At 36.7% G+C, this 144,179-nt stretch overlaps 2 protein-coding genes and 1 pseudogene across 10 annotated transcripts; all 3 read right to left on the reverse strand.

The window, feature by feature from the left end:
- Positions 1-48,170: 48,170 nt before the first annotated feature.
- LOC134809005 (large ribosomal subunit protein uL14-like) lies at positions 48,171-48,765 on the reverse strand (annotated as a pseudogene).
- A 2,108-nt stretch (positions 48,766-50,873) lies between these two features.
- IFI44 (interferon induced protein 44) lies at positions 50,874-65,192 on the reverse strand. 5 transcript variants are annotated; one of them, XR_010158912.1, is made up of 9 exons: positions 65,056-65,192; positions 64,308-64,774; positions 60,673-60,709; positions 59,744-59,939; positions 59,442-59,591; positions 55,466-55,637; positions 54,264-54,401; positions 52,075-52,249; positions 50,874-51,187 (listed from the first exon to the last, which is right to left on the reverse strand). XR_010158912.1 is itself a non-coding variant. In XM_009459392.5 (9 exons), the coding sequence occupies exons 2-9, from the start codon at positions 64,762-64,764 to the stop codon at positions 51,133-51,135; spliced, it is 1,383 nt and encodes a 460-aa protein (XP_009457667.1). In that variant the 5' UTR covers positions 64,765-64,774; positions 65,056-65,192; the 3' UTR covers positions 50,874-51,132. The 5 variants fall into 5 exon arrangements, 2 of the variants coding, with proteins under 2 accessions (XP_009457667.1, NP_001038962.1); XR_008547602.2 differs by having other exon boundaries at positions 53,499-54,401; XR_010158908.1 differs by having other exon boundaries at positions 52,035-52,249; positions 53,499-54,401.
- A 6,929-nt stretch (positions 65,193-72,121) lies between these two features.
- On the reverse strand, positions 72,122-94,528 carry IFI44L (interferon induced protein 44 like). Of its 5 annotated transcripts, XM_016921290.4 has the most exons (10): positions 94,315-94,455; positions 93,915-93,942; positions 86,512-86,999; positions 85,903-85,951; positions 84,986-85,181; positions 79,424-79,576; positions 77,711-77,882; positions 73,792-73,892; positions 73,302-73,476; positions 72,122-73,136 (listed from the first exon to the last, which is right to left on the reverse strand). In XM_016921290.4, the coding sequence occupies exons 6-10, from the start codon at positions 79,523-79,525 to the stop codon at positions 73,102-73,104; spliced, it is 585 nt and encodes a 194-aa protein (XP_016776779.3). In that variant the 5' UTR covers positions 79,526-79,576; positions 84,986-85,181; positions 85,903-85,951; positions 86,512-86,999; positions 93,915-93,942; positions 94,315-94,455; the 3' UTR covers positions 72,122-73,101. The 5 variants fall into 5 exon arrangements, with proteins under 5 accessions (XP_016776779.3, XP_063656215.1, XP_063656226.1 ...); XM_063800145.1 differs by lacking the exon at positions 93,915-93,942 and having other exon boundaries at positions 94,315-94,528; XM_063800156.1 differs by lacking the exon at positions 93,915-93,942 and having other exon boundaries at positions 77,711-77,819; positions 94,315-94,471.
- Between the last annotated feature and the right edge of the window lie 49,651 nt (positions 94,529-144,179).

Genomic DNA, 144,179 nt, shown 5'->3' on the forward strand with positions numbered 1-144,179 from the left:
TTCCTGATCTCTAAAGGAATTTGACTCTGTGTTTGCTTCTTTTAATATTCTTCTCCATTTGTCAGATTGAACAACTCATGCCCACTATATGAGATGTTAGGCATCCAAATCACATTTCTCTGGCACAGTTTGCCCAAAGCATTTTTTAAGCTAAGATCAAAACTTGTCTTCATAATGAGGATGAAATTGGATACTGGCAATGTGGTTCCCTCTGATCTGTTATTTTTCATCTGGAAAAATGACCCCTTAACTTCTGGGTATCCCCTTACCTCTGTATTTATCAAGCTCCAGTCTGTTGATAAACAATTAATTATCAGGTTAAGTTGGCTCTGGTTCATTCCAGTAAATAGTGGGCAGATTCTACAGAATGCCTGAAATGTTGGCAGCATTCTCGCAGTCAAAATTATAGTTTCATATGGCAATAAAGGAGTCTGCAAAAAGAAAAAAAACAACAGAAGTTTTCACTTTCTCCTGACCCCACTTTATCCCACCCCAAGTTCAGATTTTTTATGATTACTTGCTTCAAACCAACAGACCATACAGCTCTCTGCAGTACCTGTTAAGGCATCTTTGTATACTTTGCTAGCAAAAATGTCATTTAGAAAGGCAAGTACCAATTTACAAGAGGCAAGACTTTGTATATCTTTCACATTCCTCTTCCTCTCTGACAGGCAATAAACTGCAGGTCTCATTTTCCAATCCTTATTAAAAAGTATGATCCTGATTGTTTGGAAGGCTCATTAGTGCCATTGCCCTGTGATGGACTGCACATCTTTATAAGAAAGACAGATTGCACGGATGCCTCTGTACATCAGCCCTAATGAAACCCAAGTGCATCCCCCACAGACCTCAGAATTTAGATCTTCATTTGCTTCTGTGAAAAATGAGAGTCAAGACCATGGGCATTTGAAAACACAGCTAGTTTCTTGTTTTGTCAGTAATAGGAGTGCCTCACTATTGCATATGTTACTTTCAGGGAGAAAATAAGAAGCAGTTAACCATGCAATGCTTTGCAACTAGAGTGCTGAGACCAGACAACTATTCTCAGCAGAGAGGTATTAGCAATTACACAGGAGTAAACTTAGAAACTTGCCGTCTCATCAGTGGCAAAGCAGTGGTCTCTTGGGTGATGGTGTCCACACTTTTAACTTTCTCCAGTATTCAATTTCCCCTTCCAAAAAGGTAGTCATATGGTGTCTTCTTGTAGGCCACAAATGACCAAAAGTATTTTAGTTTCATGGAAGTTTGCTTGCTTTTTCGGAATAAAAGAAGCCATAGAAATAACATTATCAACAATAAAACCATTAGAATAGTTCAAAACTTGGAGAAAATGAAGCAAAATTGCTGCAATAGAGCAAGTAATCAAGAGCTCATTTTGATGTTTCAAGTAAATGTGTTTCTCCATCTCTAATGAGCTACATGTATGTTTCTTATTCCTAGAGTATTTCACAAAGGAGGACTCCACAGGTTAGAAAACACACTGGCCTTGCAGTCCTAAGTCCTTATTTTGTCTCAGAGCTGGCCACTTACTCGCTGAGTTACCTAGATGCATTATTTAACCCCACTGGACCACAGACTCTACCTATCCAGGGGATTTCTAGAATTAATTGAATCTTAGAGACCATCTATATCAATCTGTTAATTTTTATATGAGCAAATTTGAGCAAAAGGAAGTTAAGTAACTTTACCAATGTCACCCAGTATTGAAGTACCAAAAATGAAATTAAAGCCAAATTGTGATCTAATATTAAAAGGTATATATTATTTTTAGTACTCGTGTAGTTAGATAAATTAAAAGAAAAACATAACATTTATCCCAATTAAGGTGAAATTTGAAGACTGAAATGATTCTACACAATCAATAGCATTTATAATGCACACCATAGCTCTCCTGAAAGTTACCTTACAAAATCCTGGCTGAATAAACAAATATATTTTCTGGGCTTGCTCTGCTTATTTTATCTAATATTTTAGAAATATAAAAGGCGATTCAGACATTACGCACATAGTATACAGTTGTATTAATGGTATTTAGGAATCAAAACTTTCTAATTTCTTGTCATTTTAATTGCCTAATTTATGAAAATCATTGTGTTATAAACAAATTGATATCAGTTTGTTTTTATTTTTCTGAAGATTTATATTTTCTGAAGATATTTTTCTTTTAAAATAGAAATAACCAGATGTGATATGATAGCCTAGAAAAGAAAAATGACACTAGTGGAAAACTGGTGGAATCCAAATAGAGTCTCTACTTTAACTAATAGCAATGTACCAATGTTAGTCTCTTAGTTTTGAGAAAAGTGCCATGATTAAGAAAGACATTAACTGTAATGGAAACTGGGTAAAGGGCATTGAGAAATTCTCTTCACAATCATTGCACTTTTTCTGTAAATCTAAAGGTATTCCAAACTAAAAAGTTTATTGTTAAAATAGAGAAATAAAATCGAGAAATATAAGTAATATTTGAAGAGGGGGCATCTTGGGTCAATTGAAACAATAAAACAATCTTATTTTATCAAAAAAAATGTGGAAGATGATAACTCTTAATAAGTAAAGAAGGAATAAAGAAAGGAAGGAAGCAAGGAAATTGTTCCAACTCCTTATACCCACAGCAATATGATGCCATATTTTCCCTAAACTCACAATTGGTTTATTTCCTGTATTTACCCATTACTAAACAATGAGGTAGTTGTTCTTACCACCATTTAAAAAAATAAAGTTTATTGTGTATATTTGAGGTCTACAACATGATTTTTTTTTTTTTTTTGAGATGGAGTTTCGCTCTTGTTGCCCAGGCTGGAGTGCAATGGCACAGTCTTGGCTCACTGCAACCTCCACCTCCCAGGTTCAAGCGATTCTCCTGCCTCAGCCTCCCAAGTAGCTGGAATTACAGGCGGGCACCTCCATGCCAGGTTAAGTTTTTATATTTTTAGTAGAGACGGGGTTTCTCCATGTTGGTCAGGCTGATCTCAAACTCCCGACCTCAGGTGATCTGCCTGCCTCGGTCTCCCAAAGTGCTGGGATTACAGGCATAAGCCACCATGCCTGGTCTACAACATGGTCTTATGGGATACATACAGATGGTAAAATAGTAATTATAGTGAAGCTAGTTAACGTATTTGTCATCTCATGTAGTTATTTTTTTGTGTGACAAGAGCAGCTAAAATTCACTTAGTTAACAAAAATGTCTAACACAATCCAATTTAATTAACTATAGTCCTCATTTAGATCTTTAGACTTGTTCATCCCATGTACCAGTTATTTTATAGCTTTGACTTCCCATTTCCTTCCCACCCCAAACTCCCTGCTGCCCACAATAACCACTATTTTATTCTCTATGTCTGTATATTTGACCTTATAAGAAAGGTCCACATATAAGTGGGATAATGCAATATTTGTCTTTCTGTGTCTGGCTTATTTCACTTAGTATAATGTCCTCCAGGTCCATCTATGTTGTGGCAAATGGCAGGATCTTCTTTTTTAAGGTTGAATAATATTCGTGTGTGTGTGTGTGTGTGTGTGTGTGTGCGCGCGTGCATCACATTTTTCTTATCTATTCATCCATGAACAGGCACTTAGATTAATTTCCTACTTTGGATAATTCTGAATAATGCTGCAGTGAACTCGGGAGTGCAGATATCTTTACTAGGTGGTGATTTTATTTCCTTTGGATATATACCCAGAAAAGAGGTGGCTAGGTCATAGGGTAGTTCTATTTTTAATTTTTGTATGAACCTTCATACTATTTTCTGTAATGGTTATACCAATCTTGTCTTTTTTATAATGGTCATCTTAACAGGTGTAAGGTGATATCTCATAGTGGTTTTAATTTGCATTTCTCATATAATTAGGATGTTGATCACCTTTTCATACATCTGTTGGCCATTTTTATGTTTTATTTAGAGAAATATTTGTTCAAGCTGTTTGCCCATTTTTAAATTGGGTCATTTGTCTTTTATTGAGTTGTTAGGAGTTCCTTACAAATTTTGAATATTAACACATTATTAAGTATGTGATTTGAAAATAACCTTTTCCCAGTCTGTGGGTTGCCTTTTCATTTTGTTAATTGTTTGCTTTGCTTTTGAGTTTGATGTAGTCCCATTTATTTATTTTGTCTTTGTAGTCTGAGGTTTAGTGTGATATTCGAAAAATTGTTGCCAAGGCCAATGTCAAGGAGCTTTTCTCCTGTGGTCTTTTCTAGGAGTTTTATGATTTCAGGTCATACATTTAGGTCTTCTATCCCTTTTGAGTTGACTTTTGTCTAGGGTGTAAGATAAGTGGCCAATTTCATTTTTTTCCATATGGAAATCCAGTTTTACCAACATAAATTATTGAAGAGACTATACTTTCTGCATTGTGTCCTCTTGGTGACCCTGCTGAAAAGTAGTAGAGCATATATGTTTGAATTCATTTCTGGCCTTTCTAATATATTTCATTACTCTATATTTCTGTTTGTATACCAGGACAATATTGTTTTGATTACTATAGCTTTGCATTTTCTGATATATTAGAAACGTGTTTCCTCCAACTTTGTTTTTCTTTGTCAGTATTGCTTTCACTATTTTGGTTTTTTTAATGGTTCTGTATAAATTTAGAATTGTTTTTATATTTCTGTGAAGTACGCCATTGGAATTAAATGTCCATAATATCCAAAGTGATCAACAAATTAAATGCATTAATTCTGTATACGGCTTTGAGTAGAATGCACATTTTAACAACATTAATTATTTCCATCCATGAAAATATCTTTCCATTTATTTGTATCTGTTTCAATTTCTTTTATCAATGTTTCATAGTTTTCAGTATAAAAATCTTTCACTTCCTAGGTTAAATTTATTCCCAAGCATTTAAGTTTTTTAGTGTGTTATAAATGAATACTTTTCTTGATTTCGCTTTTAGCTAGCTCATTATTTGTGTATGGAAATGCTACTAATTTTTTGTATATTGATTTTGCATCCTTTAACTTTACTTAATTCATTCACTAGTTCTAACAGGTTTTTTAAATAAAATCTTTGGGGGTTGGGGATTCTACATATAGGATCATGTCATTTACAAACAGAGATAATTTTACTTCCTTTCTGAATTGGATGCCTTTTTTTTTTCTTTTTCTGGTCTAATTGCTCTTTCTGGCACTTCCAGTATTTTGTTGAATAGAACGGTTGAAAGTAGGCACCCTTGCCTTGTACTAGATTTTAGTGAAAAAGTTTTCAGTTGTTCCCTGTTGATTATGCTAGCTGTAGGTTTTTCATAAATCGCTTATATTGTACGGAACTTTCCCTCTACACATAAACTGTTAGTGATTTTTTTCAAGAAAGAATGCTGAACTTTGTCAAATGCTTTTTCTGCATTAATTAAGATAATCATATGGTTTTTATCTTTCTTTCTTTTAATGTAATGTGTCACACTGATTGATTTGCATATAGGAAACCAGGCCTGCACATCAGTAGTAAATCCTACTTGGTCATGATATATAATCTTTTTGACGTATTATTGAATTTGATTTGCTAATATTTTTGAGAATTTTTCTGCCAATGTCATCAGAGATATTGGCCTACAGTTTTCTTGTGTTGTTTTGTCTGGTTTAGGTATCAAGGCAGTGCTGGCCTCATAAAATGTGTTTGGAAGTATTCCCTATTTCCCAATTTCTAAAAGAGTTTAAGAGGTATTGGTAATAATTCTTTGAGTGATTGGTAGAATTCAGCCATGAAGCTATCTATTCCTGGGTTTTCTTTGGTGGGAGGTTTATAATTACTCCTCCAATTTCTTTATTTGTTATTCATTTGGTCATGCTTTCTATTTATTAATGACTCAATCTTGCTATAATAATTATATTTTTCTGATAATTTATTTCCTCTATGTTATCCAATTTGTTAGCATAGAATTTCTCATAATAGTTTCTTACAATAATTTTTATTTCTGGGGCATCCTTTGTAATGTTTCCACTTTCATTTCTGATTTTACTTATTTGAATCTTTTCTCTTCTTGATTATTTTAGCTAGGGGTTTGTAGATTTTTTTTAATTTTTCAAATCACAAACTATAGGTTTTATTGATTTTTTTCTATGTTTTTCAGTTCTCTATTGAATTTATTTATGTTCTGATCTTCATTATATTCTTCCTTCTGCTAACTTTGTATTTAGTTTGGTTTATTTTAGTCCCTTGAGATGCACTGTTATTCTATCTATTTGGGATATTTCATCTTCAACGTATTATATATTTATTGTAAGATAATATATAATAGATCAATAATATATAATTAATTAATACACAATTATATTAATATGTAATTAATATACTAACACATAATAATTATATATTAATATATAATATAATACATTATAATATAATGGATTATAAATACATTAAAAAGGAAATATTCCAAATTTTATAGCATTTATTGCTATAAACGTCCCTCTCAGAACTGCTTTTACTGCATTCCATAGTTTTCAATATGTTGTGTTTTTATTGTTGCTTATCTCAATATATTTTATTTTTAATTAATACATATTTATGGCATACATAGTGATGTTTCAATATATACAGTGATCAGATCACGATAATTAGCATATAGATCATCTTAAACACTTATCATTTCTTTATGTTGAGAATATTCAATATCCTTCTCCTAGCTATTTGAAACTATATAGTATATTATTTTTGACTATACTCATCATACAGTGGTATAGAAGGCTAGAAATTATTCCTCCTACCTAACTATAACTTTGTATTCAACCCGTTGGTTGTTCAGAAGCATGTTGTTCAATTTCCAGATTTCCAATTTCTGAATGACTCAGTGGTCTAGGCTGCAGGAGTTTATGGCAGTATTGGTGGCAGGGTAGGTTCTTAGGTTTCTTGGTAGCAAGGGCTTTAAGAATCTTCCTGTTCTCATTTTCCGCACAGTAGGAATACACAGCTGAAGGGATCCCTCTTTGTGTTGGGTCTGATACACGCTACAGGCAGCCACAGCAGTACTGTGTTTCAGGGCACAGGTGCTCAGAGTGGCTTTGGATCCGGGCTCAGTGTCTTGTTGAACTACTGTGGCACCTTTGATGTCAGCACAGGCTAACTCTCTGAGGCATGAGTGGAGACAGCCCCCCTACAAGTCTGAAGACTGTGACTCTGAGGCACTTGTCAGTAGCTCAGGCCCAGAGGGCCGGGCTGTAGCTGTGACTTTATTTCTGGAAATCTGGGCACAACACGGGCAAGGCTCCAGGAAAGAAAGAGTGTTCCAGAGGCTCAGGCCCTTGGGGAGTGGGGCATTGCTACAATTTGACTGTTGGTGCATAGTGGCAACTCTGGTACCAGGAGAGCCATCCTGAGTTTCTGTGCTCCAAAGACTTTCTTCCATTCCCTTGGAGTACTCTAGCACTCTCCTTTAGTTACTCTAGTCAAAATGTAGTTGTTTATTCATTGTTTTGGTCACTTTTTGTGGAGGCGATGTGCATTGGACACCTCTAGTCAGCCATCTTGCTGAAGTTACCTTATTACAATTTAGAAATGACTATTAATTGAGTCATGGAAAGTGATCACATGGCTAATGACTAAGGTCATATGGTTAATATACTGTGGGGAAAGGATTTGAACTAGGCTCTATTAAACACCAGTTTTTTGTTTTGTTTTGTTTTGTTTTGAGACAGAGTCTCTCTCTGTTGCCCAGGCTGGAGTGCAGTGGCGCAATATCGGCTCACTGCCACCTCCGCCTCCTGAGTTCAAGTGATTCTCCTGCCTCAGCCTACTGAGTAGCTGGGATTACAGGCGCTCGCCACCATGCCTGGCTATTTTTTGGACTTTTAGTAGAGACAGGATTTCACCATGTTGACCAGGCTGGTCTCAAACTCCTGACCTCAAATTATCCATTCAGTTTTTAAGAAAAGAAAATGATTTGCTTCCCTTTCTGTGAAACTATGATGAGCTTTTCTTCCCATTTTTCCTCACAGCCTTTTCAGCCTCTATAACTATGCAAGAGGCTGAACCCAGGATGGACTTTCATGAAAACTATTAAGCTGTGCTCACAATTGCATCTTCTGAGTGTTGTCTAAGATAAAGCCAGGCTGCTACAGGCAGATACTGAGAGAACACCCTCTCCTCATTCTGTATATTTTATCACCTGAGACCTGGAGCAGAATCTCATAAAGTCCCTCCTGACAAGAGCTCCTTCCATTTTTTAATTACAGCTCTCTTTCTCTAAGGCTCAGAACTAGCCAAAAGGGCAGGACTGGAAAATAGACACAGCACCTTGCAATTAATCCCTTTCATCTTACTGCTTCATCCTATTCCATTTTCTTGTCTCTCCTACTTCTATCCTCCAGCTCTTATAAAGCTTCTTTCGTAGAAGCTTCCTTCTGAGAAGTTTCATAAGTGCTGTAGGATAAAAGTAGCTTCTTTATCCTATATCCACTCAGGCAAAGCTTATAAAGCTTCTTTCTTAGAAGCTTCTTTCGTAGAAGCTTCCTTCTGAGAAGTTTCATAAGTGCTGTAGGATAAAAGTACCTTCTTTATCCTATATCCACTCAGGCAAAATGGAGCTTTGGAGCCCTGGGCCAATAAGTCAGCTGACCAACAGCTCTGAATCTAGGTTTAAGCTCAGCTGGAGCACCCCACTGTATAAGCTAATATTGTGAGCAAACACAAAGTAGAGAAGAAAGAATGGTATTCCTGTGAACTTACGTAGCCTTTTGTGTTGATTCCTTGAAGTTTTCTGAGCAAAGCTAAATATCTGCATCTATATCTTTCTGTACACCTGGCAAAGCCTCAAGAAACGTACAATGCTATCTAACAATTTCAAATTTAAAATTAAGAAAAAAATATATTTAAAAAGGTGCAGGATTTTCTCCAAGGAGACTTCAGCTGCATGTATACTTGTCCTAACCCTACTAAAGCAACAGTCTCAGGAGACACAGCATATTAAATGAAAATATAACTACACTTCCACATCTGCAAATGAGCCCAGCCCCAGAGAGCCATTGTGAGAATTAAATGAGATGATGTGAAAATACTTGAAAACAACAGAGTCTTACTGCTGTAAACCATTATTGTCGAAATATTATTTTTCTCATCTCCTAAAAGTGCTAAGATGGGTTGATATGGTACTATATTAACTGGCATGTTTTTCTCTCTCTTCCTTTTTGCCTTGTGATCATCTTTCCTTAGGGTAGCTCATTATCATAGGGGCAAGTCATAATAGAGAAGAAAAATGTAAAATTCTTGCTTTTAAAGGTCAAACCAATCCTTTGGTAAATCCCTGGGTAAGAACAGAATTATTTAAAATAATAATAAGGTAACACTGTTTCCCCTGCCTCCATATCCTACTTAATAAAGATCATCTAAACTTGAAAGGAAAAAGAGCTGGATAAGAACGGGCCTTAGTCACTGGACCAAGTGTCTTGCGCCCTGCCTTCTATCTTGAGTCCCTGGGGAGGAATGATTTAAAGCCAAGATAAGTTGGGGACCTGTGAGCAGAGATCTATATTTCTTGTTGCCCTTCTGGGGTCATGGGGGACAGCAGAGGGGAGCAGCGAGAGCAGCTGTGTAGAAATGCCCATGAAGAGTGCATCCTCACAGAGTGCCAGCCCAGCCCAACAGGAGTCTGAGGTTTGCAGAATGTTTTTCTTGCTTTGTATTTCTCTTGTATTGCATGAGTTTATAGAAATGAGCTGTGCCAAAATAAAGATTCTCAGAGTTAAGATGGAAGAATTTGTCTGCAGACCAATGTCGTACACTTGAATTCCAAACTCAGATGATGTAAAGGGCCCAACAGATGGTTTGAACATCTCAACAGATGCCAGCATAGGGAGGGTCCCTCTGTCCATTGACACTACAACATCAGGTCATTGCCCCAGGACTGAGAATTATAATCAAAGGGAAGAAAGACGAAAGGAAAAATCTTGATTTCGTTTTAGTTTAAAATTGAAATGAAAAAAAAATCTCTAAATTTGACTGAGTTTAACTGCAAGTATAAGAGGAAAACCAAACATCTTACCTTCCATCAGATGGGAATATGGCTTGAGATGAAAATTAAGATTGGTTATAGGAAAATCAGTTATATTTTTGCACAAATGACTTTTTATTCTGTAAAAATTAATATCTGCTCTGCTTCCCTTTTCGATAAGACATTACATAAAATGAGATAGAACTGTTTCACTCAGAGATTCTACTTCTAATTTTTTGCATGCATCTAGCCTGTCTGGACCCCAGCAGTAATGCCTAAAATGCTTTACCTCATCAACAAATATTATCAAGACATTAGATGAGAAAGAAAGAAACAATTAAATCAATATGAGAATGTTTTCCATGGTGTTCACTTAATTACCACTTTGAAACCTTGATTTTCATTTTTCCTTACCACCCCATTTCCACAATTCAAAACATTCCCTCCAAAATTTATTCTATTGAAACCCTCCTTTCTGGATGTACCAATGTATAAAATGGAAATGTAAACATCTAGAAAAAATCTGTTTTTATTCTTATTGTTCACAAATAATTACTCCTCTCCCCTTCTCCACCTCGAAGGAAGAGACACACTTCTCTCCTGCACCTTAACTTCAGAATAAACCACACATCTTGTTTTGATAAACAAGTTATTACCAGATATGACACACAAAAAGACACTTGCCAGATGCTTGGGAGCAAGAATTGGTGTTGCATTCCTTTGCCTCTGATATCACCATAACCAGAGCATCCCCAGAGCATCTGTATCCCTTCAACCTGGGCCCAGAATAAACACAGGTGAAGCAGATGTGGGCTCAACTCTCTAAAGGAGCCAGTTCTGGAGGTAAGAGGCAAGTGGCCAAACAGATGCAGCTAGGAGGAACATCTGCCACCAAGGGACTGGGACACTGGGAAGACTGGTACACTTCTAGCAGGTCTTCAGAGGGAAGGCATTGAGAGTGGACAGAGTGAAGACACAGATGCCAAGCTAAAGTGGGAGGAAGCTGGGAACTCTGCATGGGGCTATAATACACTGAGATTTGTTCCTAGCCCCCAAGGACTCCTGGGCAATGGGTGAGTTGAGAAAGCAAGGAGAGTAACCTGCTCGGGCCACAGGCCTCTGGAATCCTGCCAGCAGGAGACACTATGGCCCCCTGGGCTGGCGAGGAGAGCTGCTTAGAGAAGTGATGGGAGCAAAACTCCAACCAGTGTGGAGCCCAGTGAGGTTGGTGCAAGAGTGTCTGTAGTGGAGCACTACTGGGGATGTCTGTATCCCAAGGCTCACCTTTCTTCCCTAGACTTCAGCCCTAGGGAAGCTGTTGGACTTGAACACTGCAGGGTGGTATTGCCTATGAGAGGAGGTCAGTTCGACCTAAGCACCCCTGAGTCCACTGGCCTCTTTAGTTGTGCAGGGGTCTGTGAGAGCAGTCTGGCAGTGCCTGCTTGCAGTGTAGCCTCGGATGCCCAGGTAGGGGGCCTCCTAGGAGCCCACATCATAGCTACTGCTCTGGTGACTTTACTTGACCAGCAGAGAGCTCCAGTAGCATGCACCTGATGACAAGCACCAGCCCACCGCACCCTCCCCCCACTACACCCTCCCCCCACCACAGCCTCCCCAGAACCACTTTGCCTGCCTCACCCATGGCCACCTTGACATTACTTTGCTGCAGGCAGTTCTCACAGGTGGACTTTGTCTCCCTTTCCCACCAGCACACATGTGCCCATGCACCCCATCATGCCACAGCTGCTGGCCTGAGTGCACCCCACCCCTCCAACCCTCCCAAATTCCCCTTCCAATGCCCCTCCCAACCCCAACCCTTCCACCTGGCCATTGCTATTGGAGGGGTTCACAGGCATGGAAACCGCTAGCCCCTTGCCCACCAGCACCTCTGCCCTGAGTAGACACGGCCTGTATGGAAAACTAGGAAGGAAGACAAGCAAATCTGCCCCCACCCCCAGAGACAGCTGTTACCCTCGTGAAGCCAGGCACAGAGGGCACACACAGTTCCATGTCACCAGCACTCTGCCAGCCCTCTTGCTAACACTGCTGCCATCTTGAATGCATGTACTGATGTCAGTGGGGCTTCCTGCCACCCCTGGCTCCCTGCTCCACTGCATTGTGCTGCCAACACCTCTGGGAATACCCTCCATCACCTCTCTGGAGCATGCATGCCAATGAGCATGCATTCTGCAGCACTGCAGCTGCTGTTGGCATGTGCAATAGAGAATGGATCCTACTGCCACCACCCTATAAAGCACTATGACTGAGGCCCCCATCAGAGTGTTATGATCAGCAGTCAGATCAACCTCTAGCACACAGGTTTCTAACCTCCAGGGGCCACAGAATAAATCTGGGGCCCTGTACCAGCCACGCAGAGTTAGAGCATGTAGTTCAGCAGTTCTGAGCTGAGACTTGGCCCCCTAAAATCCTCCAGAAATGAAGCCAGGCTATTGAACCCAGTTTATATAGTGATCAAGCCCTCAAGGATGTTTAATAGGATAAAAGAAAATAAAATGCAAGTGTAGCCAACTTCAAATATTGAAGGAACATCAGCTCACAAAGATGAGAAAGAACAAGCACAAGAATTCTGGCAACTCAAAAAGCCAAAGTGTCTTCTTACCCCTAAACAATCACACAAGTTCCTCATCAATGGTTCCTAACCACGATGAGATGGCTAAAATGACAGAAATAGAATTCAGAATATGGACATGAAGGAAGATGAGCAACATACAGGAGAAAGTTGAAATCCAATCCAAGGAATCTAAGAATTACAATAAAACAATACAAGAGCTGATAGATGAAATGGCTGTTGTAAGAAAGAGCCAAACTGATCTGATAGAGCTGAAAAACTCTACAAGAATTTCAAAATGCAATTGCAAGTATTAACAGCAGAATTGACCAAGCTGAGCAAAGAATCTCAAAGCTTGAAGACTGGCTCTCTGAAATAGTCAGAGAAAAATAAAAAAAACAACAAAGAAGAATGAACCAAACCTTTGAGAAATAAGGGATTATGTAAAAACACACAATCTACAACTCATTGGCATGCCTATGAGACAGAAAAAGAAATGAAGAAACTTGGAAAACATATTTCAGGATATCATCATGAAAATTTCTCCAATCTTGCTAGCAAAGCCAACATTCAAATTCAGGAAATGTGCAGAACCCCTGCAAAATACTATACAATAAGACCATCTGACGTAGAAGAATCTGACATAGTCATCAGATTCTCCATCATCTTAATAAAAAAAAAAGTGTTAAGGGCAGCTAGAGACAAGGGGCAGGTCACCTACAAAGGTAAACACATCAGGCTGACAGCAGACCTGTTAGCATAAATCCTACAAGCCAGAAGAGATTGGGGGCCTATATTCAGCATTCTTAAGGAAAGAATTTTCAACTAAGAATTTCATATCTGGCCAAACTAAGCTTTACAAGCAAAGAAGAAATAAGATCCTTTTCAGATAAGCAAATGCTAAAGGAATTCATTACCATCAGAGCTGCCTTACAAGAGGTCCTGAAAAGAGTGCTAAATATGGAAAGGAAAGACTGTTACCAGTCACTACAAACATACACAAGTATATAAATCAGTGACACTATAAAGCAACCACACAAATAAGTCTCATAATAACCAGCTAATATCATGATGTCAGTAACACATACACACATATCAATACTAACCTTTGGTGTAAATGGGCTAAATGCCCCAATTTAAGGCACAGAATGGAAAGTTGGATAAAGAAGCAAAACCCAGTGGTATGCTGTCTTCAAGAGACCCATCTCACATACAATGACACCCATAAGCTCAAAATAAAGGGGTGGAGAAAAGTCTACCAAGCAAATGGAAAAAAAGGAAAAGCAGATGTTGCTATTCTAATTTCAGACAACATGGACTTTAAATTAACAAAAATCAAAAAAGACAAAGAAGGGAAGTACATGATGATAAAGGGCTCAATTCATCAAGAAAACCTAACTATCTTAAATATATACACACTCAACACAGGAACACCTAGATACATAAAGTAAGTTCTTAGAGATCTATGAAGACATTTAGATAACCACACAATAATAGTGGGAGACTTTAGCTCCCCACTGACAGTATTAGACAGATCACTGAGGCAGAAAACTACAAAGATATTTGGGACCTTAACTCAACACTTGAGGAAATGAACCTAATAGACATCTACAGAACTCTCCACCCAAAAACAACAGAGTATACATTCTTCTCATCTGCACATGGCACATACTCTAAAGTAGACAACACAATTGGGCATAAAACAACCCTCAACAAATATTTTTAAAAATTGTACCAACCACACCCTCAGACCAAAGTGCAATAAAAATAGAAATCAATGCTAAGAAAATCACTCAAAACCAGCAGTTCCAAGATGGCTGAATAGGAACAGCTCCAGTCTATAGCTCCCAGCGTGAGCGACACAGAAGATGGGTGATTTCTGCATTTCCAACTGAGGTACTGGGTTCATCTCACTGGGGCTTGTCAGACAGTGGGTGCAGGACAGTGGGTACAGTGCACAGACCATGAGCCGAAGCAGCGCGAGGTATCACCTCACCCAGGAAGTGCAAGGGGTCAGGGAATTCCCTTTCATAGCCAAGCAAAGCTGTGACAGACAGCACCTGGAAAATTGGGTCACTCCCAACCTAATACTCTGCTTTTCCAATGGTCTTAGCAAACGGCACACCAGGAGATTACATCCCATGCCTGGCTCGGAGGGTCCCACGCCCACAGAGCCTCACTCATTGCTAGCACAGCAGTCTGAGATCCAACTGCAACGTGGCAGCGAGGCTGCCACAACCATTGTGGAAGACAGTGTGGCGATTCCTCAGGGATCTAGAACTAGAAATACCATTTGACCCAGCCATCCCATTACTGGGTATATACCCAAAGGATTATAAATCATGCTGCTATAAAGACACATACACACGTATGTCTATTGTGGCATTACTCACAATAGCAAAGACTTGGAACCAACCCAAATGTCCATCAACGATAGACTGGATTAAGAAAATGTGGCACATATACACCATGGAATAGTATGCAGCCATAAAAAATGATGAGTTCATGTCCTTTCTAGGGACATGGATGAAGCTGGAAACCATCATTCTCAGCAAACTATTGCAAAGACAAAAAACCAAACACCACATGTTCTCACCTATAGCTGGGAATTGAAGAATGAGAACACTTGGACACAGGAAGGGGAGCATCACACACTGGGGCCTGTTGTGGGGTGGGGAGAGGGGGGAGGGATAGCATTAGGAAATATTCCCAATGTAAATGACGAGTTAATGGGTGCAGCACACCAACATGGCACATGTATACATACGTAACAAACCTGCATGTTGTGCACATGTACCCTAGAACTTAAAGTATAATAAGTATATATATAAAAGAAAAAAAAGAAAATCACTCAAAACCATACAATTAAATGGAAATTAAACAACATGCTCCTGAGTGACTTCTAGATAAATAATGAAATTAAGGCAGAAATCAAGAAATCCTTTAAAACTAATAAGAAAAAAAAAGATACAACATGCTAGAATCTCTGTAATATAGCCAAAGCAGTGCTAAGAGGGAAGTTTATAGCACTATATGGTCACATCTAAAAGTCGGAAAGATCTGAAATTAATAATCTAACATCACATCTAGAGGAACTAGAGAAACAAGAATAAAATAACCCCAAAGCTAGCAGAAGACAAGAAATAACCAAAATCAGAGCTGAACTAAAGGAAATTGAAACATGAAAAAACATATGAAAGATCAATTAAACCAGGAGCTGTCTCTTTGAAAGAATTAATAAGATAGATAGACCACTAGCTAGACTAATTTAAAAGAGAGAGAGTGAAGATACAAATAAACACAATCAGAAATGACAAAGGGGATGTTACCACTGACCCCACAGAAATAAAAAATCTGTCAAAGACTATTACAAACACCTCTGTGCACTCAAGTTAGAGATCCTAGAAGAAATGACTAAGTTCCTGGAAACATACAACCTCCCAAGATTTAATCAGGAAAAGGCTGAATTCTTGAATAGACCAATAATGGGTTTCAAAATTGAATCAGTAAAAATAGCCTACTAGTAAAATTTCAGGACCAGATGGATTCATAGCAAAATTCTACCAGACATATAAGGAAAAGTTGGAACTATTCCTAGTGTAACTAATCCAAAACATTGAGGAGGAAGAACTGCTCCCTAACTCATTCTATGAGGCAAGCATCAACCTGATATCAAAATCTGGCAGAGACACAACAACAAAAGGCAACTTCAGGCCAATATCCTTGATGAACATAGCTGCATAAATCCTCAACAAAATACTAGTATACCAAATCCAGCAACACATCAAAAAGCTAATCCACCATGATCAAGTAGGCTTTATCCCTGAGATACAAAGTTGGTCCAACATATGTAAATCAATAAATCTTATTCACCACATAAATAGAACTAAAAGCAAAAACCACATTATTATCCCAATAGATACACAACAGACCTCTGATAAAATTCAACATCGCTTGTTGTTAAAAGCCCTCAAAAAACTAGGCATTGAAGGAACATACTTCCAAATAAGAAGAGCCGTCTATGACAAACCCACAACTAACATCATACTGAATAGACAAAAGCTGGAGGCAGTCCCTTTGAAAACCAGAACAAGACAAGAGTGCCTTCTATCACCACACCTATTCAACATAGTATTGGACGTTCTGGCTAGATCATTCAGGCAAAAGAAAGAAATAAAAGGCAGCCAAGTAGGAAGACAGGAAGTCAAACTATCCCTGTTTGTGGTTGATATACTATGCCAAAAAAAACCATAGTCTCTGCAAAAAGCTCCTTGATCTGATACACAACTTCAACAAAATTTCAGGATACATATCAATGTACAAAAATCAGTAGCATTTCTATACACCAACAATATTCAAACTGAGAGCCAAATCAAGAATGCAGTCTCATTCACAATAGCCACAGAAAGAAAAAATACCTAGGAATGCAGCTAACCAAAGAGATGAAAGACCTCTACAGTGAGAATTACAAGACACTGCTCAAAGAAATCAGGGATGACACAAACAAATGAAAGAACATTTCATGCTCATGGATTGGAAGAATCAATATTATCAAAATGGCCATACTGCCCAAAGCAATTTAGATTAAATGTTATTCCTATAAAACTGCCAATTCTTCATAAACTAGATAAAAACTATTTTAAAATTTATATGGAACCAAAAAAGAGCTTGCCTAGCAAGGCAATCCTAGACAAGAACAAAGCTGGGGGCATTATGTTACCTGACTTCATACTATACTACAAGGCTACAATAACAAAACAACATGGAACTGGTACAAAAAAAGACACATAGACCAATGTGGACAGAATGGAGATCCCAAAAATAAGTGTCACACACCTACAACCATCTGAAATTTGACAAAATCAGCAAAAATAAGCAAAGATGAAAGGATTCCCTATTCAATAAATGGTACTGGGATAATTGACTAGCCATATGCAGAAGATTGAAAGTAGACCTCTTCTTTACACCACCTACAAAAATTAATTCGAGACACATTAAAAACTTAAATCTAAAACCAAAAGCTATACAAATTCCAGAAGATAACCTAGTACCATTCTGGATATAGGACCCGATAAAGACTTCATGACAAAGATGCCAAAAGCAATTGCATCAAAAACAAAAATTGGCAAATGAGATCCAGTTAAACTAAAGAGCTTCTGCACAGCAAGAGAAACTATCAACAGAGTAAACAGACAACCTACAGAATGGGAGAAAATATTTGCAAGCTGTACATTAACAAAGATCTAGCATCCAGAATCTATAAGAAACTTAAACAAGTTAAGCAAAAAACAAACAAACCCATTAAAAAGTGGGCAAAGGACATGAACAGACACTTTTCAAAAGAAGACATACATGCAGCCAACAAGCATATGAAAAAATGCTCAATATCACTAATCAGAAAAATGCAAATCAAAAACCACAGTAAGACAACATCTTACACCCGTCAGAATGACTATTACTAAAAAGTCAAAAAATAACAGATACTGGTGAGGTTGTGGAGAAAATGCAATGCTTGTGCATTGCTGGTGGGAATGTAAACTAGTTCAGCCGTTCTGGAAAGAAGTTAGGCAATTTATCAAATAACTTAAAACAGAATTGCCATTTGACCCAGCAATTCCATTATTGGGTATATACCCAAAGGAATATAAATTATTCACAGTAAGCTGAGATAGCTCAGTTGGGAGGTCATTGGACTGAAGAAATATAAATTATTCTACCATAAAGACATATGCATGCATATGTTAATTGCAGCACTATTAGCAATAGCAAAGACATGGACTCAACCTAAATGCCCATCAATGGTAGACTGGATAAAGAAAATATGGTACATATGCACCATTAAAAAATGAGATCATGTCCATTGCAGCAACATGGATGGAACTGGAAGCCATTATCCTAAGAAAACTAATGTCAGCGCAGAAAACCAAATATCACATGTTCTCACTTGTAATTGGAAGCTAAACATTCAAAACATATGGACACAAAGAAGGGAACAACAGACACCAGGGCCTACCTGAGGGTGTAGGGTGGGAGGAGGTTGAGGATTGAAAAACTCCCTATTGGGTACTATGCTTATTAACTGGGTGACAAAATAATTTGTATCTCAAACTCCTGCAACACACAGTTTACCTATATAGCAAACCTGCACATGTACCCCTGAACTTACAATGAAAGTTTAAAAAATAAAAGTAGCCAATTCCAACTTGAGCTACAGGTTGAAGCAGAGCCACACAATTGCATTCACCCTAGATCTGCCTATAACCCCCAGGGTATCCATGGACAAGTGGGCAAGCATAAGCTATTATTTGGCACTTAAATTTGGGGTTGGTTTGATAAGCAGACATGGTGATTCTCAGCCCTCAGCTTATAATAGTCAGTGACTTTTCCCAGAGTGGTTGGGTTACTACATTTACCAGGTAAGATTGTAGTGGAACTGGAACTCCCTATTCACACAATGATTGATACTCCTGAAACCACAGTGAATTCTAACAGCTTGGGCATGCTTTGCTTTAAAAAAAAAAAAATCATAAACAACAGGGAATCATGTTTCATTTTTCCACAAGACTGCATGAGCCTGGAATCAACTCCACTCCTAAAGGTGGAACCCACAGCCAAGCACAATGCCCAGGACCTTCTTCCATGATGCTCAGTAAGTGACAGAGACAGGGTGCTCCCTCCCACTGAAGGACAAAGAAGATTGTCCAAGCAATCGCTTTTACTTAGCAAGGTGGCAGGGGTCCAGTTCTCTCCAGCATCAAGCTCTTACCAGGAAAAAAAAGATAGAAAAGAAAGAAATAAGGAATACTGACAAGAGATTGAATAACTCACCATTTTCCAGCTCTACTGCTTTGATGGCAAGTGAAAATGGGCCTAAAGCATGAGATGGTTACATGCTGGTTATTATGGAATTTGTAGCACTATGCTTGCCTGATAATAAATGTGGTTGTTCCTGGGTAATAGAAGGGGTGTAAGTGCCCGAGTCTATATCTGGCAGGGGAGCAAGAAGGTGGAGTGGGGATGGGTGCGTGACTTGAGTGGTAAGTGGATAGTTGGAATAAAAGGGAATTAGCCTCTTTTCTAGCATGTTTCAACATCTTCAAGAAATTAACAGACTTCAGACATTATCAAACATGCAAACATACACACAAACAAAAACAATAATAAAATAGAGCAAAATGTGGCATGAAATGTGGGAAAAGATTATTCTCTTGAACTTGCCTATCTTCAAACAGATGTTTCCTGTGCTATATTTATTTTGGGAATATGATTCTATACAAACGTATTTCAAAAAGTAATAAACATTTCAAGAAAAATTGCAGGAATTTTATGTATACTTTCTAACAGAAAAAATGATGTGAAGAACAGGGCGAAAATGTGTGTGCATGGCCCCCAATCATACTGTGTGCTCTTGTAAAGAATAAAAGTTCAGGCCGGGCACTGTGGCTCCTGCCTATAATCCCAGCACTTTGGGAGGCTGAGGCAGGCAAATCACCTGAGGTCAGGAGTTCAAGACAAGCTTGGCCAATATGGAGAAACCTTGTCTCTACTAAAAATACAAAAATTAGCTGGGCGTGGCGGAGGGTGCCTGTAGTCTCAGCTACTCAGGAGGCTGAGGTGGGAGGATCACTTCAACAGGGGAGGGGGAGGTTGCAGTGAGCCAAGGTCGTGCCACTGCACTCCAGCCTGGGTGACAGAGTGAGACTCTGTCTCAAAAAAAAAAAAAAAAAAAAGAGAGAGAAAGAAAGAAAGAAAAAAAGTTTAAATGTTTTAGAAACATTCAAGTAAGTAACAAAGGCCATATTTTCCCTTTAATATGCGTAAGGAATTTCTATAGAAGTCAATGGGGTTTTACATAAAAATCAATGGCAAATTATGGTCCTTAATGAAAGAGGAAATTATGATTATAGCGCTGCTGGTAGCATCACTATAGTTAAGGCTGAGCAGTCTTTTCCATTATCACTTGTCAGGATTTAATAGCTCAGCTGCTTCGAGTCCTACTTGGCTGAAACGTGATATACAACTCATCAGGCAGGATGTAATTAGTTATTATTATTGTTATTACATAAACAAATATTTTAATCAGTAAAGTATTTTTTAATTATAAAGCTTAAAGAGAATGTTTTTTTCTTAGTAGCAGGTGCAGGAGTGGGAAAAAAGAGAAATAAGGAGACATGCTTAAAAGAAGGTAAATTGACTTTGGCAAGTTCCTCCATTGGAATAACTCATTTTCCTTTCATTGTAGGCACTAATGTGGTCTGCTATGTAATAGAATCTCCTGGAAAAGCAACCCTGTGGAAGACTCAGGCAAGGCCATTCACTGGCTTCTCTCAATCTGTTTTTCTATTGCATGTGCAATGCCATTAAATTATTTTATGTCCATGTGCAATGCAATTAAATGGCAACATACCACAAGGTTCCTAGAACTTCTCAGGACCCACTTGACAATGCCAGTCTTGCTTTACTGAATAAAAGTGCATCATCCTCGGCTTCTACATGTTCTATTGTCACTCAATCTGTACAAATGTATGCCTTAGTTGTGAAAAACCTTACATCAGATCTTTTTGATAGAGCCCAAAGACTTTTTTTTTTTTTTTTTTTTTTTTTTTTTTTTTTTTTTTTTTGAGACGGAGTCTCGCTCTGTCGCCCAGGCTGGAGTGCAGTGGCGCGATCTCGGCTCACTGCAAGCTCCGCCTCCCGGGTTCACGCCATTCTCCTGCCTCAGCCTCCCGAGTAGCTGGGACTACAGGCGCCCGCTACCACGCCCGGCTAATTTTTTGTATTTTTAGTAGAGACGGGGTTTCACCGTGTTAGCCAGGATGGTCTCGATCTCCTGACCTCGTGATCCGCCCGCCTCGGCCTCCCAAAGCCCAAAGACTTTTTATGACTGTGTTGTGACTGTCCTCTTACTCACCCATGTGTGTGGTACCCAGGGATGAATAATGATGATGCTTATTGCACATGATGCACAGGTAAGGAAACTCGAGCAGCAAAGTCGTCTTTTTGTTTGGCTGTTTTTTGTTGGTTGGTTTGTTTTGTTTTGTTTTGTTTGCTGTTTTTATACTCAATGCTAGAGTTTTCTGGCAAATGCAAAGGCCACCTGTGGCACTTTGGAAATATTCATTACCTGGAGAGTGGTAAATAGAATATGAGAGGAAAAGGGAAACGACACTTGTAAAGTGCCTATTATGTGCATTGTGTACTTAACCTACTGCTATGGTTTGAATGATGGTATCCCCTCAAAAATTCATGTTGAAAATGTTGAAACTTAATCCCCAGTGCAATAGTATTAGGAGGTCTGACCTTTAGGCAGTGATTGAGTCATAATGACTCTACCTTCATGAATGGGATTAGGTGCCCTTAGAAAAGAACTTGATGGAGGAAGTTTGCCCCTTTTTGCACATTCCATTCCTTTCAACACAGCATTTCTCCCCTCTGGAGGATGCAGAAACAAGGCACCATCTTGGAATCAAAGAGCAGCCCCCACCAGATGCAAAATCTGCCAACTCCCTGGTCTTGGACTTCCCAGTCCTCAGAACTGTGGGAAATAAATTTGATTTTGTGGACTGCCCAGTCTACAGTATTTTCTTATAGCAGCACAAATGAACTAAGATACTTATGTTATCTCATTTAATCCTCATAACACCACTTATGTGTGGCATTTTATTTACAATTTACAGAGAAGCAAGATGAAATTCAAAGAAATTACGTGCTTTTTTTTCCAGATCGTTCAGTTACTAAGTGGTAGAGATCACCTTTGATCTCAGGCTTATCAGACAAGTTCAATGTTCATCCTATTTTCCTTCTTCACCTCCAAATCCATACACTCATTCTCTTCTCAACACTGCTCATTAGGGCTTTGATCCCCTTCTTTCAGAGAAACTACTCTAGTCAAGTCCACCAACAATCTCCACTGCCAAATCCGGTGATCACCACTCTGTCCCCATCTTTCATAACCTCTCAGCAGCATCCAAAGCAATTGGGCTCTTTTTCCTTCTTGAAATCCTCTCTGCTCTTCACTTTCATATTGTATGCTATTCTGTTGTAAGGGTTCTTCCAGACTCCCTGACAGCTTCTTCTTGGTGCCCTTTGATGGCTCCTCCTTCATCACTCAGCTTCTACAAGTTCCTCCTTTTCTTTTCTCTGCTCATTCCTTCCTTGGGGGCTCCCATATAGTCCCATAGCTTTTCATCCATCTCTATGCTGCTGACCACACTACAACCCACATTCTCTACTGACATGTGGACTTGTACATATAACTGCCTACTCATTAATTCCACAACATGTCCAGAATAAACTTTCACTGCCTTCTCATCAGAAAAAAAAAACTATTCCTTGCCTATTTTTCCCATTTGAAATACACCACCCTTATTATAGTTGTTGAAATCAAAACACAATGTTTTATTCCTCTCTTTCCCTTGCCTTCCACTTGCAATCCATCAACAAGACTTGATGATTTAGCATCTAAATAATATCTGAAATCTACCTACTCCTTCTAGCGTCAGTGTTTCAGGTTTGCAATTGCCTCCTACCAGAGCTCCCAGTTTCCATTTAGTAGACAAAATTATTTTAAAAAAAAAACAAAGAAAAAGAAAAAAAAACATAAGTCAGATCAAGTTACTTTCAGGCTTCAAAATGTCCCAAATAAATATAAAGTTACCTATACACACACACATACTCCAAAATCTTCTCATAATCCTTATGATAAAATCCACATTCCTTTCTGTGTCTTCATCATGACCCCACTGTACTCATTCTCCTTCCATATCTCATCCATCTCACTCACACTCTACACCAGACACACTGGCCCTATCATTGTCCTGAGCACCTCACTGCCCCCACAAGCTGAACGCCACTTCCACACCTCAAAGCCTTTGCACTTGCTGTGTACTCTGCCAAGAACACCTTGAATTTTGGGTAACTGGTTCCGCTCGTGATTGATTTCTCAACCAACTGTCATCTCCTTAGAGAGGTTTTCCAGAATGAGTCTCGCAATGCTGTCATGTACATAAGTCTAAAATATTTATTACCTGGGCCTTTATGCAGATATTGTGCAGGGTGACAACATGGTCATGTTGTCCAGGGTGGACACTCCCTCCCTGGCTTGTAGAGAGCCTCCTTCTTGCTGTGTGGTCACATGGCAGAGAGAGAGAGAGAGAGAAAGAGCACTGATATCTCTTCATCTTCTTTTAAGGACATGAGTTCTATTGAATCAGGGCCCTTATGACTTTGTTTAACCGTAATTGCCTCCTTAAAAGCCCTATGTCCAATATAGTCACATGGAACATTAGGGCTTCAACATAAATTTTGAGGGGACACAATGCAGCTGATAGCAGCCCTGATAGAAACACTTCGCCATGCCTGGTCTATAATAAATAATATGATCTTTCCACCCCACCATTATTGCCGGTCTATCTGACACAGATATTTTACTGATGTTTAATGCAACAGGGTATATATTCATTTTCCATAAAAGGTATTACACAAGTGGAGAAAATTCATATTAGGAATAGTCATTATGTGGGCTACAAAACACCAGTTTTTAAATTTTATAACATTTTCACTTTTGTTCTTTCTTCAAATACATTGTTAGAACAAGAGTCACAAAAATCTAAGGGTGAAATAAACATATTTCCTTGTGTTTCATACTTATGCTAGGTAAAAATGTAAAAATCAGTAGTAATAACAATCAGAAAATCCTTTTAGAAGGCTTAAAGGAAGAGAGCAGATTTGTAGTGGAGGAGTAAGAAGGCTTTTTCACACACACATACATGCACACACACACCCAAACACACACCTTGTTTTCTCTGCCTTATTTACTGCTCATCAAATTTTTAAAAGCCATTTTACAAAATGTATTTTTAAAGTCTCAAAATACCCTAAGAAATGGAAAGAAAATATAAAAATTACTCTCTAATAACCAAGGCCTATGTTGTTCATCTCTAAAGGAATAGCCAATTAAAATGCAGTAGGTACATCTATAGAATAATGGTAGGTGGCAGTTGGAAGTAACAGCAACTTCAATGTTTCTTAGAAACCTGGTATTGAGTGAAAAAAAAAGAAACAAAGAAATCAACAACATAACACCATGTATGAAAACTAAAAATATATACCTTCACAAAACACTACATATTTTATAAGTGTACATACATATACTGTCAAGGGTAAACATCAAATGCATGAGTGTGAATACCTGTGGAGGAGATGAGTGCTGCAGTCTCAGAAGAGGGGAGAATTAAAAACCAGAGATGGATTAGCAACCAATGACATTGGCAAACCAGGAATATATGTGGCCCAGATATTTGCATTTGAGGTAGAATGAAAAGAAAGAAGAAGGGGAGGGAGAAAGAAAAAAAGGCATGAGGATGGAAGTAGGAAAATAATGATAGTAAATATAACTCTCTTCTGACCTCATCATTTCTTTAAGTTTTGGGCTTTGTGCTCAGGGAATCCTTCTTAAGTGTGAACTAAAGTCATAGTAGTAGCTCAGTGTGCTAGGATCACAGAGGCAAATAGTGCAAGCTTAAACAGACAGGGAGACAAAAAAGTAAGGAGCTGCAATTTGTCCGTGTTTCTTTCACCAAACCAACAAGTCTATCCTGACTTATTTATGCCATCTACTGGTCCTTTCAAATACTTGTTTTTCCAAAACTCACTCTTGCTGTTTGACTTGAGCAATATTACAGTTTTGCAGGAGCAAGTACAGAAAGTCTTTTCACTCAAGTACTGAATTTCTTGCTAAAGATATCTGCACTGAAGCAACATTTTGCCCTCATACTGGTATGTTCTAAGTTTTTTCTTTGTTAGTGAAACTCTGCTGAATTAATTCCTTTGTTAAAAGTCCTCTTTCAGTGAAAAAGAGGATACAGTTTCTGAAAGAGGCAAGAAAACCATCTCCCAATCTGCTATAAATATCAGTGCTGATTTTCCTTCTCCAAAGCTGGAAAATTGCCTTGGAATGGTATCCTTCTGTCCACCTAAAATGTATTTGTAACACATTCTCATTTGAGTTTAAAGCATTTGCATGAATTGATTATTATTTGGAGGAGGAATTTTTAAGGATTTTTTTAATTCTAGTGTACATTTATGTACTATAACAATCTGACTCACAGTTGGATGTGTATTATCGTATGTTTTTATTATTTTATTGCCATTTATCCTGCCTTTCTTGTTTAATTTCCTAATTTATCAGACTAGTCTCTGATTTGACTCATCAAGAGATGACAAATGTCAGTATTTTAATGCTGTTTCAACCAGACAGCCAGTCACTTACTTTCTTACTGATGATCCAACTGAACATGTGCAGGAATCCAGTCAAGTTTTATACATATTCATAAATAGAAGTCATTCATTAACAAATGTAAAATTTCAACAAGAACGAAAAAATCTTGTCTCATTCCACATTCCCTTCTTGACAGAACCATGAGTCATATTGAATAATTTCTCATTCATGTTTAGAATCTCTTACTCTGAAGGAGAAAAATCAAGCAAGCTATTTCTGGAGCAAACATTGAAAACAACCACTAAACTGACAAGCCATCCTTTCTTGACGAGGTGGTTATTAAGCAGCTGAAGTTAATTCCAAAAACAGATAGTCCTCAGAATATCTCTGCCAAATCCTATATGACCATAATGTCTTTTTTATAGGAAAAGAGTACTGACTCTTCTGAGGACCCTGAATATCAGGAAAGACTTGAAGCTCCAAGGCAGGGGTCAGAAAACTACAGCCCTAGGCCAAATCTGCCCTACCACCTGTTCTCACAGAGCCTAAGAGAAAAGAGTGGATTTTACATTTTAAATGGTGAAAACAACTCAAAAGAAGAATATTATTTCATGAGACATGAAAATATTAAATTTAAATTTCAGTGCTCATGAAGTTTTATTGGAACACAGCCATGCCCATTTATTTACTTTTTATGTCTGGCTGCTTTTATCACACAACTGCAGCACTAAGTAGTTGCAACAGAGGCTACCTGGCTCACAAAGCTGCAAATATTTACTAACTAGACCTCACAGAAAAAAAAATTGCTAACCTCTGCCCTAGGTAAAAACAGAGGAAAGAGATGTGAGGTGCTATGAAGTCCTTGGTAGAATTATAGCAAGAGACCCCAGCGAATGGGTTTCCAGGGAAATCATGAGAACAAATGCAGCCCGTCACCCCTGAAAACCCATTGCCCTTGTTTTCTCATACATTTAATCCTTTCCTCATCAGATGCTGGTCTCAAGAATCTTGAGGTTCCCTTACTGCTTTTCCAAGACTCACCTTGAACTACACAAAAAGATTAACAGGCTTATACTAGATATTTCACATGCAAATCTTGACTGGTTTCTGGCAGTCTGTGAAGGCTAATTCTATTAGGTTGGAGCAAAAGTAATTGCGATTTTTGCTCTTACTTTCAATGACAAAAATCGCAATTACTTTTGCGCCAAACTAATAACGAGTTAGAAATCTTCAAGCATATCCACAGAAAACAAGCTGAGAATCTTCAAAGGGGATCTTTATTCATTTTATACTATAATGAGGGCAAGAGCCTAGCAGAACAGTGGGTTCTGTTCTCTATGGTTGCCTTTTCTTCAAAACCCTGCTCATGAAGTCATGAGTTCCTTGGTATCTCTGAATTCTTATTTTTACATCACTAGCCAAGTGAGATTAGAGCAAGCTTTAAGTCTCTGCTTTTGTTTAGCTGTTGACTTTGAAAACTGTTAATCAGCAAATGCCTCAAAGAGTAAAAGTTGCAGAGAAAGAGGAACTCAACTTTGTGTATTTCTTTCTTTTTTTGTTTTGTTTTGTTTTGTTTTTGTTTCTGTTTTTTGTTTGTTTGTTTTTGAGACGGAGTCTCACTCTGTCACCAGGCTGGAGTGCAGTGGCGCGATCTCGGCTCACTGCAACCTCCACCTCCTGGGTTCAAGCGATTCTCCTGCTTCAGAGTAGCTGGGATTACAGGCACGTGCCACCACACCCAGCTAATTTTTGTATTTTTTGTAGAGACGGGATTTCACCATGTTAGCCAGGATGGTCGCCATCTCCTGACCTCCTGATCCACTCGCCTGGGCCTCCCAAAGTGCTGGGATTACAGGGGTGAGCCACTGCACCAGGCCAACTTGGTGTATTTTTTCTTATTTCTGATTGCCTTGGTTCTTCTCCAGTGCTTTTAAATAGCTATTTTATTTATTTTTAAAAAATTGTATACAGTTTTTGTTGTTTATCCCAAGACAGGAAATTCATTCTGATGTAAACTACTCCCTTGAAATCAGAAGTGGAAAATGTTTTCTCTCTTTTAAAAAGTAAATAGCATCAAGTATTTTTTCTACTAGAATTGCCAAATAATAACTCTATCTACTTCATTCCAACAAAAAGTGACCTTACCCTGGAAATCCTGGGAGATGTCTTTATAGTATAAAGAATATTTTCACTGAATGTCAAAAGGATGCATTTTACAATTCTGGAGATAATACAAGTGTGTGCCACAGAAAAGTCCAAAGTATGACCTACATAGGAACAGAATTGTGTTCCAAGGAGATCTTTAGAAGATGAAATGTCTTTGCGAGACTGTCTGAATGTGCAATGACTACTTAGGTCCGAACTGCCATTGGATACCCCCCATTGTCCTTTCTATCACGCTTCCATTGCAGATACAGTTTTGCTCCAGACAAAGTCCTCAAAACCAAATTGCCTCCATCTTTCACTTTTTATTGCTGTCCTCTGCTAACCATAGAATGCTCATTTTCCTAAACTGGAAAAGTGACACAACCCAGTGTGAGATTCCTTGATTTCTTAAAAGCAGGCCTTGCTATAAGCAAGGCGTAGGCAGTGTGGTGTTCTGACTCATGAATACAGCAAAAAATTTAGAAATTATTTAATTAAACATATAGAGATTATTAACTTGAAATAGATTCTGCAACAAATAATAGCTTCATAGATTGAATAGAGCTGATAATATTCTAATAGAACAATAGGCTTGTACATGACGAACTTTTTTTGAAGAAATCACAAGGCTGAACATTCATTAGACTGTGAAAAGAAGAAAATCAACCAACAAAGAATGGCTAATGAAACACAAAGGGCAATTTGGCAAGATTCTGTTGGTTCATGGAGAAAAATGAATCCTCAAACAAAATCTTGCAGAATATAATTAACGAGATGGGTTTGTGGAACATTGACAAGATTCAAAGCATAAACAGAGAAAATTCTTCTGATGCTGAGAATCTAATTGCTATGGTTCTTCACTTTACTATTCAGGATTTTGCTTTCAGTGTGTCCTTACCACTTGCTTATTATACTTTCCTCTCTCTAGATGTTCTTTAATTTCAATCACTTAAATGAATTCAATAATCACTGTTAAGTGTGATACTATGTCCCATAGGATCAAGTAAATGTACAGGGAGACAGTGTATCATGGATAAGATATTATAAAAATGAATGAGGTCTCTATTTTGAAGAGTCAGTAGAAATAAAGAGGCAGTGGACAGAGTAATTAGGCTAAATTTAAATGAATATTAATTGTGTAATGTTGTATGGGTTTATATTAATATAAATTAAAATACTGTTGAGTGAAAAAAAGCCAGACTCCGAAGCGTGCAAACATGACTCTATTCATATAAAGTGTAAAAACTTTAATTAATCTAGGGTATAGAAATCATAATACTAGGAGGGACGGGGTCATGACTGAGAGGAGACAAAACAGAGGCATCTCAGGGGTGATAATTATATGAGTTTGTTTGACTTTGAAAAAAATCACTGCTCTGTACAATTATCGTTTGTGAAGAAGTCTGTAAGTGCACTATATTTAATCATTGTTTTACACCTGGGATAGTGTATTTTTAAGTTTTCTTTTTTAGCATCAATATCAAATAATAGGAAAATGTCATACAAACGATTATCATTGTTCTGCAGGAAAAAAACAAACTCATCTGTTCTGAAAATGTAAATATCTATAGACCATGCTTTTTCGACAACTTTAATTTTTGCCTTATGTGAATGCCATCAAGGACCAGATCTTATTTACCTTGATGTCTCCATTTCCTAGCACAGTATCAGGCTGAGCATTTTTCAGACAAGGATGAGTCTCATGCTTTCCTTTTTTCTAGAGATGTCAAATTTTTTCAGCCTTGATTTTCCATTTACCTAGATTCATTTCTTTCCAGGGGAGAGGAAGAATGCATTGATCAGGTCCCAGACCTGTCATCCCAGCTGTCTGGTGGAATTCTGACATATGCCATATGTGGGTCTCTAAAACACCTTATTCCAAAGGCAGGGGATAAAGTAATTAGGCTAAATGAGGTCAGCAGGAATAAAGTGCCAGGGCTTTGGCCACGTGTAGCACTGCTCATGTCCTGGGCCCAGCTCAGCAGAACTCAGAGTGGTGTGCAGCATGTGAATTACAGGAGGCAAAGCTACTGTGCTCAATGATCCAGAAGGTAAAGGTAGCTTATGGCCTTGCTCTGTCATATGGGAATGCTGACTGAGGGAACTGTCTTGTTATCTAGCAGTGATGCTTTTTCTAGTTTCTTGGCTTACCTCCGTCTCACACTTGAAGATGGGCTAGCTTGAAAAGCACTGGAATTGGGGATATGATTTGAAGAGTTCTTGGAAAATTTCAGCCAAAACTATTTCTTCCAACCTAAACTATTTTTGGAGGTATATTTATCTGGTTCTTAAGGGCATTTCCTTCGTAAATATACTCTATTCAAAACAAGCACTTGGTGAAAAAAAAAAAAACCCTCATATCCTTGATCCAGAGGGAAAGACACACAAATAAGGCTGGAACACAGCGTGAGAATAAAGCTCCAACAACAATATCATACAAATCTGTTCAAGTTCTGGCTTTCCTGGGTACCAGCTAGCTGACCTTGAACAAAACTCTTCCTGATTTTAAGACTTCATTTGAAAAGTAGGAACAATAATAGTTCCTATCTCAAGAGCTCTTGGGAGTGAAAATTAAGATAATATTTGTTATAGCATTTATCACATAAAAAGTGCTACTATTATTATTATTTTCAGAGATCTAAAAGGAAATGGTATGGCATAAGTGCTAGGTGCTAAAAGATGGAGTGATCATAACTAGGCAGGAGGAAGAGAGATGAGGAAATATGAAACGAAAACATTTCAAATAAAAACCTGACTTTATGGTTTTGCTTTGATTGGGCTCTTTCTGATGCACCTTCACAGCTCCAGCCAGGAAGTAGCACATCAAGACAGCAGGTCGCCCCTTTAATACTTGATAAAATTCCTCTTAATGAGTCATTTTTAGGAAAGGTTCCAGTGATCAAGGCTGTTTTCACTGGTGACTTGTACATCTAAGATTCTACTTAATTGTACACCTGTTTGCATATCCAGGTACTTTTTGGCAGGCACTTGGGAAGAATGAAGTAAACAATGTAATTCTTTAGATATTTTAAATTTCATTTCAGTATGCGTTGATGGCTTTCCTTGTCTTTGATTTTGGTGAGGGGATTTGATTACCCTGAAGCATCATATAAATTAATAAGTAACAATTAAAAAGAGAACATGGGATACAATTAGCCCTTGTGAGTCTTTGTCTCATAATCCTGTATATTATTCTAAATTTCTGCAATGTATTCATCATAACTGGCATTGAGGGAAAACAACAACAATAAATGTTGTGCAGGGAAAATAACATAGTTAATGTATTGTTGTTTTATGACTTATACTGGCTCTTAATGCAAGTGATTCATTTTGTGACTAATAATAAAAAAAGAGAAAAGATAAAATTAGCAGCTGAACAGAGCCACCCAGCCATCATCCAGATCAACAGTTGCTAATGTGCCTTCCCAGGCCTGCACTAAGATGTTGCACTACGATGATTCTTTCTCAGTACAGTCATGTTCCCAGCCCACTGAGCCCTCCTCTCACCTACAGGTCGTCCATCTTTTTTACTGTCTGCTTGGGCTATCATTCTCCTTTCCTCCCGACTGTTCAGGTCTCATTGCCAATTACAAGCTTGCCTCTTCTTGGTCACACAGACCTAACCGAGTTGAAGTAATGAAATGGTATTCTCACGTCGTCTCTGGACATACAGTCTTGTCATTTGAGTCCACAAATGATAAACTGGGACCAATTACAGACACTTGGTACATTAGGTAATTTTAAATGACGTATGAAAACAGAATAAACATGATTGATTTGATATCCTACTTTGATTCTACTTAGGTGCAAATTGTGATAAAACTTGTTTTGAATACGAAACCAGAGGAAGGTGAGATAAGTCACAGAAATATGACTTGCAACGTATAGGTTGCCAGTCTTCTTTTCAGTACTTTTTTTCATCTCCAGCTCATCAAAGATACTTTCCAAATCAAGTTATATCACTTAGAACCTCATGTGTTAGAACTTTATACTTTACAGAGTTTTAACTGCTTATCCTATACTTGCAAATATTTACATGAGGATTTTTATAGTTGTAATATCATAGAATTTCAGACCTGGAAAGGACCTGGAAAGGGTTGAACTTGTGAAGTTCAACCCCTTTATTTTACAAATAAAAAGCCCAAATCTTATAGAAGTTAAGAAATTAACCTTGAGTCACAGGGCTACTTAACTATAGAGAAAAATGTTGAATCTAGGCTTCCAAAGTCACATTTTAATGCTACCCTCTTCAGACTCTAGAATCTGGAACAATGCCCTGCACAGTGGAGAAGCTCATGAATAATAATCATGAAGAATGAAAGGAATAAATTTTCTTGAATATGAATAGTTGTTCATCCTTGTGACTTGCCACTTACATGATTTTCAGGATAAGCATATTTTCATTGTATATGGAGTGCACAGAAAATGTATCTTACATGAGAGCTAAATGTTTTAAAAACAAAATATACCTGGAAAAGCAGCAAAATAAGAACAGTAAATGAGTGAGCCTCCAAAACCCAGAGGCTGAGACTCTGAAAGAATATCTCAAGTTTGTGGAGACTACAGAGTAATTGCAAGTTTCTAGATATTATGATATTGGAATGACTGACAGAGATATGAATGCTGAAGTACACGTCCTTGGTATTGCTATGATGCAATCAGATTTTATCATTTTAATCCAAGCTGGGCACTCAAAGCTCCAATACACATCTCTAAAGGTACAGCCTCACCATCCCAGTGATATTGATCAAGCTTTCTACAGAACTGACCTTCCTAAGGCATTTACACAGGCCACAGAACATGGATTTTCAATAAAGAATGTTGTGGAACAGGTGGATTATCTCTTCCATGAGTACTAAGAAAATTTTTATTTGACTTACTGGGAAATATGTACTTTGAAGCTACATCTGCGGATACCAACCAACCCTAATATTTGTGCTAATGAATCAGCCTCCATTCTCTTCTTTTTTAGTTATACTTTAAGTTCTAGGGTACATGTGCACAACGTGCAGGTTTGTTACATATGTGTACATGTGCCATGTTGGTTCACTGCACCCATTAACTCCTCATTTACATTAGGTATTTCTCCTAATGTTATCCCTCCCCGCTGCCCACACTGCATGACAGGCCCCAGTGTGTGATGTTCCCCGCCCTGTGCCCAAGTGTTCTCATTGTTCAATTCCCACCTATGAGTGAGAACATACAGTGTTTAGTTTTCTGTCCTTGCGATAGTTTGCTCAGAACGATGGTTTTTAGCTTCATCTATGTCCCTACAAAGGACACAAACTCATCCTTTTTTATGGCTGCATAGTATTCCAAAGCATTATAAATCATCCTACTATAAAGACACATGCCCACATATGTTTATTGCGGCACTATTCACAATAGCGAAGACTTGGAGCCAACCCAAATATTCATCAATGATAAACTGGATTAAGAAAATGTGGCACATATACAGCCTCCATTCTTATTAAAGAAAACTGCACTGGCTACACCTTTCTGATCCTCTGTAGCCTGGTCTTGAAGATGAGACAAAATCATCTCTGTATTTAGAAGAAAACAAGTCTCAAACAAAATTCAATGCACTTATTTTTGTAAACAACTGTGACTTGCACTAGTAATGATGGATTCTCTAAGAAGAGTGAAGGCAAAATCTTGACATCTATTGCAGCTTCAACCTCTCCATGCCTAAGGGAGAAAGTCTTTTTCCTACCATCTGAAAGAAGTCCTCCATGGTGCCCAAGAAGATATATGCCATAGTCCCTGGACTGTGAGTGGGGGCAGAGCACATCAGGTAATGTCTTATGGGAGTGGCTCATAGCCTTACACAGAGGGGCACACCTGATCTCTGTGGTGACTCTTGAGGGTATAGTGCTGTCAAGGGAGCAGAGTATCATCAGGGATGATAACTAAAGAGGGACTTTCCTGAGAATGGGACTGTTTGAGGTATAGCACTTTGGGACTGAATCTGGCAACTGCCACCCTCAGTATTATCAGAATTGGTGAGAAAGAAGGAGCCGTTTGTTGGGTACTGGAGTTAGGGAGCAGCTCTCTGTACATATGTGAGGAGGAACCCAATGGTCAACAGCATCAGCAATTCAAATTCTGAGGCACCCAGAGAATTTATCTGGAACTCATATTTTTAAAGGAAAAGTTAACTCTGTTGTACATAAGTTCAGACAAAGATGAGCATGCATATGTGTGTTCATGTGTGTGTGTGTGTATTTGTGTGTGTGTGTGTGTGTGTGTGTGTGTTAGCATCATTATTTCAACCTATATTCTTTGCTTCTTTAGCCACTCAAGCTAGCAGGGCCTGGGGAAATATCTATACTACCTAGATTAATTTAAAATATCCAGCAATCTAATTATCCAGCCTGTTAATTATAGATGATTGAATACTTAATTTCCACATGGGTAGTGTGTCTTTTCTATGAGTAAAATTTCTCAGGTGGGAAAAAATTGCTTTTATTTTTCCTTATGCAGTTAGACATACTTCCTCCCACAATTTTTAAGCTCCCATTGTTTTTAACAGAATCTTAATAGATATCTCACATTTTATTTTCAAATTGAAAATAAAAAGGCAAGATTTCTAAAAATTCAGGCTGAGTGATTTAAAACTCTTGGAAAGAAACTTAAGAGACTTAAGTGTATTATAAGTAATAAACTACTGAAAGGAAGAAAATTATACTGTATAACTCAAATATTTTCAAAATATCATAATTTGATGGGATGACTTTATATTAAAAACCAAAAAAAAAACATTAATTCGAGAATCATTGAGGAAAACCATTCTCCAACTCCTGTGGTTTTGGTGATCTGCTTTTTTTTTTTCGGAATCCCATTTTTTGTTATAACAATACAAGAACTCATTTGGCTTAGGATTGACTTGGCGATGCGGGCTCTTTTTTGGTTCCATATGAACTTTAAAGTAGTTTTTTCCAATTCTGTGAAGAAAGTCATTGATGGGGATGGCACTGAATCTGTAAATCATCACTGGCCATCAGAGAAATGCAAATCAAAACCACAATGAGATACCATCTCACACCAGTTAGAATGGCAATCATTAAAAAGTCAGGAAACAACAGGTGCTGGAGAGGATGTGGAGAAATAGGAACACTTTTACACTGTTGGTGGGACTGTAAACTAGTTCAACCATTGTGGAAGACAGTGTGGCGATTCCTCAGGGATCTAGAACTAGAAATACCATTTGACCCAGCCATCCCATTACTGGGTATATACCCAAAGGACTATAAATCATGCTGCTATAAAGACACATGCACACGTATGTTTATTGTGGTATTATTCACAATAGCAAAGACTTGGAACCAATCCAAATGTCCAACAATGATAGACTGGATTAAGAAAATGTGGCACATATACACTATGGAATACTATGCAGCCATAAAAAATGATGAGTTCATGTCCTTTGTAGGGACATGGATGAAATTGGAAATCATCATTCTCAGTAAACTATCGCAAGAACAAAAAACCAAACACCGCATATTCTCACTCATAGGTGGGAATTGAACAATGAGATCACATGGACACAGGAAGGGTAATATCATACTCTGGGGACTGTTGTGGGGTGGGGAGAGGGGGGAGGGATAGCATCGGGAGATATACCTAATGCTAGATGACGAGTTAGTGGGTGCAGCGCACCAGCATGGCACATGTATACATATGTAACTAACCTGCACAATGTGCACATGTACCCTAAAACTTAAAGTATAATAAAATAAATAAATAAATAAATAAACAGTACAAGAACTCCATACATTTTAACACTAATCAAAGTGTTGAATCTTTGGGGATTTTTAGTCAAAGCAGTAGCTAAATATGTCCTCTAATATTAGCAGAGAAAGACATATACATAAATCACCATACTGTAAAGCAGAAATTATTGCTACAAGAGAAGTATCATCAAAGTACTAAGTACAGGGAGTGCCAATGGAATATGTTAGTAGTATGAGAAAAGTTATATCGTGAGGTGGCATTCAAATTGGGTTCTGAACAATTTGTTGAATTCTAATAGGAAAGAACATAGACATTGCATTCTAGAATACAAGATTAGTATAGGGAAAGGTTCAGAGGCATGGACATATTTTTTAAATAAATTTATGTATTTATTTATTTATTATTTGGACACTAGTATCTCACTATGTTGCCCAGGCTGGTCTCAAACTCCTAAGCTCAAGTGATTCACCCATCTTGGCCTCCCAAAGTGTTGGGATTACAGGCGAGAGCCACTGCACCCAGCAGCATGAACATTAATCCTGTGTTTAGGAATGGAACAAAGACCAGAGAGGTTGGAATGTAAGGAGTGGAGAAAACGAGGGATTATGGAATGGTGAGTAACATTTTTGCCTCCAGATCTGTTCCTCAGACTTGCATCCAATTCTGGTCTATTTCACAGGAATGCCCATCCCTGCGACTGCATTTTCCAGACTCCCCGTATGCCTTGGTCTGGAGAATGGGAAATAATGGCTAGATATTTCAGGGCTAGAGTGCAGACATCCTAGGGTATGTCTACTCCTCTCTCACTCTCTTGGCCTTGACTTCTAGAAACAACTATGCCTCCATGGCTACAGTTTCCATCTGGCAGCCCTCCCCTCACCCCCAGCAGTTTCATTTCTCACCAGGAAGCTCTCACTATGGTTTCCTCCAAAGAGCTTCAGCTTCTTGGTTCTGGTAACAGCACCTCTTCACACTGTGCCTCCTGCCCTCAGGGTGGTAATGGCTTCCAGTTTTTAGCTAACCTTGCCTTGATTCTCTACCTTGATTTACCTTCTCATCTTCCTCAGCACTTTTGTAGCCAACTTTCTTCCTTAAATGACCTTTGTTACAAGACCCAGAGTTGCTTTCATTTTCTGCCTCAAGTCTGATGAACACAGATGTTCATTAATATTGGCTAACAAAATGGATAATGGCTTCAGCTCCATCTCTCTTTGCCTTTTCCCACTTTAGTCCTTTACATTTAAAAATAGTTGTTTTGTTGTTGTTCTCAATTGGCTTTTAACAAATCAGGTTCACATCCTATAAGCCCTTATGCTTTCTAATCACTTCATTTACTCTTCCAAAACAGTATTGAACATCTATTACGGGCAGAAATTATGCTAATTGAACCCATGACCACAAAAAGCAGTGTAGCCAAGTACAGAGACATATTGTGAAATAACTAACATGTAGTGTCATAATGCATAACTCCACAAAGCTAAGTAATTAACATATAGTATGATAATGCTTGAACCTAAAACCAGTATCGACAAAGAATCAGCAGAGTACAGATGACAGAGAAATCAATTTCAGTTTAAGAAGCCATCTGTGATGGTTAATTTTAGATTTCACCTTGACTGGATTATGAGATACCTACATAGCAGGTATAGCATTATTTATAGGTGTGTCTATGAAAGTGTTTCAGCAGGAGATTGGCATGTGAATTGGTTGACTGAGTGAGGAAGATCCACCCTTAATGTGGGTGGGCACCCTTCCATTAACTGGGAGCCCAGATAGAACAAAAAGGCAGAGAAAAGGCAAATTATCTTTCTCTCTTGGAGCTGACTCACCTTCCTTCTCCTGTCCTTGAACATCAGAACTCCAGGCTCTTGACCCTTTGGACTCCGGGATTTGCACAAGCGCCGAGTGCTCCCACTTCTTACCCTGGCACAGGTTTTCAGGTCTTTGGCCTTAGACTGAAAGTAACACCATCAGCTTCCCTGGTTCTGAGGTCTTCAGACTTGAACTGAGCCATGCTACCATCATCCTATAGTCTCCAGGTTGCAGATGGCCTGTCATGTGGCTTCTCAGCCTCCACAATCACGTGAGCCAGTTCCCCTAAAACATTCCCTCTCAGGGACATAGATATCCTAGTCCTTCTTTGTCTCTGGAGAACCCTAACTGATATACTATCCTAAGAAGTCTGGAGTTACTACCATGTAACTGAAAGGAGTCCATTGTACATCTCTGTGAATAAAGCATTGGCATATTGTCATGTTTCCATAGCAATCTGCTGTAGTGACCGAACTTGCAAACTCTTGGTTCTTATAGAAAAATCCTAAATCCACTGTAAATTAAAACTGAGGGAAAGCGGCACTTGAAGTATGTTTGTTCTGACTGAAAATGTCTGTACAAATCACATGCATGTATAAGTCACTTCAAAACTTTGTTATCCAAAAGTTATGTAATAAGGAATCATAGCTAGAAAAAGTAAACGGCCAAAGTACTTATTTTACATATTTATTGATCACTATAATCTCTGAGTATTGTACATTTAAATGTCTATCCTACAGGTTGACAAATATGCTAAAATAAGATGCATTAATGTCAGCCTAAACTGCAAATGTGCGTGAATAATCAGTTTGATTTAATGCCAGAAATATCAAAATGTAGTACAGAACACAGTATCTCCGAATACTATTGCATATTCAACGTCAGGATGAAAATATTTTGCATTTAAACATTGCCTATTTTAATCACATTACAAATTTAAACAGTTTTAGTTGTGACAGTTATTTGTTAAGAATTAGCCTTAGTCGTTTTTATTCAAACCAGAATTCTATCTTCAGCATCTCTGTAGGTTGTAGAGCATTGACCACTAGGGGGCAGATGTAACCAAGACATTTAATAAGTTTCTTTCCTTCTTTAAATTTTGCATTTATTTGAGATATATCCTCTTGAAGTATGCAGGAAAACTGCATACTTAAATAAGAAAAGGAAAACCCTGATACCAATTTATAATTCAACTTTCAGTCTTTCATTTTCTTATGAGCTACCACATCTTATCTTTATTTTCAATTATGATAAAATTAAATTTACTCAAGAAAGACATAGTAAGTTATCAGTTTGTTGTTATACAGGATTGGCAATGTCCATTGGCACTTGAGTTTGTTTTTCTAAGTGAAGGCACCAGCAATCTAGTTTATACGTATTACCTAATTTCATTCTTACAACATAGCTTTGAATTCAGTACTGTTGTCATCCTCATCTATAGATGGAGAAACTAGAGACTTTTAGAAGCTCACAAATTATCAGGCAGAGTAGGAATTCAGACAGAGTTTTGCCTAATTTCAAATTTTGTGTAGATATAACTTCTCACTTTTTTCTGTTTTAATTATAAAATATACAATACATGCAGAAAAGTAATATATATATACATATACACATACACACACACACACTCTTCTTAAAAATAATTGTAAAACAAATGCCCATTTCACCACTACCCTGTTCAAAACAAACAACATTTTTAGCCCCTAAAGAAGCACCCGGTAAGTCCCTCATTGTTCACAACTCCTTCCCCTTGAAAGGTAAACACCATCTTCATCTTTATAATCATTCTTCACTTTCTTTTATTTAAAACCTTTGTGAGATTTCTATAAATCTATCCATAATGTATTGAATCATTCATGTCTTTCTCCTTCGGGTTGATGTTTTATTTGTAAGATTCATGTACAATGCAGTATATAGTTCTTTAGTTTTTGTTGCTACATGAAATAAAATGCTCTATGTAATATACCATGATAATATATTCTACTATTGATGGCATGTGAGTTGTTTCCAGTTTGGGACTATTATGAACAAGGTTACTGCAAAGATATATATATATATATATACACACACACACACAAAGATAGATAGATAGATAGATAGATAGATAGATAGATAGATATGCAAAAAGTTTCCCTAAGGTGTATGACTAAGAGTCAAAGAGCTAGCTCATCAGGTCTGCATATCATCAACTTTACTGGAAACAATGCAAATGTCAGTTAACAGATAAATTAATAAAGAAATTATGGTAAATACATACAGTGGAATAATACTCAGCAATAAAAAGAAAGGAACTATTGATCGATGCAACAACATAGATGAATTTCAAATATTCAGGCTGCGTAAAAGAAGTCAGGTTTTGTTTTTTGTCTTTTTGTCTTTTGTCTTTCCAACATGGCAGATTTGAGGCATTGTTAGCATGCCTCTTCCACTTGGAAAAACAAAATAGTGTGTAGAGATTCATACTGTGAAATTTTTCCAAAAAGCAACACAGATAATTAACAGGAAAACTGAAACAAATCACAGACCCTTTGAAAGAAGTGGCAGGCTGCAGCCTACACCTGAGCCAGGTGGAGTTTTCAGAGTGTGAGAAGTCACAGAGTGTGAGAAGGGGAGAGACTACCTCTGGGAGGTAAAGTAGTCACAGAGTGTGAGAAGGGGAGAGACTACCTCTGGGAGGTAAAGTCCCACTGGGAAACCTGTCAATCAGGGCGATGAGGGAAGGCCTTAACCCCACCCAGCTCTGGAGCTGATTTAGTGAGCGGTGGGAAGTATATGAGAAAGAGCAGCATCAAGACATGCTTTGCATGCACACCCAGTCTCCAGAGGGGACAGAGAGAAGCTATTCCTGATTGTACCTCACAGGCGGCCTTGTGGAAGTTGGCCAGCTAACTCAGGTGGCAGTCAGGTAGAAAAAAACGCCCAACTGAGATTTGCAATATAATCTCGAGTGGGGATGAATCCCCTCGACTAGAACCAAGGGGCTAGCGGGAAGTGTGCTGTAGCTATAGGCACAGGAGCTGGTTGTCCCTGCTTCACAGGCTGACTGAAAAGGCATGGCCTGAAAACCATATTTTCTTTCTCCCTTTGTTACAGTAGGTGGGTAGTCAGACATGAACAGGAAAAGAGAGGGCTCCCTCGACTTACCAGGAATGCCAGGAGACCATCAAGTGATGGTCCAGCAGTTGTCACACTGCCTCTCCTAAATGATCATTGGCTGCAGCCAGTGCCATGGAGAGGCAGTTTTCCAGTAGATAAAAACACCTAAAATTGATAATCAGCAGCTTCCTATAAGATCTCAGGAACTGGGCAAGTGGGCTCGGGCATGCTCATTAAGAGGCAAAATGGCGGAGAATGACTTTCCAGGGGCATCCCACCAAAAAAGGGAAGAAAGCCTCGTGAACATGCGTACAAACTCCAGTAAACTACACATGCTCACCTCCCAAGCACAAGCAGGGCAGCGCTATGTGGGCATCTCACCCTAAGGGAAGAATGAAGGGGAAGGAGCACAAGACACCGAAAATAGGTCCACATATAAAATCCTAGGTTCAAGTTTAAACAGGGCACTTGACCTCCAAGATGCCTGCTTGGGTCTCTTCCAAGTGTACTTTTCTTTCTTTCCTGCTCTAAAGCTTTTTAATAAACTTCCACTCCTGCTCTGAAACTTGTCTCGGTCTCTTTCCGCCTTATGCCCCTCAGTTAAACTCTTTCTTCTAAGGAGGCAAGAATTGAGGTTGCTGCAGATCTATGGAGATTCGCCACTGGTAACTCGAATAATTTCTGCCTGTAACATATTTTGGTGCTGTGACTTGGGTACCTTCCACCGCTAATACCTGGGGAAAGCTTATGGCCTGAGGCAGCTTTGAGTTCTGAGTGCAGACTGCCTGGAACCTAGCTACTGCTAGTGAAACACTGCAGGTATAAGACTTGCCTTTCTACATGGGGCTTACTGTTGCCTGCTACTCCCAAATCCCCATGTGGATCTTCTGTGCAGCAAGGCGGCTGCGTTCCTCCCTAGAACATTACCCCACCAACCAGAAAACTGCCTAATGATCCCTACTGGGGCCACTGCTTGCTCGCGAAAAGCCAGAGCATAAGACTTTCCTGACCCAGCCCCAACCTGGCTTGCCCCTCCACCCGCTCTGGTAGCTTCGCACAAAAGACAGAAACTTTTGGGAGCTCTAAGGCCCCACCTATTGCCTGAGACTCCAGAGTACATCCCTTGGGTAACATAAGGCAAGCATGAATACCACTGCTACCAGCGCAGCTCTTTTGCAAGTGCCACCTCCTGGCTGGAAGCCAAATGACACAGTCCCTGACAACATTTGCAGGTAGAATAGCACAGTGCCCAGGAAAGAGAAAACTTGTGAGTGAACCCAGCTATCACAAGTGCCTGCATCGCCTTGGCTAATCAGAAGGTCCTGAGTCTGTCTACTTTACCAGTTCATTACTACTACAGCTGTCACTTGAGAAAGCTGACCCACTAAGGCTATTAACAAGGAATCTCACCAAGTCTATGGCACTCCCTTGCCACCTCCATCGGAGCTGGTGCTAGCAGCTGCTGCTGGGAGACTTGAGGATAGGTCACATCACTGCATCCCTTGCAGACATTCCCCAACACCAGCCTGGAGTGCAGCAGCCTCACAGGGTAGCTAGACCCCGAGGAGTAGCAGCATTCACAGTACTCTGACTGGCAGGGACTCCTGCTCCTAGGGAAAGGGAGAACATACCACATTAAGAGAACACCCTGTGAGACAAAAGAATCCAGACAGCAGGGCTTGAGTCCCAGAACTTTCCACTTGCGGGAAGTTTCTTTCAGCAGAGGCACAGGTGCAGTGATGGGCTCAGCTCTACCCCAACAGTCAGGCAGCCCTGTGCTCATGAAGGGCCTTGGAGAAGGGGGCTTCTCCCTCTCACCCACCCCCAAAGACACAGCTGGAGCTTCTCCCACAGGAGCTTGGCATGGGCACACCTGTAGACAGCCTTTCTGGAACACTTCAGGATGACTGCACCCCCACAGGTGGAGTGCCCTCCAGGTTCAGGCTTGCACAAGAGGCAGAATCAATCTCTCTCTATGTGGAACATCAGCATTCCTGCAGATGAAAAGAGATGCCTGTCTGATCTGAATAGCTGGAACACTGGGTCAGGAGTACAAATAGGAGGCAGGTCATTTTCCTGCTGGCTTGGCAGGGGAGCTGAGGTAGCTCCCTCGCTTCCCCTGTGAAAAGACCTCAGTGTGTTTCACTGAGAGCTCCCCCAGACAGCTCTCTCAACCATGGGACCCCTGTCCACCATTGGGTATTGCATTTACCCACTTGGTTTATCAAAAGCTGGTTTTCACTCGTGGATACCTCCCCTACTGACCTGAAGCCTGAACTGGTCAATCCAGTATATAAAATACTGAGGAAAATAAATAAATAAGAGCACACCACAGGGAAACAGGATAAACATCAAGAAACCTCTGCCATTTCAACCCCACAGGAGACAGTGAATCTACTCACACACAGAGCACATTGCTACCACAACTATCCTTTAAGTATGCCATCATAGAAAGACTGTCTAAAACTAAGGAACTCATACAGAGTCATCACCATTGAAAGCACTCAGAACCATATTAGGTTATGATAAAATACAATCATTATAGTCACATCCTCAAGGGGTGGGGGAGAGTATCTGGTTAACAATCAATATGAGGACTGGAACAGTACCTCATATCTCAATAGTAATGTTGAATGTGAATGTTCTATATGCTCCACTTAAAGGATAGATTGAAAGAATGGATTTTAACAATTACAAGCCAAATATCTGCTGTCTTCAAGAGACTCACCTAACATGTAAGGATTCTTACAGACTCAAAGTAAAGGGGTGGAGGTAGATATTTTACACAAATGAAAACCAAAAGTGAGCAGGAATAGCTCTTCTTAGATCAGCTAAAACAACTTCAAAGCAACAAAAGTTAAAAAAAAGACAAAGAATATCATTACATGATGAAAAGGATCGATCTGAAAAGAAGATATTATAACCTTAAATATATATCCCCCTAACACTGGAGCTCCTAGATTTATAAAACAGTTACTGCTAGACCTAAGGAAAAAGACAGCAACACAATAATAGAGAAAGACTTCAATACTCCATTGTCAGTACTAGAAAGATTATCAAGGAAAAAGTCAATGAAGAAACACTGGACTTAAACTGCACTGTAGAATAAATGAACCTAAGAGATATTTACAGAATATTCTACTCAAGCAACGCAGAATATGCATTCTTCTTGTCAGCACAAGAAACACTATCCAATATGGGCCATACAGTAGGCCACAAAACAAGTCTTAATAAATTTTTAAAAATCAAAATTATATCAAGTTCTTCTCAGACCACTGTGGAATACAAGTAGAAATCAACTCCAAGAGGAACCTCAAAACTATACAAATACATGGTAATTAGGCAATCTGCTCCTGAATGATGTTGGGATTAAAAATAAAATCAAGATGGAAATTTAAAAATGATTTGAAATGCATAAAAATTGTAACAGAAGTTATCAAAACCTCTGGGATACTGCAAAAGCAGTGCTAAGAGGAAAGTTCAGAGTGCGAAAAGCCTACATCAAAAAGTCTGAAAGATCACGAATTGGCAGCTTAATGTCACACCTCAACGAACTAGAGAAACAAGAACAAATCAAACCCAAAGCTAGCAGTATAAAAGAAATAATGAAGATCAGAGCAGAGCTAAATGAAATTGAAACAAAAAAATTACAAAAGACCAATGAAACAAAAACTTGGTTTTATGAAAAGATAAAATTGATAGAATATTAGCTAGATTAACCAAAAAAGAAGAGAGAAAATTCAAATAAGCTTAATTAGAAAAGAAAATGGAGACGTTACAAACAATGCCACAGAAATACAAAAGATCATTTGAGACTACTATGAGCACCTCTATACACTCAAATGAGAAAATCTAGAGGAAATAGATAAATTCTTGGAAACATACAACTCTTCTAGCTTGAACAAGGAAAAAATAGAAATCCTGAACAGACCAATAACAAGCAGTCAGGTTGAATCAGTCATTTAAAAAATTGCCAACAAACACTGAGCCCAAAGCCACATGGATTAACAGCCAAACCCTACCAGATCTTCAAAAAAGAGTTGCCACAAATCCTACTGAAACGATTTCATAAGATTGAGAAAGATAAAATCCTCTCTAACTCATTCTATGAAGCCAATATCACCCTGATACTAATGCCAGGAAAGAACATTTAAAAAAAAAAAAAAACTACAGAGCAAAAAAACAAAAAAGAGTACATTCTGTGTGATTCTACTCACATAAAGTCTAAGGTCAACAATTAAGTTGACCCATACAGTATTAGACTTACTCACTAACATTACTGTGAGTAGGTCTCACAATAATGAGTAGGTCTCACATTATAGACCTACTCATTATTGTGAGTAGGTCTCACAATAATGTTAATAATCAGTAACGTTGACCCAATAGTATTAGATTATACATTATTAGTAATGTCAACAATAAGTAGCTGTTGACCCATACAGTATTAGACCTACTCACTGACATTAGAATAATGGGTCAATGTTAGTGAGTAGGTCTAAAGTGTTAGACCTACTCTAGTGTCAACAATTAAGTTGATCCATACAGAAAGTATTAAACCTACTCAGTAACATTATAATAGTGATATAACGCCAGACTATAAGATTTTTGGCCATGCTCCGGTTATTTCTGGTGTTTTATAGCAGTGATTAACTGAGCCTTGATGAGCTCATAAGAGGATTCTGAGTTGGTTGTACTTAGGCTTGGAAGAGGATTATATTTTAGGGGGCCAAATCTAGTTCAAGAGAATTAGTTTATTGAATGCTGGCTTTTTGTTTGGTTTGTTTGTTTCTGTCATTTCACATGAGACAGGAGGCTACATATCTGAGGATAACCTCGGCTTAAGGAAGCCATCATCCCTGAAAGGCCTTTACCTTTTACACACAGCTACTCATGCAGACCCTTCCTCCCCTTCCTACTCTCTGAGGAAGCTACATTTCATCAATACTGTTTCCTCATTATTCAATAACGTGCACTTGGTATGCTCCAGAATTTTTGAACAGATTCTCCTTTATCTTGAATTCTGTGTTCATTAAAAGAAAATTGACCAATAGTCAATTCTCCAGGTAATCCTAAAACTAGCTGTTAAACCTTCCTTTCCGAAAACTTGTCAATATATCATTGCTGCCTATTCCTTAGACATTTTCTAATAATTCTTATTAGTTTATATGAAGTGGCTTATTATTAAAGCAACTTCAACAATGCTTAATAGACAAAAACAGAAGTACTAAAACATTAAAACGGAAGGCCACCAAGATCTGCATCATTAAATATACAGTTGGAATTCCTTCAGCAAAATATGTTTACCAAGAACATACAACGTACAAGTGTTTTGATATTTTTTAATAGATGGACTACTTTATGTTTTTACTCACAATTACTTGCATATTTTGTAGATGTTGATAGAGGCATTCAACTGCATGTATACTTTTCCAAAATTAAATTTACTTCTTCCTCTGGACAGTTAGCTTCCACAGGTAATTAGTCAAATGGGAGATCATTGCATTGTGAAAGTTCACTATCTATGAAAATTTTATTTTCATAGTAATGTGAAAATGAGTCTATATATCCTTTATTGCACCAAAGAGTTATGGTAGGAAATTTAAATAATGCTTAACACACTACACATCAATAATACTACTGTGTCATTTTACTACCCATCCCAGTAAATATAGTAAATATTCCATTTTCTGCACGCTATATATTTTCCTGTAACTGGGGTAGTTACCAGAGGCCACTGCTCTGTAAATTCCAAGTACCATCTGGTCTGAGAGAAAAACATATGCCAGCCTTTACAGAATAAGGTTTTACCGATAAAGGCTTTTAAGTAGCATCTGTTTCCCATAGAAAGGAAATGGTGTTGATACTTAATCTGTCCAATCTCAACCAATTTCACCATAAGGAATATGGCTTTCTTTTAAGGTTGGGTACTCTGGTTATAAGAAATTAGCAGTAAAGACTGCATTCCCAGTAATAGCTTGCCATAGTAGGTTGGCACTAGTGTTTCCACAGCCGAAGTCTCTAGTTTACCCAGCCCCACTGTTTCTCTCTCTCCCTCCATCCCTCCTTTCCTTCCTACCTTCTTTAATTCCTTCCCTCCTCTTTTACTTCCTTTCTTCTTTTCTTCCCCTATTTCTTCCTTCCTTCTTTTCTTTCTTTTTAAATTTCAAATAGTTTTATTGTCTAACTGGCCTACCCAGCACAGGCAAGATTCCTGAGAAATAATTCCTTCTAGTGACCATGAGTTAAAATTCCTTCTCACAAAAATGAGCCTCCAGAAAACCATCTGCACTTCATTACCACATCAAATTTAATTCCCAGGGATCCCAAATCCCTCTTAGCATGTTGGAGCTGGTTTTAGTTAATGCCGTAAGTATAGTTGCTACTAACTCTTTATGCTGTGAGTGCTGTTGAAGTATATAATTGGCACCCAAAATACTGATCCTCCAGAAGATTGTCAGTTGAACATGATGACTCCTAGGTGCAGTTCAATTTAATATGCATAAGACTGCCCATAATCATTCTTTTCAAAGTTTCAAAGGCAAATCCATCAGTGATATTTGATCATCATATCAAGCAATAGTTTACTCTCTTGGACCCCACTCCGATGTCCTATTTGTTTAATATTTCTTCCACATTCACATGTGATTTATTGAAAAGAGCAAAGGGGATTCCAGCCTATTAGAAATGCAGTGATGGCACATTTTTCTTCATAGCCATACCCAGCTGAGAGTCACAATACATCCAGCTCAGCTCAAGGGTAAGATTTCTCTCCAGCCTACAACAGAACCACTACGATAAATGTAACCAACAAAATGAGACTCAAATGAAAATTTCAACCAGTTAATATAAAGATAGGTCATCGAGGGTAATTGATGGCTTTTCAGTAAATAACCTAAGCAGAGTTCTTGGCCTAAACTTGTAGCTTGGCTTCAATGCCATTCTCCTTTCCAGTGGGAGAAAATTTTAGGATCTTCTTTCTGAGCTGGCAATTACTTGGTACTACAGAATACAGAAACTGTTAAGAGTGTTTTCGTCTTGTTCTGAGATATTCTCTTAGGATAAAAGTGATGTGTTCATTCTCAGCATCATTACACATTTTATGCACGCCTTTCTCATCTGCCACAATTCCCCCTTTGCTTTCCATTTGTTACCTACTTATTACCAGATTTTACTCCTTGGGTGTGTCTCTACTGCTTACCTACATAAGGCAAATAGCTGGAATAACCCTGCCAGGCCTTCCCCAGGAAGAAGAACTATAAATATAAGTAGTGATGGGACCAACCCACTTGTAGGCAATGGAGCAACACTTACAGCCAGTCCTACTTTATACATGAGATGGAGTCACTATCAAGTCGTTTCCTTACCAGGATGCAAGTCAAATTCACAGGGATTGAAATAGTATCCTGAGTGGTGATGCCTCCCTATGCTGGGATATGCTATTGTAGCCCAAACCTGATACAACTTGATCTGGCAAGATAAAAGAAAATTTTTGTTGGAAAGATAAAGTTGTGCAAGTGCATCATCAATCTTCTCTTTATCCCTACAACCATTTACCAAAATTCTTCCCAAAGGGTTTTTCTGCTTTAAATTCACCCAATCCAGCCAGCTAGTCCTTCATGACCTCATCATCACCAGTTTTTATCAACAGATATTTTAATTGCCCATTCCAGTTAGTTTTTTGGGGAGTGGGAAGAGCAAATATTTTTAATTAGTTACTTGCCTTTTTTTTAACACAAATATACTGGAGAATCACGCAATGCTGTAAGCATCTAACACAATCCTGGGCCACAAGTCTGCACACTCCTTTCCAACTGGTCTTATGATGGCAGGACCTTTCCATCTTGCCTTCATTGTTTTCTATGACCCCTATATTATCTGCAAAATAAAGAAACATGCCATTCTTTCTTTGGTATGACTTTTTTTTGTTGAACTACCACGGCTGGATATACTTCCTTTCTGAGCTCTGGTTGTTTGCCTTTATTGACTGACCATCACCATGTCACCCACTCCAGCAGTGGAAAGTCTGTTCAGCTGCCCTTTGATTCCCTTCACAGACATGATATAGAGATTTTTGGCTCCTGTGTAGTCAACACAATTGATCTTGGCTCCTATCAGAAAACCCAAGGAATTCCAGTATTTCACACTGGAGAACCCACCACATCCTTGCTTAGACATGTTGAACGCTGAAAAAGGGCAGAATGACCCATTTCAGTTCTTGATCAAACTGTTGCTATATTGATGATGCAGAACTTCATAAGTCCATATGATGCTGAGTCTTTTAGCTCTGTTTTGTACATAGGCAACATGATGTGTATACTCTGATTTGAGGAAATGCAACCTAGGAAACTGAGCTTATTCACATTCTGTTGTTCCACATCTTTAATAGTGTCCTAGGCCAGGGATGCCCATCCCCCAAGCCACAGACCAGTGTGAGTTTGTGACCTGTTAGGGACCAGGCCACACAGCAGGACGTGAGCAGCAGGTGACTGAGGGAAGCTCCATCTGTATTTACAGCTGCTCCCCATTGCTCACATTACTGCCTAAGCTCTGCCTCCTGTCAGATCAGGGGTGGAATTAGATTTTCATAGGAATGTGAACCCTATTGTGAACTGCGCGTGTAAGGGATCTAGATTGTGCGCTCCTTATGAGAATCCAATGTCTAATGATTTGTCATTGTCATGCATCACCCCAAGATGGGACTGTCTAATTGCAGCAAAACAAGCTCAGGACTCCCACTGATTATACACTATGGTGAGTTGTATAATGATTTCTTTTTATATTATAATGTAATAATAATAGCAATAAAGTGCACAATAAATGTAATGTGCTTGAATCATCCCAAAACCACCTGACCCACCACTGGTCTGCGGAAAAATTGTCTTCCATGAAACCAGTCCCTGGTGCCAAAAATGTTGGGGACCACTGTCCTAAGACATTGCTACACCCAAAGTATAAGCAAAGTCAAAGCCCGACATTCATTTATTCTAGTCAGAACCCAGTTGAAGACACCTGGGGCTACTAGTAAGGTTTCTACATAGTCTACCTGTGGTTCTTTGCTTTCAAAGAATCTTACCAAAAGCCGTGTTTTAGAAATTCTCTATTAGCATTCTGAATACTGTGTTACTACATTAGCAGTTTCCATAAAGGAGTATGTCGTGATTCCACCCAATGTTTATAGCTTGAATGACAATATCTATGTTTATTTCATGTACCCAAATGAAGACATCCAAGGAATGGACCAGTATATCAGCCTTTGTATTCTAATGCCTCTTTAGCCAGCAACTAGGCTTTATTTGGTGGCCACTGACATGATCCATTTTAATTCTTCCACAAAATTGCTACAGATTTTCATAATTTAATGCTCCTCAAAGTGTATTCTTAATTGACTGATCATGTGGATCTCATATGCACTAAATGCAAGGGCATCAACCACAGCATGAATCAGAATAGCAAGCATTACCTCAGATGAGTCAAAATTGTCCTATACTGTCAGATATATTGCCTTCAATTTTGCCCATTTTGTGGACCTAACTTTGCCTTCAGCTAAGGTTTACCATCAGCAGGGTAACACTCAGAATAGTGGATACCCTGGCTAACAACTAGGCTGGGGCATAAGGGGGACTTCTGACATGCCTGCTGGTGAAGTTCTGTTTCTTATCTGAGTGCTAGTTTCTTGGATTTGTTAAGTTTATAAAAATGCATTGGGCCATATACATGAATCATGCACTTTTTATATTTATACTATATTTTAACAAAAAGCTTTTTAAAAGTAATTGCTAATAATTTTATATGTATTAATAAGACTTGAATTAAGATGGCTTAAGATTATCAAGGATGCTAACCTGAGAGAATGATAGCAACACATAAAGGAATAATGAAGGGGTGAATATGTGTGTGAGAGAGAGAGCGAGAGAGACAGAGACCGAAATAGAGAGACAGCTAGAGAGAGAGAAATAGTCAACAGCTTTTAAATCCCCAGATTCAATCATTTCTGAAGCCAGTTCTATGCCCTTTCTTTGGTTTGATTACTTGATCCAATACTATAATCCTCTTTTTTATTCATATAGTTCAGGGTGAGTGTTGTCACTTGTAACTAAAATAGTTATAACTATAAAGTAATCAAGCTATAGTCTCTTTCAGTTTTAGTCTTACAGAATTCTTATAAATATTAATTACCACATTCGGTAAGTATCAAACATTAAGCAAAAATGGCTTTAGGTTAAAGAATACAACATTAAGAAGGGATTCATACAGACCAAAACCACATACTTTAGAAATAAAATCAGAAGGCAAAATTAAGATGAAAGCAGTGAATATCAGAAGATGCTGACAAATCATAATTTTTCCAAAATCACACACACTCTCAAGTTAGACCCGAGTTTTATAAGAAATTTATTTTTTCACAGATACAGAACATAAATCCAAGAAAAATTATTATTATTTTTCACAATTATGACTAAATCATGTTATTTCTAGTTATTTACAAGTACTACAATGTTCTATGCATTTCTTCATCCTAGACATTAATAAAACACATCCCTTTGGTCTTAGTTACTTCTCTTTGGTCTGTGTTTTCTCCTTTCTGAATTTTAATCTTCTGTGATGTGAGGAAATTTACGTGAACCTTTCACATATCTATTTTTTTCCTTGTGCACAGTTGATAATTTCCTCCCTTAGATTCCCTGAGAAAAGAAACACAAAATATTCTTAGTGGATTATCTCAGGAAAGGCAACCAGAGGGAAGAGGAATATTGGGCCACTGAAGATCTCAACCAACGCTAATATTAGGAGCACACGTACCATGAGGAAGAGAAGGGATGGGGAAACCAAGATGGCAGAGTTAGAGCAACAAAGTTAGTAACATGAGAGTTTCCCAGCAATTTGAGTAAGAGAGAATTGGAGAGGATGTGATATTCTGAATTGATTTCCCAAGCACTAAAATAAGATTTGAGTATACTAAACTGAAACCTCTGTCAAATCTCTAAATGGAACAGTGCAGCATGTACTATGCACAGATTGTTAAAAGAAAGTTTATGTAATACTAAATTCTGTGGCCATTACATAAAAGGACATACCTCTACCTAGCAATGACCATACTGCATGAAGAGGGACTAAGATGAAGGAAAGAAACAAAAAGGCAAGTCAAAGAAAGACAGGAGTGTAAGGTCCTAAGGAAGGGGCAAATAATCAAAGGTCTCATCTGATCAGGAGCAATGCTAATCCAATCCAGTTCTAGGTCCCAAGTAAAGAAACATAGTCTGAGAAAAGAGGCCAGGGATACAGCTTGGGATGTTCAGAGAGTGGAAATGACAGAGGTGGATTATTTTAAAACTTTCATCTCAAGACAAAAAGGGAAAAACATAGTGCAGATTCTCTAGTATGAACTCCAGGAAAAGAGGGAAATGCAAGGAGGGAAAAATGCATCCAGGGAGTGGGTTAAAAAGCAGAACTAATCACAGGGCAACAACCCACAAAAAGACAGAGAGCTGCCAGGTATTTAATAGATCCAAGCAGAAAGTAGCCAACTACCTGACCGCTTCCAAGCTTCCACACCACCAAACACATCTACCTATTTGCTCAAAAGGCAAATCCTCTAAGAAGTCATCTGCAGCCCATAGCATTCGTCTCAGAGCAGAAAGAATTAGAACATCCTTTACAGGGTCCAGCTCCCACTCAGAGGAATAATTGCTAACCACCGAGATGTCAGAAAGAGCAAATCCAAGTTTTCTTTGGACTTCCTCTAGCTGCAATACAGAAATTAAAAAGACATTGCAAAACAGTGAAAAATATTATTTTATGTCAGTATAAATTACGAAAGCAATATCAAGATGTAGGAACTTGGCAATAATTTCCCATTGGAAAAAAATGGAGATCTGGTCTCACAAAGTACTCTTGAAGAACTTCACATATCAAGTTCTAATGTCACTGATAATTGTAATTTGGAATACATGCAGTGGATTCTAAATGATTTAGAAACAAAATTTTTATGACACCTATCCTACAGTCCATACATTTCCTGTTTCTTTTAAAAAACATTCTCTGGGTAAGTAGATTTTATTAGACCAGTTTAACGTTTAATTCTTGTTTAGACTATTTTACCTCTAGAATCAAACTGCCTAGGTTCGAAATATTTATCTGTCACTGCTCAGCACTGTCAATAAACGTTGGCAGATATTTACTCTGTTTTCTTTGTTTCCTCACTTGTAAAATGCAGTAATGATAGTACCCATTTCATAGGCTTGTTATAAGGACTGATTAAGAAAATCTATCACATACTTAGTGCTCAACAAATACTTGCTATCACTGCATTCTCCCAACTGGTGTTCCCACCTCCAGGTTCCTTTTGATTCCAATCTATTCTGTACACAGTGCCAGATTAATTTTTCTGAAGATCATAACTTTAATTAACTTTGATCATATCATTACTCTTTCAAAAAATTGCTGTGATTCCTCATAATGCTCCTAATTAAATAAAATTACTTCATGCAAATGTTCCTTGCCCATTTTATCTCTGCCTACAAAGATCCAGCCCTTCACTAACCTGAACTCCACATTTCCCAAACATGCTGACTTTTCCTCCATTAATATATTGTCTTATGCTGAATTTGTTGGCCCCTTTTTGTCTCTTCATTTTGTGAAATATTTCTTCTCCTTGAAAGCCGTTTCCCAGTGCCGTTCCATTGATGAAATCTTCCCGAACCCCTTTAACACTATACTTTCCTTCTCTAAACTTTTAAAGCACTTTATCTTTCATTGTTTCATTATATTTATCACACTCAATCATACATAATCTCTTGTCAACTTTTTCTTATCCCACACTCCCATCCCCTCACCACTATTTATAAAATTGTAAAATTTTTAGTGCAGGGGAATTTTTTTCATGATCTGTGTAGCTGATAAGAGAGTAACACACTGGCTCAACCTTAAAGATAATATCAATAAACATTTATTGAATTGAATCTAGTTGAATTAAATTGTAATAAAAGAACTTACCCATGTCAGTGTAAAGATAGACAGTTAGCCTTCTGTATCCATGGGTTCTGCATCTGTGAGTTCAACTAAGGCTCAAAAAAAATTGAAAAAAAATGGCTGGGTATAGGGACTCATGCCTTAATCCCAGAACTTTGGGGGACCGAGATGAGCAGATCACCTGAGGTCAGGAGTTTGAGACCAGCCTGGCCAACATGGTGAAACCTAATCTCTACAAAAATACAGAAAAGATTAGCCAGGCGTGGTGGCACGTGCCTGTAATCCCAGCTGCTGAGAGACAGAGGCAGGAGAATCACTTGAACCCAGGTGGCGGAGGTTGCAGTGAGCCGAAATCATGCCACTGCACTCCAGCCTGGGCAAAAGAAACTTCATCTCAAAAAAATAAAATTTGAAAAAATATTTCATCTGTACTGAACACGTACAGGTTATTTTCTTGTCATTAATAATTAAAAATAGAGTAGAACAACTATTTACAAAGCATTTAATTTGGGTTAGGTATTATAAGTAATCTAGATATTATTTAAAGTATACCAAAGGATGTGCATAGGTTATATGCAAATACAAATACTATGCCATTAAGCATCCACAGATTTTGGTAACAATGCAAAGTCCTGGAACTAATCCCCTGCAAATACCAAGGAACAACTGTATTTAATTTTTAAATCTTGGGAAACGGGCCCTATTTAAGTAATTTTGTAATTCTTCTTAAACCCAGTAGCTGCTTGTTTTTATTTTTATACACACTAGTATGTGATTGTAGTAACATACCCCAGAAAATGTGTTTACGAAGGGCATCATTCATTACCTTGGACCTCACAGGCACACATCTCTCTATTTCTATAAGGTCACCTTTTGTAATCAGATCCATGCTATCCACATGAGTGAGCAAAGCCACATGTACCACACCTATGCCAAACAGAATTTTTTAAATCATTTTAGAGAGCATCAGTATTTTCAAGTTACTTAACTATCAATTATGTAATAGGCAACCTATGGAACAATTTCAGATTTGGAAAGATCCCCCACACCCCAGTCACCCTCATCTCCCCAAAAAACTCCCCTGGACTACTTATTAGTATCTGGAATTTCTCTGACATGGGGAGTCACCTTCATTGATTTCCATGGTAACAAATGAGGCCTCAAATGAAACCACCTCTTGGAAGAGGTAACTAAAATTTATGCTGCAATATTACTGATTGATTTCATATTCTGTCCAGAAGTTGTGTTTTGACAGAGACTAAAGACCAAAGGGCTCTAATAAACAAGATGGGGGAGAAGAATCCTCAAGAAAGAGACAGAATGTGTCAAAGCATCACAAGTAAACTTCCCTTATTTCACAACACTAGCAATCATCTCTCTGCACATCTCCTCTTTGCAAAGTTTTAAATTTCAGCAAGCAGGTAAGTTGATCACTCTCTGCTTCAAAACTAAGAACAGTGATAAACTGGCTCTTTCTCACTCAAAGTGGATATGACAAGAAAAGCCAGAATGGGTCACCCTAAATCCCTGATCCTGGTTACCTTCTCCAAACTCTTTACCTCTCCCTACAAACATCTTACCTTCCTGTTTCTTTTCCTTTCGGAAATGTTTCTTCTTCATTTTCTAATTCTTAAAGCTCAAGGCCCAATCTTGGTCAATAAAGAATGCGAGGATATAGGGGTAGTTCAGATTGTACTACCCTTCACATATGCATTAATTTGTTTTAATTCTTAACAAAAAAAGTCTCTAAGAGGTACTATTATTATACTAATTTTATTGATTAGAGAATTGAGGCACAGAGAGTTTAAGTTACTTGCACAAAGTCATATAGCCAATGAATGCTCAATTTCATTGAAGCATCCTGGTAGGCTAGGGAAGATTGAAATATGCAATGACTTAAGTTCTTTATCCTGTCCAAAAAGCATTCTAAAATACAGTCTAGTCAATTACCCTTAGTGGTATTACCCTTAGCAAAGTGGAATGAGACTCACCAGCGTTTACCAACTCCCTTCGAATTCTTTTGATCTTTACTATCATCTGAGAGGAGAAGTATTCAATAGAGCTGGCATCAAATACAAATGCCACACAATGAATTCTGTCCTTCAGCGATGGGGAATCAATGTAGTCATGATGATTTAATTTGATTGATTCCATGGGATTAAACTGTAAGGTAGACATAAAGCAAGATATTAATTCAACAAATATTTATGAGCACAAACTATGTACCAGGCACTGTGCAAGTAAATCAAATGGTAAACAAAACAGAAAAGTCTCTAATAGTATGAGGCTAACAATCTTGGTAGAGAAGACAGGCATTATGCAAGTAAGCCAGCAGTCCTTTCACCTAGTCAAGTAAGGCTTCTGTGAGGAAAGGACATGTAATCTGAGAGCTAAAATAGCAGGAGTGAGTCTGCTAAAGAGAATAAGGATATGGCTGAAAGTGTTCTAGATAAGAGAGGCAATCTGCCCACAGATGGAAGTAAGAGCATTCAGAAAAAAAAGCTGGTACCATCAAGCAGAGCGCAAGAAGGGAAGGGGTCCAAGGTGAGATGACTTTAGTCTTCATCTAGCACTTCTCTGTTGGGAATCTGTCCCACTGATATACTGACAAAAATGCAAAATGATATATGCAAAGATTATTAACTGCTGGAACATTTGTAGCAGAAAAATGCCATGTCAGTTAAACAATGTCTGATATGTCAATATAACATAGTTTTCTACCACTTCTCCAAGAATGGAGTAGCCGCAAATTTATATGTACTTTGTTACATATTTTAAAAGGCAAGTAAAATATAAATTTTATATGGTTACTAATGGGAAGAGGGGAGAAATTTATTTGAAGGGGCAGAGAAGGAAGATAGATTCTTTGACTATACATTATTTTGTAGATTTGATCTTTGAACCACATAAATGTTAAACATAAATATAAAACCAAATTAACTTAAAAAATCAATTTCTACATTTAATTTAATTAGTGAACTGTCGTGGTTATAATACAAGAATAAACTATTCTGATTGACTTTAAAATACAATAATTTGTATACCCCTCCAAGGATACATGATACAACCTAAACACACTATAAAAATCTGCTAAAATGTTTTAATTGTTTCCAGTTTTGATTGTGATTATATGAAATGATATTAAGTGTGATTATGATGAGATTGTTCATGGTACTGATAGAGCTTTTATACTGAGGTTACTATAGATGTTATATAAGATAAAGGAAATGAGCTGTGACATGATATTCTGTTACCTCCAGTGTTTTTGAGACTGAGAATTCTCAGTTTGGGTGAAAGCAGATATACGAGTGATAGAAAAGAGAGTAAGTAAAAACTTTCTAGTACTGAATTTGAATAAGAAGTTTTTGTATAAGTTTATAATTTATTTTTTTTCATTAAAATGTATATTACTTAACTCTACTCACTGAGAAAGTCAAGAAACAATGACCAACCAAGTAGCTATGAACATTTCTAATGCCCCACACCAGGACTACTTGAAGAAATAGCTGTTTCAAAAGCTGTGGCAAGAATAAAAGAATATAAAAAAGACTTTTAGGTTCATGTCAAAAGGACTCAGGATCAAAATTGTAGAGGCTGTCACTGGTACAAGATGGTACATTTTACATCAGTATGGAGAAAACCTACAATGGATTGAAACACACAATGTATGTTCAATTCATATTGAGTTCTTAATAACAATAAAATAATATCTTGACCCTATTGGCAAAGGCGAAGGAGATGTTATTATTTCACAGTCTTGCAAAAAGGCAAAAATTTCAAGCATATATCCTGTTGTTCTTTTTAAACTGTGCCACTGGGTAATCAAAGAATGGATGAGGGTAAGCTTCCTTTCATATGTGAAATGGTGAAAGAATAATATAGAATGTCACTATTTTCACACTTTAACAAATAAATGGATCTAGGAATTAAACATTGATTAATACCAGTATTAGAAAAGGGATAAATCCCCATATTGTGCGTGGTTTCATAGAATACAACACAATCTATGAAGTAGAACCTAAATTGAAACACACTTTAGCTTCAACTCTCAATAATCAGGACACATAGAAAACAGAGGACCATGTAAAACTACCCCGAGGGATGCAAATAATGGAGTTCAGATTACGTAGAAGTCTACAAAACAACTAGATTTCTTAAGAAACAAATGATAAGGAAAAAGCAAGGGATATAAAGTCAGAACATACAATCAAAGAGACTGAATAGACCTATTTGAATGTTTTTCAAACAAACTTAAAGATGTATATTTATAAAGCAATTAGAAATTTGAACATTGAGTTGTATTTGATAATTTATGGAATGATAGTAAATTTTAGGTAGGATAAGAGTATTATGGCTATGTTTAAGGAGAAATATATATATGCTCCTATTTATATAGTTATATGTATATTCAATATTGAATGAAATGTTACGATTTCTTGGGTTTGCTTCAAAATAATATGAGAGAAGAGAAAGTGGGTAGATATAGATAAAACGAGATTGGCTGTGAGTCAAAAATTTTTGAAGCTGAGTACATGGGAATCCATTAAACTACTTTGTATATTTTAAAATTCTCTATGATAAAAAGTTTGTATTTAAAAAAGAATATTTAAAAATAAACAGCATTTACAAGATAACTCTATACTAAAGAATGAAAAAATCTTGCATGAATAGAAAAACAAAACTTGCTGTGTTTTTTAATAGGCACACGAGATATGTAAAGATGTCAACCAATTTTCAGTATAAAGTGTAAATATAATTTCACTCTAAACAACAAGAAATCAAACACAAATGATCAAACAAAGCACAAAAAACCTCACTTGAAAAGGCCTATGTATGAAAATTGCCAAGAAAAACAAATAGGAGTAATAAAAAATGAATGTGACTTGTCTGGTAACTTATCAAGCCATAATTGATTACTATGGTAATTAAAACAATTAGATAATATAGTAATTAAAATAATTAAAATGCTCTCATGAAATAATAGATCACTACATCAATAGAAAAAACTAGGCAATACAAAAACTGACCCAAATATTTCATAATGGAAAGATACAAAAGGCATTCAGTGAAAGATGCTGGCATCATTAACTACCATTTGGAACAAAGTAAACTTACTGATTAATTCAAGATCTGAATGTTCATTAAAAGACTAGAAGTTTAAAAAATATATACTGAGATGGTTCTTTGGTCTCCCCTTCCTCTTGCCTGGATCACTGACAGTGTTCAGTGTTTTTTCACATAAAAATGACAGCCATATGTCTCAGTCAGGTGGGGCTGCTATGACACATTATACAGATCGGGTGCTTAAACAACAAACATTTATTTCTCACAGTTCTGGAGGCTGGGAATTTCAAGATCAAGGTGCGAGAAGATTCAGTTTCTGGTCGGGGTCCTCTTCCTGGTTTATAGAGAGTCACCTTCAGGCTATATCTTCACATGACAGAAAGAGATCATCTTTCTTATGTATATAAGAGCACTAATCCCATTCATGAGGTCGCTATCTTCATGACCTAATTACCTCCCAAAGTCGCTTCCTCCAAATACCATCACATTGAGGACTAGGGACTTCAACATACAAATTTGGGGGAGGCATATCTTAACAGCCCATGCTGAGGGCCTCAAAAAGTCAGAAGGATCTCTGAAGTTAATAACTTCAGATAGCTGCCACACTGGTCCCAAGCTGCCTGCCTTCAGACTTCCTCTTACATAAGAAAAATTATCTGTGTGGGTAAGTTGATATAGTTGGATTTCTGTTTCACATAGCTGAAAGCAATGGAAAGTGGAGTAGCTGTTAAGATAGCCATGATGGAAGAGCCCTCGAGATGTTTTTATTCTTTTTGAAAAAAAAAATCGAAAAGGGACAAAGGATCTTGAGCAAGTATAGTTTAAGAAGATAAACGCTGATACATTTGTACAAAAATAAGCATTTTAAAAATCAGTTATAATTTCTCATTAGTCAAATATTACCTGGTATCTATCACGAATGTTACCGTTCAAGATGTAGGATATGTCATCCATGCACAGGCCGCCTTCTTTCTCACTCAGCCCCAGTGAGTCACACAGAATAAATGGCAGGTATTTGCCATCTTTCCCGTCTCTAATAGAGTATGTCCTATACTGTAGAGGGGAGAAAATCAATTTTAAAGATTCATTTTTTATTATAAATTGAGATGAAATCTATATGTAATAAAGTTGATCTGCAAAAGGCTTTTGAAATATAATTGATTTGAACAGAGAAGCAAAGGCCAGGTGGCCTCAAATGTGCTTACCTTCTCAGATATCCCAGTTGTATTAGTGCCCACCAAAGCCTGATGCGTTACATGCCCTTGGAAAACAGACCTCACTGAGTTGAAAAAGCTAGACTTCCCAGCTCCAATTGGACCCAGCAGCAGAATTCGTATTTGTTGAACCAGGGATCCATATGGTTCATAAGTTCTCAAGGCAGACAGTAAGCTCTTCCTGAGCCTGTTTAGACATGACCGTTTTTAACAATTGACTGAGGTTAGGTCGCAAAACCTTATTATAAATTTTCTGAGAATTCATTTCTTCATAGATATTATTTTTGATTAGCAACTTGACTTCTTACATGAAAGACATGAGACTAACCTACCTGAAATCCTATTGCAAAAAGAACAAAAAGCAAAAATAATACACAACTAAAGCCAGACATAAAATCTTTCAGATTTAAATTACTAGACCGTATAAATCTAAAGATAAGTAATAGCTGTTTTAAACATAAAGATCAATTATTTAAGACTAAACTTCAGAAGTCATATATATTGTGTCACATATATATAAGTCACAATATATATGACTACTGAAGTACATGAAAGTAGACAATTTCTAACATGTTCTTGAAGTTCATGGTAGGTTTTCTCCACCCACCAACCACTTCTTCTACAGCAACTCTCTAGAGTAGTTGAAATATTAACTGCAAGAATTCTAAGCAAAACACAGACATACAAACAAGTAATTATTTTTCTTCGAGTATATGACATTAAAATTCCTTTCCTCTACTCAGTGTCCTTTTTGTTTTAACATTAATATTATCAAATATTTTATGATTATAAATACAGTTTGTTCTTGATGATCCACAAGTTATGTGTGATATGTGTTGCCAATTATATTGATGAGACCTATCATAGAATAAGTCAAAGATAATGAAGAGAGTAATAGAATCTTAAAAACATTGACTTACTCAATGACCCCTTTTATCTTTCTTTCGTCCAGTGAATCTGGGGAAATAATCAAAGAATAATGTAGATTAGAAGTTGTTGAATAATTGGCTGAATGAATGAATGAATATCAGTGAATTCACTAGGGACAAATACAAAAATAGCTTTTCCATGAGAAAGGTCCTGTATGGTGAAAAGGGAGCAATTTTATAGAGCAAATTCTGATAAATCTCTTTAACATGATCTCATTTGAAGAGGCTAGGGCTAGAGGTAAGTAGACCCTCTGTACTATCAGCAGATCTCTTCTCATTCAATTACTCAACAGTAGTGTGTAACTTACTCCGACATGGGAATTGAGGGTGTGGGTGTTTTCTAAATAAAAGAAGCAAGGCCTAGAGATGTGGGAATATCTAATGTGGAAATGTGGGAATGTCTAATAAGACATTTTCCCCTCCATAATCCAATAGGTCTGAGAGGAATAATGTGCAGAGACACAAAAACAGAAAACACAGGCACTAGATTTTCTCTACAACCTGCTATTAACAATTGGAACTCCAGGAACTTCCAGCTCACTTAATTTTATTCCTGCCCCCAGAAGAGAAGATGAGACTCATGCCTGCCCAACCAGAGCACAGTAAATTGTTCAGGGGTAAGCAGTGGATTTCATTCAGATCAATAAGGCACGGGCTCAGAATTATTTTTTTTGGAAAGAGACATTTTTATGGTGAATTTAAAACAGAAAGGATAAGGATAAGCGATGCTACCAATTCTCTCAATTACAAAAGAAGAATATCATGTGGAACATTTATAAACATGGCTATATGTATGGCAACAAAGTAAACAATAAATTACCAATAGTAGAAATTATGAAAACTTCACTCAATATCTATAACATGATAAGACTAGCAAAGTGCAAGTACAAACAATTGGAAAAGCAGCCTCCTGGGAGTTTAAAAAGAACTGTCTTAAATAACTTTAATACCCAAAAGGAAATAAAAACCACAATTATAAATATATAGGAAATAGCAATATGAACCTTTATGTCAATGTTTTGATAAAATCCCATTTCATTAATGGCAAGAAGGAAAACATCGAAAATTGAAAATAGAATAAAAAAGAATAAAGAAACAAACAACACAAATATAAAGAGAAATTATAAAATATAAAACCAAATTTTAAAACGTGAAGAAAGGATAAATTAATATAGCAATTGATTATTTTAAAATGTAAAATAAATAATTATCTTGTTTTATCAAAGAAAGACAAATTTGCTAAATGTCATACCACCACTCATATACCAAAATAGTTATATAATCTAAAAATAAAACAAAATGCTGAAAAAGATTTGGAGTGACAGAGACCTTTGTACACTACTTATAGTTCTAGAAATTTATATAAAACTATGTTGGGAAATTTCATCAGTGTCAACTGAAAATGAACATATACATACCCTATGATCCAGCAATTTCATTGTATTTTCTTCAAAAAACAATTATATGTATCAACCAAAAGATATGTACAATAATAATATTTATAGCAGTATTATTTGTAATAGCCCCAAACTGGAAAACAAATGTCCACCAGTGATGATTGGATAAAATACTGTGCAAGAGGCACCACAATGGAATACTATATGAATGAAAAGGAACAAACTATTGCTACGTACAAAAATAAGGGTGAATCACTAGGAAGGTAGGAGCTAAAGCAGTTAGACAGATACATTCACTCACTTTACCAGGGAACACTCTCAGGGAAAAAAGGAAGACAACTGACTGAATCTAATTTTCTAATAAATATGCTGGTAATTTTATGTCCTGGTAAATAGACTAATGATATTTCCCACACGGAATACTACACATCTCTTGAACGTCCTTAACAGGATACCTGTGGCTAAGAATTACTTAGTAAATAAATCTAGATTCCAGCTGGGCACGGTGGCTCACGCCTGTTATCCCAGCACTTAGGGAGGCCAAGGCAAGCGGATTACGAGGTCAGGAGTTCGAGACCAGCCTGGCCAGCAAGGTGAAACCCTGTCTCTATTAAAAATACAAAAAAATAGCCGGGGATGGTGGTGTCCGCCTGTAATCCCAGTTACTCGGGAAGCTGAGGCAGGAGAATTACTTGATCCCGCGGGGCGGAAGTTGCAGTGAGCTGAGATCATGCCACTGCACTCCAGCCTGGGTGACAGAGACTCTGTCTCAAAAAAAAAAAAAAAAAAAAAAACAGATTCCATGGATTAAGGGGGCATGCTTGCCTGCCTTGAAAATGTCGTGGAAACTGGTGTGTAATTTTTCAATATGTAAAGTGGCCCATAAACTTCACTTAAAACCCCTGCCTATTTTTCTGGCCCTTAAAGCATATGTCCAATATGGAAAGGAAAGATTTAGGGAGCCACACAGAATATCTAAGTACTCTTTCTGCCTTTTCTTAGATTTCTGCTTGCCCCTATCTTTGAAATTACTAATACAGCAATATTAGATATTATGCTAAGTGAAATAAGCCAGACACAAAAGGACAAATACTACATAATCCCGCTTATATGAGGAAGCTAAAATAGTCGAATTCATTAAAGCAGAGTTAGAATGGTGGTTTGCCAGGGACTGTTGGAAGGAGGAAAGGAGGATACATTTGTCAAAGGGCATAAAGTTTTACTTATGCAAGATAATTAAGTCCCAGAGATCTACTGTACAGCATAGTACCTACAGCAACAATACCATATGGCAGGGGTCCCCAACTCCCGGGACCACGGAGCCGTGGCTCTTTGTGACCAGTTCGGATCCAGGCCACAGGGCAGGACGTGAGCGGCAGGCGAGTGAAGCTTCATCTGTATTTACAGCTGCTCCCCATTGCTCATATTACAGCCTGAACTCTGCTTCCTGTCAGATCGGTGGCGGAATTAGATTCTCATAGGAGCGCAAACCATATTATGAACTGTGCATGAGGGATCTAGGCTGCATGCTCCTTATGATAATCTAATGCTTGATGATTCACTGTCTCCCATCACCCCCAAGATGGGACCATTTAGTTGCAGGAAAACAAGCTCCGGGTTCCCGCTGATTCTACATTACAATGAGTTGTGTTATTATTTCATTGTATATTACAACATAGTAGCAATATAAATAAAGTGCACAATAAATGTAATGCGCTTGAAATCATCCCCCCACCACCAGTCTGTGGAAAAATTGTCTTCCACGAAACTGGTCCCTGGTGCCAAAAAGGTTGGTGACCACTGCTGGTACATGGTAAGTCGTCACTTAACATCATCATGGATTCTTGGAAACTGTAATTTTAAGCAAAACAACATACAGCATGTCCCTGAATAATGTCTTTCTTCTACAATGATGAGGGAAATAAACTGGTTTCCTTGTAAGTTTTTTCACTTAAGTCACATTTCCCAAGAACCTATAGTCCACATCAACAGAAGATTTACTGTAATTAAAATGTGCTAAGAGGATAAATCTTACGTTAAGGGTTCTTATCATAAATATACATTTTATTGACCATGGTTGTCTCTTAGCAATCTGTATCCAGGTTTCAGTCTGAACCATCCAAATTATTGACAAGTGAAAAGTTCATTTTTCCTTAAAGAGATGAATTGGTTCAAACCTACCAAACATGCAAGGGAGAACTCTATACAGGATTATCTAATTAAACCTACCTTCGCATCGAAAAACTTCATAATCCTGAATAGAGATAGTACAATTTTGAGCAAGTCCAAGATTTTCCATTGTCTTTAAGTCCATAATCACTTTTCTATTTCTTCCATCTATCTGGAAATTAGTTGGGGAGTTATATTTTGCAACGTCACAACAAAACAGTGTTTCTGGTGTATATAGTCCTAGTTTCCATTCTGAAATTTTAGTCTCTTGAAGTGCAAAAAGGATGATGGAAGCATACTTTCTTTCCTGGTAACCCTCTTCTGCATATGCTCCAATAATATGATCTTCACTATAAATCACTGTTAGAGTAGGCCCTTGATTACAACATCTGTCAAGCAAAACTCCATTATGGAATCCATGGACACTACCCTTATAGAGAAGGCTAAGCCGCTTCCCTCCAAAATGATTTTGCAGGATCTTTTCATGCAACCATGTCAAACGAGTTGTCACTGCCATACTTCTTGATCTAGTGGCAAATCAGATATATTTTCCATTAAATATTAAAAAACAGATAATATGTAGTTATAAAATTTGCATTTATGCCTCTTATATACTCTACATAATACAAAAAAATGACAAAACAAAGGATGAACAGAAAGCAAAAAAATCATTAGCTAATTTTTTACTATAAATTATTGTTTTTTAAATTAAAACAAAAACAGAGATTGGCAAGTGACACTGTCACCTGAGAGAGACAGAGAGAGACTAATGCTAGCTAGGAAAAATGAAAAGCAGAAAGACATTTACCTGTTGTACTGTCTGTAGTATGAGCTAGAGCTGAGGGTAGCTGCTCTGTCTGGATAGCTAGGCAGGCACAAAATGGGAGAAGGAAATTATTCAGCAGCCTTGAAGCTTCAAAGACTCAGAGAAAGGAAACTGAAACTCAGTGTGCCCAGCCCACTTGACAGCATGCCAACTTCTCTCAACAAAGGAGCATAAGCTGATCCAGCTTTTAGAGAGTAAATTTATATTTTAAAAAATGGAAAGAATCAAGGAACTGAAGTCAGAGGGAAGAAAACATAACAGCTCACTGACTTTTAAAAAAATCTTTTTATTTAAGGAAAATGCAACCAATTTCTATATATGGACATACAAAAAGTATTGCATATTCTACCTCTAGAATATGTATCTCAAATTCATTTACATCTCTTAATCTCTGCTATTAATTCTACTGTAGCATAGTTCCTTATGTAGAACGTTATTTTAGCGTCACAATTTGTTCCTCTGCTTTTCTGCTTGCCCCCTCTCTTCTGACCACAGGAAAATGAGACTTCATTTATAAGATATAAAACAACCTGTGTCAATTTCACAATAAAGCCCCTTCTCTAACTTCACATTGCTAAGGATCATAAATTCATGTCCTATAGGCAGAATTCAATCCGCACATTTGTTCTGTAGGGCCAATGTAATGTCTTTATAGTTTTTAATTGTTGAACGTGAATGCTTTTATATCATTGGGCATCCACTCTCCAGTCCTCCTTTGTCCCCTCTTGCTTTATACCTGACGGATTCTAAAAAATTTAAATTACCTGCCTGCCCTAAAAAGTTTTTTTAATTTGCTGGCCCTATTAAAAACAATAGCATCATCAAATAAAAATATTTTAAGCAGCTTAGAGGTATTATATACTTGGCTTTAAAAATTATATTATTATAGACATTATTTGCAAGACAATTTACATGTATCTCATGTGTTTATTTTAATAACTTTATGATGAGGACACCAATATTATTGCCACTTTTCAAGTAAATAAACAGAGTTTTGGAGTATTAAGTGAGAAAAAGAGGAGGAATAGGAGTGATGTGGGAAGAAATCTCCTACTTTAGACAGCATAATCAGGAAAGGTCTATCTAATGAGATGTCATTGGAGAAGTGTCCTGAATGGAGTGAGAGGGAGTACCATGGAAATATCTAGGAAAAGAGCTTTATAAGCAGAGAGAATGGCAAGGATAATCACCCCTGTGGCAGTTTTTTGAAGTAAGGAGTTCAGTGTGGTTAGTGCAGAGTAAAGTTTGGAGGAGAATGGCAGTGAACAGGAGAATGGAGGGACCAGGTGGAGATAATTGAATCATGGGGCAGTTCTCATCATAGTGAGTTAGTTCTTACAAGATGTGATGGTTTTATAAAGGGCTTCCCCTTTGTCTGGGCACTCATTTCCCTCTCCTGCTGCCACATGAAGAAGGACATGTTTGCTTCCCTTTCCGACATGATTGTAAGCTTCCTGAGGCCTCCTCAGCCCTGTGGAACTGTGAGTCAATTAAACTTCTTTCCTTTATACATTACCCAGTCTCAGGCAGTTCTTTACAGCAGTGTGAGAACAGACTAATACAGTAAATCAGTACAGAGAGAGTGGGGCACTGCTATAAGGATACCCAAAAATGTGGAAGCAACTTTGGAACTGAGTAACCAACAGAGGCTGGAACAGTTTAGAGGACTCAGAAGAAGATAAAAAAATGTGGGAAAGTTTGGAACTTCCTAGAGACTTGTTGAGTGGCTTTGAACAAAATGCTGATAGTAATATGGACAATAAAGTTTAGGCTGAGGAGGTCTCAGATGGAGATGAGAAACTTGTTGGGAACTGGAGCAAAAGTGGCTCTTGCTGTGCTTTAGCAGAGACTGGCAGCATTTTGCCCCTGCCCTAGAGATTTATGGAACTTTAAACCTGAGAGAGATGATTTTATGTATCTGGCAGAAGAAATTTCTAAGCAGCAAAGCATTCAAGAGAAAGCAGAGCATGAAAGTTCAAAAATTCGCAGGCTGGCAATGGGATAGAAAAGAAAACCCTATTTTCTGGGGAGGAATTCAAACTAGCAGCAGAAGTTTGCATACATAACAAGAAATTGAATGTTAATCACCAAGACAATGGGGAAAATGTCTCAAGGGCATGTCAGAGATCTTATGGTGGGCCTTTCTATCACAGGCCTAGAGGCCTAGGAGGGAAAAAACGGTTTCCTGGGCTGGGTCCAGGGTCCCACTACTGTGTGTAGCCTTGGGACTGTGTCACAGCCACTCCAGCCGTGGCTAAACGGGGCCAAGGTACAGCTCAGGAAATTGCTTCAGAGGGTGCAAACCCCCAGCCTTGGCAGCTTCCATAAGGTCTTGGTCTTGTGGGTACACAGAGAACAAGAATAAGGTTTGGGAACTTCTGCCTAGATTTCAGAGGATATATGGAAACACCTGGATGTCCAGGTAGAATTCTGCTGCAAGGTCAGAGCCCTCATAGAGAACCTCTGCTAGGGCAATGTGGAAGGAAAATGTGGGATCAAAGCCCCCACACACAGTCCCCTCTGGGGCACTGCCTAGTGGAGCTGTGAGAAGACAGCCACTGTCCTTCATTCCCCAAAATGGTAGATACACTGACAGCTTGCACTGTGTGCCTGGAAAAGCTGCAGAAACTCAATGCCAGCTGTGAAAGCAGCTTGGGTGGGAGTGCTGTATCCTGCAAAGCCACAGGGACAGAGCTTCCCAAAGCCTTTGGAGCCCACCTATTGCATCAGTGTGACCTGGATGTAATACATAGATTCAAAGGAGATCATTTCAGAGCTTTAAGCTCTGACTGTCCAGCTGGATTTCAGACTTGCATGGGGCCTGTAGCTCCTTTGTTTTGGCCGATTTCTCCCATTTGGAATGGATGTATTTACCCAATGTCCGTACCCTCACTGTATCTAGGAAGTAACTAACTTGCTTTTGATTTTACAGGCTCATAGGCAGAAGGGACTTGCCTTGTCACCAACAAGACTTTGGACTGTGGACTTTTGAGTTAATGCTGAAAATAGTTAATATTTGGGGGGACTGTTGGGAAGGCTTGATTGTGTTTTGAAATGTGAGGACATGAGATTTGGGAAAGGGTCAGGGGTGGAATGATATGGTTTGGCTGTGTCCCTACCTAAATTTCATCTTGAATTTTAGTTCCCTTAATCCCCATTTGTTGTAGGAGGGAACAGGTGGAAATAATTGAATCACAGAGACAGTTTCTCCCATCCTGTTCTTGTCATAGTGAGTTAATTCTCATGAGATCTGATGGTTTTATAAGGGGCTTCCCTCTTTGCTAGGCACTCATTTTTCTCTCCTGCCACCACGTGAAGAAGACAATGTTTGCTTCCCTTTCCACTATGACTGTGAGTTTCCTGAGGCCTCCCAGCTCTGTGGAACTGTGAGTCAAATTAAAACTCTTTCCTTTATAAATTACCCAGTCTTGGGCAGTTCTTTATAGCAGCATGAGAACGGACTAATACAGTGTCCATTTGATATGTCTATAGTTCTACCATGCACATGAATCACTTTTTTTTCTCTCTCTCTCTGACCTTCTTGGCCATGGGAATTTGATAATCCCTTCTCTATAAATCTAACACTGATCATCTGTCTGGTAGAAGAGGGTCTCATATACTCAAAGCACCATAAATGAATTTATCTTGGTATGCTTATTTAAATTGTAGCAATCCATTCCCATGTTAGTTCCTTCTTTACCACTTTATCAAAACAGAAGACAAATGAGCTCAGTGGCTTGGATGTATTCTTCTTTGCATTTATTTTAAAAATGTGACAGATATTGTCATGGAATGTGCAAAAGAAATCAATTTTTAAAAATGAAAAAATATATTTACACGTAATTATTTAGCACAGCTTGTTATTCAACCCCCCCACCTCCACCCCTGTGCCCTCAATTTTTGCAATTTTGCCTGCACTGCACTTCCTGTCCTGGAGCCTGAAACAGTCTGAGTCTATTTGTTTGAATTGTGTTGAGGAAGGAAGTGGGATTGGGGGAGGGTACAGCTGAACATTGACTGTACTTCTATATCCATGATCTCACTGGCCCATTTTCTCCAACATCAGAGAAAGATTTTGGAAGGGTGTACAATTGGTATGCAAGTTTTTATCCTCCTTACATTGATGGCAAAAATCAGATCTATTTAATCTACTGTCCTCCACAAATTGGTCCATAGACTCATCAGATTAGGAATGGGATTTCAGGGCTTCCAAATTCCCATGGCTTTTGGTTGCAGGACTCCATGATGACTTTGATCAGCCTTGCCATCTTGTGGGTACTTTAGCATTAGATTGAGTTATGTTGCTAGGAGATGATTATTCATCAGCTGATCATTAAGCATATGGGGCTTACTTGGCTCCCCCTATCAATTTGCGTCAAAATAAATTAATTGTAGACCTGTCTTGTTTTATGAAAAAGCAATGTGATAGTCTTTAAATTTATCTTTCTAAACAAGACACAAGTTTACACATTACCCAGCACAGTAACCCCTCTTGGTATTGTTGACCTAAAAGGAAGAAGTGTAGGAAAAACTGATATAAGTAGAGAGTTTATTTGGGCCAAGCATGAGGGTTACAACCCAACTGTATGGAGACAAGTTGTCGTGAACAATACACATTCTTATTAGCAACAGTTATAAGTAGGTTTTCAAAGAAAAAGAAGAGGCAGTTCCTAAGTTATTTACCACGAATTTACATTGAAACAGCATAAGCTATCAATTGGCTATAAATTGCTCTCTGTATCAAATTCCAGGAAAATGAAGATAATGCGCAAGGCAGCTAGTCGGGAACAAAATGACTTTAAACAATTGCCCCCAGCTATGGTTGTGGAGGGGCAGTGTGGCACACGGGAAGCAAGACTAAAGGACCATACTTATGTCTCTCTGGGCCTGCATACCTCATAGAACTCAAACTGCTCTATTTTTCTTTTCTCTATATTTTATTGAGGTAGATGGTGGGTGAGTTTGCACAAAGCTACAAATTTCTGTCAGAAACAGTCACTTTCTAATGCAACCACCTAACCTGCCCATTCACACCACAGAGGCTCTAGCACTGACATTTCAACTGTCTCCACAACATCACTCTCACTTTAAGATGATATTCTCCCTCCCAACACACATATAGGTCATCTGCTATACTCCTTAGCACTATTTTTCTAAGAAGAATTTAGTGTCTTTGACTGAGCTGTACATCTTGCTTAACCGTAAAGAATGTAAAGTTTCAAAAATCCTGGATGACCTCTAAAATGTAGCAAAATGATAATTCCCACCACCCCTCAGGGTGGTAGAAAAAGATCAGGGAAATCCACAAAATGGAAAATATCCTCCCAGACAAAAGATGTTTCCCCCTTTTTGAGGCCTCCTCACCAATATTTCCTAACCTAAATTTCAAATATGTATTTAACTCCATTTGATGTTTAAGTGTTTCCAAAGCAATATAGAGCCAGAGAATAAGAAGTTGTGGTATCATTTTGCCAATACTGTCCATTTTAGCACAAAAGGGATAACTTAGTGTCAACATTTATGCTCCTAAAGGATGTTGGGTCAAATGAAATGTTCCTCATTGTTTCTCTCTCTTGATCTCTCCTTCACTCCTTCTCTTCCTTGCAGGATCTCCAACTCCTTCATAAGGGCACTCTGTGTTACCCCTTTAAACAAAATAAAGAAGTCCTACATTCTGCCCAGATTTTTTTCAGGCTCCACCAAAGGGATGGGTGAATTATGGCCCAAAAGTTGGTGAGGATGATGGTGAACCTTCAATCACCTTCAGTCTCCCAACCAACAATGGTCATGGCTTGGTTTCTCCCTGGATTACATGGAGAAAATCATGCCCTACTTTTTGGACCTGTTGCTTCTACATTTGTATGGTAACTGTGAAACCATCCTAATGAACAGCAAACATTAACCACTACATAAAATGTAGACTTTGAATAAAAACACAGCTAAGTACTAACCAGCTTGCCCTTTAAGCCAATTCCTTGTAGCTACTTACAGCATGACTGTTAGCTCCTTTCCTTATAGTTTCTTACTGCCTAAAAGTCACATAGATGTGGTCACAAGGCACTAACTTCCCTTAGTTATTTCTATAAGATAACATATGCAACATTAAGAAACATCAAGTTTCTATCTAAAAGGTTTTCCAGATCTTGGAATCCCATGGGTCTGCTGACACCAGTCAGTCTGAAGACCCCCTCCAAGGAACTGACTCAGCAAAAAAAAAAAAAAAAAAAAAACTTCCAGTTTTCATCTCTGTATGTTTCATTTCATTCCCTATACCCCAACAAATCAGCAGCTCCAGACCTTCAGCACCTTACCTGCCTTTCTCTTAAAAATCCTAAACTTAGACTCAGCAGGGAGGTAGATTTGAGGTTTCCTCAACCTTCCTCATTTTTCTGCCATTCAATTATTAAACGCTTTCTCTACTGCAATACCTGCTGTTTTGGTATATTGGTATGTTACTGTGCAATAAGAACAACTCTGGTGAGCCTAAAATAACTTTTTCTGGTTGCCTCTCTAACTTTGTTCCCAATATCTACTTGTAGGCCTACCTCCTCAATTTCCATGGTTCTCCTATTCCTAGGTCTTTTTTAAAGACTTCATTTCTTCCACTGAATTGTGTCTCCTGAACATTCACTTGAGCACAACTTCACTTGCAGCCTTGCTTTAGGAACTATTCCATAACTGGACATAAGAAACTCTTGCTTTCTTAATATCTATGACTACCCAAAAGATGAGTATAATTCTGATTAAAACTAAATTAGACTGTCAGAATGTGGATAACTATTGAACCAAAGCATATTATTTTGAAGAAGACTAACAATTTGGAGAAGAGAGTTAGGAAGTCTTTAAGGAAAAAAAAAAGTGAAAGCTATCTTTTGGGAATTTTGTTTTTCTTTCTTAATAGTACTAGCTTTCACAGCTAGTAAGAGGACTTCAGAATTATTTGGAGCATAAATATAAGAACTTTCTTACTGATTTGCCCCAGTAACCTAAATGGAAGGACACATGGCTAGGATGATTTGGAATTCAATTAATGAAAATCAAGCATGGGTTTGTTAGAAGAGGAATATTTATTTTTTCCCATAGAAATAAAATGTAAATTGTTAAAAAAAAGTTGGCTCATTTTAATTAATTCAATTACTTAGAGTCATTCATATTTTCATTCAGATATAAATGAAACACTCTTCCTTCTTTATTTTTATTTCCTCTCCCCAGCTTTTCATTCTCTTTCAGTCTTCCTTTCTGTTTTTCATTTGTTTGTTTTGTTTTATTTGGTTTTTTTGAGCCAGGATCTCACTCTTTCTCCCTGGCTAGAGTACAGTGGCACAATCTCAGCTCACCGTAGCCTCCACCTCCAAGGCTCAATCAATCATCCTGAGTAACTGGGACTACAGGCACGTGCCATCATACCCAGCTAATTTTTGTGGGGTTTGTTTTGTTCTTTCTTTTTTTTTTTGCAGTGGAGATGGGGTTTCATCATGTTGCCCAGGCTAGTTTTCCTTTCTATATACAGAAAAATTTAAAGTGAATGTGATGTTGGAGAGAGTGGGAAGGAAAAGTAATGGCAAGTATGCTTGCTCGTTACCAGGCACTGTGCTAAGCTCTGTGAATACATAGATAAGTAAAATCCACGCTGTTTCTCAAAGAACTCACAATCTGTTTAAGAAGCAGATGTCTATACAATAATTTTATAACTATTATTCAATGTGATTAGTACTCACATAGCTCTATATAGAGTGTTATAGAAGAATAAATTAGAGAATATCTCATTTTTCCTAGAGTGGTTTAAAAAGATGTCACAGAAACTGAATTGTAAATGGTACAGAAATATGGAGGGGTGGTTTGCAGTAGGACCTATCTTAGCCCACCGCTTCTCAGGTTTTGGCCTTTGAACTTGAGATATGACTGTTCCAAGGACAGAAGGCAAAATGAACAAAAGCAAAATCTGAAGCAGGCTGTCAATAGAGATTGACTCTCATTGCGGCACACCAGTACAGGCTGGGCCAAATGTCAGAATCAAGGCAACTTATCTCAAATGCAGGGCTGTAACGCTCTCTCAATTGCACCTGAAAATGAAACAAACAAGAGTGGAAATGAAACATATATCCTAATGTAGCTTTCAGGACTAGGGCATGCAGGTGGGCCCCAGTCATCTAATAACTGATGTATAACTTAGGATTTTTCAAAAGGCACCAGTGATCTATGAGAGGGGGAGAAAAGGGCCAGATTACCAGTTTCCTCAAGAGGCAAATCTTCTAAAAAATCATCTGCAGCCCGCAGCATCTGCCTCAGTGCAGAGAGGATCAGAATATCCTTCATGGGGTCCAGTTCCAAATCTGAAGCATAATTTCCAACCATCAAAATATTGGAAATAGGAATGCCTAGCATTTTATGGACATTCATGACCTGTGGAAAGTATATTTAAAAAGTGTAAGTCTTGTATTTAATATTTGAAATTTGACCAATTTTAAATACAATTTAAGAAAGAAACCAAAAGAGCAATGGCTTAATAAGTTATCTTCGGAACATACAATAATTCAGATCATTGCAGTTTTAAAGTGTGATATAAATTTGAATTAATCAAGCAATTGATCCCATTCTTCATTTCCCTGCAAATACACTCTGTGAACACATATACACATACAGACACACACACACACACACACACATATGATTGTGATACTATTACAATAATATCTGGTTATGATCAGCATTTTTTACCTGGCTTTGAGAAGTCATAGATCTACTCATGTTTAAAAAGTTGTCTTGAAGAACCTCACTGCAATCATCCACTTTAGTAAGCAAGGCCACATATGCTATACCTGTATCAAATAGATAAATCAGTTATTTTATATCATAAATAGCAATGTGTCAACAAGTTATTAAATATGTGTGAAAGCAACTCTATAGGGTGATTTTGAGAGCTGAAGAATGAAATATCCCCAATACATCCCAATATGGAGCCTGAAGCTTTTCTAGAGGAGAAATGATCTTTGATCTTTTTTTTCCAACATGTGACAGCATTTTTCAATGCAACTAAATCCACACTAAATTGCAATCATCTACGATTCCATTCAAATGGTTTGTTTTAAATTGGTCAAGGGGAAAAAAGGGATTGCTGGACTTTGGGGACTAAAAAGAACCACAAGAAAAAGAGGAAGTGAGGAGGGTTGTGTATGAGCATTTATGAGAGCAAACTGTACTGATTTCACAGTTCTAATAGGGACCTACTCCTTTCTCCCTCAAACCACAGGGATTGAATTAGTAAATCACATTTGACTTCTAAACAAATCAAAATTCTGCTATGCTAACAACTGCTTATGAGGAAAATATAAGATTAATTTCAAATGCCAGTCAAGGAAGCTCCCAGGACTCTTTTAACAGGGCTTTTAGTACCTTCTTCCTACTAAAATCTTGTGTTTATTTTTTCCATTACTAAATGATTTCCTTTACTACCTTCTCTTCATTCAGGTTTCAGAGGAATAACTAGCAAAGTTGGCCAATTAATACCTAGGTTCTGGTAGAGGGCAGTTCTCAGTTGACACCTATAATTTTTTTCAACCTCTGTTGCAATGTAATTCTTCTGTTTCAAAATTAATACAATGTCCTTTCAGAGGTCCTAAGTCAGCACACTAAGTTGCATTAAGCATTGCCATCCAGCACGCCAAGGACAATGTGTTGCCATACATCCTTGAAAAGTCATTTTAAAACTTAGCATTTCTGTCTTACCCCAAACCCTCCATAATTTTAGAGCTGTTAAGTGCTTATATAAGCTTATATATTTACATTGTGTATATCTAATGTTCACTACTCAGACTTTTGTTAGACAGTTTATTAAGTTCAGATGCAAAACTTATTATCCCCATTTTAGAAGAACAGGAGATAAAGTTCAGAGCAATTAAATTACCTTTCTCGAGGTCAAAGTTTACTACTATTTAAAAACTAGGTTCACTTAAGCAAGACCATGCTCTATACATTAAACTGCATAGCACTTTTCGGAACCTAAATATGTGATCTTTCCACTGATAAAGTAAGCAACGAGGCTTTGGAGTATAAATTCCCCAACAATTCTTTATATTAAAATCTTTTGGAAGTTCAGTGAGAGTACTTCCAGTTCTGGACCAAATGGAGTAGACACACTTTTCCCTCTTCTTTACACTAAATGTAGCTAAAATCTATGGACATTATGCATAAATCAAACATAAAGATTGAAAAGTGCAGAGAATGCAATTTGGCTAGAGACCTTGAGACCCAAGAAACAATACAGAGATGAGCTCTCTAGGTTTTCTTTTTACTTCATATGTCCCAGATTGGCTTTTGGAGACACTCACAACTGGAAAATACAAATTAGAGCCAGCAAAAAGGAAAATTTTTTTTGCTGTTGACTAGTTCCATCTAGTCAAAGCATGAGAAAAAGGACAGTGTAGCAAGACAGAAAACTTTCAGAAAATAGCCACACTACCCCAGTCAAACACCACAGAATTCACCTTAGCCCTATCCATGGATATGTCCTTCCCTTTCCCAACTTTCACCCTTAGCCAAGGTAGTATCAGAGAAGAAAAAAATGTAGGGAGCCAGGACATTTATACCTGCACTATACTAACAAGGTCCCTCTTGATGGTGTCAAGGGAGGCTACTTGGGGATCCTAGACTTCCACCGAATCAGCAGCAATGGGGTGCTCTTTTCCCTCTCTGGCAGTGTCAGAGGAGAACAAGTGAGAAGCTGGAACTTTAGCCTTCATTAACCTTCGATGCAAGGAGGCTTCTAGCCCCTGTGATGTCAGGGTATCCTATATGGGGCACAGTAAGAAAGTGCCCTTTCTCCAAGGGTGTCAAACAAGGCCTTATGGGAAACCTGTACTTTCCATCTTACCAGTATCAGAATATGTTTGCTAAAACACAAGATGTAAGATCCAGAGTCATAAAATAAAGTACCTAAAATATCGAAGATGCAATTAAAAATCATTTGTCACATCAAAACCCAGGAAATTCTCAACTTGAATGAGAAAAGCTAATCAGAAGATCATGACCCTAATTAGATGACAAAGATGTTAGAATTATTTGGCAAGGATTCTAAAGCAACCATCATAAAAATGCTTAAGAACCAAGCAGGAACATGCTTGAAACAAATGAAGGAAGTGGGATGTCTCAGCAAAGAAATAGAAGACCTGAAAAAGAATCAAATTGAAATTTTAGAGCTAAAAAACCATAATACCCAAGATACGAAAAACAATAGCTATGCTCAAAAGCAGAATGGAGAGGGCAAAGTGATGAACAAGTGAATTCAAAGATATAACAATAGAAATTACCCACTCTGAAAAATAAAAAGCAAATAGATATAAAAAATAAATAAATAAATTGTGAGACTATAACAAAATATCTAGAATTCATGTCCCAGAGTTCCAAAAGGAGAGATGAGAGATGGCAGGGCTGGAAATCATCATAAGAGTAAGACAACTACAGACTGAGAGAAACTATTCGCAAACAATGTATCTGACAATTGACTCATATTTAGGATTTATAGATCTTTTAACGTTCAACTTCTAAAAAACACAAATCATCCAATCAGAAAATAATCAAAAGACGTGAAGAGGCATTTCACTAAACAAGTTATACAGAAGGCAAATAAGCACATGAGAAGATGTTCAATGTCATTAGTCATTAAGCAATGCAAATTAAGACCCTGATGAAATATCAGCATACATCTATTAGAAGAGTCAAGGAATTTTTAATAGCAACAATATCAAATACTGGCAAGAATGCAGAAAAAATAGATCTCTCATGTATTGCTGGTGGGATTGTAAAATAGTACAGTCCCTCTGGAGTACAGTTTGGTGATCTCTTTCAAAGCTAAACATACAGTTACTCTATGACCCAGCATTACATTTCTGGAGATGTACCCCAGAGGAATAAAAACTTATATCCACACAAAACTTGATAGGAGTTTTGTTTGCAATAGCTAAAAACTGGAATATTTTTTGATAGAGCATGGTTAAACTGTGGTATATCTATACCATGGAATACTATACAATTTTTTAAATGAACCATAAATACATACATACATCTTGGATGGATGTCAAAGGATATTAGGTTGAGTCAAAAAAGCCAGTCTCAAAAGGTGACATACTGTATGATTCCATTTGTATAACATTCACGAAATGACAAAATTATGGAAATGAAGAAAATATTAGTGGTTGCCAAGAGTTAAGGATGGTGGAGGAATAGTGGGTGCCATGAGGGAAATCTACAAAATGATGTAATATTTGGTTGCAGTGATGGGTACATAAACTTACACATGTGATAAAATGACATAGAACTATAAACACACATTGTTAACAATAATCAATTTTCTGGTTTCGATCTTCCCTGTCTACCCACATAGGCTTTAGCCCTATCTAAAGCCTCAGGAAAATCACACACGAAAAAAAAATGGTTGGCCAGTCTATTCTCTAAAGACTGAACATTAGGATTTGGGGTCTTTCTTCAGTCATGCCTGTGAATGATCTCTCCCTGCGATGGCCACCACTCCAGGGAAATTGGATGAAAGGTACATGGGAAATCTCTGTACTCTCTTTTGCAACTTCCTACAAATCTATAATTATTTCAAAGTAAATTTTTTTATAAGTTCAGTGAGACTCACCACAGTTTAATACTTCTTTGTGAACTTGCTTGACTTTTGCCAACATTTTAGAGGAGAGATTGTCAATAGAGTTGATGTCTAAGACATAAGCCACACAGTGAATCCTGTCCTTCAGAGATGGAGAGGTGATAAAAGTAGAATGCTCAGGTGTAATTGGTTTACGGGAATTAAACTGTTATAAAAACATAAGGTAACATTCAGAATTCAGAGAGCCTCTGTTTAACCCTTAAAGACACAATTAATGCTTCTAATACTGTAACTACTGATCTCCCTCCTTCTCCTCAGCTACTCTTTCCCCAAATAGTAGCACCTCCTCTTTACTTCCTTTCCACTGTGAGCATAATGCCATTATATCTCTCTTACAGGAAAAAAAAAACACTTTATTGCTTTGGTAAAAATGATAATTATCCATTGTAAGTATTGCAGGAAAGTTTAAATAATATTTTTGAAAAGCTAATTTCAAATCCTAGTATCCAGAAATAAACACCCTTAACGTTTGTTAAATACAATTTAAGACTCCTCCCTAAGCATTTTGCATGCTTAAATGAACTGGATAGAGAGAATAAAAGAAAGAAAAATATGTTGAAAATGCTATTTAAATTAAAAGACTGTAATTTATTTTGATTTTATAGAAGAAAAACAAACTAAAGTGAAATAAAAGAAATACCAAATTTGAAGTTAATGTCTTCTTACCACAAGACAGTAATCTTTCTAAGATTAAGGAAATAGATTATGAAACAATGGTTTGGAAACATGTAGTTATTAAGCTATGTATTTCAGTGTTGGACTGAATTGACTGGCTCCCTGCTGTGAAAAATTAGGGTGTTGGTACGCTCCTGATTTCTCCAATGTCTTCGCTCTATCCCTCCTCTCTTTATCTGTGTGTCTCCTTTTCCCTGACTGGATTATGAACTCCTGGAGGATAAGGATTGTGCTGTTATTGACCTATGTGTTTTCAGTAACTGGCTTAGAGTTTGGCACAAATATGGTTTATAATAGATGGTTTTTGAATGAATAAATAAATACATAGGTAAGGTTTCCAATTCAGCACAATTGGGAGGCAAAAGAGATTCTTTAGAAATTGAGGCTGAAACCCAACACCTAAAAGAAAGGTAACAATCATTGTTGGCTTTTTTGAGAACTTAAACTATATCATCTCATGTAATCATCTTAGCCACCCTATGAGATAGACACTATTAATAGCAACATTTCACACCTGAAAAAAAAAAAAGACTGAGAGAGAGAAGTGTGTAACTTACTTACGGGTAAACATCTGTTAGTAGCACAGCCAAATTTTGAATCTAGGTATTTAGTAGTGAAATCTAAGCATTTACAGTATAAAATGACATTTCAACACAAAATAGTTACTTGTTCCAATATTTTGTCTATGTAACCCAAAAAGTGCAAGGGATTAAATGACTATCATTAGTTTACATTATTGTAAAGAGTGATAAAAACACACTATCTCCTTGATCTTTTACTAGAATGCAAATGAGTAGAATCCTGCCTTTTGGCTTTATTTCTCAATGTTACAGAAAAGAACAATAGTCACTCTACTTTTTCATATGAATTCTTATTCATTCAAAGTAGAATAGTGTTGATTGATGTTTAAACCACATTATGGGAGTTGAAATTGCCTCATGTGGTTAAAAATTCAATGAAAAATACTGAAGAAAATGATTTGAAATGTTTTGGATATTGAAGAAATCTTACCTGATATCTGTCTGGCATACAACCTTTTAAGATGTGGGGAATGTCATCCATGCACAGTCCTGCTCCTTCTGCCCCATCTAGCCCCATAGTGTCACACAACATAAATGGCAGAGATTTTCCATTTTTTCCATCTTTAACAGAATATATCCTATACTGTTAAAAAAATACATTAAGTGTAAAGGTTCATTCATCACCCAGCATTCAAGACATGACAGTAAGAAGAAAAGAGATTGGTTAATATTTGAACACCATGGTCCTCAAACAGTTTGGTATCAGGACCCCTTTAGACTCTTAAAAGTTATTGAGAATCCCAAAGATCTGTTGTTTACGTGGGTTATATCTACGGATATTTAAAATATTGGAAATTACAACTGAAAGAAATGTAAATATTCCTCTTTTAATTAAAAAAGAAAATTCTATGTAATTTATCATGTAAAACGTGTGTGTATATATATATACACACATACACATATATATATATATAATGGTATGTTTTGACTCCTTGCTTTTTATATTTTGTGTATCTACTATCAGTATTTATTTTGTGGTTAACCATGATGCTTACAAAAAAAAACATATTTATAACTGGTTATTTTAAGTTAATAACAGCTCCACTTAGAGAGAAAAAAAAAAACACTCCACATTTTTACTCCACTCCTCCCCACAGTTTGCGCCTTTGATACCACAATTTACATCTTTCCATATTGCATGTCCTTTAACAAAATCTTATAGCTATTATTATTTTAGCAGTTTTGTCTTTTAAACATCACCATCATTATAGTATGAGTATTCTGAATTTTACTGTATACTTAGTTTTACCAGTGAGTTTTATACTTTCAGATATTTTTATATTACTTATTAGCATCCTTTTCTTTCAGCTTGAAAAACTCGCTTTAACATTCTTGTAAGACAGGTATAATTGTAATAAATTCCCTCAGCTTTTGTTCATCCAGGAAAATCTTTATCTATCCTTTATTTCTGAAGCACAGCTTTACTGGGTATAATATTCTCAAGTGGATGGGTTTGTTTGTTAGTTTCTTTGTTTTTTCTTTTAGCACTTTGAATATTTCATCCTACTCTCTTGGCCTGTAGAGTTTCTGCTAAGTCTGCTGCTAGTCATATTAAAACTTTCTAATATGTTATTTGCTTTTTTATCTTCCAGTTTTCAGAATCCTCTCTTTGTCTTTGATTATTTTACAGTTTGATTTTAATATATCTTGGGTTAATCTTCTTTGGATTAAATCTGACTGGGGACTTTTCTCTCAGTTTTACCTGGATATTTACATCATCCTCCAGGTTTTAAAAGTTTTTTGCTACTATTTATTTACTTAAGATTTCTATTACTTTTAATTTCTTGTCTCCTTTCCCCCCTGTAACTTGAATATTTGTCCTTTTGATGATGTTCCATAAATCCCATAAGCTTTCTTCCTTCCTCTTCATTTTGTTTTTTTATTCTCTATCCATATTTTCAAATAACCTACCTTTAAGTTCAGACTCTTCTACTTGATCAATTCTGCTGTTGATGCTCTCTATTTCATTTCTCATTTCACCCATTGTATTTTTCATCTCTGAAATTTGTTTCATTTTTTATAATTATTACAACCTTTCTATTAAATTTCTTATTCTGATCACTCATCGTTTTTCTCATTTTGTTAAATTGTTTCTCTGTATTTTCTTGAAGTTTGCTGTGCTTCCTTAAAATAATTATTTTGAATTCTTCAGGTGGTTCATACATCTCCATTTCTTTAGGATTGGCCACTGGCATGTTATTTTCTCTCTCTAGTCACGTCATGTTACCCTGATTGCTTTTGACTCTTGTGACAACGTGTCAATGTATAAACATCTCTGGAAGTAGGTACTTATTCCAACCTTTGCAGATTGCCTTTGTCTGGAAAAGTCCTTCAACAATCAGCCTATCCAAAAATTCTGGGCAGGCTGCCTTGCATAGTCCCAAAGCCTGGGACCACTGTGACTGGTGCAGCACTGAGGCATGCGTAAAGCTCAGGGCCACTGCGGCATCCATGTCACTAAGTGCTGTTCAGAGGTTGGGCCACTAATAACCCATCCATGGTGTGGTCCAGGGACTGAGTCCACCATGCAAGCTTGAGGCCTAGGGCCACATGGTCTCACTTGGCACCAGCATGGGGCTAGAGGCTCAGCCATCAAATAACAGCCTAAAGTCTGGGGCCATGAGGTTCTATCCAGTGCTGGATTTTACTGCAGTAGGCCTGATATTGGAGTCCAGGCAAAGTCCTGTGCTCACTTCCCTCTTTTCCCCAAAGCAGATGACAGTTCTCTCCACACTATGCTCCCTGGGGTTGAGGGGGGTGATGCAGATAATGTAAAACTATCTTTCCTACCCTCTTCAATGTATCTTTTGTTATTATTGTGCTAGAACTAGGTACAGTAATCTTTCACCTGGTTTCCTGAGGTGATATTTTGTGTGCTAATAGTTATTCAAATTGATGTTTCAATGGAGGAATGATTGCTGGAGAGACCTATGTGACTATCTTGCTCTGCCCCTCCTCCTCTTAAATGTTGTTTTAATCATTAAAAATTCAATTATAAACCTGTCACATGTTCATCAAATAACATTTTTTACTTAAAAAGCATTTTTTAAAAAATTTACAGAAAACAGAAATCATTGGTTTATTAGTAAAATTCTCTTTAATGTCTGGATTAAAGAATATAACTGTAATCTCATATGTGGCTCCAATTCAATCTCTTGATATGTTGTTTTAATTGAAGTATGTGAAGAAAATATGGCCTCTCACATGTATGTATAAAATGAAAAGGAGGTAATATTTCACTGTATAGCTTTCAGGTAATTGTGAATATTCTTCAACGTAATATAGCAAAGCTCAACAAGTAATAACTTCTTAAAGGTTAGTTGCAATGTGGAATCTGCGACATTTTTATATGCTGCCACATTAAATCCATTGGTTTGTCTTATACTTTGAATATATCCTTTACTCATGCATGATTTTTTAACCTAATTTATTGATCATCTTAAAACATTCATTCACTGGGTTATCAAGATCTTCCTAATGTTGACACATTTCATCATGCAATATTAAAACATCACATTTGTTAATATCACCATTAATTTCATTGGATAAGTCTTTAAGTGTTGAAAAGCTGTCAGGCTCAGAATAGTGGATACAGGTTTCTCAAAGTTTGATTATTCTCAAAAGCTCAAATTTTGTTATTGGCAACAAACACTGTCAGTTTTTGTTTTTGTTCTTGATTAGTAGGGTCACTTGAGCATTTGCATTAAGATACCTGCCAAATATCCAAGTATGAATAAGTCTGTTCTGTCCAGTAAAAATGATGTCACATTTTTAAAAAGTTCAGTTAACAACTCAGCTGCTCCAGTGCTTTTTCTAAAGACAACTGCCAATTTTCAATATGCATTAGAAGTACTTTATGAGCACTTCCCATTTTATCACACTGAATATCAAAATGATGTGTATTCCAAAGTGGAGTTTAAATAAAACCAGTAACTGTTACTATTCATCAAGGAGTAAAACTGGCATTTTTTTTCCTGTAAGTGCAGTAATTGGGAGAAGTACAGTGACTACTAGTAGAGTTTGGTGCCACCGTTTGATTCATACTAATGTGCCAGCAGGTAAAACTATGTTGTGTAATTAATTCAAGTGTCAATACACTAGAAAAGACAAAAAAAACTTAGAATAATTTTAAAAATAGTTTTGAACACAGAGATACCCTTAAAATGTCTCCGGGAACCCAAGGGGTCCACAAATTTCACTTTGAGAAGCACAACAGAACTTTCTTTCCTAGATAAAACATTCAATCTTATTGAAAGGATATTTTCTAGAACAATTCTGAAAGTATTTTATTTGATGGTCAGATATACATTCAACATACACAAAAAAATATGGACGATTTGGGAAGATTGCAAAGAAAAGGATTTCTCAGAGACACTTTAATTACAGTTTTTCCATCTGTGGTGCTGGCAAGGGTGTAGTATCACTCAAACCAGAAGGGAGAGAACCATCTATGACCTATTGTAATCTGTAATAAAATCAAAAGCTCTCATTGGGCCATGAAATGCAGAGGCGTAATCCCACTGAAGATTTTTATCTAGGAGAATAGGACTTACCAGTGCCTCAACATGAAAGAAATTATACTAAGCACTAGAGTTAAAGTACATTGTAAAATTTCAGGAACACCAATATGCATCTTCATAGTTTCCTTACCCATTAATTTGCTTTCTTCATAACTTCAATTATTCAAAAGAAAGGGTCTTTTAAGCAATAAAATATTCAATTTCCCTCATAAAAGTCTGCCCTATATTTCTTCAATTTAAATAACATTTGCATTTCATTGGAGTTCAGTATCTACATCTTCTCTTAAAATAAGACCTTTGGAATTTAAAACTTAAAAGGAAGAAAGAGAAATTTTGTCCTGAGTAGTATATCTATTATAGCATATATCACAATGAATGATACAGATTTATTATCTGCATTGGTCTCTGAGATATCTGGGTAATGGGGCCAAGCATTATTTGTATTTAGGTCTCTATGTCTGAATAAATATTTAGCAAACAGAAACATTTCAATCAATGCCTAATTAATTTAATTTGTGCTGCCGTACCTTGCCACGGCTTCTGAGACTACACTAATATATTAAAATAAAGCGACTCAAGAGCACAGTATCTGGCCAACATCAACAAATAAGATGTGATTCTTGAAAGTCCTAGAAAATTCTTCCAGTTATTGAATGTGACACAAAAGCTAAAATGAACCATTACTGTCTTATTATGCTGTCTTATGCTAAATTTTGCATTGATAATACACAGCATATTCCCTAACAAGTGACAATATTAATTTGTGGTAATCATTAAAAAAGCCTGATTCTAAAATTTTCTATTCTTTCCCTTTATTATTTTTTGTTTGATTGCATGTGCATGATAACATTGAAAAGCATAAACCAGAAAGAATTTTCTAGACAAGTGCTGCATCATAATTTGTAGTTCTTTAGAGCAACAATTAAGAAATCTATATTACTATTTATTTCCTTATGTATATCTTTTTGTAAATAAGATAGTTTTTGTAAGATTTACACTTCAAGTTCTCCTTCAAAGTTGACCCACCAAAGTGAATTGTTATTTTGCTTTTCATGACCATGTCTTAGAGAATGGTCTCATGTAATTTAAAAAAATTACCTTACATAATTCTCATTATTTTATTACAAAAAAAGAAAAACATTTTAAACCAGGTAAAATCATGTAGTACATGAGTAAAATGAACATCATATATAATGGTCAAAGATTTTCATAGGGTTTTTAATTTTTTGTTGTTTTTTATACAAATACTAAAAAGTATTCTTTATATAACTGCTTCTTCCATCCATAAAATTTGAAAGCTTCTCTGTATAATATAGCACAATGGAGGTGGTTCTGATCAAAATTTTACTCCTATTTTCCATTTGATTTAGCATTTAATTGTATATTAGGATTGCCCTAAGAGAAAAAAGCAAAGACATAAGCAATATAATAATTGTAATCTATAAAATAAAATCCTCAGGGAAATAACTTACCCGCTCGGTTATGCTGGTGATATCAGACCCCACTACGGCTTGGCCAGTCACATGGCCATGAAAAATAGACTTGACTGAATTGAAAAAACTGGACTTTCCAGACCCAATTGGACCCACCAAAAGAATACGAATTTCTGAAACCAAGTCTGCATAGGGCTTGTAGTCTCTGATGTCTGCTAGAAGCCTATTTCTGTGCCTGTTAAAATATAGTGGTTAAATACAGCATCAGAACAGCCAATAAAGAATACCATAAAGAACACCGCAAGTCACCTAGAGCTTCTTTCTCTTCCCTGAGAAGGGTATTTTTTTCAATACTTAATTATTATTTTGATAATGAGATCTTCTATAATATGATTTGAAATATCTAAAGTTATACATTTTGTGCTTAAAGAAAATGCATTATTTGATATCTGACTAAAGTTAAATATTAACCTGCAACCAAACCATTTTTCAACTATTAGTCTTAGATCACATGAATGTAATAAGAAATATCAGTGACATTGAACATAAATTATTATTTTCACTAAAAGTACATTAAGGAGAAATCAGAATAAAATATATGCAATGTAGCTACCTATAAATTTAAAAAGAAAGTTTGTTTTTGACATTTACTGAGGATTCTCAAAAGCTGTTTCTCAAGGAAAGGATTCAGAGAAATTACCTAAAATGGTTATCCAGACCCTACCTGGAAAATTTTGGTCTAAAGTGGAAATGAAGTCAAATTGGTCAATGTCATCAGGTGGATATTTAAAGTTTCATAGTTAGTAGTGCTTTTGTTATTTTATGTCAATAACATTATAACTCTTTTTTAATCATTCCAGTGGCATGATTTTTATCTTTACCACATATTTGTCAGCATTCTTTATACAATTGGTCTAAATAAAATGATTAATAGATAGCCCAAGAATCCAACTTACTCTCTGGCTTTAATTATCCTCTTTATGTCATCTAGGTTATCCTTAATTCCTATAGGAAATAAACATAGCATAATAAATTTTTAAAACTTGTCTGGTTAAATGTGGCCAAGTCTACTTTTGAAATAAGACACTGAGTTTTCTTGCATAACCCAGGGCTGAGCTGCTCAGTTAGGAGTCAGAGTTGGCAACATAATGAGAGGAAGAGGAGGAAAAATTATCCTCTCTGCACATTAAGTTGCTCTGGAAGCTCTCACATAATTACACCTAGAAGTTCTAAGGGTCATATAAGGGTCTGATCTTTGGGTCATATGTCAAAACAGAGCAGCTCTGATGATAAGATCTCTCTCTCTCCACATCCCCATCTCCTTTGTCATCTCTATCTCTGCACATGTATTTCTCAACTTGCTTTGCTCAAAGCAGCCTATACGTTCTGGATAAAAACCTCATAATCCTTATGTTCCCCATGTTTCATTTCAGAATTTATCAAAGAGTATGGCATGAATCTAACTGTTCCTTTCACTTTCCTTGCTCTTGTAGATCAATTATTACCTACCGAACACAAGGATTAGAATCATAATGTGAGATGTAGGATTATCTAATTTTACGTACCTTCAACTCGAAAAACTTCACATTCCAAATACTGACGGTGGCCATAAAACTTTAGTTACAAGTTTCTTGTTATCATTTTATCTAGATAAATTTTATTATCTCGACATATAATGAAAATATCCGTTTTCGATAAACGACACACCAGTTGCTCATCAATAATTTTTGGTGCTGTCTTTAAGAGTAAAGTTTCTATTTCAGTGGCATCATTTTTCTTTTGAAGTGAAAACCATAGGGAATCATTTGGCTCTGTAGAACTTTCACGTAAATTAATATAATTTCCAAGCATAAAGGCTACAATCATGTTGTAATCAATGTAAGCCATTGTTATAGTACATCCCTGACGGCTGCATCTTTCAACCATATCTTCAATGCTACCTCCATGAACACTAGACTTATAGAGAAGACTCAAAGAAGCATTTCCAAGCAGCTTGCGCAGATGATTTTCATCATTCCATGTCAATCTTGTTGTCACTTCCATTGTTCTATATCTAATGGAAAAACAATTAAAGGTCGAGAAGCTTATATAATATAGTAGCTTATAGCTTAGGTTTCCACTTTTACTTTCAGTGAGTTCTTTCTTCACTGACTCAATTAAAACACATTGTTTGGTTAAGGCAAAAAATATAGCAAAAATATAGAAATGGCACAATAATGTTAGATATAAAAATATTTAATTTAGAAAGGAAAAGTCATTAAAATTTTTAAATCAATTGACAAACTTCAGAAAGTTGAATAAAGGAAAAATAAATCTCAATAAGAGTCAGCAAATTTTTTCATAATGAACAAGATAGTAAATATTTTAGCCTTTGTAGGCCATATGGTCTCTTCCACAATTACTCAACTTTGCCACTGTAATACAAAAGAAGTCATAGATAATATGTAAACAAGAGAGCATGACTGTGTTCCAATAAAATTTTCTTTAAAAAAGTATATGGCTGGAACAGAGGTCATCATCGTCATATCACATTCATCATTTGCCAACGTATGAATTAGAAAATGGGGCCTAGGAATTCATGCAAAAAAAAGCACATAAAGAAATTGAAATATGAAAGGAGTTAACAGCTATAGAAGTCTTACAGCAGCATACTAGACTATTGGTCATTACAACAATTATTTCAATGAAAAAAACTTGAAAAGCAGAATAAACTATAAAAATACATGTGTTACAAAGCTCTAAAGAGCAAACAAGGCAGTTAAGACATATAGCTATTGGCAAAGATTTGGAGAAGTTAATAAAGAGAGATAAGCTAGGCATTTGGGAGCACATTTCTGACGTGTATCTGTCAAATTCAGAAAAGGCACTTGAGATGCTGAAAAGTTAAGCAAAGCGTTTGCTAGATTCATAGAGTTAGGGAGATAAAAATCATACTTTGGAGTGCAATAAGGAGAGCACCTTGGAAACCTTTCCCTTAGGCTACAGTTTGGGATTCTAAAGAGCTACAGAGAAAACCAAAAACCATATGCTCTCACTTATAAGTGGGAGCTAAGCTATGAGTACACAAAGGCATACAGACTGATATGATAGACTTTAGAGACTCAGAAAGGAGAGGATGGAAGAGGAGCTAGGGGTTAAAAAAAACTACATATTAGATACAATGTACACTACTTGCGTGATGGATGCACTAAAAGCTCAGAATTCACCACTATATAATTCATCCATGTAAAAAAAAACCACTTATACTCCAAATGCTGTTGAAATAAAATTTTTAAAAAAATTTAAGAAAAGAGCTACAGGGAAGAAGTATGAACTGGAAGCAGACAGAGTTAATTTCATACTTCAGTATTCTCAATCCTTGATTGAATTAAGGTAAATGAGAATTGCTAGTGTCCATAGCTGCACAGCAGAAACAAAATAAATCTTGTCTGGATGAAAAGAACATTCTTCCAGCTTCAAAATATCTCTATGATTTTTTAAATATTCAGTGACTCTCATTCATCATAAACACATTCATGTTTGGAGGTAAATGAAACAACATAATAGAAAACCAAGAGGAAAAAGCACACACTAGAAACAAACACATACTTATACTGGAGTTACCCATAGAGATTTTTAAATTACTATGTTTAATATGTTCAAACAGCTAAAAGGTAAGATTGAATGATTTACAGTAAAATGAATACAATAAAAAGTCAAAAAGAGATTCGATATGTAAAAATATATATCTGAAATTAATAATTAAATGAATACATTTAACTGCAAGGTAGGCATAAAGAATTAGAAGAAAATTTACCAACTGAAGTATTGAGACAAAAAGAGAATAAAAAGAGAAAAGGGCAAAAGGGATTAAAGGACACAGTAAAATTAGTTAAGATATATGAACCAGAAAACAAGAATAAAAGAAAAAGAATATAGAAGAGCTATTCTACAGACCTTAAAAAGCAAGCAAGTCTCAAAAATTTTCAAAGTACTATAATATTGAACAGACAGTATAAGCCAGAATTTTTTTAACAAGAAGATAACTAGTAGATCCCCTCATACATTGGAAAATAAAAAATATAATTTGAAATAATCCATTATTCACATAAGAAATCATAATGAAATTTAATTAAATGATAAAAGATACTTGTTAAAACTTATACAATGAAGATAAAATGTTACAAAAATCATATAAGTTTAAACACATGTATTAGAAATGGAGAAAGGCTGAAAATTAATTATATAGACTTTCACTTCAAAAAGTCAGAAAAAATACCAATTAAACTCAAAGTAAGTAGAAAGAAATAAACAATAAAAATAAAAGCAAGAAATAATGGACAGAAATATTAATGGACAAATCAAGTATACAATAGAGAAGATTAACAAAACCAAAACCCAGTTTTCAAAAGGATTAACAAAATTTGTAAAACACTGCTGACACTGATAAAGGGAAAAAAGGGAAAGAATGTCCTAAAATCAAAAACATAAGAGAAAACATCAGTCCAGATGCAATAAATGATAAACGATAAAATGGTCTGAAGATAAACAACTTTGTAAAATTAAATTTGAGAATAAGTGGACAAATTTCTAGAAAAATACAACTTACCAAAGCTGACATAAAAGTAAATATAAAATTTGACTATCTCATACCTATTTTTAAAAACTAAATTCATAATTAATTTAAGACTTCCCCAAGAAAACTCAAGGATCAGAGTCTAGCTGCTGAATTCTACCAAATTTTGAAGAATAAATAATACACAGTCTTACACATGTTCTTCCAGAGAATAACTTAGATAACAAAACCTGTTAATGGCATTATAAGCAAGAAAAATTACAGGCCAATCTCTTTTAAATAGATGGAATGATCCTCAGCAAAGTATTAGCAAACCAAAAAAAAAAAAAGGAAAGAAAGAAAGAAGGATAATACTGAGTCAAAGCATGTCATGACAAAATACAACAATATGCTGTCTCCAAGAACTCACTTAGACTTAAGAACACACATAGGATGAAAATCAAGTGATAATAAGGGTACCTTTGCAAATGGTAACCGCAAGAACCGCAAGATAACCCGCAAGGGGTGTGTGTCCTTATCCCACACAAAATAGACATTAAATCAAAACCTGTCATGAGAGGCTATGAAGGACATCATATAATAAGAAAAGGGTCAATTCTCCAGAAAAATATAACCGTTATAAATATATGTTCATCCAACATCAGAGCACCTAAATAAATGAAGCAAACACTGAAAGAATTGAAGGGAGAAACAGCAACACAATAAGAGAAGGAGATTTTGATAGCCCACTTTCAATACTTTATCCATTATAAAATATCCAAACAGAAGATCAATAGGAAAACAGAAAACTTGAACACTATAGTCCCAATGGACCTAATAGGCATATACAGGGCATTCCACCCAGCAACAACAAAATACACATTCTTCTCACGTGTATTATAGGAGCGTTCTCCAGGATAGATTACATGTTAGGTCAAAAAACAAGTCTTAACAAATCTAGGAAGATTGAAACCATATCAAGTGTCTTTCCTCATAACCATGTAATGAAACTAGAAATCAGTATCAGAAAATCTAGAAAATTAACAAGGATGTGAGAATTCAACTACACCCTCTGGAATAAGCAGTGGATCAAAAAGAAATCAAAAGGGAAATTTAAAAATATCTTGAGGCCAGGCGTGGTGACTCACACCTGTAAACCCAGTACTTTGGGAGGCCGAGTTGGGCGGAACACTTGAGATCATGAGTCTGAGACCAGCCTGGCCAATACGGAAAAGCCCTGTCTCTAACAAAAATACAAAAATACAAAAATTGGGTGTGGTGGTGTGTACCTGTAGTCCCAGCTACTCAGAAGGCTGAAGTAGGAGAATCGCTTGAACCTGGGAGGCAGAGATTGCACCACTGCACTCCAGCCTGGGTGACAGAGAGAGACTCCATCTCAAAAAAAGAAAAAAAAAGGAAAAAAAGAAAAGGAAAGAAATGTTGAGGCAAATGAAGATACAAACACATTTTAGATTAGCATTTGAATTAGTAAACTGCATAAAAAAGATCCAACATGAGCTGACATCATCCAATCCATTGAGGGCCCAAATAGAGCAAAAAGGCAGAGGAAGAGCAAATTCTCTATTCTTGAGCTGGAGTATCCATTTTCTTCTGCTCTCAGATATCTGAGCTCCTGGTTCTCAAACATTCGGATTCTGGGACTTACACCTCCAGCTCTCTCAGTTCCCACAGTTCCCAGGACTTTGAATTCAGACTGGGTGTTCCACCACTGGCTCCACCAGTTCTCAGGCATTTGGATTCAGACTGAATTACACCACCAGCTTTCCTGGCTTTACATCTGGCAGGTGGCAGATAGTGAGACTTCTCGGCCTCCAACACCACGTGAGCCACCTCCCATAACAAATTTCCTTAGTTTTTTTTTTATTTTATTTTTTTTATGTTGGTTCAGTTTCTCTGAAGAACGCTGACTAATACAAATTGGTCATCTCAATAGATACAGAAAAGACATTTGATAAAACCCAAGCCCTTCCATGATTTAAAAAAAAAAACAAAAAACACTTAAACCAGGAGTAGAAGGAAATTACCTCAACATAGTAAATCCATGTATAAAAAGTTCATAGTTAACATCATATTCAGCAGTGAAAAACTGACAGCTTTTCCTCTAAGATCAGATACAAGACAAGATTATCCACTTTTACCACTTCTATTCAACATAATACTGAATGTCCTAGCCAGAACAAGTAGGCCAAAATAAAAAAGAAAGTGAAAAAGGAAAAGGTACCTGAATTATAAAGGAAGTATAATCATCTCTGCTCACAGATGATATTATCTTATATGTGGAAAACCCTAAAGCATCTACCGATAAAGTAATAGTATTAACTAATTTAGTGTGCTATTTATCCATTGCTGCATAGCAATTTCTCATACGTTTAGAGACTTAAAACAACACACATTTATAGTCTCACAGTTTCTCTGGGTCAGAAATCCAGTTTGGTTCTCTGCTTCAGAATTTTTCATGAGGCAGTTATCAAAGTGCGAGCCACAGCTGCAGACTCTTCTGAATGTTTAACGGGAGAAGGACATGCTTCCAAGCTCCTATGGTTGTTAGCAGAATTCAGTTCCTTATGGTTGTAGATATGAGAACTCCATTTCTTGCTAGCTAATGATCAGAGGTTATCCTCAGTTCTCAGTTAGTTATTGGCCTGAAGTCACCCTTAGTTCCTTGCCAAATGGGCCTCCCCAACATGACCACTTACTTCATTGAAACCAGCAAGGGAGAGAATCTCCTAGCATAGCAGACATTATAATCTTAACATATCACATTTGCCAAATTCTATTTGTTACCGTTAAGTCACAGTTTCCATCCACAGACAAGGGGGGATTATACACGGACATGAGTATTAAAAAAAAAATAGGACAGGGACAATTAGGAGCTATTTTAGAGTCTGTACACCACATTGTAAAAGATAGCTGAATACAATCAATATGTTAAATATTGTTTAGTATGGTCAATATGTTAAAATTCCTTCTAGTGTCTCTCAGGTTTATCACAGCAACCTTTCTATTGTGAATTTCTATTAACAATAGAAAAGATATGGAATCAACCTAACTGTCCATAAGTGGATGGATAAAGAAAATGTGGTATATTACACAATGGAATACTATTTAGCTATAAAAACAGTAAAATCATGTCATTTGCAGCAACATGGATGGAACTGGAGAATATTAAGTGAAATAACCTAGGCACAGGAAATATCACACGTTCTCACTCATCATTTTAGATCAGCTAAAAATGTTGATCTTATAAATGTGGATAGTATAATGATAAATACTGGAGGCTAGGAAGGGTGGGTGGGTGTCTAGGAGGGAGAGATGAAGAGATGTAGGTTAATGAGTACAAATATACAGTTAAATAGAAGGTAGAAGTTCTATTAGTCAACAACAAAGTAGAGTGACTATGGTCAAAAACAATGTATTGTCTATTTCAAAGTAGCTAGAAGACTTGGGTTGTTCCCAGCACATGGAAATAATAAATACTCAAAGCGATGGAAACCACAAATACCCTGACTTGATCATTACACATTGTAAGTGCATCACCAAATATCACCTGTACCCCATAAATATGTAATGTATTATGTATTAATAAAAATAAAATTAATATAAGTATATTAATTTTTTAAGTTATTGTGTAAAACCATTTTTGCTGGTATATAAAAACAGAAGTAATTTTAACAAATTATACTAGAGATCATATTTAGATAAATATATACACACATACAGAAAACCATAAAAACAATTATGACAATAATTTATACCAAAGTCTAGATAATGTTGCCTTCTGGAAATAAAAAGAAAGGTAAAGAATATAGGAGAGGCTAGGTGTGGTGGCTCACACCTGTAATCCCAGCACTTTGGGAGGCTGAGGCTGGCAGATCACTTGCGGTCAGGAGTTCAAGACCAGCCTGGCCAACATGGTGAAACCTCGTCTCTACTAAAAATACAAAAATTAGCCAGGCATGCTGGTGCACGCCTGTAATCCCACGTACTTGGGAGGCTGAGGCACAAGAATCCCTTGAACCCAGGAGGCTGAGGTTGCAGTGAGCCGACATCGAGACACTGCTCTCCAGCCTGGGCAATAGAGTGAGACTCCGTCTCATAAGAAAACAATATATAGTAAAGAGTCATGGATTTCTTCAACTTTATTTGTAATGCTTTTGTATTTAAGTAAAAGAAAACTATTCTAATTTAAAAAGCAAATCATTTTTAAAATTGGATAAAACTATATCAGATTACAGTATGGTTCATTTATACTCTCTAGTTATCTGTGCGTGAAATTTTCATTAAAATAAAAGACAAATGAAAGAGCAAAGTATTAGCAGCAATTCCACTCTGAAACTCCTTTTTAGAAAAAAAGAAAGCAAGCTTTTTTCTTCACACACAGCTAGCAAAATTGGATGGCAAGAAGTCACTTACCTGTGATGTTCTCACTCACATGTGGAAGCTTAAAATAAAAGTTGATTTCATGGAGGCAGAGAGTAGCATGGTGGTTACCAGAGGTTGGGAAAGTCAGAGGAAGGAGATGATGAAAAGAGGTTGGTTAATGGTTACAAAAATACAGCTACATAGAAGGAATAAGTTATTGTGTTCATAGCACAACAGGGTAACTATAGTTAACAATAATTTATCGTCTATTTTGAAATAGCTAGAAGAGAAAATTTGGAATGTTCCAAATACAAAGAAATGATAAATGGTTGAGGGGATGGATTTCCCAATGATCCTGGTTTGGTCATTACATTGTATGCTTGTATCAAAATATCACACATAACCCCATAAATACGTACAAATACTATGTTTCAATTAAAAAGTCGCTTACCTGTTTCTAAGGGTTAGATCAGGCTTAAATTGAGGATTAACTGTTCTGTCTGATTTATCGAGCAGCCACGGTTTGGAGACAGAAAGTTCTTAAGAGATCTGTGGCTTCAGAGACTCTAGGAAAGAAAGAAAACTGAAACTCAAAGCAGCAAAAAAACTCAGCTGGCAGCATGCCAACTGCCACTAACTTTCTTTTTCCTCACTAGGAAGAGAAAGAAAGAAAAAAAAAAGTCTTGCTGAGCACATAAAAACTATCACTGGTCCCCTTGTAGCCCGTATGTAGGCAGGCATGAAATGATAACTACCAAGAAGAAACTGCAGTAAAGCTAATAGTTAACATTTCTTGTGCATTTTTCTACTTCCCTCGTTTGTCCTACATTTATTAATTGGAATTTAGAGTTGTACGTGGCACTGTGTAACTGCATACCTTTTCCTAATTTCTCCTCAGAACAACTGCGTACAGTAAACACTATGACTATCCCTATTTCTTAAAGTACAAAAAAAAATAATTTAGCTGATAGAATCGTGGAGCTGGATGCTGTTCAAAGCCAAGCCTGTCTGCACTGGAACAAACAGATGATGATTCAGCTTTTGCTGAATTCATAAGGCATTACACTGTTCATTTGCTCATTTACTCCTTCACTCAGTCCACACTGGCATAGACCCTGGGGAAGGATAACGGTGGGTAAGATTTAAAACATAAAAATTAAAATGAAAAAAATGCCCTCAAAGAGAGTGCTGTATACTCAAGAAGACAGTCAGACACAGACAACTGAATTACTGGGCTAAGGACTAAACAAGATTCTCCGAAAGCCAGGAGAACAGTAGCCTCATCCAGTCTTGGGGCACTTGTAAAAGGCTTGCTAGCAAATCAAAGTTTAAACTGAGACATAAAATGAAAGCAAGGAAGGCAGGAGAACACGGTGTCATCAGGGCCATCCAAGTATTTCGGTCTGTCTGGAATGGAGTGACAGCATTGGATTCATAAGCGGTGGGGCTAGGGAGGTGACGAGGGTGCAAGAGGGCCTTGCAAGTTTTTAATTAAGTTGGATTTTATCATTAAGACAATGAGAAGTTATTAAGGCTCTAAAAGCAGAGGAATGGCATATCAAAATTGAATGTCTTAGAAAAAAAGGGTGTATCAGTTTTATCTTACTTTGTAACAAGTTATCACTATCCACAGGCTTTAAAACAATTCAAATATATTATTGCACAGTTTCCATGGATTAGGAGATTAGCATGACTCAGCTGGATTCTCTGCTCAGGGTCTGTCACTCAAGGTGTTAGCCAGCTATCGTGTCATATCAGTCTCCAATAAAAGGAAACAAGGCTACTTGGAGAAATGTTTGACTACAGGTCTGGGATCACAAAACTACAAAATGAACGTAGAATATCTTCTCATGCCAGAAAGTAAGAAGATGCTCAAAAACAAATGGGGCGTATCAGAAGGCAGAGAAATGACCAAAAGCCGAACAATTTGAGAGAAAAAAAAATAAGAGTATTGGATTATCACCATAGAATAAAGTAAATATCTATACTGATATAAATAAATAACTGAGTAAGTAAATAAATGAGTGAGAATTCACAACTCTAAATTCCAATTAATAAATGTAGGAAAAATTAGGGAAGTAGAAAATCAGTATTAGGTAAACTCTATAGTAATAAATGTTTACAGGCATGATCCAGCAATGTATGCTAAAATTAATGAGTATAAATTTGGAGAGAAATAGAATATTTATATAGCCTCAAAGACTCTCCCCTGGTATATTTATTAATTTCAAAAGAAAAAAACAGTAACTTTAAAGTAGATAAATCCTACAGATACCACCTCAAATAAACGATCAAAGTTAACACTGCCAGGATGGGCATATTGATGCCAGGTACCCCAGTTATCATTCACAGAGAAGAGTGCATCGCTTGTGTGGTATTTTTGCATAACTTTCATCTAATCATGAGAAAACATCAGACAGACTCAAACTGAAGGACATATTATAAAATAACTTCCCAGAATTCTTCAAGTGTCAAGATCCTGAAAGACAAGGAAAGACTAAGGAACTGTCACAGACTGGAGGAGACTAAAGAGACAACTAAATACATTGTGAGATCTTAAATGGATCTTGGGACAAAGGACACTAATAGAAAAACTAATGAAATTTGAATGAGATCTGTGATTTAGTTAATAATATTATACCAATGTTAATTTCTTGGTGTTGATAATTTTGCTCTGGTTATGAGAAATGTTAATTTTAAGGAAAGCTGAATCGAGGGTATATGAAAACTTTCTGTACTATATTTCAACTTTTCTGTAAGTGTGAAATTATTGCAAAAAAAATTAAAGGACAACTTTCTTACAACGAAAATCCCCAACCCCCATGACTTTGCTAGTGAATTATTTTAAATATTAGACAATGAAGAGGTCCTGGCAGGCTGATAGCCAGACCATGGATGTGACTGTGGCTCGCGAAATGCCAGAAAAGTGCTTATGGCGCTGCACTGGTAACAACTGCTGGAAATTCACACTCTATGCTACTGGGGAAAGCTGGTGGGAGGGAAATGTCTCACCCGAGTCACATTGCTACAAAACCACCTTAGGGGCATACTGAGGAAAGCTGAAAGCTGCTAGGCTCTGCTGGCCACCATGGACTTACTGCAGGAGCTTGGCACTGGAATAGCTGTGCCTGCTGCAGAAGCTGGGCCCTGGGAAGTAACAGGTGCTTCAAAATCTGCAGAACCAGAGAGCAAAACTTTCTCTTGCAATGTCTCTTCAGCGCCCTCTACTGACAAAAGTTAAGTTTATGCCGGCTGACAAAGGAAAAACATTTAAAGGGACTGTTTCCATTTTCAGAGACTGGGCAATGCATGAGTTTGGAGCTGAGGGAATAAATTGATAACTGGAGCAAAAGAAAATGAAACTAGAAGACGTAATATTATAAAACCTTCATAAACATGTGCAATGGTCTGGATGCTTGCATCGCCCCTCTAAATTCATTTTTTTAAACATTAGATTCAGGGTTACTGGTGCACGTTTGTTGCATAGGTATATTATGTAATGCTGAAGTTTGGGCTTCTAGTGAAAGCATTACTCAAATAGCGAACATAGTATCCAATAGATAGTTTTTCAAGGCTTTGCCCCCTTCCACCTCTCTTTTGGAGTCCTCAACATCTACTATTTCCATATTTATATCCATATGTACCCATTGTTTAGCTCCCACTGTAAGTGAGAACATCTGATATTTGATTTTTTGATTCCGAGTTATTTCACGTAGAAAAACGGCCTCCAGCTCCACCCATGTTTCTGCAAAGAACATGAATTTATACATAGTATTCCATCGTATGAAATATGTGCCACATTTCCTTTATCCAGTCAACTACTGATGAACACTTAGATTGATTCCATGACTTTGCGATTGTAAATGATGCTGCGATAAACATAAAAGTGTAGGTGTCCTTTTGGTAAAGTGATTTCCTTTCCCTTAAGTAGATACCAATAGTGGAATTGCTGGGTCAAAGAGTAGTTCTATTTTTAGTTCTTTGAGAAATCTCCATACTGTTTTCCATAGGACTTGTACTAATTTACATTCCCACCAGAAGTGTATGGCATTCTCTTTTCTGCACATCCTCACCAACATCTGTTATTTCTTTACTTTTTAGTAATAGCCATTCTATCTGGTGTGAGATGATATCTCACTGTGGTTTTAATTTGCATTTCCCTGACAATTAGTGATGTTGAACATTTTTCATATGTTTGTTGGCCTCTTTTCTGTCTTCTTTTGAGTAATGTCTGTTCATGTCCTTTGCCCACTTTTCAAAGGGGTTATTTTTCTGTTGATTTGTTTGTATTCCTTATAGATTCTGGACATTAGTTCTTTGTCAGATGCATAGTTTGCAAATATTTTCTCTCATTTCATAGGTTGTCTGTTAACTCTGTTGCTTCTTTTTCTGTGCAAAAGCTCTTTAGTTTAATTGAGTCCCATTTCTCTATTTTTGTTTTTGTTGCATTTGCTTTTTAGGTCTTAGTCATAAATTATTTGATTAGGCCAATGTCCAGAAGAATTTTTCCCTACGTTTTCTTCTATGATTTTCATACTCTTAGGCTTTACACTTAATGTTTTCATCCATCTTTAGTTAATTTTTGTATATGGTGATATATGGGGTCCAGTTTCATTCTTCTGCATGGCAAGTCAGTTTTCCCAGTACCATTTACTGAATAGGGTATCCCTTCCTCATTGTTTATTTTTGTCAGTTTTGTAAAATATCAGTTTGTTGTAGGTATGGGGCTTTATTTCTGAGTTCTCTATTCTGTCCCATTGAACTATGTATCTATTTTTGTACCAGTACCATGCTGTTTTGGTTACTACAGCCACATAGTATAAAGTCAGGTAATGTAATGCCTCTGGCTTTGTCTGTTTTTGCTCAGACTGTTTTGACTTTTGGGTTCATTTTTGGTTCCATATGAATTTTAGAATTGTTTTTTCTAATTCTGTGAAAAATGACTACAGTAATTGAATCTGTAAACTGATTTGGGAAGTATGGTCATTTTAATGATATTTATTTTTCCTATTCATGAGTATTAGATGTTTTTCCATTTGTTTGTGTCATCTACAATTTCTTTCCTCAGTGTTTCATAATTCCTATTGTAGAGATCTTTCACTTCCTCAGTTAAATGTATTCCTAGGCAATTTTTTGTGTGGACACAGAAAAAGCACTTGATAAAATACAACATCTCATTATGATTTTTTTTAAAAACCCTCAACAAACTAGACCTCAAAGGAACATACCGGAGCCATCTCTGACAAACCCACAGTCAACACCATACTGAATGGACAAAGGTTGGAAGCGTTCCCCCTAAGAACTGGAACAAGTCAAGGATGCCTAATCTCACCACTCCTATTAACATAGTACTGGAAGACCTAGCCAGAGCAATCAGGCAGGAGAAAGAAATAAAAGGCATCCAAATTGGAAAAGAGGGAGTCAAATTATCTCTGTTTGCTGACAACATGATCTTATACCTAGAAAGCCCTAAAAATTCCTCCAAAAGACTCCTAGACCTGATAAATGGATTCAGTAAAGTCTTGGGAAATAAATTTAATGCACAAAAATCAGTTGCATTTCTATATACCAACAATGCCCTAAATTCATATGTTACAACCTAATCACCAATGTGATGGTTTAAGGATGTGGGCCCTCTAGGTGGTAATTTGATCACAGGGGCAGGCTTTTATAAATGAACTTAGTGCTTTTATAGAAGAGGCCTCAGAGAGCTGCCTTCCTCTTACTCTGTGTGAGGACACAGCAATACATTACTATCTATAAACCAAAAAGCAGCCCTCATCAGACATTGAACCTATTGGCTCCTTGAACTTGGACTTCTCAGCCTGCAGAATTGTGAGAAATAAGTTTGTTTTGTTTAAAAGCTACCTAGTTTATCATATTCTGTCATAGCAGCCAGGAGAGATTAAGACAATAAGATGCTATGTTATTAACGCAAAGAGAGACAAATTGACCAATTGAACAGAATAGAGCCCAGAGACAGACTCACACATAGACTATCACCTGATTAATGACAAACAAGACATGGGAATACAATGGAGAAAATGGAGAAACCACTCAATAAATGGTTCTAGGTCAGTTGATAGGCACAGAAGACAAATTAATTTTGACCCATACCTCATACCATACTTAAAAATAAATTCCAAATGGATTGCAAACTTGTATGTGAAAGGTAAAACAATCATACTTTTAGAATTAAAAGTTTTAGAACATTTCCAGGCCTTGGCGTAGACAGAGCATTCTTAAAGGCAAAAAGGTGTTAACCCCTTAAAATAATAAAATTAAAATTTGAAAATTAAGAACTTCTTATCAAAGACACACAACTTAAAATAAAATCCTGCAAAGTTAAAGAAGATATTTCCCATTCCTATATTCAACAGAGAACTTCAGACTACTTAAAGGACAACTGCAAATCAACATAGACAAACAATAGAAAAATTAGGTACTTCAGAAATAGTCAATATACATATATAAAAGTATTCAACTTCATCAGTAATCAAGAAAAGGACAATGAAAACTACAACGAGATACCACTATTCACCTGCAATATTGACTAAAATCAGAAAGGTCAACCAAGTTTTAGCTAGAATGTGGCACAGCAGAAATTCTGGCTGTAGAAATACAAGTTGGTACAATTACTTTACAAACTGGAAAGCAATATTAACAAAAGCTGAACATCTGTGTACCTCATGCTCCAGTAATTCTACTCCCATTTATGCATAATCATATGCAAATTTGTCATAGGACATGTACAAAAGTGTTCACAGCAGCCTTATTTTATAGTGAAAATTATTCAAATGCACAATGGAACAAATAAATATATTATGGTGTATTCACAACTGGAATACTGTAGAGCAGTGAGAATAAATGAACCATATATACACACAATCTGTATAGATGAATCCCACAAACATAATGTTAAGTGAAAGAAACCAGATGAAAAAAAATACACACCATATGACCCCATTTATCAAAGTTCAAGCATAGTCAAAACCTACTTATGGTGTTAAAAATTAGAATAGCGGCTATTTTTGCAGGGGTAGTGACTAGAAATGGAAACAAGGTGAACATCCTGAACGCTAATAATATTCTTATTCTTTACCTGTGTGCTGATTACAGTGGTGTTTCAATTTGTGATAATTCATGGAGCTGTAAGTTTATGATTTGTATTGCTTTCTGTATATGTGTTATATTTTAATAATTTTTTTTCTTTTTTTATTATACTTTAAATTCTAGGGTACATGTGCACAACTTGCAGATTACATAGGTATACATGTGCCATGTTGATTTGCTGCACCCTTCAACTCGTCATTTACATTAGGTATATATCCTAATGCTATCCCTCCCCCAGCCCCCTACCCACCGACAGGCCCCGCTGTGTGATAGTCCCCGCTCTGTGTCCATGTGTTCTTATTGTTCAACTCCCACCTATGAGTGAGAACATGCGATGTTTGGTTTTATGTCCTTGTGATAGTTTGCTTAGAATGATGGTTTCCAGCTTCATCCATGTCCCTGCAACGGACATGAACTCATTCTTTTTTATAGCTGCATAGTATTCCATGGTGTATATGTGCCATATTTTCTTAATCCAGTCTATCATTGATGGACATTTGGGTTGGTTCCAAGTGTCTTTGCTATTGTGAATAGTGCCACAATAAACATACGTGTGCATGTGTCTTTATAGTAGCATGATTTATAATCCTTTGGGTGTATATCCAGTAATGGGATCACTGGGTCAAATGGTGTTTCTAGTTCTATATCCTTGAGGAATCACCACACTGTCTTTCACAATGGTTGAACTAATTTACACTCCCACCAACAGTGTAAAGGTGTTCCTATTTCTCCAAATCCTAACATCTGTTGTTTCCTGATTCTTTAATGACCGCCATTCTAACTGGCGTAAGATGGTATCTCACTGTGGTTTTGATTTGCATTTCTCTGATGACCGGTGATGATGAGCACTTTTTCATATGTCTGTTGACCACATAAATGTCTTCTTTTGAGAAGTGTCTGTTCATATCCTTCACCCACTTTTTGATGGGGTTGTTTGTTTGTTTTCTTGTAAATCTGTTTAAGTTCTTTGTAGATTCTGGAATATTAGCCCTTTGTCAGGTGGGTAGATTGCAAAGATTGTCTCCCATTCTGTAGGTTGCCTGTTCACTCAGATGATAGTTTCTTTTGCTGTGCAGAAGCTCTTTAGCTTAATTAGATCCCATTTGTCTATTCTGGCTTTTGTTGCCATTGCTTTGGTGTTTTACTCATGAAGTCTTTGCCCATGCCTATGTCCTGAATGGTATTACCTAGGTTTTCTTCAAGGGTTTTATGGTGTTAGGTCTTACATTTAAGTCTTTAATCCATCTTGGGTTAATTTTTGTATACGGTGTAAGGAAGGGTTCCAGTTTCAGCTTTCTACATATGGCCAGCCATTTTTCCTAGCACCATTTATTAAACAGGGAATCCTTTCCCCATTGCTTGCTTTTGTCAGGTTTGTCAAAGATCAGATGGTTGTAGATGTGTGGTGTTATTTCTGAGGCCTCTGTTCTGTTCCACTGGCCTATTATATCTGTTTTGGTACCAGTACCATGCAATTTTGGTTACTGTAGCCTTGTAGTATAGTTTGAAGTCAGGTAGCATGAATCCTCCAGCTTTGTTCTTTTTGCTTAGGATTGTCTTGGCTATGCAGGCTCTTGGCTATGCAGGTTCCATAAGAACTTTAAAGTAGTTTTTTTTCCAATTTTGTGAAGAAAGTCAGTGGTAGCTTGATGGCGATAGCACTGAATCTATAAATTATCTTGGGCAGTATGACAATTTTCATGATATTGATTCTTCTTATCCATGAGCATGGAATGTTCTTCCATTTGTTTGTGTCCTCTTTTATTTTGCTGAGCAGTGGTTTGTAGTTCTTCTTGAAGAGGTCCTTCACATCCCTTGAGTTGGATTCCTAGGTATTTTATTCTCTTTGTAGTAATTGTGAATGGGAGTTAACTCATGATTTGGCTCTCTGTCTATTATTGGTGTATAGGAATGCTTGTGATTTTTGCACATTGATTTTGTATTTTGAGACTTTGCTGAAGTTGATTATCAGCTTAAGGAGTTTTTGGGCTGAGACAATGGGGTTTTCTAAACGTACAATCATGTCATCTGCAAACAGAGACAATTTGGCTTCCTTTTTTCCTAATTGAATACCCTTTATTTCTTTCTTTTGCCTGATTGCCCTAGTCAGAACTTCCAACACTGTGTTGAGTAGGAGTGGTGAGAAAAGGGATACTTGTCTTGTGCCAGTTTTCAAAGGGAATCCTTCCAGCTTTTGCCCATTCAGTATGATATTTGCTGTGGGTTTGTCATAAATAGCTCTTATAATTTTGAGATACATTCTATCAATACTTAGTTTACTGAGAGTTTTTAGCATGAAGTCCTGCTGAATTTTGTCGAAGGCCTTTTCTGCATCTATTGAGATAATCATGTGTTTTTTGTCATTGGTTCTGTTTATGCAATGTATTACGTTTATTGATTTGCGTATGTTGAACCAGCATTGCATCCCAGGGATGAAGCCCGCTTGATCGTGGTAGATAAGCTTTTTGATGTGCTGCTGGATTTGATTTGCCAGTACTTTATTGAGGATTTTTGCATCAATGTTCATCAGGGATATTGGCCTAAAATTATCTTTTTTTGTTGTGTCTCTACCACGCTTTGGTATCAGGATGATGCTAGCCTCATAAAATGTGTTAGGTAGGATTCCTTCTTTTTCTATTGATTAGAATAGTTTCAGAAGGAATGGTACCAGTTCCCCTTTCTACCTGTGGTAGAATTCAGCTGTGAATCCATCTGGTCCTGGACTTTTTTTGGTTGGTAGGCTATTAATTATTGCCTCAATTTCAGAACCTGTTATTAGTCTATTCAGAGATTCAACTAGTTCCTGGTTTATTCTTGGGAGGGTGTATGTGCCCAGGAATTTATCCATTTCTTCTAGATTTTCTAGTTTATTTGTGTAGAAGTGTTTATAGTATTCTCTGATGGTAGTTTGCATTTCTGTGGGATCGTTGGTGATATCCCCTTTATCATTTTTTATTGCGTCTATTTGATTCTTCTCTCTTTTATTCTTTATTAGTCTTGCTAGCAGTCAATCAATTTTGTTGATCTTTTCAAAAAACCAGCTCCAAGATTCATTGATTTTTCAAAGGGTTTTTTTTTGTCTCTATCTCCTTCAGTTCTGCTCTGATCTTAGTTATTTCTTGCCTTCTGCTAGCTTTTGAATGTGTTTGCTCTTGCTTCTCTAGTTCTTTTAATTGTGATACGAGGGTGTCGATTTTAGATCTTTCCTGCTTTCTCTTGTGGGCATTCAGTGCTATAAATTTCCCTCTACACACTGCTTTAAATGTGTCCCAGAGATTCTGGTACGTTGTGTCTTTGTTCTCACTGGTTTCAAAGAACATCTTTATTTCTGCCTTCATTTCGTTATTTATCCAGAAGTCATTCAGGAGCAGGTTGTTCAGTTTCCATGTAGTTGTGCAATTTTGAGTTAGTTTATTAATCCTGAGTTCTAATTTGATTGCACTGTGGTCTGAGAGACACTTTGCTGTGATTTCTGTTTTTTATATTTGCTGAGGATTGTTTTACTACCAATTATGTGGTCAATTTTAGAATAAGTGCAATGTGGTGCTGAGAAGAATGTATATTCTGTTGATTTGGGGTGTAGAGTTCTGTAGATGTCTATTAGGTCCACTTGGTCCAGAGCTGAGTTCAAGTCCTGGATATCTTTGTTAACCTCTGTCTTGTTGATCTAATATTGACAGTGGGGTGTTAAAGTTTCCCGTTATTGTGTGGAAGTGTAAGTCTCTTTGTAGGTCTCTAAGGACTTGCTTTATGAATCTGGGTGCTCTTGTATTGGGTGCATATATATTTAGGATATTTAGCTCTTCTTGATGAATGATCCCTTTACCATTATGTAGTGGCCTTGTTTGTCTCTTTTGATCTTTGTTGGTTTAAAGTCTGTTTTATCAGAGACTAGGATTGCAACCCCTGCTTTTTATTTTGCTTTCTATTTGCTTGGTAGATCTTCCTCCATCCCTTTATTTTGAGCCTGTTTGTGTCTTTGCACGTAAGATGGGTCTCCTGAATACAGCACACCGAGGGGTCTTGACCCTTTATCCAATTTGCCAGGCTGTGTCTTTTAATTGGGGCATTTAGCCCATTTACATTTAAGGTTAATATTGTTATGTGTGAATATGATCCTGTCGTTATGATGTTAGCTGGTTATTTTACTCCGTAATTGATGCAGTTTCTTCATAGCATAGCATCAGTGGTCCTTACCATTTGGCATGTTTTTGCAGTGGCTGGTACCAGTTGTTCCTTTCCATGTTTAGTGCTTCCTTCAGAAGCTCTTGGAAGGCAAGTATGATGGTGACAAAATCTCTCAGTGTTTGCTTGTCTGTAAAGGATTTTATTTCTCCTTCACTTATGAAGCTTAGTTTGGCTGGATATGAAATTCTGGGTTGAAAATTCTTTTCTTTAAGAATGTTGAATATTGGCCCCCACTCTCTTCTGGCTTGTAGAGTTTCTGCCAAGAGATCCACTGTTAGTCTGATGGGCTTCTCTATGTGGGTAAACCGACCTTTCTCTCTGGCTGCTCTTAACATTTTTTCCTTCATTTCAACCTTGGTGAATCTGACGATTATGTGTCTTGGGGTTGCTCTTCTCGAGGAGTATCTTTGTGGTGTTCTCTGTATTTCCTGAATTTGAACGTTGGCCTGCCTTGCTAGGTTAGGGAAGTTCTCCTGGATAATATCCTGAAGAGTGTTTTCTAACTTGGTTCCATTATCCCGGTCACTTTTCCAGTACACCAATCAAATGTATATTTGGTCTTTTCACATAGTCCCATATTTCCTGGAGGCTTTGCTCATTTCTTTTAGCTCTTTTTTCTCTAATCTTGTCTTCTCGCTTTAATTCATTAATTTGATCTTCAATCACTGATATTCTTTCTTCCACTTGATTGAATCAGCTATTGAAGCTTGTTTTTAGCTTCCTTGCAATGGGTTAGAACATGCTCCTTTAGCTCGGAGAAGTTTGTTATTCACGACCTTCTGAAGCCTGCTTCTGTCAACTTGTCAAACTCATTCTCCACTCAGTTTTGTTCCCTTGCTGGAGAGGAGCTGCGATCTTTTGAAGGAGAAGAGGTGCTCTGTTTTCTAGAATTTTCCATTTTTCTGCTCTGTTTTCTCCCCATCTTTGTGGTTTTATCTACCTTTGGTCTTTGATGTTGGTGACCTACAGATGGGGTTTTGGTGTGGATGTCTTTTTTGTTGATGTTGATGCTATTCCTTTCTGTTTGTTAGTTTTCCTTCTAACGGGTCCCTCAGCTGCAGGTCTGTTGGAGTTTGCTGGAGGTCCACTCCAGACCCTGTTTGCCTGGGTATCACCAGCGGAGGCTGCAGAACAGCAGATATTGCTGCCTGATCCTTCCTCTGGAAGCTTCGTCCCAGAGGGGCACCCTCCTGTTTGAGGTGTCTGTCGGCCCCTACTGGGAGGTGTTTCCCAGTCAGGCTACACGGGGCTCCAGGACCTGCTTGAGAAGGCAGTCTGTCTGCTCTCCGAGCTCAGATGCCATGGTGAGAGAACCACTGCTGTCTTCAGAGCTGTCAGACAGGGAAGTTTAAGTCTGCAGAAGCTATCTGCTGCCCTTTGTTCTACTATGCCCTGCCCCCAGAGGTGGAATCTATAAAGGCAGTAGGCCTTACTGAGCTGCAGAAGCAGTTCGTGCTTCCTGGCCTCTTTGTTTACACTGTGAGCTACCTCAGCAATGGCGGACACCCCTCCCCACCATCAAGCTGCAGCGTAGCAGGTCAATTTCAGACTGCTGCACTACCAGTGAGCAAGGCTCCATGGGCATGGAACCCACCGAGCCTGGCATGGGAGGGTATCTCCTGGTCTGCTGGTTGCTAAGACTGTGGGAAAAGTGCAGTATTTGGTCAGAGTGTACCATTTCTCCAGGTACAGTCTGTCACGGCTTCCCTCAGCTAGGAAAGGGAAATTCCCCGACCCCTTGCACTTCCTGCAAGAAGCAATGCCCCCCTCTTCTTCACCTCACCCTCTGTAGGCTGCACCCACTGTCCAACCAGTCCCATTGAGATGAACCAGGTACCTCAGTTGGAAATGCAGAAACCACCTGTCTTCTGTGTCGATCTCGCTGGGAGCTGCAGACCAGAGCTATTCCTATTCGGCCGTCTTGGCAGTGACCAATAAATTGTTTTTAAAAAGAGAGGAGAGAAAAGCAAACAAAAACAAACAAATATGATCAAATCAAATTAGTGAATATGGTATAATTAACTCACAATTCAAGTGTACTGGGTCTAAGATTTTTAAAATCTAAAGTCATTTGGAAAAAAATCTTCTCTGGCCACAAGGGGGTTCTCTTGCTACATTCCTTTATTTACAAGGACTATTTTCTAGATTCTCTTGTTGGTGTTCTGATGCATTTTACTAATTTTTCTTCAAAAGGCTCAGCAAGGCACACTCTTCTGAAAATCTTTGTCTGTAAATCTATAGAATATAATATAAAGCATGAAGCTTCATTACAATTATCCTGAAAATGGTCATCCAACGAGTACTGGAATGTTTCTCCAAAAACTACCTGATTGCTAGAAAGTGCATTCTAACATAATATTTAAATCTACCTTTTGTAATTTCTAGCCTTTGTTATTGCTCTCTCAGGACCAAATTCTTTTGTTTTGTACAGAGTATACACTCCTATTAAGTCAACTGAAGTATTTTTATCAGCTATATCCTATCACAGACTTTGCTTAAACTGACAGTTGGTTAATATCCACAGATGATTTTTTTCTGGAAGTTATATTTAAACCATCTGTACAATCTGCATTGCAAGACTTTGTTCATCCCTATTAACTTTCTGTTAAATTTAGACAATCATTTTAATAGATCACAATATTTTTATCTGACTTATTATACTAGATTCCACAAATCTTTTGTTTTACACAAATGTACTGAATGCCTCATACCTCATAAAGTAAACATATAGTAGAAACTCAGTGATATTCATTTCATTTGATTTGGTAAAATAATATATTCAAGAACAAAGTAATTTGAATCCAAATAATAGTAAAATTAATGTTTTGGAGAGAAAGCCAGGAAAACCTGCAGGTTGTTTATGTATGGGACTGGCAGGAAGAAAGAAACAAAGAACAACTCCTAACTGTTTGGCTTAAGCAACTATTTGTATGGAGGTGTCATTTTCTGAACCAAAGGGAAACTCAGGAAAGATCATATTTGGCACAGGGACCCAAAAGTTCCATTTTGGACATACAAAGTTAGATGTTGAACAACCATGTGACATTTCTCAATCGGCTGTTGGACATGGGAGCGTTCAAGAGCTCCTTAAGAGGACCTTTCACTGCATGATTTGTTCATCCCATTTATCTTCTCCTTCCCTCTCTCTACCCTTGAGCTGCTGTTTGAAAACTCCAGCAGTTAGATAATGTGCAGTGTGTCACTCCTCTACCCCCACAACCTAACATGCTCTGAAACAGCCATTGCTTTAAAAATAGAGTACAGTTTAATCAGTTTAACTTCTGCCTTGTAGGCAGAATATTTGTCTCATTTCTCTCCCCAGAGAGTAGTAAGTTGTCAGGGATAAGAAACTATTTTTTGTCCGTTTTTAGATTACCTGACCCAATGCTAATATTTATGTAAAACAGATTACCTGAAAAGAGATTATGTTTTAGTTGTTTTACTTATTTATCTATTTTTAAGACAGGGTCTCACTCTGTTGCCCAGGCTGGAGTGCAGTCGCCTGATCTTGGCTCACTGCATCCTCTACCTCCTGGGATTAATTGATTCTTCCACCTTAACCTCCCAAGTATCTGGGACTACAGGCGTTCATTATCACACTCAGCTAAGATTTTTTTATATTTTGTAGAGATGGGGGTCTCACCATGTTGCCCAGGCTGTTCTTGAACTCCTGGGTTCATGGATTCACGTTATCTGCCAGCCTTCTCAGCCTCCCGAAGTGCTAGGATTACGGTCATGAGCCGCTGCACCCAGCCTGTTATCTTTTTTTTTTTTTTTTTTTTTTTGACAGAGTCACCTAGGCTGGAATGCAGTGACATGATCTTGGCTCACTGCAACCTCCACCTCCCAGGTTCAAGCAATTCTTCTGCCTGAGCCTCCCAAGTCTCTGGGATTACAGGTGCCCACCACCACCACACCCTGCTAATTTTTGTAGTTTTTTAGTAAAGACGGGATTTCACCATGTTGGCCAGGCTGGTCACGAACTCCTGACCTCAGGTGATCCACCCGCCTCAGCCTCCCAAAGTGCTGGGATTACAGCCATGGGCCACCACACCCGGAAAACACTTCTGAAGCCAGCTCAAAAACCAAAACTTTGATTTTTTTTTTTTAAATGAGGCAGATACTCGTTGTTTGCCCAAATTAGATTTGTTTTCTCCACTAATCTGATAAAGCAAGTCAATCCTGGTAACAAACCAGTTTGGTAAAATAAATGAAGATTTCTCTAAACTGGAATTGGAGACCAATTAAATATCATTCTTACCAGATAACTTCACTTTCTGATTTAAAGAAAAATACTTCTTAAAATCCACATTTTAGGCTATGCACGGTGGCTCATACTAGTAATCCCAACACTTTTAGGAGGCCGAGGTGGGAGAATCACTTAAACTCGAGAGTTTGAGACCAGCCTAGGCAACATAGCAAGAGCTCATCTCTACTAAAAATAAAAATTAAAAAAAAAAATAGCTAGGCATGGTGGCTTATGACTGTAATCCCAGCCACTCAGGAGGCTGAGGCAGATGGATAGTTTGAGCCTGGGAGACTGAGGCTGCAGTGAGCTTTCATTGTACCCCTGCACTCCAGGTTAGGTAACAGAACAAGACACTGTCTCAAAAAAAAAAAAAAATCACATTTTAATTTTAGTCAGAATGTGAAATAATGAGTAGAGGAGAAGAGAGAGAGACAGAGAGAAAGAAAGAGATAAGACAGAGACAGATTTCAGAGAAATACGTTGCCATGTTTACATTTAGGTTGGTCTTTGTCCCTTCAGTCCTCTCAGGCTGCTATAACAAAATACCATAGACTGGGTGGCCTATAAATAACAGAAATTTATTTCTCATAGTTCTAGAGGCTGGGAAGTCTAGGATCAAGGCACTGGTGGATTCCGTGTGTGGTGAGGGCCCACGTCCTCACAGACAGATGTGTTCTCACTCTAATCTCACATGGTGGAAGGGGCCAGGGGTCTCTTTTGGGCCTCGTTTATAGAGGGATTGATCTCATTCATGAGGACTCTGCTTCCATAGCCTAGTTAACTCCCAAAGGTCCCACCTCCTAATATCATTTTAGTGGTGAGAATTTCAACATATAAATTTGGGGAGGACATAAACACTACTAAATAACAAACCTTAGAAGAATTATAAATAAAATTCTCTTTTCTTTCTTTAAAATGGTCATGAAATCATTTCGTTCTTGAAATTAAAGAAAAGCATTCAGATTCTACCAGATCAGAAAACAATGTTCCCTATAAGTGTTCAAAAATGGAAAGATATAGAATGATAAGACATATGTATATAAATAAAATTTCTCCTATTACTTGAAGTCTGATTTTCAATTTAGTGATAAATAGTGTGTTTTAGAAAACACCAGGTGTGTTGAAAATAATTCTTTAGGGCCAGTAGAACTTGCCTTAGACTCTTTAGTTCCATACAGTGCCATTTACTTCCAATCAACAAATATAAATCCCATCTTGCATGTTCACTGCAGTAAATCATCAAAGTTTTAGCTTTCAAATCTCTTCAAAACTTTCCAAAAAATTAAATATAATATTAAGAGAATAATATTGATCAAGCATGACTTCTTACTCTGTTCCTAGAAGATCACATTTTATAGCACCTCTTTGTTTTATTCATATAGTTCTTGCTATGTGGCATTATATCTCAGTATATCTAAACTTTATCCTTGAAAGTCAAGAAATAAAGAAGTAACAGATGATAATGAGTGGCAGGGATGAACAGAGAAAAATTCAAAACTATTTTTTCATTATTATTAATTTACAAATTTTTATGGACCATCTCTTATGTGCTTTGTTACGACGGAGCTAAGCATCAAAGAGAGAGTGCTGGAAAAAAAAAATATATATATATAGTCCCTGTCATCACAGAGCTTCCATCTAATGCAAGAGACAGATCTTGAAAATACATTTATACGAATATTTTTAAATTATAGAATCTGATCAGTGTGATGGTAGGCATAAGTATTTAAATCTCCAGAGAGTTTTTCATTATGCAACAGATTTTTTTTTTAATGTTTGCATCCAGGTAGGATTGAATCCATTTGGATGTAAAATATGCATGCTCAGAAACACTGGAATAAGATCACACATACTGACAAAAAAAAGGGAGGAACAATATCATTATAACCATTGGATTATAGTACTTTCAGACCACATATTAGCCAATAGCTTTGAAATATCAGTCAAAAATCTAGTTTTTGGTATCCTCAAAAATCTCTGGCATTTTATATGTGCAGTGAAAACATTACATCTAAGTATCTTTTGTGGTCATTCTCTGTAAATTCCTTAAATCCTAGTCACTAATAATATCTCTGACTTATCATACAATCCTATAGCTAGGATTGATGAAGTATAGTCTGTCATAGAGCTTATTCAGAAGAATTCAGTTTTGCATATAGGTTATATACACAACATTGTGTAAAAAATGTTTATTCTTTTCCCAAAAAAAGACCAATTTATGAAAGCTAAAGATCCTTTATCATTCCATTTTATTGGCACTGACACTCTCCAGATTCTCAATTTTTTTATCATATAATATTCATTTGACTATACTTGATACCTTGCTTCAAATTTCAAAGTATCTAGAAATTAGTTTTTTATACTCCACAATTCTTACTATTGTTTCTCAAAATATAAATATTACTTTTTTTCCTTCTATATAAAGTAATTAACCTTGGTGAAAGTAGCCCAATTCACTAAATCTTGGAATAGTTTCCATTTCATTATTTATCTTAAATTTAGAGGTCTTTCTCTCATGATTTCATAAATGTTTGATTCTATTTTAGGACTTTTTTAAGTTAATCACTGATAATTTAGTTTACTTTATGCAGCAGAGTACAATTCCCAATTGACACTCCTAGAATGAAACATCTTCATGAAATAATAAGATCCAGCATTCATCTGGCACCTAATGTCTGTGTGCTACCTTTGAAAAATTATACACCTCCATTATTTTAAAATGAATCATTGATATCAGTATTTTATCTTCTGCCTAACTAGTACTAGCAACGTCCCGAAGAGCATGTTCCTTGGACTCAAGAAACCCCATTCATTTCCATGGCTTAACTGAAGCCATATGAAGCCTATATGTTCAAAGCTGCTATGTTACACTTGTACAGTCCTCCCAACTAAACTCCAGACTGTTGTGTTTAGCTGACAACTGGAAATATGAACTTTATCTCCAATGATATAAGGCACTTAAAACTCACCATTTTCTTCCCTAAACCTGACCTTCCTCTGTTCTCTAGCTTGAGTAGTATAGGCTTCCACCTAGTGTACCTAAATCAATGGCATTGGAATTAAATTTTATTCCTCCCTCTTCCTTGCACCCTAAATACAATTGTCACCAAGTCCTGGTAATCTGTCTTCTAAGCATTAGCTCTCTGTTCTGTCCTTCCCTCTCTATACAGACTGACATTGTCCCTGTTGGGATCATCAGTGGACTCATCAGTGGATCAGACCATTGCCCTCAACTAGGCAAGGCTAACAGTCCCTCCCATACATTCTACTCACTGCTGTGAGAGGCATGGCATCTTTCTAAAATGCAAATCTTACATGATTTTCCTTTCTAAAATAGTTTGGTGATGCTTTCAGAATGATACAAATTCAGTAAGGCCCAGGTTCTCCAAGAATCTTCAGACTAATCTTTAACTACATTCCACCCTAAGCTCCAATGATACGATATTTCTAACACACCATGTTTTTACACGTGTGCATCTTTGAATAGACTCTTCCCTGCACCCAGACCGAGAGTTCCCCTATTGTTACAATTCTGATCTTACCCTTCACTAATAGTCAGACAACCACAAGAAGCAGTACAGAATTCACCAATGGAAATAATGGTCATATATTTATATATTATGTATCATTATGATTTATTAAAATATTGAGCAATCCAGGAGGTAAAAAATGTTGTTCTCACTTTATATATGAGAGAAAATGGTTCCAAAGAGTCTAAATGATATGCCTAAGCCAAAATAAATCAAAGAAAGATGTATTCATATTGTGTTAATCAATGATTTTTAGTTTTATAAAAGAACAAGGAAAAATTAATTTATGCTTAAAGCTGCCAGGTGTTATTAAATTAATAATACCCCATATAGGCTTCAAATTTCCATTGTTTTCTACTCTTATGAAAGTAATATTGGCCACTCTGTTGCCATGAGTTTAATGATTAATGTGTAGTTTTAGTATGTAGCTTCTAAAATTAGGAGATATTGAAAGGTGTTAGCAAATATTTGTTAAAAGGAAGGAAGGATAGTATTTCTCATGGAGATGATATTGTGTTACAATTTACACATGATGATTAGTGCAGGAAAATTAAGCACCTGTTTTGAGGAACACAGAGTGCAGGGATTGGGAGCCAACAGATGTTATTTCTATTAATATACAAAGAGCCTACTCATTTCCTATGCCCTATTCCGTTGCTATACTTTTGTACCTGATAACTTCATTGGAAATATTAAGAAGTTATTATTTGCCTTTCATAATTTATAGCCTTTGGAAAGCTGAGCTCAAATGAAGCTTGGGTGTCTCACTGAGGAGCTAAATTTTAATCCAGATACCCAGCTAAGATGGCTGAGGCATAATACATTTTAGGAAAACTATAAGGCCAGATACATTTATGCTGATGGTTTGATACCTTACAAAAATAGGTGTACACTTAAGTGTTTACAATGAAACTCCAAGTTATTTCTACCTTAAGAGCTAGTGAACGCTTCCAGGAACCTTAAAAGAGCTTTACAAATATTGGCAGGCTTGTGTGTATAACATTCTTTGAAAGAAGAGGTTAAAGATAGCTGATAGATAATCAGATAGATAGGTAGAATATAAAATTATTATTAAAAAAAGGAAATGGAGAAAAACAAAACTAAATGATAGTTCAAACAATGTTTTGACAGTAAAATAGTAATAGAGTCTAGATTCTGAAGTCTAATTCAGTCTGTGCCATTATAAAAGACTAGTTAAATTCTATTTATACAATGTATGGTGAGATAGGAGAAATTGAGATAAAGAAAAATAATCAATTTTGCCCAGTTTGTAATATTGTTAGGATGGAGTCATGTGCAGTATGTTCTTAATTAAAAACAAATTTAGACATGTGTTAGTGTATTTGAGTTCTCATTATTTATTTTATTAATTTTCATCTTTTTATCCCAATTATGTTTTAGATTATTGGGTTTCCCTAAAACAATCAATTTTTAAATTAATCAATTTTCTTGTTTCATCTATTTTCTAGGTTTTTAATTTTTTTAATTTTTTATTTGCTCTATACTCTTTTGACATAAAAGTCATTCTTCATGTGTGATAGGAAACCAAACAATCAATTATCGTCAGGTTCCTAAGTGTATAGCTTTTGCCATTATGTTCTTCCTCTGAGCTTTTGAAATGAGATTACTTTTATCTTTCCTGCAGAATTTTTCCATTAGTCCACAGTATTTTCAAGATTTTTTGTTGTTGTTCATTTTCAAATTCCAGTGGTTAAATGATGAAATCAATCATTTTAAATTTTATCTGTTTGAACCATTTATATATTTAAGGCCTTGAATTTGCTCTTGAGTAGCTCTTTGGATACATTTCGTGTTTTCATACAGCATAGCCTCATATTAGTTTTCTCTAAATAGTGTGAAATTGAGTTTGGATTTTATTTTATATCCAATAGTTATTTAGGTGAGCTTACTTAATAATTTATTTTTAAATGTATATAAATTATTAAATTATTAATTTCTTAATTGAAATAGCTGTCCTTTAGATATAATTTGTTTCATTAGTTGAATGCTTTATAATGTTCTACAAATATTGTTTCTCTCTAGTTGTCTGTATACTTCTAACATATTTTTACAAAAAATATTTCAAGTTTATATATTCTTTTTCCTTTTTTTTTTTTTTTTTTTGAGACGGAGTCTCGCTCTGTCGCCCAGGCTGGAGTGCAGTGGCGCGATCTCGGCTCACTGCAAGCTCCGCCTCCCGGGTTCACGCCATTCTCCTGCCTCAGCCTCCCGAGTAGCTGGGACTACAGGCGCCCGCTACCACGCCCGGCTAATTTTTTGTATTTTTAGTAGAGACGGGGTTTCACCATGTTAGCCAGGATGGTCTCGATCTCCTGACCTCGTGATCCGCCCGCCTCGGCCTCCCAAAGTGCTGGGATTACAGGCGTGAGCCACCGCGCCCGGCAAGTTTATATATTCTACTAAAATAACTCATGACTAATACTGTCATTGTAAACCATACTTGTTGATATGATATTTTCCTGCTTAATTATTTGCCTTGAATTATCCTTTCTTTGAAATCTAATACTGCTTCCATTGATTTTTTCTACTTGCCTTATAATCTTTTATTGTTCCTTTATTTTAATTAGCTGTGTGACTATAGCTTGGTGCAAACATAATTGCAGTTTCTGCAATTACTTTTAATGGCAAAAACCAAACCGCAATTACTTTTGCACCAACCTATAGTGACACAGCTGATTGTGTCAGTTTATTAGATATGCCTTTTATAAGAAGCGTATTGTGGAAATATCCTTTTTAAATCAATATGAGATTATCATTATGCATTAGGGAGGATTAACCCATTTGTGTTTATTTTTTTTAACTGATGTAACTCCACTTATTTCGTATTTCCTTTTTTTAAAAAAATACTCCCAACTTTTTTGCATTTTATTACAGACTATATATTCTTAGCACTATCTACTCAGTGATTTAGGAGAGATATATCCTGCTTTTAAATGCTGCTAATTACATTAAGATTAAAAAACAAAAAGATGATAATTTCTCTGATTATCAAAGGATGAATTTGCCTCACCCCACTCCTTGTAAAATGAAATTTTACTTAGTTTTTGTTTTCTCTACTCTACGTTTGTAAATATAATCTAAGCAGTTCAATATGTTATTAACATCAAATTATTATTTCCAATATTACATGTGTTTTCATTTAAAAACTACTTTTGAAATTTACTTGAGCCAAGAAATTCGGGACCAGCCCAGGCAATATGGTGAGACCCCATTGCTACAAAAATAAAAAATAAAAATAGCCAGGCGTGGTGGCCCACACCTGTTGTTGCAGCTACTCAGGAGGTTGAAGTTTGAGGATCACTTGAGACCAGGATGTCAAGGGTGCAGCGAGCTGTGAGTGCACCACTGCACTCTAACTTGGGTGACAGGGCAAGACCCTGTCTCAAAAAAAAAAAAGACAAATAAAATTAAATAACAGAAAATAATTGCTTCTATCTTATTTTTATTGAAATGTTTTCTATGCTTATCCCATTCCTTTAGTACTGCAAATTCCTCATTCTTGGGTCATAAACCTTAATTTATTTCTCTATTAACTTGTGCATGTCTTGAAGTATTTCGTTCCCAAGAAGCCTGTTTTGGGAGAATATTCTCTGTACTATGGTGTATCTGAGTATATCCTTCCCCTTCAAAATTCTGTAAATGTTGGCCCAAGGTCTCCTAGCAATTTCACCTCAGAGGGAGAAAAAAAAACTTACCCCAGCATAAATGTGTACTCTTTTTAGGTAAATAAGCTGGTTTCCTTCTTATTCCTTTCTTTCTCTCTGTTTGGATGCTTAACACATTTCTTTTATCATACAAGCTTATTTCTTTTTCACATATAACTTTAAAAATTCAGAGTATCTTTCTATGGATTTTTAAATTAATTTTACTTAGAAAATAATAAGTCCTTTTAATGAGGCCTTTTATTTTACTACATAGGGACATTTTGTTATTTTATAAAGTACTTCCTAAGGATTGCAATTAATTCTTCAGTGGGAGTTCTATTTTCTTTTTTCTATTTCTCTTACTATTTCATCATTTTAATCTCTTAATTAATTTTCCTTTACACTCTAGGAGATTTTATCAAATCTGACCTCCATTATTTCTAATAAAATTGTCCCCAATATAAGTTTTGCTGTTTATTATCCCTAATGTGGCTTTTAATCTATTTCATTTCCAATTTTTTTGTTTATTTTATTCAGCTTTTTATCTCAGCCTCCTCTTTCATTGTACTTTATATTAATTCATCATTTCCAGAATGCCAGTGTTTTCTATATTTTTGATGGTATATCTAATTTCCAGAGGTAGACTCTGCCTCTGAGGTTTTGGAATAATAGTATTTTTTCATTCCCAAATTTTTTTAGATAGATACATACAGTTTTGTTTTCTAACTGTTCTCCTGAAGCCTGGGTAGACTGATGTTTGTCAACTGAAAGAAACTTGAATTGTTCTCAGCCTTCCTCACTGTTCCCCCACATCCTGGTCAAATCTCCTCCTACAGATGAAGGGCTAATCATTAGACAGAAATCTTAGCTCATTTTCAAATATAATACTTATATTTATTAACAAATATTTACATATTTGTAAAGACATACTTGCATGCCTTGCAATGAGGCACTTTTGCTCTGTCACCCAGGCTGGAGTGCAGTGGCCCAATCTCGGCTCACTGCAACCTCCACCACCGGAGTTCAAGCAATTCTCCTGCCTCCACCTCCTGAGTAGCTGGAATTACAGTCATACACCACCACGCCCAGATAATTTTTGTATTTTTAGTAGAGTTAGGGTTTCACCATGTTAGCCAGGCTGATCTTGAACTCTTGACCTCGAGTGATCTGCCCACCTTGGCCTCCCAAAGTGCTGGGATTATAGGTGTGAGCCACCTCGCCTGGCCTGTGAAGCACTTTTAGCAGTGATGCTTGTCCTTACTTTAATGCTGTTGCTATATTGTACCTTCATTGTCATTTGGGGTCCTGAATCTTATGTAATAATCAAACCTGTCTAGCTGTCATTAATGCAGAGTGACTGATAGATTTATGTGAATATTTCCAAATTTTTTACATAAGTTCTGTGAAAGTTGATTATAAAAATTGGGTCATTTTTTTCAGACCCAATTAAATCAGAGTAGAAGGGCCAGGGAAAAAAACTAGCACTCAGGGTGCATACCATCTGCTCCCGGAATTAAATTTTCCACAAGCCCAGCTGCTGAAATGGTCTACTCTAATCCTAAGACCAGTTTTACCTAGTAGCTGCCGAAACAACCTGCCATGACACTTACTAGTTTTGCCTACCATCACCACTCACCAATCACAGCTTGCCAGCTCCCAAGAGCTTCTCTAGTGCTAATGAGCTTTCTTTCAAAACAATATGTAACATTTCTCTTTCTAATAAGATTCCCAACCTTTTCTTTGTTCTTCAGACATATCAAAGAACACCCATTCTGCGTATGCCCTGAATTTCAATTCTTGCCTCCCAAAATGAAAGTTAAATTTAGAGATTTGTCTCTATATTTTATTCTGACTCCCACAGTTTTAAAAGAATTAAATTTCCTTTGTAACTTTCATTATTAGGTTGTATTTGCCACCTGGCCCTATACAACAGAACTGCCATAGTGAACATGAACAGGAGGCAGAGTGGGAAGAGGGGGTGCCTGTGAGGTAAGGGTAATCTTATTATAAAATTACTTTCATAACATTCAAAGGAATGTAGAATTTCTCCTGTAGACAAAATAAAACCACTGAGTATTTTAAAATACAAGAGAGGCATAATAAAATGTATGATGACAGTACTGAGATACTCCCCCATTCTTGGGGAACAAAAGTGAATAAAATTTTAAAATTGCTTGGAAATACTTGAAAATTATTTTTATGTCATCAAATCCATCAGTCTTATCTTTTGCTAATTCTTCCCATTTTTTATTCTGCCCAGGTGCAGGTATTCCATTATATTTTTTACTGTATTTTCTGTTGGTTCTTTTTGTTAGTTTTCTTATATATAATCTTGTCCTTCTATAATTCATTTTGGTAAGTAAAAAACTAATTTTTATTTTTCATATGAAATTGTTCTCAATATATTTATTTAAATATCCATCATTTTCCTCACAGGCTTGATGCACTAAATCCAACAAATAGTATTTATATGTATATATGATACATTTCTGGAAATTTGATTATATTCCATTCTTCTACCTGGTTATTCCTGCACCATATACAGGGCCTTTTTTTTTTTAACTTTGAGACTAACTTTATATAACATAAAACTAACTGTTTAAAGGATACAGTTCAGTGGCATTTAATGCATTAGCAATGTAGTCCAACCATCACACCAACCTAGTTTTCATCACCCCAGAGGGAAACCTTGTATCCATTAGGCAATCATTCCTCACACCTCCCAGCCACTGGCAACTACTAATCTATGGATATGTCACATAAATCAGATTCAACAATATATGACTTTCTGTGTATGGCTTCATTCACTTAGCATGTTTCTGAAGTTTGTCCATGTTGTAGCATGTATCTGTGCTTTATTTCTTTTTATGTCTGAATAGTATTCCATTGTATGGATATGCCACATTTGTTAATCCATTCATCAGTTGATGAACATTTGAGTTGCTTCTACCTTATGGTGACTGTGAATAGCGCTGTTATAAGCATTTGTGTACACGTTTTTGTCTGAATACCTGTTTCAATTCCTTTGGTATATACCTAAAGATGAAATTGCAGGATCATATGCTAATTATATGTTTAACCTTTTGAGGAACTTCCAGTTTCCCAAAGTAGATTCAGTTTTACATTGTTATTTTTACATTCTCACCAGCAATGTACAAAGGCTCTAATTTCTTCACATCCTCACTACCACTTGTTATTTTCTTGTTTTTTTTATTATTATTACTATTATTATTATTTTCAACCTAGTTTGTGTGAAGTGGTATCTCATTGTGGTTCTGTTACCAGTGGAGAATCTTGATTATGAGTTTTCCAGGTTCTTGGCATTTTAAATCAAGAATTGGACAAAACGGACAAGCAAAGCAACTAAATAATGAAGCAACAAAAGCACAGATTTATTGAAATGAAAGTACACTCCACAGAGTGGGAGCAGGCTTGAGCAAGTGGCTCAAAAGCACTGGTTACAGAATTTTCTGGGGTTTAAATATCCACTAGAGGTTTCTCATTGGTTACTTGGTTACACCCTATGTAAATGAAGTAGTGACGAGCAACCAGTCTAAGTGGTTGCAGAAGGTGACCAATCAGAGGCTGAAGTGAAGTTACAAAATTATACCCCTATGCAAACATCAGATTGGTTTTGGGAGGGGACCAATCAGAGGCTGAAGTGAAGCTACAAAGTTATACCCCTATGCAAATGAAGACTAGGCCTGTGATCAGTCTGATTGGTGGTGGGAGGGAGCCAGACAGAGGTACTTTCCATTTTCATCCACATGGCATAAAAGAGGGGGTTGCTAAGGGAGTAGGCTCTGATCCTTTTGTTACTTGGGAGTGGAAAGTTGGGTTTTCCTTTTGATTTAGTTTGAGGAAGTCAGTGTGAATTGGTCTTAGGTTCTCTGCCTCCAAGCCCTATTCTCCTGCCTCAGTTCCACAAGGTTTTAATTACGGTACTTTGTAATAAATTTACTGTCTGCTGTGGCAAATGTCCCCTTCTACTTTTCTTTGAAAACTTTGGCTATTTTTGTTTACCTGTTTTCCAGATTAACTTTAGAATGATTTTTGAGGTTCCCCAATATATACCAATGTAATTTTCATTAGTATTGTGCTAATTTTAACAATTAATTTAGGAACAATTCACATCTTTATAATTTTTAAATATTATTTTATCTTCCTCAATAAAGTTTTGGCTGCGGTTTTGGAGTTTTGATTTGTTTTTCATTTAGATCCTGCACATTTTTGTTAGATTTATTCCTAGCTACTTTGTAATTAAGTGATTTGGCTATCATACAGCAAAGCCAGCTAACGACATTGTACTTTTATATCATGACTGGTAATCCAAAGGCTGAATCTAGGCTGAAAGCAAAGTACTGTATTCTGATTGTTTTTAATTTTGAAAACTTTAATTGTCACTATTTCAAGCTTATTTTGAAAAATTAGAAGATCTGGCCTGTTCCCACAAATTAACAATTGACTACGGTTAGGTTGTACTACCTCCTTTAGGTAGGAATTAATCTCTCCAATTTAAGCTCCTCTACTCCTTGTTTTATTCCAAAACTAAGGCTGAGTAAGAAGGGACAAATAACATTGTTTTTGTGCTATTGTTGATATTTTGATATTGTTATTGTCTAATAACACTTAGAAAAGCAGAACATTTCTTGTAAATATATTTCTTAGTTTGGTTTCCTTTAAATCACAGCCTGAGGCAGGGCTTAAAAGCAGACAGTTTATTTTGGAAAGGATCTTAGGAAAACAGTGAAACAGACAGAGAGAAAGAGTGAAACAGGCAGAGAGAAAATTACAGAATATGCTGAGGGTCTTGGAATGTATCCACCCCAAAAGTGAGGGGAACCACTGTACCTTTACTTTTTTATATCCATGAACTGCTTCTTCAATCTACCTATAAACCTCTATATAACTCAACTGAGAGACATATGGAATACCAAGGAAGACAGAGTGAGCAGACCCTCTAAAAGAATATCCTTATCATGATGTCTATCCCATTCAGCTTTCAGTAAGAACATACCAGCACTTCAACCCTTTAAGAGTGCTCATTGCCAAATCGCATACACAGTTTTTAACATCATTGTATTAAAACATTTAAAATAGGTCTCCTTATTCTGATCTATGATTACCTTATTCTCTTTTTTTCTCTTCTGCTGTTAAAGCTCAATATTAAATGAAATGTGAAACCTGTCATTAGTTATAGAGAGTCTAAGTACAATAGGGTAATATGCTATCAGACTGATTAAGAATGAATTAAATCACTCCAAAATCAATGGGGCAGCACTTACTAAAACTAATTTGTAACTATTATTTTAATAGTAAATTGGATTATTACTTAACAGGTACACAATAGACATTTGTAGTTGTTACTCTGAGTATTATTGTTCTTGAGAGAAGGCTACTTTCTCAGTCAGTTCCTGGAAGACAATTTACATATAAACTCATGACCACTGAAGAGGAGAGCGTATGTATTTTTTAATACATGTTGACACCAAGAACAGACTTCAAAATTTAATAGAGTTGTCTATCAAATTAGGAGTTTGTATTACAGTGATGAGCTGCTTAGCAACAGAGATACATTCTAAGAAATGCATCTTTAGGCGATTTCATCATTGTGCAAACATCATGGAGCATACTTACACAAACCTAGATGGTATAGCCCGCTACACACCTGAGCTATGTGGTGTAGCCTATTGCTCCTAGGCTACAAACCTGTATAGCATGCTACTGTGCTGCACACAGTAAGCAATTGTGACACAATGGTATTTGTGTATCTAAATATAGAAAATGTACAGTAAAAATATGGTATAAAAGATTTTAATATGGTACAACAGGAAAGGGCAGCTCCACTACATTTTTATGGGACCACTGTCATATATGCGGTCTATTTTTAGCTGAAACATCATTGTGCAACACATGACTGTATTCTCCTTATTTAATATTCTCATCTACTGAGTGTCCTTTATTCTCGTTCAGTGGCTTCCAAGCTCTCCAACATTGCTTGACCAGTATTAGTTTTTGCAGAAACTAGAAAAGTCCTGTCCTAACCGTTCTTCCTCTGCAATAGATTCTTAGCTAAGCACATTGTCACCTGAAATAAAAAAGCATACTGCCCAACATTCCTTGCAGCTGTGGGGAAACTATGACTAAATTCTGGTCAATGAATATCAGTAGAAGTTTTGCAGAACTTGAGGAAATTTACTTGACAACAGTCGCCACAGTTAGTTGAAGCCAATTATTTTCGCTTATGCCATTCCTTCTTCTGCAGATGACATGATGACTGAAGTTCTACCAGCTGTTATGGATCACGCGATGTCCCAGAGGAAGGAAACCACACTCTTGGATGGTAAAATAGAAGGAAGAGAATTTGGCTGTCTAATACCGTGGTGCTGCAGTACTAACACGAGTTTATGTATTTCCAGCTTTCTTTTATATGAAAGTAAAATAATTTTCATCTTTTATGAGCCATTATTACTTTGAGAGATTTTTTCTGTTACAGTATTAAACCTAAATTAATACCTAAATAGTTATAGTATTAAATCCCAATTGATACTTGAGCTTTGCAAACACACATTAATAGTCAGCCTTGAAAGCTAAATTTCATTTCAGTCAGCAACAGCAATGCTGGTTACTAAAAGATTTTCAGCTAAAAAGTCTGAGATAATTAAGGGGAGGAGAAGTTGGTACAATACCTGAAAGATTTCAGGGGACCATTCCTAGCTAATTGGAAACATTCCCTTCACTCACTATCAAATTATTGTGGATTAAGCCTTTCCACATGGGGCAGGGTGAGGGTGAAGCAGGGTTTTTGGTTCCGGACAAAATTTTTTGATGGCACTGCCACTCGCAAGGAGCAGGAGAATAGCATATCCCAAGCTAAGCATTCTTGAACTTTCTCTTTCAATCTCCTTCCTTCAATCCTACTATGGCTCAGCCAGCCTATTCAACAGGAGGTAAGGCACAGCAAGGAGTCCTAAGCCAAGTTTCCACCTGGCTTGACCAAGAGTTGAGTTACAGAGTGGAGACTGAGTAAATAAGCAAATACATTATGGATAGGTAGACCCATTTTCTCACTGCCAGAGAAGGGACTTATAGATATGGAAAAGAGGAGGACAGATTGTACTGAACACAGACAAACAGTTTATGAAAGGCTATCTTGAAGTCTGCTCAGTAAAGGCCATCTTCAGCCTCTCCCCATTCACTTAACATCTTATTTATTGCATAATGTTAGTTGCTTATTATTAACATTTACCATTCTTTCAGTGAGCCATAGTGGATACCATTGATCTGACTTTTTCTCAATCTTTTATTTACCTGGTCTCTTTTCTGAAATTCAGCTTCACCACCTCTTTCAATCTATCCACCATTGTCCATCTTGTTGCATGCAAGTCTATTCTTCCTCATCCAGAGTTAATTAATCCTAATGATATCATAGAAAGAATAGAGGTATGTGGTCAGATCCTAACCTTACCATTTATAATCCATCTATGGTAGACTCCTTAACTTCTCTGAGCCCAGTGTCTTCATGTTTATAACATAGTTTTTATTACTTGAGATGACCGATCAGTTTCCACTTTCTCTGCCCTAATCTATTTCTCAGTAAGCTGACACCAATGGACTGCATCCATAGAGTTCCTTGCTAGTGTAGCCTATTTTGAGGCACCAATAGAAGATCAGAAGGTAGGAAAAGAGAGAAACTGGGTTATTTCACTCCTTTACTCCTCCCCGCAAAATCGCTGCTTTTATACCATGAAGTTCAGACAGTGGCTGAATATGTCTAGGACCTCAGCTCTTGTCAGGCACACCCTCCAGTAGCGCTCCCACTTTCATTGGATTCTGGTGAGATTTCCCTTTTCAAGCACTCTCAAATCATAGTGGTTTGCAACTGTTGCTAGGCTCTGGGAGCTCAGTATCATTTGTTGGTTTCCTTAACCCTGTCCCCATCAATAAAGTCTGTTTAGTAGAACCATTTGAGTGAAATTCTACTTTCCACCAAGAATCAATGTTACAGGAAAATTAAAAATGATGGGTGCAAATTGCTTACTAAAGTACCTTAGCACAAAGTACATAGCTATTAATAATAGCTGTTATAATTGAGGGCTATTATATTACCTTTCTATAATTTTCAGTAGAACAAAATATTTCTCCAGAGGTAGGTTTTAAAGTTTAGTTTCTTCTCAAATATATGAAAAAGACTTGATCACTCAAAAGTATCTAGATACTGTACTAATATTTCATGATAATCATTAGTTTTTAATAGGTATTTATAAAATAACATCTAGGCCAGTTTAATGGAACTACTTATATACATCACTATAGCATTAAGATAAATATTATTTATAAGAGCTTTTAGGATAAGACTCTGTTTAACATATTTTATTTTACCAGAATATAAAAGTTTGAATGGCATTTATCACAATATTATTTATGAAACATACAAAAGCTAAGTAAACCTATCCCCAAAATATTTACTTTGGTTTTCCAATGGTCAAGTGCCCTAAATCATACAGATTAACAAGTTTTAAGAATGTCAGGTAGTAAAACAAACTGCTACATAACATCTAGTCAATAATAATTCCACATATTCCTTTGGTACTTCTGAAGCAGTACTGAAAATCAGTTTCCTTGCATTTTATCTTATTATAACCTATTTTATTCCTTTCTCTCACTCTACCACTTACCATACTCCTCAACTCACACCAGAAAATGTGTGTGCATGTACACACATGCATACACACACAGTGACTGTTCTGGAGAGATTACCCAACAGAGATTAGTTGAAAAATCAGAATCAGTAAAGTCATTGAATGCTACAGAATGGAGTATTTCTAAGTTGCTTATGTTAGCTTTCAAATGATATCAAGCACAATCTTTTTGAATGAGCTAACAAATAAACATTTACAGAACACCTACTGTGTTTTGTGAGTAGGGCCATGAGATTGGGGAGGATACATCATTCTAGTCAGAGTGATTGCTATATACTGAACTTTTATGCCTCCCCAAAATTCACATGTTGGAAACTAATCCCCAGTGTGATGATATTTTGGGATGGGGTTTTTGGGAGATGATTAGTCATGAAGGAAGAGCCCTCATGAATGGAATTAGTGCCCTTATAAAAAAGCCGCAGAGAGCTCCCTCACCCCTCAACCACGTGAGGACACAGAAAGAAGACAGCCGTCTATGAACCACGAACCAATCCCTCACCAGACATCAAATCTTGAATTTCCCAACTTCTAGAACTGTGAGAAACAAATTTCTGTTGTTTATTACCCACTCTGTCTATGATAATCTGTTATAGCAGCCTGAATGGATCAAGACAGTGTTCAAGGAAGGTCTCTCTGAGAAGAGGGCATTTAATTGGACATCTGATTGAAAACACTGGGCCAACTACTACTTAAATACCTGAGGAAAAGACAGTCCCAGAAGATAATTGAGCCTTTGAGGTAACAAGACTGGCTTATTTGAGAAACAGAAAGAAAATCAGTGCAGCTCAACATGGTGAGCAAAGGTCAAAAGATACAGAAGGCACCTCAAGAGGAACTTGTTAGTGAATGTAGTTATCCTTTTTAAAAGAATTAAGATTTAATGTCACCTCTTTCATAAGTCCTTACCTGGCAGTAATGACTGTAACCATACAGGGTAGGATTGAAAGTCACCTAAATTACTTCCTAGCTTTTTAGGAAGGCTTAACTCTCAGGATTGTTTTAGAGTTTAAATAATATTAGCAAAGTAAAGCCTTCTATAACTATTTATTAATTAGAAAAACATTTTAACATATTTTTGGCCCTATGAACATCTTCTGCAAGATTTGGATTACGAGAATTCTATTGAGCAAATAGAAAGCTACAGTTCTAGTTATTTATGATATGCACACACAAATACCCACATCAAAAATACATATGTAGATAGACAGGAAGATGGATGGATGGATGGATGAATAGATAAATACTGGCCCAGGGTCTTAAAATGAATCAGGGCAAATATAAAATAAATTAAACATTGGCACTCAAGAATTATCAATTTGATAAAAATTTATGGAGATAAAATTATTTAGTACAATACTCAACATACGGAAGTGATTCAACAAATGCTAATTTTTCTCTCTACTTTTTAAATATTAACCGATCTAAATATCCCCAAATATAGTCATATAGTATAGTATATAGTCATATAGTATATACTATATATATATTAAAATGGTGGTGTATACACGTAGCATTCAATTCTGTTTTCAAGTATAGATCTTATTTCTTCTTTTTGATAAAACTTATCAGGCAAATGCTGCAGTCCAGCTCACTGTTTGTCCTACTTTATCGCAGTTTGTAAACTTTAGTTTTTTCTTCAATATATTTGCTTTCCACCTCTATCACTTTACTATATGACTATTTCTTCTAGGTTGACTGTATGACCCAATTTGCCAGGTAATTGGTTATCAATTCTTTCTAGACTTGGCCTTCCTTAACTTATCCAAGAATGGAAACACTTGGATTATACTATAGTAATAAATTATGGAGAATTTAAGAGGAAACTATCTAGATTATTATCTTTCCTCCTCAATAAGGAACTTTCCGTTGAACTATTCATATAATTGAAATAGAAGTGGTTTTCTTGGCCTAAATTGTCAAGAAACTCTCAGTTCTCCATTTCACTTGCTTCCCCAGGGAATCACCCACCTTTCCTTCACAATCTTAGACCTGTACTAATTCCTTATTTTCATAAATGCTTGTTTTAGTCAGTCTGTATTGCTATAACAAATTACCATAGAAAAGGTGGCTTGTGCAACAAACATTTATTTTTCACAATTCTAAAGGCTAGGAAGTCCATGATTAAGGGGCCAGTAGATTTGTGTCTGATGAGGGCCCACTTTCTGATTTGCAAATGGCTTTCTTCTTCTTGTAGCCTCACATGGCAGAGAGCTGACAGAGGAAACAACCTTTCTCTTGTCTTTTTGTATGGAACACTAATCCTATCATGAGGATATAACTATCATGACCCCATCTAATAGTTATTAGGTTGGTGCAAAAGTAACTGGTTTTTGTCGTTACTTTTAATGGCAAAAACCGCAATAACTTTTATACCAACCTCAATAGCTCCCAAAGGCTCCACCTCCAAATACTATCACATTGAGAATTAAGATTTCAACGTGTGAATTTTAGGGGGACATAAACATTCAGTCCACAGCACTGCTATAGACATTTCTTGATGATATTGAAAATGCCCCCCCAAAATTATTATATTTTCTCTAGAAACAAATGATTTCTGGTTAGATAGGTACAGTACAGGATAATTTGGGGAGAAATGTGTGCTAAAATCTCAACATTTTAGATTGTAGAAAAGATAAATGGGTCACTGCCATAGCTGAGTAAGTTAAAGTAAAATGAAGGCAAGTCAAATTGCTAAAGCATATCCAGCATTGCATCAAAATGGGGGAAGCTGAAAATATAAATAATCCATCCTTTGATGTTCATAAAATTATAAAGGCAGTGAAGACCATAAATGCGCTGAAACAACCCTCATCTTCACTCTCAGCTCTTATGGAATGGGGAATATCTCCATATATTATTATCCATGTATCATTTTGAATTATATAAGAAAAATTTATCTCTTCTCCATTATTTATTTAATCATGTATTTATTTCAGTATGGATGCATAGATATTTATTTTATACATTGGGTTATAATCCAAAACTACATTTTTTATTTGTTACTGAGCTCCTGAGTTCCTTTGACATATCCTAGCTTTTGTTTTTTAGCACTTCCCTAGTTTCTGTAACTACAAGATACTGCAGGCTTATCTTATGTTTACCCTGTCCCAGCCCTAGAAACAACCATTTCTCTAAGGGTCCTTGGTTACTTTGTTTCAAGAATAGCATGGAGAAACCAATATCTGGGTACTGGGTTAGAATAGGATATATTTTGAAAGGCCAACAGGATTTTCTGATGGACTTAATGGAGGATACAGATCAAAGATTATTTAACCTGAATAACTAAAAATCTGAAGGAATCATTAACTGAGATACAGAAATCTGAGATTGGCAGGTTTGTGGGACATAGGGGGAACAATTACTTAAGGCCTGGACATAATTAAAATGCTAGACATTCAAGTGGAAATGTTGACTAGTTAATTGAATATTTCAGTTTGGACTTCCTGGAGACATTCTCTATTTTTAGCTGAAGAGTTAATGTATAGAGACTGATAAACAACTTAATACACACATAATCAATTTCCATTAGTTATAAGGAAGCAATTATTGACACTAAAGGAATTTAAACATTGGAATAAATTACTTTTAAAAGGTTATGAAATTCAATTCTAGGAAAATTTTTAAATATACATATTCCAGAATTATTTAAGCATTTTCCATGAACATATAAAACATCTTCAGAGCAAACAAAATAGCCTGGAAATAAACCCAGACATATATAGTCAACAAACCTTTGACAAGGACACCAAGAAGACCTAACAGGGAAAGGACACCCTCTTCCATAACTGATGTTGGGAAAACCTTATATCCATATATGAAAGAATAAAATTGGACTCTTTTCTTTCACCATATAATAAATCAACTCAGAATGGATTAAAGTCCTAAACATAAGGCCTGAAATCATAAAACTCCTAGAAGAAAACATAGGGAAAAGGTTATTGACATAAGCCATGGCAATTTTTTAATACAACACCAAAAGCTCAAGTAACAAAATAAAAATAAATCAGTGAAACTACCTTAAACTTAAAAGATTTTTCACAGGAAAGGAAACAACCAAGAAAATGAAAAAGTAGCATATTGATTGGGAGAAAATATTGGAAAATCATATATCTAATAAAGGGTTAATAGCCAAAATTTAGAAGGAGCTCAACTCAATAGCAAAAAAAAAAAAGTACATAGCCTAATTTAAAAATAGGAAAGCACTAGAATATTTTCCAAAGAAGACATACAAATAGCCAACAGGTATATGAAAAGCTGTTCAACATCACTAATAATCAGGGAAACGCAAATCAAAACATACTTCATACCTGTTAGAATAGCTGTTATCAAAAAGATAAGTGATAACAACTATTGGCAAGCATATTGAAAAAAGTGAACCCTTGTGCACTGTTGGTGGTGTAAATTGGTACAACTAGATGAAAAACAGTCAGGAAAACTGGCTAGCCATATGTAGAAAGCTGAAACTGGATCCCTTCCTTACACCTTATATAAAAATTAGTTCAAGATGGATTAAAGACTTACATGTTAGACTTAAAACCATAAAAACCCTAGAAGAAAACCTAGGCAATACCATTCAGGACATAGGCATGGGCAAGGACTTTATGTCTAAAACACCAAAAGCAATGGCAACAAAAGCCAAAATTGACAAATGGGATCTAATTAAACTAAGGAGCTTCTGCACAGCAAAAGAAACTGCCATCAGAGTGAACAGGCAACCTACAGAATGGGAGAAAATGTTTGCAATGTACTCATCTGACAAAGGGCTAATATCCAGAATCTACAAAGAACTCAAACAAATTTACAAGAAAAAAACAAACAACCCCACAAAAAAGTGGGCGAAGGATATGAACAGACACTTCTCAAAAGAAGACATTTATGCAGCCAACAGACACGTGAAAAAATGCTCATCATCACTGGCCATCAGAGAAATGCAAATCAAAACCACAAGGAGATACCATCTCACACCGCTTAGAATGCTGGTCATTAAAAAGTCACGAAACAACAGGTGCTGGAGAGGATGTGGAGAAATAGGAACACTTTTACACTGTTGGTGGGACTGTAAACTAGTTCAACCATTGTGGAAGACAGTGTGGCGATTCCTCAAGTATCTACAACTAGAAATACCATTTGACCCAGCCATCCCATTACTGGGTATATACCCAAAGGATTATAAATCATGCTGCTATAAAGGCACATGCACACGTATGTTTATTGAGGCACTATTCACAATAGCAAAGACTTGGAACCAACCCAAATGTCCAACAATGATAGACTGGATTAAGAAAATGTGGCACATATACACCATGGAATACTATGCAGCCATAAAAAAGGATGAGTTCATGTCCTTTGTAGGCACACGGATGAAGCTGGAAACCATCATTCTCAGCAAACTATCGCAAGAACAAAAAACCAAACACCACATGTTCTCACTTATAGGTGGGAACTGAACAATGAGAACACTTGGACACAGGAAGGGGAACATCACACACCAGGGCCTGTTGTGGGGTGGAGGAACGGGGGAGGGAAAGCATTAGGAGATATACCTCACGTAAATGATGAGTTAATGGGTGCAGCACACCAGCATGGCACATGTATACATATGTAACAAACCTGCACATTGTGCACATGTACCATAGAACTTAAAATATAATAAAAAATAATAATAAAAGAAAAACAGTATGAAGTCTCCTCAAAAAAAAAAATTAGAAATAGAACTACCATATGACCCAGAAATCTCTCTTCTAAGTATATACCCAAAGGGGTATCTCCCTTTGTGGAGATATCTGAACTGCTGTGCTCAGTGCAGCATTATTCACAGTACCTGAGACATGTAAACAACCCAACTGTCCCTCAACAGATGAATGGAGAAAGAAATTGTGGTATGTATATGTGTATGCGTTAGACACGTGGAATATTATTCAGCTCTAAAACAGAAGGAGACCCTGCCATTTGTGACAACATGAATTAGTTACTAGGGGCAGGGTAGGGTGGGAATAAAGAAATGTAGGTAAAACAGTACAAAGTAGCAGTGATGAAGAATGAATAAGTCTAGAGAGCTAATATACAGCATGATATAGTCAATAATATTTTGTTGCATAATGAAAATTTGCTAAGAAAGTGATTTTAGGTCCCTTTACCACACAAAAAATGGAAACTGTGGTGACAGACATGTTCTTTTGTTTGACTGTAGGAATCATTTATACATGTATAAACATCATGTTGTGTAACTTAAACATATATAATACAAATAAATTATTGAAGTTTAGTAACTATTTGACTAATTTTCATAATACAGATAGACATGGCATTATTTTTAAAATAAAAATAAACTTTTGCCTGATATATTAAGATTTTTATTTACAAAGGCAAAGATAAAATGAACAGTTATAAGATTTACATTCATTTATTTTCCAATACTCTCATAACAGATTATCCAATTTTACCTGAAAAATATTTTGAGTTAGAATTGAACATAATTGAGAACTCAGTGCTGCAGATTTTTTCTTCATTGCTATTCTTCTCTTAAGACAGACATCAAAATCATATAAAAGGCCATTTCTATTTATTTTTTTAAAAAAATTTTAAACCAAGTAAACCTTAGCTTTTTTCTTTCATTATTAAAATTTATATTAACTCTTTTATAATAGTCACAATTTGAATCGAAACAAAGTCCATTCACACAGAATTAATCTCTTGTCTGGGACAGCTTATCCTATGAATCAGATAACACTAAAAAACATGTCACTCCTAAGATTACATTTTTATATACTTTTTACATTGGTCTCCAAAATTTTTCCTGTCTATAATGATGTGAAATTATATTATAGTACAAAGCTTAGCTTAAAATATCTTTATACTTGTTGTTTAATATTTGCCTTTAGAGCTTAAGATTTTAAATGAAATAAATACTTCGGAAGCTATTTTCACAACATGTGAAATTCCCTTTAAGTATGATTTAATAAAATATCCAATTTGATGTGTTTCTACATGTTCTTTCTGGTTTCAAGCTGTAAAGGACTGGCAAATTGCATTTTGCATTTTTTTGACGGGGGGACTTTTATTCTCAAGTGGCTAACAAAGGGAATGCACAAACATCCCTGAAGAGTGAAGTGTCTGCAGAAAAAGTTGGATTCTTTCTATTCTTTGCAGTAGATATGGTATATGTAATATATCTATTAATCTTGATATAACAACCATGTTAGGATAACGTTTCACTAAGGGAATGTCTTGTTTTAATTAACTAAAATAAATGGCAAGACTGAGGATAAAATGTAACATAGAAATTTCTCAATCCTGTTGAGATGTACCACAGGCCTTTCCAGAGGCTTACATGTCGACAAAGTAGCATGTAATCTGTCACATTTACAAGCTGCTGGATGTTATCAAAAATGTAAACAGAGGAAGACAAGACAGTAATTGGTCACGTCATCATACAATAAAACCAATTAGGTGTTTTATTGGTTCATTTCCTTCTTTTGAGCTTCCTGAGATCTTGAAGTCAAAGGAAACAAAATCTCTCTAGTGACCAAACCAGTAGCAGGATGAGAAAAATTGCTACTCAGATCAGCACCGTGTAAATAAAAGATCCTCCCAATTCAGAGAAGTCACTTGTTTATAAATTTATAAACAAGATAAATTTATTTTCTCACAGTTCTAGAGGCTGGGAAATCAAAGATCAAGGCACTAGTAGGTTCAGTGTCTGGTGAAGGCTCGTTCCTCATAGATGGCTCCATCTAAGTCTCCTCACATGGCAGAAGGGACAGAAGAGCCCAAACGACCTAAGCTAGTTCCCTCCAGCTCTTTTATTGAGCACTAATTCATTCATGAGGACTCTGCTCTCAAGCCTTAATCATTTTTCAAAAGGCCTCTCCTCTTAATACAACGGGGATTAAGTTTCAACATAAATTTTGGAGGGAACACACATTATAACCATAGCAATTTAGCAATTTTTTATTATACTTAACACATTTCTATAATCATTATATATACATGTTACCCCGTATCATTGTACACACTAAACCTTAAATACTGTATTTCATAGGTGACATAACAGTTTTTCAAGAACAATTCTCACTTCAGAAACTAACTGGCCCTTGAGAAGCCTTTCTGGGTGTTCATAAGGGCGAGTATCATCCTATCAGCTGTGTGTCATTGTTTGCCAGATCTCTTTTCTACCCCAATTTAGAAGAGTATACACCTTAAGACATGGGGAACTATCCTGGCCTTCATTTACACTTTTCCATTCCTGCCCTTCATTGGCATTTTAAACATCATAAAACTTGGCAGAAACCCTTGGATTAACGTAATTTCCAGAATTTCTGCTCATCAAAACTGCTTGAGTTTATCCCAAGTGAGGCAGAATCCCTGGCCTAATCTATTAAATAAATATTAAACTTTATTTCTCACTTATTTTGTCAGTCCATAACACTTCAGACTTATAAATTAAAAGCACATTTCAAATGGATTTTTCTCTGAATCTACTCATTAGTGTCTTCATTTCCACTTTGACGTCTACATATTGATTTCTAAAGTAGCCAGTACCATATTCTTCACCTAGTGAGCGCCATAATGTGCTGTGACAATTAATTGATATTGAAGAGGTACACATCAACCAAGATGAGGTTCTTTTTATTAGTGACTAATGTACTTGATTATTCTATAAAGGGCAGGCATTCTGGGACTCTGGTATTTCTAAACTTCTTTAAAAAGTCATAGGTATAGTCAATATCTCTACAATATAAACCACTTTGATTCCTGGAATACGCTACTGATGCATTCAAGAGATGTGGCCAATAATTTAAAATTTCAGCAAAAGGTCTTCTGTAATGGGTTCTATTTAGCTAATTCCTGGGTATAGGAAAAAAATCCTCTATTTGCCAAAAGCATTTATTAAATCAATGGATTTACAAAGTAATGGTAAAAGCTGTAAGAACAAAGCAGATCCCTTCTTGGAATATTACTTGAAGAATAAATAAACTGTAGAGTAGAAGAAATAACATACTAAATGACACAATTCACTTTTTTTTCTTCCAGCAATATGCATTGTCTGGAAATTGAACCTAAATTAAGAAAGGCATTTTAAGAAAATGAAGAAGAAGGAAAAGAAAGGAAAACACAGAGAGAGATCAAGGGAGCATTTTTGTTTTCCTTTTAAACTAGAAGAGAGCAGAAATCCTGTTGGGCATATCAAGGTCACTGGGGCAGAGCTCAAGGTCAGGCCACAAGTTACAGTCAGTCTCACTGCAATTCGGCTTCATTCCAGAAATCTCTCAAACCTAGAATTTTTATCATCCTTTGTTTTTATTTCACTTGCTATTCCATCAATTCCTTTTACTTCACTGGCTTTTCTAGCATCTTTGACAAGTGTCAGGATTTTTTTCCCCTAAAACTATGAATATCCTTTTAAAAGTTAATTACATTGTTTTAAATGGTATATGTGATTTTTTAATTATTATTATACTTTAAGTTTTAGGGTACATGTGCACAATGTGCAGGTTTGTTACATATGTATACATGTGCCATGTTGGTGTGCTGCACCCATTAACTCGTCATTTAGCATTGGGTATATCTCCTAATGCTATCCCTCCCCCCTCCCCCCACCCCACAACAGGCCCCAGAGTGTGATGTTCCCCTTCCTGTGTCCATGTGTTCTCATTGTTCAATTCCCACCTATGAGTGAAAACATGTCGTGTTTGGTTTTTTGTCCTTGCGATAGTTTGCTGAGAATGATGGTTTCCAGTTTCATCCATGTCCCTACAAAGGACATGAACTCTTCATTTTTTATGGCTGCATAGTATTCCATGGTGTATATGTGCCACATTTTCTTAATCCAGTCTATCGTTGTTGGACATTTGGGTGGGTTCCAAGTCTTTGCTATTGTGAATAGTGCTGCAATAAACATATGTGTGCATATGTCTTTATAGCAGCATGATTTATAATCCTTTGGGTATATACCCAGTAATGGGATGGCTGGGTCAAATGGTATTTCTAATTCTAGATCCCTGAGGAATTGCCACACTGACTTCCACAATGGTTGAACTAGTTTATAGTCCCACCAACAGTGTAAAAGTGTTCCTATTTCTCCACATCCTCTCCAGCACCTGTTGTTTCCTGACTTTTTAATGATCGCCATTCTAACTGGTGTGAGATGGTATCTCATTGTGGTTTTGATTTGCATTTCTCTGATGGCCAGTGATGATGAGCATTTTTTCATGTGTTTTTTGGCTGCATAAATGTCTTCTTTTCGGAAGTGTCTGTTCATATCCTTTGCCCTCTTTTTGATGGGGTTGTTTGTTTTTTTCTTGTAAATTTGTTTGAGTTCATTGTAGATTCTGGATATTAGCCCTTTGTCAGATGAGTAGGTTGCAAAAATGTTCTCCCATTCTGTAGGTGGCCTATTCACTCTGGTGGTAGTTTCTTTTGCTGTGCAGAAGCTCTTTAGTTTAATTAGATCCCATTTGTCAATTTTGGCTTTTGTTGCCACTGCTTTTGGTGTTTTAGACATAAAGTCCTTGCCCATGCCTATGTCCTGAATGGTATTGCCTAGGTTTTCTTCTAGGGTTTTTATGGTTTTAAGTCTAACATGTAAGTCTTTAATCCATCTTGAATTAATTTTTATATAAGGTGTAAGGAAGGGATCCAGTTTCAGCTTTCTACATATGGCTAGCCAGTTTTCCCAGCACCATTTATTAAATAGGGAATCCTTTCCCCATTTCTTGTTTTTGTCAGGTTTGTCAAAGATCAGATGGTTATAGATATGTGGCATTATTTCTGAGGGCTCTGTTCTGTTCCATTGATCTATATTTCTGTTTTGGTACCAGTACCATGCTGTTTTGGTTACTGTAGCCTTGTAGTATAGTTTGAAGTCAGGTAGGGTGATGCCTCTGGCTTTGTTCTTTTGGCTTAGGATTGACTTGGCAATGCAGGCTCTTTTTTGGTTCCATATGAGCTTTAAAGTAATTTTTTCCAATTCTGTGAAGAAAGGCATTGGTACTTGATGGGGATGGCATTGAATCTATAAATTACCTTGGGTAGTATAGCCGTTTTCACGATATTGATTCTTCCTACCCATGAGCATGGAATGTTCTTCCATTTGTTTGTATCCTCTTTTATTTCCTTGAGCAGTGGTTTGTAGTTCTCCTTGAAGAGGTCCTTCACATCCCTTGTAAGTTGGATTCCTAGGTATTTTATTCTCTTTGAAGCAATTGTGAATGGGAGTTCACTCATGATTTGGCTCTCTGTTTGTCTGTTATTGGTGTATAAGAATGCTTGTGATTTTTGTACATTGATTTTGTATCCTGAGACTTTGCTGAAGTTGCTTATCAGCTTAAGGAGATTTTGATCTGAGACAATAGGGTTTTCTAGATACACAATCATGTCATCTGCAAACAGGGACAATTTGACTTCCTCTTTTCCTAATTGAATACCCCCTTTATTTCCTTCTCCTGCCTGATTGCCCTGGCCAGAACCTCCAACACTATGTTGAATAGGAGTGGTGAGAGAGGGCATCCCTGTCTTGTGCCAGTTTTCAAAGGGAATGCTTCCAGTTTTTGCCTATTCAGTATGATATTGGCTGTGGGTTTGTCATAGATAGCTCTGATTATTTTGAGATACGTCCCATCAATACCTAATTTATTGAGAGTTTTTAGCATGAAGGTTGTTGAATTTTGTCAAAGGCCTTTTCTGCATCTATTGAGATAATCATGTGGTTTTTGTCTTTGGTTCTGTTTATATGCTGGATTACATTTATTGATTTGCGTATGTTGAACCAGCCTTGCATCCCAGGGATGAAGCCCACTTGATCATGGTGGATAAGCTTTTTGATGTGCTGCTGGATTTGATTTGCCAGTATTTTATTGAGGATTTTTGCATCAATGTTCATCAAGGATATTGGTCTAAAATTCATTTCTTTGGCAAATGAGTTTGTCAGTATCACTTCTTTCTAGAGAAAAAAACAAACCTATTAGTTTATCTGATAGTAATTAACCTTTTCAATCGATGTAAATATCTTTGTCTAGATAGATGGTGCCCTGATATCTCTTCAGACACTAACTTTGTTTTATCCTTTAAGAAATGCATGGTAATATTAAAGTTGTAGGTACAACATGATGCCAAATTGCATTTCCAGCAGAATCCTACAATCAGATCCTCTCATTTAATAGAGGCCTATCTTATGGTTTTTTTTGTTGGTTTGTTAGTTTGTTTGTTTGTTTGTTTTGGTTTTTTTTAGACAGAGTCTCACTCTGTAACCCAGGATGGAGTACAGTGGTGCAATCTTGGCTCACTGCACCCTCTGCCTCCTGGGTTCAAGTGATTCTCCCACCTCAACCTCCCAAATAGCTGGGACTACAGAAGCATGCCACCATGCCTGGCTAATTTTTGTATTTTTAGTAGAAATGGGGTTTCACCATGTTGGCCAAGATGGTCTCGAACTCCTGACCTCAAGTGATCTGCTTGCCTCAGCCTCCAAAAGTGCTGGGATTAAAGGCATGACCCACCACTCCCAGCCCTATCTTATGTTTTAACATAGGGTATTTTGCCCCTGCAAATCCTCCCTTGCAAATTCACAAGATTAATACCAAAGTACAAAATTACTACTATCATTGCCCTGTACTCCATTAATCAGACATGAATCTAGTTTAAACTTTTGCTTGAAATTTGGGTTAAGGTTACATTTCAAAATTTTCTGTGGCAAGACAGTAGGTTCCCTATTCCCTCAAAAATTCTGTGTGACTCATATTAAGCAACAGCAATGAAGCTGTGAAGCTCTTGGTGGATCCACCACAGCTGCAAAGAGAAGTTCCATTGTAGATAAGTCACAAGGAAGCCTACTCTAACAGCGAATTGATATTTTCTACTAGGTAGGAAAAACTTTTCTTCCCTTCAAGAGTCACTGGAAAAATGACCCACTTCAAATTGAAAATTTTCAGTCCTGTGAGTTGACCAATGAATGTGGTGATGCCATTGTACACCTTCCCTCTTTCTCTTTTTGCTTCGGCCTCATAGGGAAGAGTTAACAGAAGTCAGAAAGTGAAACAGTCATTTCTGGAAAACTTTGATCATTCAAAAACCTCAAATTGTGCAACAGGCTGAAATCAGTCATTCTACTTCTTCACGTGTATTAGTCCATTTTCACACTGCTAATAAAGACATACCTGAGAGTTGGTAAGTTATAAAGAAAAAGAGGTTTAATGGACTCACAGTTCAATGTGGCTGGGGCAGGGGGGCCTCACAACCATGGCAGAAGGCAAAAGGCACATCTTACATGGTGGCAGGCCAGAGAGAAAGTGAGAGCCAAGAGAAAAGGGAAACCCTGATAAAACCATCAGATCTCGTGAGACTTATTCATTACCATGAGAACAGTAAGGGAGAAACCACCCCCATGATTCAATTATCTCCCACTGAGTCCCTATTGCAACATGTGAGAATTATGGGAGCCACAATTCAAGATGAGATTTGGGTGGGGACACAGCCAAACCGTATCACCAAGTAATTGACAACAAAAAGGCACCATAGCTATGATATTATAGTTGAAAAAAAAGATTTTTTTGTGATTATTCTCACACGTGTCTGATAGTCTGTAAAGCTTAATCTTTGATATTTCCAGGAATGCATATCCTAAAAGAATGTAAAAGGAATCAAACAGACATATAAAAGAAATGAACTAGTTAGCCTGAGAGACATATACTCCAATTACTTTTTCCATTTTGTTTGCTCTATTTTCTACTTAATTGGTAAAAGACATATTTAATACACTGTGCCTTTCCACTGGGTTGCCCTTGGTTGTAACTAATCCTGGGAACCAGATTTCCTAATATTGTGGGCTAATTACATGTTTTCACTATTAACCAATGCTTGGATTTACATAATTTGCTGTAGGAAAAGCAAGCAGAAGAATTAGAGATGGATACGTTGTTCATATTTTGTATTAGATAAAAATTTTCTGATGGCTGGAAGAAATTTCTTAAATCTATATTAGATATTGAGAACATTTTCCTTCTCAGCTAGCTTCCAGGTAACACCTTCTTATTTGGTTACTAACTGTCTCAGACATTTAAGGATGAAACCACATCAAGCACTTCTTCAGAATATGAGAGCAAGAAATATAATTCTCTTAAGGAAAAAGGAAGTAAACACTGGAAAATAAAGCAACAATGTAAGCATTACTTCATTCAGTCCCCTAAGTGACTTTATTTCATTCTTCTTGGTAATTCTTCTTTTTGGTGAATATGATTGTTCAGAAGTCAATAAGCTATCTTGAGTTATTGTCTCAAAGATCAAATATACATAGTAGCATTGATGACTCCTATATCGCTTTCTGCTCTAGAAGTATTCTGATTTAATTGGTATCTAAGGTAGTAGTACTCAGAAAAAGTCACAAATTATAACTAAGAACAGCAAGAGACTACGTTTTACTTCTTATCAAGGACTTTCATTCCCAAAGAATAAAAAATTCATTCTTTGTTAAGAAATTGCAGTAAGTATAGGTTGGTGCAAAAGCGATTGCAGTTTTGCCATTAATTTTAATGGCAAAAAATGCAATTACTTTTATGTCAACCTAATATGTCAAGCAAAACATTTTTTACTGTAGCTAATATATTGTCAAGTCTTTAAACAAAGTTAAACAGGTTTTTATCCTAGTGTAGATTTTGACATGCCCTGAAAAAAAAATTAGAATGAATTTCTCAAAAGTTTTTGACCAAGGAAAATTTTGTTTAAATAGCATCAATTAAGAGCTATTTTTTTCATATATTACAGTTTAAAAATCTAGTGTGTGAGTATACGAATCCTGAAGGCACAAAATAGCAAAGTCAAAGAGAGAACATGAGTATTACACTATAGCCATTCCCAGTGAATAAGAATGTTACCAAATAACTAGGACTGAGTGATTTCTGTAACTGAAACCTCAAATGCTGAGCTAATAAATTCTGCATGATTTTTCTGTAAATAACCTTTTCCATCTACACCCATGAAAGTGGTGCAGATAGTGATGCAGATAGTTTAAAACTGGATTTTCAAACTTTGGCCATCACATTTATATGCCACAGTTCAGTAATTCACAGTCACTAAATTTTCCCAAGACTCCAGGTAAATTCAGATCTCACTGGAGAGACTTGACTACCTTAGAGTCTCTCACATCCTGACTACCAAAACTTTATCAGAACAATTCTCCTGGTTTTTTGATTTGTTTGTTTTAGTTTCTTAGTTGTTATTGTTTGTTGTTTTATTTTTTTGCTAACATAATTTTCTGCAAAATTAACATTAATAGCAAAGTTATGATGTAATGAATGTGCAAAGCCTTTCATTATTTTTTTCCATTTGTCTTTTTTTTAAATTTCCATTTTTATTTTAGATTTGGAGGTACACATGCAGGTTTGTTACAGGATATGTTGCATGATGCTGAGGTTTGGGCTTCTATTGATCCCATCACCCAGATAGTGAAGGCAGTACTCAATAAGAATTTTTTCATCCCTTGCCTCTCTTCCTCCCTCCCAACTTTTGGAGTCCCCAGTGACTACTGTTTCTATCTTTATGTCCATGGGAACCCAAAATTTAGCTCCCACATATAAGTGAGAATTTGTGATATCTGCATTTCTGTTTCTATATTAGTTTGCTTAGGATCACAGCCTTCAGCTACTTCCATGTTGCTGCAAAGGACATGACTTCATTGTTATTTATGGCTGTATAGTATTCCATGGTGTATATGTACCACATTTTCTTTATCCATTCCACTATTTATGGACACTTGGGTTGATTCTATGTCTTTGCTATTGTGAATAGTGCTGTAGTAGACGTATGAGTGCATGTGTCTTTTTGCTAAAATGATTTCTTTTCCTTGGGATATGTACTCCATAATGGGATTGCTGGGTCAAATGGTAGCTCTATTTTTAGCTCTTTGAGAAATCTCCAAACTGCTTTCCAAAGGGGATGAGACAATTTGTATTTCCACCAACCGTGTATAAACATTCCCTGTTTTCCACAACCTCTCTAGCATCTCTTTTTTTTTTTTAACTTTTTAATAATAGCCTCTGACTGGTGCAGGATGGTACCTCATTGTGGTTCTGATTTCTATCTCTTGGATGATTAGTGATGTAGAGCACTTTTTCATGTTTGTTGGCTGCTTGTATGTTTTATTTCGAGAAGTGTCTGTTCATGTCCTTTGCCCACTTTTTAATGGGGTTGTTTGGTTTTTTCTTGTTGATTTATTTAAGCTCCTTATAGATGCTGGATATTAGACCTTTGTCAAATGCATAGTTTGTGAATATTTTCTCCCATTCTGTAGGTTGTCTGTTTACTCTGTTGATAATTTTTTTTTTTTTTTTTTTTTTTTGCTGTGCAGAGGCTCTTTAGTTTACTTAAGTCCCACTTGTCAATGTTCATTTTTGTTGCATTTACTTTTGGGGCTTTCATCATAAATTATTTGCCTATGCCAGTGTTTAGCAGAGTATTTCCTAAGTTTTCTTCTATAATTTCCATTCCAGATGAATAAAATCTAGAATGTAACAGTCTAACATTTAAGTTTGTAATCCATCTCAAGTTAGTTTTTTATTTAGTGATACATAGAGGGTCAAGTTTTATTCTTCTGCTTATTATGTTAGCCAGTTTTCTCATCACCATTTATTGAAAGGGTATCCTTTCCTCATTATTTATTTTTTGTCAGCTTTGTCAGAGATCAGCTGGTTGTAAGTATGTGGCTTTATTTCAGTGAGCTCCATTCTGTTCCATTGGTCTGTGTCTATTTTTGTACCAGTACCCTGCTGTTTTAGTTACTGTGATCTTGCAGTATAGTTTGAAATCAGGTAATGTGATGCCTCCAGCTTTGTCCTTTTTATTAGGATTGCTTGGATATTTGGGCTCTTTTTGGTTCCATGTGACTTTTACCATTTGTTTCTAATTCTGGGAAAAAATCACTTTGGTAATTTGATAGGAATAGCATTGAATTTGTACGTTGCTTTGAACAGTATGGCCATTTTAACCATATTGATTCTTCTAACCCATGAGCATGGAATGCTTTTCCATTTGTTTATGTCATGTATGATTTCTTTCACCATTGTTTTGTAGTTCTTTGTGTCGAGATCCTTCACCTCCTTGGTTAGATGTATTCCTAGGTACTTTTTTGTGGCTATTGTAAATGGAATTGAAGTATTGATTTGGCTCTCAGCTTGCATGTTATGGGTGTATAGAAATGTTCCTGTATTTTGTACATTGATTTTGTATCCTGAAACTTGGCTGAAGTCATTTATCAAGTCTAGAAATCTTTTGGGTGAATCTCTAAGGATTTCTAGGTATAGAATAATGTCAGCAAACAGAGATAATTTGATTTTCTCTTTTCCTATCTGGATGCCTTTTCTTTCTCTTGCCTGATTATTCTGGCTGGGTTTTGCAGTATTATATTGAATATGAGTGTTGAGACTAGGCATCTTTGTCATGTTCCATTTCTCAAGAAGAATGTTTCCAGCTTTTGTCTGTTCAGTGTGATGTTGACTGTGGATTTGTCATAGATGGGTCTTACTATTTGGGGATATGTTCCTTCAATGCCTAGTCTGTTGAGAGCTTTTTATCATGAAGGAGTGTTGGATCTTATTGAATGGTTTTTCTGTGTCTATTGATATGATCATATGATTTGTGTTTTTAATTCTGTGTGGTGAATCACACTTACTGATTTGCATATATAACCAACCTTGCATCCCAAGAGTAAGGCCCACTTGATCATGATGAATTAACTTTTGGATGTGCTCCCAAATTCAGTGTGGTAGTATTTTATTGAGGATTTCTGCATCTGTGTTCATCAGTGGTATTGGCCTGTAGTTTTCTTTTTTGTCATGTCTTTGCCAGATTTTGGTATCAGGATGATACTGGTTTCATAGAATGAATTAGGGAGGAGTCCCGCCTCCTCAATATTTTGGAATAGTTTCAGTAGGATTGGTACCAGTTCTTTGTACATCTGGTAGAATTCAGCTGTGAATCCATTTGAATGGCTTTTTTGATTGATAGGGTTTTTTTTCTAATCATTCAATTTCATTACTTGTTATTTCTCTGTTCAGGATTTCCATTTCTTCTTGGTTCAATCCTGGGAGGTTGTGTTTCCAGGAATTTATTCATTTCCTCTAGGTATGCTAGTCTGTGTGCCTAGAGATGTTCACACAGTCTCTGAGCATCTTTTATATTTCTGTGGGATTGGTTGTGATGTTATTTTTCTTATTTCTCATTGTGTTTATTCTCTCTTTTTTCTTTGTTAATCTACCTAGCAGTCTATCTGTTTTGTTTATCCTTTCAAAACACAAACTTTTCATTTCATTCATCCTTTGTATGGTTTTGTGGGTCTCACTTACATTTAACTCTTCTCTGACGTTATTTCTTTTCTTCTGGTAGCTTTGGGTTTCATTTGTTCTTCTTTTTCTAGTTCTTTAATCTGTGGGATTAGGTTGTTAATTTGAGACCTTTCTATCTGCTTGATATAGGCATTTAGGGCTATAAACTTTCATGTCAACACTTTTGCCATATCCCAGAGGTTTTGGTATGTTGTGTCTCTATTTTTGTTTGTTTCAAAGAATTTCTTTTATTTCTGCCTTAATTTCATTGTTTTTCCAAAAGTCATTCAGGACTAAGTTGCTTAGTTTCCATGTACTTGTTTGGTTTTGAGAGTTTCTCTTGATATTGATTTCTATTTTTATTCTACTCTGGTCCAAGAAGATGCTTAGTATGATTCTAATTATTTTGAATTTATTGAGATTTGCTTTATGACCAAGCACGTGGTTAATCTTAAAGTGTGTTCCACGTGCAAATGAGAGGAATGTACATCCTGTGGTTGTTGGGTGGAGTATTCTGTAGATGACTATTGGGTCCAATTGGTCAAGTGTCAAATTTAA

This window comes from Pan troglodytes, chromosome 1 (assembly GCF_028858775.2).
Source record: "Pan troglodytes isolate AG18354 chromosome 1, NHGRI_mPanTro3-v2.0_pri, whole genome shotgun sequence".
Taxonomy (NCBI): domain Eukaryota; kingdom Metazoa; phylum Chordata; class Mammalia; order Primates; family Hominidae; genus Pan; species Pan troglodytes.

Bases quoted from the DNA above. Each gene is read 5' to 3' on its own strand.
- IFI44 (XM_009459392.5), bottom strand. From the start codon at position 64,764: ATGGCAGTGACAACTCGTTTGACATGGTTGCATGAAAAGATCCTGCAA. The intron at 59,940-60,672 runs GTAAGTCAATGT...ATGTCTAAACAG, and splicing joins AAGATAAAAGGGGTCATTGA to GCTCAGGAAGAGCTTACTGT. The intron at 52,250-54,300 runs GTAATGAATGAT...TCTGTATTGCAG, and splicing joins GTGTGCCTGTGAGGTCCAAG to CTAGAGGAAGTCCAAAGAAA.
- IFI44L (XM_063800145.1), bottom strand. From the start codon at position 79,525: ATGTTGTGTGACACTATGGGGCTAGATGGGGCAGAAGGAGCAGGACTG. The intron at 73,893-77,710 runs GTGAGTCTCACT...TATTTGATACAG, and splicing joins CAAAGAAGTATTAAACTGTG to GTATAGCATATGTGGCCTTG. The intron at 73,137-73,301 runs GTAATCTGGCCC...TTTCATTTTCAG, and splicing joins TTTGCCTCTTGAGGAAACTG to GTGCAATTGAGAGAGCGTTA.